We start from the raw sequence: 102,978 nt of genomic DNA, 5'->3' as shown, positions 1-102,978 counted from the left end.
AATACATTATCATCAAATATTTTAAAGCCATCTCTGCAAGCCCCTAGGTTTTTCTGCCTGGAATCATTCTCCACATTGTTAAATGTCAATTGATAATGAACAGACTTCCCTTCGTCAGCAATTATTTTTACATCACAAACTCCATCGCTGAAAAAGAACAACAACAATACAGACAATCGTTTTAAGAACTGTTTACGTTAGAGTCAGGTGAATTGTTGTTAATGGAAATATGTCGCAATTTCATGAAATTTGGTATATACTAGAATACTATAGATAACCTATAATCAATATGATGAAATGATTTTTATTCCACTCCCTGGGCAACATGGGAATCGGTGACAGTAATCTCATTTTCTAATTCCAGATCTTTAAGAAATTAAGACGATATATAATTCTTCTTGATTTATTGCAGAATCCATGCATTGCAATCTAATGATAATCATTCAATGACAAATGCGAATGTATAACACATAAATGATTTAATTTTTATACACAGCGCATAAAAATATGGAGGGAAATACTGAAGTTTTTCTAGATTTCACTTAGTTGCACCATAAATAGGTACTGATTCCCAAGAAATGCTTCAATTGCTATTATATTTTATATCTATATAATCTATACATTCTTAATACAGGTCAAATGGAATTCGATTGTAAATGAAAGTCAGTGGAATATTTTGGGATGGTGGAAAAAGGAGGTTTATCAATGTCAGCTACATGTATGTAGAGTTAAAATAATACTGAACACATAATACTACATGTACATGTGTGATACACAGGCACTAATCAAGGGTGAATATTATTTTATATAGTGATTTCACTTACTATTGATATGAGTTGTGCTCCTTTGTTACCTGACCTGTTTCTATATTCTTATGAGGCATAATTCATTCAAAAGCGTTTACATGAGATGAAAAGATCTCTTGATGTGGCCTTCAACTCGACATTTAGATACATCGATGACGTTTTATCTATTAACAATAATCATTTGCATTCATACTTCGTTTCAGTATGTCCCAGTGAAGTGAACTAGGAATAAAAGACACCACATAAACATCCACATGTGCTTCGTACTTAGATATCTGATTGAAAATAAATATTAACGACAAAATAACAACTGGACTTTTTGACAAACTGGATAATTTCAGTTTCTCCATATTCCCATATTTATATAGTATATTTCCATTACCACCTGCATATGGGGTTTATATCACTACTGATTCAATGCGCAAGAGCTTGTTCTACATATGAGCAGTTTCTAAATCGAAGCAGGTTACTAACAAGTTGATGTTACAGGGGCTTCAACAGTCTTGTTTAAAGTTAACGTTCGCAAATTCTATGTTCGTTATATTGATGAAAGGTAAGGATAACGAACAGTGATAAATCTCACAACTCCTATACGTAATACAAACTGGCCCGTTACAACGACCACAGAATTTGTAAAATGCTGATTTTAAACTGACTGATCCAGTTTGCGAATGCAGTCTATCATTTGGTTAAATGAAAGACAAACATAGCGAACAGTGATCAATCTCATAACTCCTATGATGAATACAAATTAAAGAGTTGGGCTGTCTGACGTGTTTCCACTAGCTGCAATGATATAGTTCTACCCGATATTGTTTTATTCTGACGTTTTCGGGATAGGGCCACAGTTCCATAAGACTTCCTTAATGGTGCAAAATGATTCAATGAATAACCAATAATAACCTCCGTGTAATAGTCCCAAATGTTTTTTTTTTTTACACCAAAATGAGTATTAACTTTGTGCTCGGGCAGGTCTAACAAAGGTGTTTTTCATTAAGTAACATGTACAACATGCACAATTCTTCGTCTGCTCCACCATGCTTGTTATCGTGAGATCTCGTAGGTGGCTCTACTGAAAAACCTGAACATTGACAATCAGCTCGAAAATGTAGTTACTCAAGCCATTCCAACAAAGAAAGGAAAGTAATATGGTTGCAGAGAGAATTTACACTCTCCTGTGCGTTTTTTAACGTTTATTAAATCTAAACCTTTTCAATACCGATGAAATAGATTTATCTTCCGTACTCGTCCACTGATGTTAGGACTACTTTATATGGCATATACAAATATCTTGACAATCGGAAGTTGAAACTTCAGTATAGCATACATGGCGCACATATATGAATCGAGAAATTGGAACATATCTAAGTTGTTGAAAACGAGCCTCACAAATCGTACGTTGCAGGCTGTACATTTATATATTGACTAGGAAGCATAAAATATCAATCATTTTATTTATGTAAAGAAAGTCAGCGAATGTTTAGAATAATCAGAAATGTTGCAGGAGTGATTCACTCCCGCATTTGCACCATTACGGAGATCCTAAGGAGCTGTAACCCTCTCCCCCAAGTAAAAAATATAAAGATAAAATCGGAGCGGGCTACATTATTGCCGTTATGTTTCCACCTGATCTCACTTCTATTGTATACAGGGTTCCGGTTACTCTGTATTTTGTATTCCTTATACATTGTCGAAATGCGCATCTGGTGCATCAAAATTGGTACCGTATAAGTTTTACATTATGACTCCTGGGTCGAGGCCCCTGCTGGTGGACTGTTAGTCCCCGAGGGTCTCTACAGCCCAGTAGCTAAGTACTTCTTTACTAGCTTGAAAATACGGATGTATATTTAATTGCTGTTATAAAATTTAGAAATTCATTTCAAAATTAAGGATTATCTCCCTCATGCATAGCTCTTATCCTTGGACGAATTTGGCTCCACTTTTATGGCACGTTGTTGTTGGCTATATTTAGCAATGGTACCGTATAAATTTTACATTGTAGAAGTTATGAAATTGATCACTGTTATATTCACTTTTGATCTTGATTCCAATATACGCTGCTAAATGAAAGGTGAACAGTGATCAATATTATACCTTCCAAAAAGGACTATCTTCATAGTCTTTCGTGACCAAGTTTTCCAACAGTTCATGAACTTTTCTCATTGGCCCGAATTTTGCTCCTTTATTAGTTGACCTGCTTTTTATATTCTTTGAAGTAGAATCTATCCAAGGGTTTTACATGTGAAGAAAAATTTGTATATTGTGAAGAAAAATTATCTTGCTGTGGCCTTGAACTTAAGAATTAATGAGTCGACTACATTTTTATCTATTATGTTACTTATTTTAAATTATGTCAATCCGATGTATCCCAGTGAAGTCGAAATCAAAGACACATAATAATCCTCCATATCTGCTTCGTACTTAGATATTTCAATAAACGTAGAGGTGAACAGTAAACTAACATCTCAGCTTTACGACACATAGAAGGAATCCAGTCTCTCTATCGTTAACTTACAATAATTTTCCATTATCACCTGCCTATGATGTTAATGCCTAATTGCTGATTCGCTACGCAAGAATTCTTTCTGCACATGATCAGTTTTTAAATCGAAGCAGGCTACTCACAAATAAGTTCTATGGTCGTTATAACGATTTAATTTGCCTCTACGACCTGTCATCAGGTCACATGATGTTTGACATGTTTCTTACCAATTGTTAAACCGTTCTTTACACATTGATATTGGCAGTGGATTATTCAGTTTATCTGATTGAGATATAGGGATCATAGCGAATATGACCAGCCGACAGGGGATGCTTACTCCTCATATGCACATAACCTTACCTCTAGTGGACCAAGGGATCCGTGTTTGTCCAATTCTCAATGTTGTAGTCTTTAAGAGTTATGGCATTGATCACTGTTCGTTATTTTCACCTTAATTTGAGTCAGAATGCTGTTCTTTATTGAAAGTTCATGTCCATAATTTGCAATATTTGACAGTTTAAGTCTATGTACACCAGTACGTATAAGAGTAAACAATGATTCTGAAATTTACAAAAATTTAGACAATTTCTGATGAGCATTTAAAATATTTCAATTGCACGAAATTGTAATCTTGGTGTAACCTCCCTCCCCTTTCCTTCTTCTCACCAAGGTTATTTAACATCTATCACTTTCAATTCTTGTTGTTGTCATTTACTTTCATCAATCATTTTTTCGTACCTTCTTCACACGAGAGTTCCACAAAATAGAGATAATTTTCTGATAAAAGTTCCGAATGTTATCCCTATAATAAATGCCTTTGTATGTTATTGCTACGGAATTCTTGTTTAGCAGCAATCATTTATGCTGACTTTTGTTTTTCAATCCAGGAAAATATTGATTTAAAGCGTTTCTTGTGGTTGTATGAGACACTATCAATTGCATATAATTTAGGACAATGCATACTTTTACTAATCAAAACACTATACGATTTGAATTTGAAGAATGTTATGATTATTAATTCAAAGCAACTGTATTCAAAGACTATACGAGTCTAAAATTATAAGTGATTATTCTATATTTTATAGTTTAATAATTAGGTAAAATTGTCCCATTTGTGCATGAAATTGACCATGACTAGTATTCTAATAGAACCCATTAGGTGAGAGTTTTGATAGTGTTTTAACAGAATAGCCCATTAGGTGTGAATTCGATAGTGTTCTAATAGAGCAAACCATTAGGTGTGAGTTAACGGGTACTCGTCAATTTTGCTACAAAATACGATAGAATCAGAATCAGAAAAATACTTGTGAAATATCATTAAAAAAGCTGTCATCATAAATATTTGGCTTTACGTGTATCTATAGTATGCAGTCCCTAAAGGACTATTGCAGCTATAGATTTTACAAACTTTGAGCAAGGTACAGAAACTTTCGATTTTTATAAAAGCTTGAAGGTTTTTGTTAATGCAGTCAATAGATGTATCAATCTAATTAAAATTAGATCCTTTGATCTGCTCACGAATATCGCTACATAAGGATTAACGAAATCGTATACGGAGGTCAAATCTAGTGAACTTTTAATAATGCATATTCATTGATATGTTAATCCAATCAGAGAACGCTTAATATTTGCATTCGGGAAAACAACAAATACGGTGCACGTTATAAATTTTGAAAGATCGCAAGATTCAATCTTTAAAAGAGGAACAGAAAGAGTTGTTATTATAACTGTGCTGAATAATGAAGACTGTATGACATTTTTCCATACCCTCCGCGCGCTGCGGTAGATTAATCACCTGTCGAATCACATCAACCTTTTCCTTTGTAAGTTTTAATTTAAATTCATATAACTTCCTGATTTAGGAGTTCCTTTCACTGTCGGTCTCTCTTAAAACAAATGAACATCCACACAAACAACAATTATTAGTCAAACTATACACTCTTTGAGTTGTCTTCGGTATGTCTGGTACGTTATAATGCTTCGGCGGCAATTAGTAAGATTTCATCATTCAAGTGTTCCGAATGACCCGAGTTTACACCGTCGATTTAATAGCCAATGCGCTGATCGGTTAGATTTAAAGGTCACTAGATTTGACCTCCGTGTGCGGTTTCGTTAGATCCTTGTGTAGCGATATACGTAAGCGGATCAAAGAATCTAATTCAATTAGATTGTAGATGTATTTCATTATTAGGCAAAAAAGAAGATGCAACAGATTGAGACATTGGTGATTGTTTTGTTTTTTTCATTTTTGAAATGCGTTTGGAAAAAGGCAGTTCAGTTACAGTTTGCAACTTTTTGCATCTGACGTCTAGTTTTTGTTGTTTTCTTTCTTTACACATATACATGTATAACATCCGTTCAAATTAATATTTCTATGGTGACTCAGCAATGTTTATATTTGTTTTCCCATCTAACAATACACATTTTCATTCACATTTTGTTTCGATATATCCCATGTACCTTGAACAAAAGACACCATACTTGTCCATTTCTGCTTCGTATCTGGATATGTTACTGAACAGAGATGTTAACGACAAACTAACAATTCATCAATTCTTTCATAAATCAATGAATGAATCATGTACAATGATATTACTACTACTACATGTATTACTACTACTACTACTGCTACTGCTACTACTACTACTACTACTGCTGCTGCTGCTGCTGCTGCTGCTGCTACCACTACAACTACTACTATTACTACTACTACTACAACCACTTCTACTACTTCTACTACTACTAATATTACTACTACTACTACTACTGATGATGATAATAATGATAAATATTTAGCTTTATCACAAACGTCGTCAACTTATCATAATTGTGTGGCAATGGTCTATTATCACCTGTATACGGTCTGTATATCTCTCAACTGATTCGATACATAGGAGCTTGTTCTGCAAATGATCAGTTTTTAAATCGAGGCAGGCTACTGATACAGTAGACCGTATCAGTTAATACAGTAGATACATATGGTGTTTATATCTCTCAACTGATTCGATATACAAGAGCTTGTTATGCGTATAGTCAGTTTTTAAATCGAGGTAAGCTACTGACAAACAAGTTGATGGTGCAGGGGTTTCAACAGTCTCGATTGAAGTCAGCATTTCGCAAATTCTATGGTCGTTATGCCGATCTAGTTCATCAATACAACCTATCACTGGATCAAATGCTGCCTGACGTGTTTCAAACCGATTGTTAAGCCGTTCTTGGCACACTAATTTTGACTGCGGATAACTCCGTTTACCTGATCAGGATATAGGGCTCACGGCGGGTGTTACACTGTCATACAGAAGTTGATGGTGCAGGGCTTTGAACAGTTTCGTTTAAAGTAAGAATTTCGCACATTTTATGGTCTTTATAACGATCTAGTTTGTCAATGCAATGTATCATTAGGTCAAATGCTATCTGCTGTGTTTCATACCGATTGGTATGACGTTTGTGTCGCTAAAGGGGTTTCATACCCAGGAACATGTTCTGTGCATGCTGTTGTCAGCCGAGCCAGACTAAGTACTTGTTGATGTGACAAATGTTTCGACATATTCGTTTACAGTGTTTCACAAATGCTATGGTCGTTAATAGTTATAATGATCTGATTCGAAAAACTAACCTGTCGTGAGGTCATATGCGGTCTATCTGGCGTGCCTTATGTATATTGGGTATTTTTGGGTTCTTCCCTTTCGTGCATATTTGTGTTTTAAAATCTCCTTAAGTCACGTGATTTAGCGATTTTTATGCATGTTGTATTTCGGTTAAACTAACAGTCGGAGGATTTCGTTCATTGTTTTTTACTTACTGGTTTTGATATCGAATTTAAGAACCAGTGTTATTGGTGTTTGACAGAGGGATCAAAGGTGAAGTTACCGAAAAGTGATCACTCCTATAAGCAATGCTAAATAGAGGGTTGGGCAAACACGGACCGCTGGATATACCAGAGGTGGTTTCAGGTGCCTATGAGGAGTAAGCAACCCATGTCGACCGGTCACACCCGCCGTGAGTCATATATCTTGATCAGGTAAAGGGAGTTATCAATGGAGTTATTATTAAATGGATGTAATATGGATTTACGGAAGAGGGGGAACCAGGCACGTAGCATCGTCTTTCAGAGAGGGGGAAGGGTGTCAAGCTGATCAAGGTAGAGGACACAAGGCAGATGTAACCGGTGAGCAGGGGATACTTACTCCTCCTAGACACCTGATCCCACATCTGGTATGAACTAGAGATGCTCACTCCTCTTAGACACCTGATCCCACCACTGGTATGTACTGGGGATGTTTACTCCTCTTAGACACCTGATCCCACCTCTGGTATATACTGGGGATACTAACTCCTCTAAGATACCTGATCCCACCTCTGGTATGTACTGGGGATGCTAACTCCTCTAAGAAACCTGATCCCACCTCTGGTATATACTGGGGATGCTAACTCCTCTAAGAAACCTGATCCCACCTCTGGTATGTACTGGGGATGCTAACTCCTGTAAGAAACCTGATCCCACCTCTGGTATGTACTGGGGATGCTAACTCCTCTAAGAAACCTGATCCCACCTCTGGTATATACTGGGGATGCTTGTTCCTCTTAGACACCTGATTCCACCTCTGGTATGTACTAGGGATGCTTACTCCTCTTAGACACCTGATCCCACCTCTGGTATGCACTGGGGATGCTTACTCCTCTTAGACACCTGATCCCACCACTGGTATGTACTGGGGTCTGTGTTTGTCCTCTTCATTTTGTATTTTTATAGGATATAAAAAAAATGACGTTCAATGTCCGATATCTTCCCCTTTTCCCTTTTTTTCAATAACATGTTCCATATTTTGGGTGAGGGCATATCTAAGAATGAATGGAAACTGTTAAATTTCATTGTATATAACCCCTATAAAGAATAGAGAATTAAGAGTAGGACGAACACAAAGCCCTAGACATGCCAGAGGAGTAAATATCCCCTATAGAACGATCACACCCGACATGTGCCCTATATCTCGATCAGGTAAATGGAGTAACATGCAAGCTGCTGACGAAGAAGTTGATGGTAATGGTGTTTCAAGAGTATCGATTAAAGTTAGTATTTCGCAAATTATATGGCCGTTATAACGATCTAGTTTGCCAATACAGCCTATCATTGGGTCCAATGCTGTCTGACTTGTTTCATACCGATTGTTATACCGTTCTTGACACACTGACTTTGACTACGGATAACTCGGTTTACCTGATCAGGATATAGGTATCACGGCGGGTGTGACTGGTCGACAGGAGATGCTTACTTCTCCTAGGCACCTGATCCCACCTCTGGTGTGTCCAGGGGTCCGTGTTTGCCCAACTTTCTATTTTGTATTGCTTGTAGGAGTTATGAGATTGATCACTGTTCGTTATCTTCACCTTTCATGTAGTCAAAATCAGTGTGTAAAGAAAACGCCAGAAAACATTTTACTACTGTATGAGGACTTTTGAAGAAGATTTACCTGTAATAAACTTTTTAAAGATTCTTGATCTTTACCTAGATAAGTACCCAACTGTCTGTAAGTGTTTGGTACCTATGATTACGTATAGCAAATAAATTGATAACGTTATTGATAGCATGCAATTGTGAACATACCTTTCATATGGGTCTGGAAAGTTATTTGAGGTCAATAGTTGAACATTGTCTGTTGCAGATATCGTCTTAGTACCAGGACATGTGCCTGAAATACATGTCTAGATTTAAGAGTGTGCAGAGACAATTATCGTAGCTTTAATGACTTATATGTAACCATAATAATGAAAAACAGCGATCGATATCATGCTTTCTATAAAGAAAGCAAAATTAAGAGTTGGGGAAACACGGACCCCTAAACACACCAACAATGGGATCAAATGATCCTAGGGAGTAAGCATCTCGTGTTGACTGGTCACACTCAAACTCCCCGTGAACCCTACATGTCGATAAAGTAAACGGAGTAACCTGTAGTCAAAATTGGTGTAAAAACGGCTTAACAATTCGAATGTAACACGTAAGACACATTGGCCAAATGACAGGCTGTATTGGCAAACTAGGTCGTTGTAACGACCATAGAAGTTGTGAAATGTTGACCTTAAACGTGATTGTTGAAATCCTTGTTACATTAACTTGTCGTCAGCATCAATTCAAAATGGCATGGCCATACGCAGAACAAAAATGTACGAACTAGTTATTTTGTTGCTTTAAGGGTGACGAACGTAATTCGTTTCTACAATAGATTTTATTAAAATTTTGATATCAGGTAAAGCATGCATTAATGAGTTAAAATCAATAAACAAAACAAATGAAAATCGTCTTTGATTTCAGCAAGGGGCGTTTTAAAAAGTTGGTTATAAAGTAGTTGTAATTTCAAAGGAAATATGGGGAAAATTCTAATGTGCAATGTAAAAATTAAAATTGAAAAAAATAACTACAATAGAGTTTTAATCCAAATTGAGGAATGATTTTAAAAAGACAATAAGCTTACTTGTTATGAGAAAAAAGTATGGGTCACCGGGACTTGTTTTTTTTCAGGGGAGCATGTCAAAGGACAACTTTGGTCAGTTTGTGATGAAAATGTCGTTAAAGAAGACATGGATCAGTTTTCTACTTTAGTTTCATAATTTTCCTTTACATGAATAATTATGTTCATTAGGAAAATGTGTATCAATCATATATAACATTGAGTCATTGCATAATATTCCAGAGGTGGTGTTAAAATATGCAATGTATGAACTGTCACAAATTCTATGATTCTGATATAGAGCTCAGTATGCAGCTTAAGACAACGGGTTTGTATGTAATCTGTACATTTTATTTCTTTTCCGTAATGGTTAACCCTTCTAAATAAATTGAAATATTTTATTAAAGGCATGCATATTTTGTATCGATAAGAGACCAAGTCCATGACTTATTGGACAGTTTCGAGATATGATTTAACATGTACTTCAAATGTCATTCTTCATTTATAACAATTTTGATGACCACTCTCATAACGAAATTGAAATTTTATTTCCTGAAGCATTTTTATGAGTTAAGCTTAAGAGTAGCATAAATTCATTTCAATATAGAAATTCTAACATTTTTTTGTATTTATATTGAATATAAATACATATACATGTACATGTTTAGGTAATACGGGGTGCATGTGTATTGACATTAGCAATCTCAGAGACGAGTAACTTAAACATTATTATATAGCGTATTTTTCTCGATATCAAAGATGACGATAGCCGACTATTTTCGCTAATATATATATATATATATATATATATATATATATATATATATATATATATATGTGACCATTTTTGAACACTTTTTTTTCAATTCTGTTCACAATCAGTCCATTTTATTTTTTTGAACTTCATACCCGATTGCTTACATGTAAAACCCATTTATCAGTTTCCGTGATTCTATGTTTTTCTTACACATCTACCCTAAACATGATCAGTACGGGAATGTCTGATGTTGATTCAATTTCCTGGGCTGTCTATTCTTTGATTTTAGATCAGAAATAAAGCTCCACACACTGACATCAAAAGATCGAATGCGATTTGGATTTTCACGTGGCTTTTGTAGTTAAGGTAACAGTTCTTGTCCCTAGTGTCAAAGTTGAAGGACAAACATTTCCCCTGAAGTTTGCACCTCCTGCCAAAACAAAAGGAGACATTCGTGGAAAAGCTGATATACGAAGCGTTGACGACATTTCCGGATAAGGCGTAAAGTGTCTCGAGATGGCAACAATTAGTCAAACGCCAAAGAACAATGAGCAGGATTAGGTAAACTTCCGACATCTTCATTGCAAATTTCAATAAAAATTGCCCTTACTCTTTTTCGCTGACTCTGATCATGGCAGTTTGGTCATGTGATGTATTCAGTTACCGATAGTGAAACCAAGTATCGTATATATGTTATTGAATAAAGTATCTCCATTAATATGTAAAACATTCATAAATCAGTTGATTAACCTGTTTATCTATTGAAGATCCAGATTACTCTTGGACGGTGTGCGTTTGAAATTAACACATCCATTTACAAATCCACAACATTATTTTAGTAAAGAATGCGATGTTGCTGTGAAAAGCTAAATATGAAAGCCAAATATTCAAACAGTAATCCGAACCATCTTATCCCTCATTGATCTGAGGCATGAAATGGAAAGGCACGCATACCAGGGGATAATGTGTCCAGGAAATCGATCACTGCCCCATAGACGTTTATTGAATACTTGCAATTCTCATCAATCGGGAGTCTATTTACACGGTTTAACACTGGTCTAGAAAACCTTGGATTCCATTTCTAGAACATATATGAAAGGCGCAGATAACGGACAGTGATCAATCTCATAGTCCTTATAAGCAATACGAAAAATAGAGAGTTGGGCAAACACGGACCTCTGGATATACCAAAGGTGGGATCAGGTGCCCTGGAGGAGGAAGCATCCCCTGTCAACCGGTCACACCCTCCGTGAGCCCTATATCTTGATCAGGTAAATCACATAGTGATCCCTGTTGAATTTGAAGTTTACGGTCCAGATGAACTTTACGGTCCAGATCAAATACAAGAATGACTCTTAATTTTGAGGTTAAAAGTCAAAGCTACCAATATTTCATATCAATATGATACATCATCTGATCATTAAAACTCTAGCAATGTGACTTGTAATGAAATCGTACACAGATTCAACTTAAGATATTACACATACCTATTGTTCACGTATTGGTTTCCTTTTATAAGGACAATATCTTGTTTTATTCATTCTCTGACAAATTGCGCATACTGTTTACAGTTAGCTGTTCAGCTATGTCGCTGATGATCACTTGTACTTATATCTTAATACACAAAACAAAATCCCTGGTCAAAATATGTTGTATCGACCGTATTTATATCAAATATATAGGTATAATTGCAACCGTCGGTACCAATATATGAATTTATCAATAACGTTCGTGGTATTTTGTCACACACACACACACACACACACACACACACACACACACACACACACACACACACACACACTCTCTCTCTCTCTCTCTCTCTCTCTCTCTCTCTCTCTCTCTCTCTCTCTCTCTCTCATTCTGAATTCTTTATCGAAAATCGACTACCCTTTCGTTACTTTTGCAATGTTAACAGGTATCGACCATTCCCAAATCCAAAGTATTAAACAATGAAGAACACCTAAGGGTGGACTCCCCTGGACACGTCGTACGCGACAAACGGATAGTCAAATACGGTTTTACAGGTTGTTACACCATCACAGAAGACGGGAACCTTCTGTTTATAGACGGTGATGATGAAGTCCGTAAGTTAACATCAGTCGACACCACACTCTTCACACCAGACAGGAGAGCACTCTGTATCCACTCCTCCCGTATTAATGGCGATATAATGGTGGGGAGTTATGAGAAAGTGACGAAGTACGACAGGACAGGACGGAATCCTCGGGTCATTAAGAAGGACGACAAGGGACAAAGTCTGTATGGAGTACCAGCATACATCACGGAGAACAAGATCGGATACATCTGGACTTCTGAATGGAGAACGAAAGCAGTATTAGTGGTGGTGGATAAATCAGGACGCCGTCGGTTTAACTACAAAGGTCGTCAGTATGACCACTCAGGTCATCAACCTGTCTTTTACCCAACAGGAATCTGCACTGATGTCCACGGACACGTATTGGTGTGTGGTTATAACAATAGCAGTATCCATTTCCCGGATCAGGACGGCCAGTTCCTTTCTCTACTGCTTACACAAGACCAACATGGAATGCGTGTGTGGACGACCAACACAATCTCTATCTGTGAAAGACGTACAGTAACATTATAAATATCTACAACTACCTGCAGGATACGGAAGTCAAATAAAAGAACAATTTACCAAGGTAAAATACTAGCAAAGGTGATAAAGCGACACCAATTTACAACGTACAGAACAAGGAAAATACTATATTTTTGATTGAATGTGTATGAATTAATCTGTTTATTGTGATGTGACAGAGACAGTAAGTAACATAGTACATTAATGTATTCAATGTATAAAGAAAGCATAATGAAATTTTTTTAATGATTTAAATGAACCAAAATATTGTTAAATGATGATATAATGAAGACGTTCAAATTCACATGACTGACATATGATTAGAAACTGACCTTTTTGCACTTGCCGCCTTTGGTAAAATGAAGAAAATTCTAATTTATTAAACATATGTCATATGGGTCAACATACTAAGCAATAAACCTATATTTAGAATTCAAAAAATAATGGGTAGATGTCCAAAACTGGCAATATGCGTTTCATTTTGAAATCAGTTGATTATATGAAAAGTAAATACATTCAAATATTTATGGAAGTAAGTTTGTAGAGTCATCATACATCATTCAAAAACAATAAATAACATGTATCAACACTACACACTAAAATCTGAAATAATCCAAAAACAGAAAAAATCCAACAGTCTTCGTTCATAAATGAAAGGTGAAAATAGCAAACAGTGATCAATCTCATTCCTCTTATAAGCAATACAAAATATAGAGTTGGACAAACACGAACCCATGGTATATACCAGAGGTGGGATCAGGTACATCGGAGGAGTAAGCATCCCTTGTCGACCGGCCACATATAGTGATCAGGTAAACGGGGGTATCCGTAGTCAAAATCAGAGTGCCAAGAATTGCCTAACAATCGGTATGAAACACGTCAGACAGCATTTGACCCCAAAAGAGGTTGCATTGGCAAACTAGATCGTTTTAACGACCATAGGATTTGCAAAACGCTGACTTTAAACGACACTGTTGATATCACCTTAACATCAATATCAATAGTATATGAAGAAGAAATCTACAAGCTATTTGAGATATAATTTGGATAGATTCTTACATCACCTACTAGGAAGTCAATCCTTATCACCGACATTGTTCGTATGACAGTCATGTGAGACTTTTCGTTCTCGCATTCTCACCAATGCGAGATCAATATCACCCATGCGGGAATGTCATTAGATATTTTTCTGTCTTACACTGCTACGATGCCATGTACGTTCAATGAGTTACGTTGTACAGTGAAATAAGATATTGTGTATTGTTTTCTTCTTTAATATGATACAACTTTCTTTTGGACAACCATGTAGTTTTGCATTTTACACGTCAAGTGCAACCCATTTTTAAGATATGCTCGTCCTGATTGTTTAATTAGTTTTGCAATTGAATTCAATTGAGGATTTTGATAATTTTGAATTTTCTCAAAGCTTCTGAATAAATACACTGAACTGTGGATAAAGCGTGAGAGAAATAATTCTTTCCTATTTACTCATGCAAGGTGAAGATAACGAACAGTGATTAATCTCATATTTCCTACAAGCAATACAAAATAGATAGTTGGGCAAACATGGACCCCTGGACACACCAGAGGTGGGATCAGGTGCCTAGGAGGAGTAAACATCCCCTGTTGACCGGTCACACCCGCCGTGAGCCCCATATCCTGATCGGGTAAACGGAGTTATCCGCAGTCAAATCAGTGTGCCAAGAACGGCTTAACAATCGGTATGAAACACGTCAGACAGCATTTGATCCAATGCGAGGTTGTATTGACGAACTAGATCGTTATAACGACCATAGAATTTGCGAAATGCTGACTTCAATCGAGACTGTTGAAATCCCTGTACCATCAACTTGTTTGTCAGTAGCTTACCTCGATTTAAAAACTGACTATACCCAGAACAAGCTCTTGCATATCGAATCAGTTGAGATATACAAACACCATATGCAGGTGATAATGGAATATTGCTACATAAATGTGGGAAGTTGACGATGGAGAAGCTGAAATCATCCTGTTTGTCATACAATTGAGTTGTTAGTTTGCCGTTAATGTCTACTTTCAATATAATATCTAAGTATGAAGCTGAAGTGGACGACTCTGTGGTGTCCTTTATTTCGAGCTCACAGGGATATATCAAATCGACATATGAATGAAAGCTATCATTGTTAATAGACAAAACGTCATCGATATATCTAAAAGTCGAATTGAAGGTCACAGCGAGAGATTTTGTCTTCTCACGTCGAAGTTTTTGAATAAATTCTGCTTCATATGAATATAAAAACAGGTCAGCTAACAAAGGAGCACAATTCGTGCCCATGGGAATTCCAACAGACTGTTGGAAGACCTGATCACCAAAGACCACGAAGATATTGTCAATGAGGAACTCTAGCATATTTTTTATTTCAACTTCAGAGTACCTGTGCGTGGAATCAGAGTGATGTTTAACAAAGTAAGTTTTTGAATGACTGATCACTAGATATGGATATTTCCGTTTTCCGTTTTTGTTGAAGAAGCAACTGTCTATGATGTCAAAAAGTCTAGTCATGCATCAGCAAATAGGGAGTTATAATGAGTTCTCTTTTTTGCTAGTGAATTAAAGTAAACATTACATAATTGTTGAAAATGTCCATCTAGTACGTTTTATGGGGGTTCAGAAAGTTTGCAGACTACTGTATCTGCAACAGTTTGCCAAAATAATGATGGGTATAATTATATAATAGAGGTATATGTTCTTGATTGAAAAAAAGTTCTTTCGGTGTTTAGTTTTTGTTTTCATTAGTTTTATGTCTTGTTGATGTTTAATACTTTTTAACAGGTTTTTTTCCGAACATTTTAATGCATATGCAGTTTAACATTTCAGGAGATCTTAATTCATTTTACATTTGATTTCTTCTTTTGTTGACAAAAATCAAACGTTTTACTTTTTCAAAAAAAAAAATGATAATTTTCACTTCGATGAGCATCAGTTGATCTTTATTTAGAAAGGCAAGTTTACTGATTCATTTGTTATTTTTCAGTTGAATAAGAGATTGGCAATTACTCTAGGACAGTTTACCGTTAAATAGCCCGAATCCTCCAAAGCAGACAAAAGCGGAAGCACAAAATGGAGACGCTTAGAGCTGAAGTTAGAACGGTGGTCTGCAATACATGCATCACAGTCTATTCTTGAAGGTAATTACATAAATACTGCTTATAACGAGCAATTCATTTTTTGTGATTTTGTGCATACTTAATGTTTTATTCTTGTGTGTTTAGGTTGCAGCTGACACATACTGCAGCAAAATTGGTTTTAAAGATGAAATTGATCTGGAAGACATTTCTTTAAATCAACCAGATTCCCTTCCAAGTGATTGTAATTCCTATGCGGTATTTGACCTAGAAACGACTGGATTAGGTTTGTGAAGAAATTGTTATGTTATGATCAAGTTACATATGTCTTTATTTGGCTAGTTTCATTCTAGAGAGGCATGTTTCGGTTGACTTAGAAGTGAAAATATAATTTTATTTCAGCCAGAACATCTCATATTGTTCAAATTGCTGCAGTGTGTGGAGAGAGAGAGAGAGAGAGAGAGAGAGAGAGAGAGAGAGAGAGAGAGAGAGAGAGAGAGAGAGAGAGACAGACACAGAGATAGAGAGAGACAGAGAGATACAGAGAGAGAGAGAGAGAGAGAGAGAGAGAGAGAGAGAGAGAGAGAGAGAGAGAGAGAGTTCAACATACACTCGACACCACAGTCCCCCATTAGTCTTGATACATCCACAGTAACCGGAATTACTTTTGTTGGTGGAGGGATGAAACACAATGACAGGGTTGTTGAGCATCAGAAGCCATCTAAAGGACTCGAGCAGTTTATAGAATTTGTTGTGTCTGTTGGCGGTAAACCTATTTTGGTTGGGTACAACATTCAAAACTTTGATTTACCAATTTTGATTAATTAGCTTGTCAGATACAAATTATTTGATAGTTTTGCCAGTGCTGTTATTGATTTTATTGATACCCTGAAAGTGTCCAAGAGATATTTTGGTAAAAATGATGTAAATTTCAAACAAAATACTCTTGTAACTACTTGGGATCATGATGCTATTGCTGCTGTGAAGGTAATGAAAAAACTTTTTGAAATTAAGTTGTTGACATTATGCAATTTTTCAGAAAAATATGATATGTTCTCATTGAATTATTACTCCTTCAAGAAGTCTTTGGAATCCTTTATTAAGGCAAATGTCATATCTACTATGATTTCAAAATGTTTTTCTAAATTAGAGATTATACACAAGAGGGATTCTCATAATGGGTTGAGAAATGTTTGCAGTTAACCATTATCTGGTTCAAAGCAGCCTAGAATATCTAAGTCAACAAATGTAATCAACAAATTTGTTAAATATTTGAATAACTGTTAATGATGACTATTATCATTGTATGTATTTCACTGTGTATTTTTGATATGCCATAAATGTAAATGTTTACAATTACTTATAGAGATAATACTCAATTTGTTTATGTATATAATCTAGATACATGTATTTAATATATGAGCACAAATAGGACTATATTTAAACAATATTTGGTAGTTCATTTGACTATATGACAATTTTTGCTGATTCAGCAACATTTTGGTATTAACTGATTCTGGCTGTGTTATAAGTCTCTAAATGAATATATAACCTTTTCTTTTTTTTTTTTTGACATATAATCAGGCAATTGATTTTCTCATGCAAGGTGAAGATAACGAACAGTGATCAATCTCATAACTGCTACAAGCAATACAAAATAGATAGTTGGGCAAACATGGACCCCTGGACACACCAGAGGTGGGATCAGGTGCCTAGGAGGAGTAAGCATCCCTTGTTGACCGGCCACACCCGCCGTGAGCCCCATATCCTGATCAGGTAAACGGATTTATCCGCAGTCAAAATCAGTGTGCCAAGAACGGCTTAACAATCGGTATGAAACACGTCAGACAGCATTTGACCCAATGCGAGGTTGTATTGACGAACTAGATCGTTATAACGACCATAGAATTTGCGAGCTGCTGATTTCAATCGAGACTGTTGAAATCCCTGTACCATCAACTTGTTTGTCAGTAGCTTACCTCGATTTAAAAACTGACTATACCCAGAACAAGCCCGGCGACGATTTGGGACAATATTACACTATCATTAGGGGCGACGATTTTGGATGTACTATAGTGCACCCCAAATTGTCGTCCGTCCTAAATCGTCGCCCGCTAATATTTTATTGATTTTTTAGGATAGATTACACATAAGTTATTTTATTGTACCCCCTCTTAAATGGGAGTAAATAGGTTTCAATTCGTCTGTTTGTTTGTCTGTCCGCACCCATATCTCTGGTGCTTGTCGACGTATTGGGCTACAATTTTGTATTTAGATTAGAAGTGACCTACTGACATACATCCCATAAAATGAGAATTCTGGAATGAGAGCTTAAAACACCACGAGCTGTGCACAATTTTCAGCAACTCTGCAATATGTCTGTTGTTTTGCGAACCGATATGTGGGTTACATGTGTTCCTGGCATGTGCTTCCCGTAACATGAAATATCTTGATCGCGAACTATTTTCGACTGTCACTCTGGTGTTTGACTGGACATACGCTTGTCAAATGATTGTTATTTTTATTTGGTAAAACAAACCTTCATCAATATGTACAAAGATTATTTTGTTACTATATTGTGAATTTGAAATCGTTCTAAATCTGCATACATGATACACGCTTTCAAATGGAGCCATTTCTATAAATGATCACGATGTACGTAAACAGTGGAAAAGTTCAGGGGCATCTACATGTATTATAACCAGCATTACATTTCGGTTTATTTATATTTCAAATTGATTGATGTGTTTGAAAAGTGCAGAGAACACCTGTTGACCTTTATATTAATGGTAGAGTATCTAAAGGATTGCGGGGATATGATGTAGTTCGCTGATGACTGTTGATATGTTATTATATTATAGCATGTTTACTTTGATTATACGCTTGCTCCCAGCACTGTTCACTTAGAGAATTTTTATATCGTATCGCTTTATCATTATACGATCATCTTTTAACGTACATCACCTGAATTTTTGTTCATTAGTAGAGCAACCTGATATTTGTTTTTCAAAATAACGTGTTACTTGATCATACGGGAAATTACGATGTAGAAAATGCATGTTAGAATGCTTGCAGTCAACAGACGGGTAATATTATTTCGGTGTTTAGCAGTAACACTAGCAATTACACTTCTGAATTCGAGGTGAAGTCCCACATCAAAGTTACAGTACATATCGCTATATACAATTGCGTACTTAATAAGCAAAAGTCAAGGAGTGAATAGGGCAATATTATTGTAAATTACAGCCCCAGTTATGTCCCCAGTGTCACCAAATGCTAAAGTTTCTTATAAAACTATCAGAACATTAAGAAGTATTCAGATGCATGTGAGAGGTTAATGTTAATTTGGCACGCGTACACGTGAGTTTTTATGTGCTAGGGGAAGATAACGAACAGTGATCAATCTCATAACTCTTATAAGCAATACAAATTAGAGAATTGGGCAAACATGGATCCGTGATACACCAGAGCTGGAAACAGATGCATAGGAAGAGTAAGCATCCTCTGTCGACCGTATGTGAGTGTTTGTGTGTGCTTGTTTCAAAATACAATTATCTTGACTTTCATAAGCTAATTTATGACTCGCGTAAATTGACTTAAATGTAGGCAAGTAATGTACGAGTATATCAATGCTATATTCTAAAAAGAATGTGTACAATAGCGATTGTGTCGATTATACTATGAAAAGATCTTGCAAGCAGTAGAACGTGTTTCCGATCGTTTTTATTGTGTTGAGAAAACGTCTTCAAATCAAACCACATCTAATTATTAATTAGGTAACATAAAATTTCCTGTATTTGAAATTCATGTTACATTTGCCAACTCAAAAGTATCTTTTGAAGTTGCACAGTGTAGTTTTCTAGAAAAGAGTAGAATTGTGAATGCACTGGGACTGTAAAGAAGCCGTGTCATGACGTTTTCATCATTAAATAGCCGTTAAATTACTGCAATGTTTTTTATATCGTGTAGCCAAACAACAAACACCAAATATAAAAAGCAATCACACACACCCCTCTCTGAAATATTGCTATGGAAGATAATAAAAAATAGCGATTAATCTCATAACTTCTATACGTAATACAAAATAGATAGTTGAGCAAACGCGGACCCCTGGATTTAAGAGAGATGGGATCGGGTACCTATGAGGAGTAAGCATCTCTTATTGACCGGTCACACCCACCGATTACGCCCACCGGCCATACCAGCTGTAAACCCTATGTCTTGATCAAGTAATCGGAGTAATCTTTAGTCAAATCAGTGTGTCAATAACGGTCTAGTAGTCGGTATGAAACACGTCAGACAGCATTTGACTCAATGGTATGTTTTATTGGTAGCATAGATCCTTGTAACGACCATAGAATTTGCGAAATGCTGACTTTAAACGAGACTGTTAAAGCCCCTGTAACATCAAAATATGTTTCATAAATAAACACCAGATGCATGTGATCATTGAATATTGCTAATTAAGTATTGGAAGTTGACAATGGAGACGCTGAAATTAATACATTTCCCTGGGTCAGAATAAACCCTTTGGCCAGAAGTTATCAATCACAAAGAATGCAAATATTTCACAATTTATTCACATTTATTTACAGAAAAATACACCATTGAATGAATTAACAAACACACAGTACACCTCACCAAAGTTCACATACACGGTGTTCAATGCTGGTTTATCGTCGAGCTGAATTTATACACGAAAATATAAACTGTCACAAATTGGTTATTAAGTCCAATTCAAAACCCACATATCAAAGTCAAAATGATTTTCCGTGCAATGCTTAACGAATGCTTAACGAGTACTTCTAACAACACAATTTACAGAGAAAAAAAGTAAAAATATCAAAGAGCGATTAATATCATACCTAATATAAAGAATACAAAATTGATAAACACAGACATTCTACTATACTAACATTAAATTTCCACAGCCTTCTATTCTAGAACGTACAGTGTTAGGACAAAACGTGTGTTACTTCCTCTCTATACTGAATTCAGACAAACTTCGTTTTATAGTTAGAATGTCTGGACTCTTATCGAGGTCAAATATGTCAATCAAATCAAAGGTGAAAATAACAAACAGTGATCAATCTTATAACTCTTATAAAGGTGAAGATAATGAACAGTGATCAATCTTATATCTCATTTAAAGGTGTAAATAACGAACAGTAATCAATCTTATAACTCCTATAAAGGTGAAGATAATGAACAGTGATCAATCGTATAGCTCATATAAAGGTGTAAATAACGAACAGTGATCAATCTTATAACTCCTATAAGGAATACAAAATAAAGAGTTGGACAAACAGGGACACCTGGACATACATATACCAGAGGTGGGGCCAGGTGCCTAGGAGGAGTAAGCATTCTCTGTCGACTGGTCACACTCCGTCGTAAGTCCTGCCTTGATCAGATAAGCGGAGTAATCCGTAGTCAAAATCAGTGTGCCAAGAACGACTTAAAATCGGTATGAAATACGTCAGACAGCATTTGACAAAATATCAGGTTGTACTGACGACTTAGAGCATTAAAAAAAAACACAAGTTGGTGATGGAGAAGCTGAAATCATATCTTTTGTCACAATTTGAGTTGTTGGTTTGCCGTTGATATTCATTTTCAATAAAGCATCTAAGTTGGAAGCAAATGTTGAGGACTTTGCTTTGTCTTTCATTTCGAGTTCACGAGGATATGTTGAATAAACATATAAAGGAAAATTATTCTTGTTAATAGATAAAACGTCGCCGATATATCTAAGTGTCGAGCTGAAGGCCACAGCAAGAACTTTTTCTTCTCACTTGGAAGCTTTTTGATAACTCTGCTTCATAAGAATATAAAAAACAGATCAGTTGACAAAGCAGCACAATCCGTGCCAATGGGACTTCCATCAGGTTGTTGGAAGAGCTGATCACTAAAAAGTACGAAAATATTTTCAATGAGGAACGCCGGCGTATTTTTTTAAATTTCAACTTGCAGAATACTTGTCGGTGAAATCAAAGTGGTGTGTAACAAACTAATTTTTGGATAACTGATGTTTCCTTTTTCCATTTTTGTTGATCTTTAATTCATGGTGAGGAATGGTCGTGTAAAGTTTTGATGTTGATTATAGAAAAATGTTGTGATACCGGTATATTACACAATATACATGTACGCATAGTGTGTTACAATCCAGGAGCAATTGCAGATAAGTATCTACAAAATTGGTATTCCAATGTGAAACTGATACTCTTTTCAAGTAGCATCCAATCTTAAACGATAGTCACCATTTGCTTTTGCACTCCGCACATCATTGCCTATTTTGAAGGGAATGAGCCAATATCTACAATCAATTTGCCAATATCTACATTTGTGTGCACGTTTGGATTTACGTTTTGGAACAAAACAGTGCTGATTTCACAATTCCCCGGATATCAACCAGCTTCCACACATATATGATGGGATTCAACGCAACACAAACAAAACAATATACCCTTAAATCTAATGGACAATGTATCATGCCATGGCTGTGTTACAAGAAATGGTCCTGTAAAAATCAGGAGGAGGGTGATCAAGAGACCCACCAGGTACAATGTACTCATAACCTTTTACGTCTAAGTGTATCGATCTTAGACTGTTCACCGCGCGACTTCATTGGTTTGACTTTGACCTGAGCTGGCAGAGATGACGAAGTACATGTGTTTTTAGAGGCATGTGGCTCTGTCATGTGAATGTCGATTGTTTTAATTACTTGTAAAGCATTGGATTGCTTATTGGGGGACTGTATGCCTTCAACATATATACAATAGTTCTTGCGTACAGAAGCACTGTGGAAAATAGGAGAGCCAGTATTAAAGACCTCATATATATTGAGAATGCCTTATAGTGACCATTATAGACATATGATATTATGTCACCAGTAGGTGAATCCGGGGGCGGTGAAATGAAGAGGCAGTTGCTTATCAATATGACGATCCAACCACTAACATACACAATGTACTTTCGGTTTTCATGAAAAACGAAATTGTTCCATTTTTCTTTACAAATTACCAAACACCTTTGTAAGCTAATCAAAAAGGTATGATAGAGCGACAGAGAGACTCCTAATGTCATTAACATACTGTTCAATACCGCAAAAACTTTGCTTGTCCTAACAGCTGGAAGCAATTGGCGTAGGATAGCAAATACGAATGCCAGCCCTACCACAAAATCACTCACACACAGCATAAGAACTAAGAAGTGGTACAGGTTAAGCCTAATCTTATTTTCCCTCACAATAAGAACTAATATACAACTGTTGAACACAAGAGCCAGAACTCCAACAAAGATAGATAAGGTAATGAGAGGTATTGAATAATTGTTTTGTTGTTCAACATGAGGGTAACAGTTTAAGGACGTATTCAGTTGACAGCCTTGGATTTTTATTTCAGTAACATTTGCCATTTTGTTGTAAAATCAGGGCTTTTTAACTCAATACTCCACTGACCACCACGATCCGTTGAAATTCTAAACCCTTTGTCTCAATCTAAAAGGAAAATGTTATGAAGTTTGATGTACGTAAATAAAATATTATGTACATCATAATATGCGAATACTGGAAACTCTTTTATCACAAACATGAATGAAAGGTGACGATATCGAGCATTGATCAATATCATAACTCCTATAAGCAATACAAAATAGAGAGTTTGGCAAATATGGACCCTTGGATATACTAGAGGTGGGATCACCGGCCTAGGAGGAGTAAGCATCCCCTGGCGGCAGGTCACAACCGCCGTGTTCCCTTTATCTTGATCAAGTAAACGGAGTTATCCGCAGTCAAAACATAGTTAGACATCCCTAAATACACCAGCGCGAATTAAATCCTTGAAATGCGAAAACTTTTCTTGATACAGGGTTATTTGAGCTTGACACCCTTACCAAAACTTAATGTTTGCTGCAACTTTGCGACAAGTTTATGGCAAATAAATTTGTTTGCCATAACTATTCACGAAAACATTGCAGAAGTTGGCCAGTAGAGGTAAAACATTGTAGCAAAGTACTGGTAAACATTTGGGATTTTTGAAAATGATTTACCACTAGTGGCAAATACATGTAGTTGCGGCAATTTTCTGGCAAACAAAACAGATTAAATCCGCTTATCAAAACATAAAATGCGTCATGTCCTGTTAAATGACGTCTCATCGCATTTATTGACATGTGGATTGCGATCTGTGCATTGCTTGTATTTTACTGTGTCGGATTGAATTAGTGACAATGTTCATGCTCGGGTAAGTTATAACGCAGTTTGATAAAACTTTAATGAAATAAAAAACCGCAAATAATTCTGCATTTTCTGTTGCATTGCGTATTTTGTGTAATGTCTGTCTGAGCGACTCCGAAGTCTGATCTTGCGCTATGAAGTAAACAATAGGCCTACATAATATATATAGGGACAACTGCACTTTATCCCATATATTTAGCCTACGCATGTCTTCTGAACACCTATTAAAATTTGTTGCATACTCCATCTTGCGTTTTTGATAAATTACAAACTCCACTTATGTAAATAACCAAGATGGCGGCTTTCACTTCGCCGTTACGTTGCGAAGTGAATCTTTGCGCGGCGCAAGCAATTTTTATGTATCAGTACTTGTTTACCTTTTTATGAATTAAAAGTTTGTACAGTGTAGTTTTATCATTTTGCTTTCAACGAAGGAAGCTAATAAACTTTAACCAATGTTAACACAATGTAACCCATCTTGATGCAAAATATCACAGGCAGATCTAGGAATGTGTTGAAGGGGGAGGGGTGTTCTACCATTGATTTTGGTTTTCAAAGGGGGTCTACCCTCAACATGCGTTATTGATTCCCTTTTAAGCAAACTTTTCTGACAAGGAGGGAGGGGGGTCCGACCTGACCCCTGAACCCTCCCTCTAGATTCACCACTGAATATTCGCGAATTTTAAAAGTTAGGTTATATCGCATTAAACAGATCAAAATTGGCTTCATTTTGTTCAATAAACTGAATTCTACAACCCGAATGCATGTTAAATGAAAAATTCAAAATGAATACATTAATAATAAATTGGACAGTGCTTTATAATAAACAATACACATTTACGCCACATGATATAAATGAACATTTAATAGTTTGAATGTATATTTTTAGTTGTGAACAAGGTATACAGAGAGGGAAGTTAAACAATATGCAATAAATCAATAGTTTCAAAGGTATACAGAGTGTTATTTATACTTGTTAATCGATTAGTTTCAACATTCATCATACATGTATTTAGTTTTATGGGGAAGGTGAGGGTGGGGAGTCTTGGTGAAAACTGTAAATTTTGTTTTTTTGTCAGACATTGTACTTTTAATCTTCCCTCTTTAAAGTCGTTAGTTAGTTGGATAGATTATATTAGTTTTATATTTATTTTTTCATTGGATAGAGGGGGTATGTACATATGATCTTTATATACACGCTATCCACACTTCAGGTGCCAGTGGTTTCTACAAAATTTGGAAGTCACAAATCAATATAGATCTTACAGTTACAAATACTACACTTACAGACATATTCCACATCTGCTTCGTACTAAGATATTTTATTGAGCAAGGAACTTTACGGCAAACTAATTCAACTTCATGACAAATGGGATTATTTCAGCTCCTCATGTCTAAAAAGCAATATTCCATTATCACCTGCATATTGTGTTTATGTCATCTATTTCCATACACAAGAACTTGCTCTCTCCGTATGGCCAGGTTTAAATTGAGGTAGACTTAAGAAACAAAATTATGTTAGAGGGGTTTCAATAGTCTTGTTTAAAGTCAGCATTTTTAAATTTTTAAATTTCTATAGCCGTTATAACAACCTAGTTTGCCCATAAAACCTATCATTGGGTCAAATGATTTTTGACGTGTTTCATGCCGATTGTTAGACCGTTCCTTACACACAGCTTTTGACTACGGATTACTATGTTTACCTGATCAAAATATAGGGCTCACGGTGGGTGTGACCGGTCGACAGGGGATGCTTACTCCTCCTAGGCATCTGATCCCACCTCTGGTGTGTCCAGGGGTCTGTGTTTGCCCAACTCTCCCTTTTGTATTGTTTATAGGAGTTATGAGATTGATCACTGATCGTTATTTTCACAGTTCATGTATCTGTTTAGATTTCTTTTCGAAAGCTATATCATTCAATGCTTACTCCTCCTAGGCACCGGATCCCACCTCTAGTATATCCAGGGGTCCGTGTTTGCCCAACTCTCTGTTTTGCATTGCTTAGAGGAATTATGAAATTGATCACTTTTCGTTATCTTCACCTTTCATCTAAATGTCGAATTGAAGGTCACAGCAAGAGATTGCTTCTTCTCAGATAGGAGTTTCTGAATAAATTCTGCTGATAGAGGATAGAAATGGGAGCGAGAAAGAAATATGAGAGAGAGAGAGAGAGAGAAAGAGAGAGAGAGAGAGAGAGAGAGAGAGAGAGAGAGAGAGAGAGAGAGAGGCTGGTAAAACTTGTAAAGCGAAGGCTATTTTCAGAGACATATATATGTATGTTCAGAGATAAGCAACTTCTACGGCGGGAAAGTTCTAGTCATTCTAATCACCGTTTAAAATATGTGACGGTCCCACCCAAGAGTGGATCCAGACGGGGGCTGGTGGTTCCAAGGGGTCGAACACCCCCCCCTCCATATTTTTTTGCGGACCAAACAGTTTAAGAGTTTTTCAATTTTAACGATCCTTTGAGTCAAAATGATATGAAAGGTGAATACTTACATGTCACATTGCATCATTCAGATTTATGAACACCAGTATATCTTTTGATTCTTGGATAAATATGACGACACATTAATCTATAATATTTACGATATTTTCACTTAAGAATTCTTAAAAAGCATATATGTAGCATAAACGTTTTGTTTAAGAAGTAGACAATTTGAAAGTGAAAATGAAATGCCAGGAGATGCCCAGAATGCAGAATTTTGCATCATAAATTTACCTTAGACCACCGGCCTCTTGGGAGTAACATTAAAATCAGTTTTTTTTTATTTCAATACGAAATCAGATCTAAGTATGGCGATTAGAATGACTAGAACTTTGAAAAGATGTATACGTAATAAATAAACATTTTTATGCATAAGACTATCTCAAGATCTCTCCTATGATTGATGTTATATACACAAGCAGTTAAAGGTGTAAATGGGGTAGGGGTGGAGATTGTGAAAAGTATCTAAAAGATAAAGTGCTAGGACCACCTCCTCCTCCCCCCCCCCCAACTTTCACAAATTCCTGATTTCCCTATGCCACCTATATATCGTTATTCCCTATTAATTGGTTTGATAAATTGATGCTGACTTAAGTTTATTTCACTCCTATCATCAAATGGAATCGAACGTAATAATTAAGTTTTAAAATGATTTGATAATCAACAACATTTATATAAGTTACATGCATTAACAAAAAAGGAGGCAAATCGTAAACATTTTCTGAAATCTCGCCGATTTTTTCGAGTTTGGATCATGTGTCGTCTTTCTAAGATTCACTTTCATTTTGTTTTGAAGTGAAACATCTTCTGGGAATTTTGTATCCTGAATGTTTTAGTAGGTTTGAATTTGGTATACGTAATTTGAATCAGCGATTGTGTGTATCTTTTTATCTTTTATTTTGACGGAAAATGTGAGGGTAGAAGTGCACTACGACTCGGAAGACAACATTCTGTTCTTACAGCGACGTCTCCATAAATGTGACCCACAAAATGTGAAAAACTTAAATATCAGATTAGTGGGAGCAATTAAGTGGTATGGGGACACATATGTCCTCACTGATATTCTTTCTCGAAATTCGATAGAGAGTATCATATAAAAACTATTAGTGTCCATATAGCTATACCCAACATATCAGTACTTTTTGGTACTACTGGTCAGTAAAGTGTGTATTATATTCTCTTCTAGACACAGTGATGACGTCCTCTTACTTATTGAGAAAGACTGAGGTTCCGTCAGAGAGAGAGAGAGAGAGAGAGAGAGAGAGAGAGAGAGAGAGAGCTTGTGCTTTTTTCCTGGAAAGACCTTCGGGATCCGCCTGTCTGTTTTGTACGCGATCTGCTTGGCGGTTCCTGAATCTTTATCTTGCATTATGTACGTCGGGCTGTTCTGTTTATCTAGTACAGATTCGCACATAAGGTAAGAATTCTGGCTGTGAATTATTTTTCAGTATCGGAAATCAAACATTCGACAAGACCAACTGAATTTCGCAGTACTTTTTGTGGTCAAACTTTATGATTAAAAGGGAGAGAAAAAATCTCTATAATGCACACTGACACGTATATATATTGAACTATTTCCCTTCTACGATATTACAGGCAGTATGAGCATTAGCAACCTGTCAGCCGTGTTGTATAAGAAAGGAGATTTGCGATTGGTGGGTAATATTTATATATACAAATTAACAGATCATTGATACTTAGTGTATTCTGCACACCACTATAGATTTCTATAACATAGATAAAAATGTCTGATTTCTGTATGTGTGGAAGCCACGTTTTTGTACAAACTGACCACTCCGTCCTAGTTTTCGATCTTATGAACTGTCCTAAATTTAACTGCGGGGAACGGTTATTTTATGATGAATATCCCTAGCCTACTATAATTAATTTTTTCTTACTTTAATTCTGCAACACTTCAAAACCTGATCACACTGATCTGAATTTTTACAAGAAAGAAAGAAAGAAAAACAAAGCATGCAGGTTTTTGATCAACAGGGGATTTACAGTCCGGGGTGATATTGATAATAGAGTTGACCTGATAATGATAAAAGAATACGGCATTGAGTAAAAAAAGTTTCCCCGTTCCGACCCATTAGTTTGACATTTTAAGCAGATATGTTTCATTTTCTTAAACAAAGGAAAAAAATTAAATCAATCACTATCACTCAATGGAGAAATCTTCTAAACATAGAGTAAATAAAACTTTATTCAACTGAGAGAAATCTTCTTAACACATACTTAAATTTTATTCAGCTAAAGAAATCTTGAGAATCTAAACATATAATGTATACTTAAATTCTATTTAATTGAAAAGAATCTTCTAAGCATAAAGAAAACTAAAAACCTATTCAACAGGAATAATGTTTTGTATTTTGAATAAGATGGTGGTGGTGATGGTGGTGGTGGTGGGGGGGGGGGGTAGCGGCAATTACGGCACTCTCCATGCGTCGCGATCAAGAACCACATAAAATGATATGAAGTCGTACTTGATACACGATAACACGTTAACTTTTGAGAAAGACGATCTATGGCTACACGTACCTCGTAGAAATCTTTCCTTCTGTTCAATGCATCCGTAATTCTCATGTGTAAGTCTTTTTGTCTCTCTCTACTTCTATAGGTGGATTGTCCAATCAAAGACCCGGGACCAGGAGGTATAAATATTAAATCATTGAAGCGTCACTTTTAATTGTCTTATATCCGGTATCATAAGGTAGATATTAAATCATTGAAGCGTCACTTTTAATTGTCTTATACCCGGTATCATAAGCTTGTAGATATTAAATCATTGAAATGTCACTTTTTATTGTCTTATACCCGGTATCATAAGGTAGATATTGAATAATTGAAGCGTCACTTTTAATTGTCTTATATCCGGAACCAGAAGGTATAGATGAAAGGTGAAGATAACAAACAGCGACAAATTTCATAAATCCCACAAGCAATACAAAACAGATAGTTGGGCAAACACGGACCCCGGACACACCAGAGGTGGGATCAGGTGCCCAGGAGGAGTAAGCATCCCCTGTCGACCGGTCACACCCGCGGCGAGCCCCACATCCCGACCAGGCAAATGGAGTAATCCGTTGTCAAAATCAGTGTGCGACGAACAGTATAACAATCAGTATAAAACAGTCAGACAGCATTTCACCCAATGATAGATTTTATTGGCAAACCAGATTGCCATAACAACCATCAACTCTTTTGTCAGTAGCTTGCCTCCATTTAAAAACCGACCGTACGCAGAACAAGTTCTTGTGTATCGAATCAGTTGAGAGATATAAACACCATACACTGAAAAAAATACCTAGTTAATTTAACTAAGATGCCTCGTAAAGACTTGCTCATGACTAGTAAGTAATGTATTTACTAAGCAAGATAGTGATGCAACTAGAAATATGACGTCATAAGCATCGTGACCCGTGTTGCCTGCGAAAACTGCAGGAAGGTCCACTCTGCGAGACGCCATTTTTATTGGGATGCTGGAGAGGGAACATTGACTTAAAAGGTTTGTCATTGAACTTATGACTGTTTTTTTTTATTCTTGATGTTTATTTATTAGAAATCATACACACAGCTTGATATGTTTTAATATGCAACTTAATACATTTTAAAACACCGTTCTGTTTTTGTTTATTTAGATGCTGGTGACTGTTTGGCAACCATGTGTAAAGAAAAGTTTGAGAAATCCTGATTACAGGTTCAAGAAATTCCACAAAAGATACACCCCCCCCCCCCATCGCAATCAAGATTGACCAGAAGATCATGTCGATTTTTAACTTCAGATTAAAGTTCTTAATGTCATCTTCTGTATTCAATTTTTTGAAGGATTAACAGGGCGATTTTACTTGTCCTATCAGTTAAATTACTAGAATGCTAGTAATTTTGGCAATGGAATACAGGAATGGAAAATTAGTCAATCTACTGAATGCATTCTAATATTTACTATTGACTGAAGTTATGTTTTACTGTCTGATTAGTTAAATTACTAGTTAACAAATAGTAAACTTACTTAACACCTAGTAAAAACTACTTTTAAATTAGTGATTGTATGGACAGTAGTTTTACTAGTTTGCTTAGTGCATTGTACTAGTTATTTTTTTCAGTGTACTCGGTATACAGGGGATAATGGAATATTGCTACATAAATGTGGGAAGTTGACGATGGAGTAGCTGATATCATCCCGTTAGTCATAAAGTTGAGTTGTTACATGTAGTTTGCCTTTAATATCTACTTTCAATAAAATATCTAAGTATGAAGAAGAAGCGGCGGGCGACTCTGTGGTGTCTTTTATTTCGAGCTCGCAGGGATATATCGATATTGAAGCGTCACTTTTGATTGAATGAAATAGACCACCCTAGATTGCTACATTGTATCTGGAACAAATCGATTACATGTTCATAAACATTATGCGACCCGACAGGGGCGGATCCAAGAAATTTTGAGGAGGGGGTTACCATTTTACCATGCATGATTTGTTTTCCAGGCGAAATGGGGAGGGCTTCTAACCCCGGACCCCCCACTCCCACCCCTTTGGCTGGTGTAGAGAATGCACATTACATGTATTGTGAATCACAGTTCATGTGACTAGATGTGCCGGTCCTCTTGCCTGTCACGTGACTGGATGTGGCTTTCCCCTTGCCTGTCACGTGACTGGATGTGACGTTCCCCTTGCCTGTCATGTGACTGGATGTGGCGTTCCCGCTAACTCCACTGATACCGTATATATATATTAGTTTCACACGACTTAAGTCACGTGCCTTCACCTATATCAACCATAAAGGCATAACTGCATAAAATCACAGATAAATTTACCATATATGGATACCCCCTTCTGCCCCAACCCGGTGTTGAACTCACGACCTGTGGAATCAAATCTAGCAGCGCGTGAATAGCGCGCTAGATGACGATGGAATTGTTGCCACGCTGTCACACGCTACACGGGCATTAAGAATGGAAATGGGATACAGTTATTTATCGTAAACATAAGAGGATCATTCAAGAATATTAGATCCAAACAGATACAAACAACATTTGAAATATTTCATAAAGCGCAAAGAATGCAATGAACTATCTCTCTCTCTCTCTCTCTCTCTCTCTCTCTCTCTCTCTCTCTCTCTCTCTCATGTACACACATGCATGCAACTATAGATAGACAATGCATAAATTAAAGATTCGTAAATGATTGAATTTGTACTATTTTTATGTATGTTTCAGATTGATTTTACACACTTTATCTTTCTATCTGTTTGTCTCTCTATCTGTTTGTCTTTCTATCTATTACAGAGGTGCAGATTGCTGTCCAGAGAGTGGGTATATGTGGTTCTGATGTCAAGTACTGGAAAGAGGGTGTCATTGGTCACTTTGTGGTCACTAAACCGTTACTGCTAGGTCATGAAATCAGTGGAGTCATCAGTAAAGTGGGAGAGGGCGTCACGCACCTCAAAATAGGTATAGTCACGCACCTCAAAATAGGTATAGTCACGCACCTCAAAATAGGTATAGTCAAGCACCTCAAAATAGGTACAGTCAAGCACCTTAATATAGGTATAGTGACGCATCTTAAAATATATATAGTAACGCAGCCAAAAAGGAGGTCACAGAGTACGAATTTGTTGTACGCGCCGTGTGATTGGTTCGCAAAGACATTGCTTAGTCTCGGGATCATCCGAAGGGTCTCGGGATTATTCGCGGACCAATCACACGACACGTTATAAATTCGTACTCTGTGACCTCCTTTTTGGCTGCCAGTGGAAGAGATGAAGCCCTGTCCGATCAATGCACGCAAGATTGTGTCAAATAAAAGAGATGAGATGGGTTTTGAGTTGAAGAGACTTGTAGTATGACATCTCCCCGACCTGTCGCTCGTCAAAATTCCTTAGGTAACGCTGTAATTACTTGGAAAATGTGCCCGGAAACGGGGACCCCCTGTTTGTTTACAAATTTTTGTTTCTTACCTTGTGTATTTTATTATACCGGTAGAAGGCCAATCTTTAAAGTTTACAAAAAGCGTGAAACGATTACATGAATCGAAAGAGGGATGAGATAGACTGGGAATTCATACATTTCAGAGAAATTATTGCCACCAAAAAAAAAATTATGAAAAGGGGGGGGGGTAATATCCATACTTCAGGTGCCTGTGATTAATGCAAGCGTCTTCTGATAGTGTAAATCTAAGTTTGTTAAATTCAGGGGGCCAGAAGATAATTATAGAGTATTAAAGTTAGATATGGGTATATACCAGAAATTAAAAAAAAAATCTTTTCAAGATTAGCAGGACGACACTGAATCATATCAGAATTAAAATGTTTTAAGTTTTGTTGATTCATTTATTCAACTAAGGCAATATCTCCTAAACTATTTAAAGTAGGGCTTTCATATTCCTTATGGCAAGAAATTTCATTTGATGCAATGATGTCTGACCAGGTGACCTTGGCCTTAAAGTTTGACTCAAATTTGAAAAATTTAACCGAAACTTTAATTTTGCTCATAAAGTGTGAATGCTGGGCGATATATCTTTGATATTTCATGTATGCCGTTCTCGGCACACCAATTTTGACTACGAATTTTTAGTTTACTTGATCAAGAGTTAGCGCTTACGGCGGGTAGACCGGTCGACAAGGGATGCTTACTCCTCTTAAGCACCTGGTCCCACCTCTGGTATGTCCAGAGGTCCGTGTCTACCGAACTTTTCATTTTGTATTCCTTGTAGGAGTGATCACTGTTCGATATCTTCGCTTTTCATGCATTCCCTTTGACAAGACCTCTCTTTTTGTTACCACAGATTTAGACGTTGTGACCTTGACACCTGATCTAGGATTTTATCTTACTTTTAAGAAAGGTTAACCTAGGCAATATCTTCTGAACTGTTTAAGGTTGGGCGTTAATATATTGTACTATTCCATGTCATGGTGTTTGTTATCTTGTGACATTGCATCATGGTTATGTTTTGTTTCTATTGGTCTAAGTTGAGGTCACAATATGGGGTAGGAATTTTTCACTGGAATAAAGATGACCAAAAATCTTTTAAAAATCACAATAGCTGAACAACAGCAGGGTCAAGGTGATTCGTGTGAGCGATGTGGCTCCTGAGGTTCTTGTTGTTTAAGGTTGTTGATAAACATTGCCGTCTCACTTTCAGGGGACCGTGTGGCGGTAGATCCACATATCACATGCCGCGTGTGCGAGTTCTGCAAGACGGGCCGTTACAACATGTGTCCCAAAGTCTACTTTTTGGCCACGCCTCCTGACGATGGGGCCCTAGCCAGATATTTCGTGCATGCCGCAGATTTCACTTTTAAGTAAGTATACGCATGTGTAACAAGTACAATCCCTCAGTATACACTAATTTATTGATTGGAATGCAAGTAAAGGCACCAGTACAATACACGTACACAAGTACAATACACATACAATACACGTACACCAGTACAATACGCGTACACCAGTACAATACACGTACACCAATACAATACACGTACACCAGTACAATACATGTACACCAGTACAATACAAGTACACCAGTACAATACACGTACACAAGTACAATACACATACACTGCACCAGTACAGGTCATGTACACTGCACTTACACACCAGTACTATGTATGTACAATACACTTACACCAGTACTATACACGTACTCCAGTACAATACACGTACACCAGTACAATATACGTACACCAATACAATACACGTACACCAGTACAATACACATACACCAGTACAATACACGTACACTGCACCAGTACAGGTCATGTACACTGCACTTACACACCAGTACAATATATGTACAATACAGTTACACCAGTACTATACACATACTCCAGTACAATACACGTACACCAGTACAATATACGTACAACAGTACAATACATATACACCAGTACAATACATATACACCAGTACAATATATATACACCAGTACAATACACGTACACCAGTACAATACACGTACACTGTACCAGTACAGGTACAGGTCATGTACACTGCACTTACACCCCAGTACAATGCATGTACACTGCACTTACATTTTTACAACAGTTTTCCATTGATCTCGATAACTCGGTGGTAGAGCTTTCCCTTTCTAACTGAGCGGGGCTCGAACTCACAACCTCACGGCCACGATGAAAACGATCTATTCCTGAACTACCGCGACCAATACCACACACGGTTAAAGTTATAATGTTTATGAAATAATGTCTTGATATAAAACTGTTTATTTTGGCAGACTTCCAGATAACGTGAGCTTTGAAGAGGGAGCATGCGTAGAACCTCTTTCGGTTGGTTTACACGGATGTCGAAGAGCAGGTGTCACTTTGGGTCAAAAGGTCCTTGTGACGGGTGCAGGTCCAATTGGCCTTTGTGTCATGTTGAGCGCTAAGGCTCTGGGCGCCTCTGCTGTTTGTATGACAGGTAAAACTATATGTGTCATTTCACAAGTAGCCGGAACAAATTTAGTCTTTTGGACAAGGATGTTGAATGTCGATTCGGGTTCGGGTTTAAAACACTTCGTTGGAGGCAATAAACGCTTCTTTTGGTTATGAAATGAAGCTCGCTCGATGTGGTAGCTACTAAGATATGAAAATGTCAGAAATAGTCCATCGACTCAAATATGTTTTGTCCATAAGGACGACTTCGCCTCTTGTCCATGCATATGTTTTGTGTAACCAGATTCCATTATCCTTTTATTATCAATATGGCATCTAGACGTTTTTCTCCGTACGGGGATGTACATGCTTTGTATCATGTTCACTATGAATTTTCATTTTTCGATTTTTTCGTCTGTCGACATTTTGATACAGTATACTTATATATGATAGACTGTATACAGTTATTGATAGACGATACTGTCAGCACAATGTACTACAACAATTGAATGTTTCATACTAAAACCAGATATAGACGCCTCGCGTCTTGAGTTTGCAAAGAAATGTGGCGCCACCCACACTTTTCTGGTGACGTGCGAGGACAAAGAGGAGGATGTAGCTGCGAAACTGGCGGATCTTATGGGGGCGATGCCAGACAGGACCATTGAGTGCAGCGGGACACAGTTCGCCGTCAACCTCGCTGTTCACGTGAGTTGTACATGTATTGATGCGCATGACCTGATATTTCCTTAAAGGCATTTAGTACTTATGATAAAAATTTGAAAGAGTTTGCGCACTTTTGTTATTGTTAAAATGCCTATTCCCATTCAATGTGTAATTACATGTATTCTTATTGAAATTCAATGCTATATCATAACAAAATTGAAATTTCGTGCTCTTTTCTGCAAATCAAGATGAAATTATGACTATGATTGATTTACATTATCTAGAAGAAGGCCATATGAAGTGGATCCTTTTTTCCCTTAGAATATTTTGCGTATTTTAAAACTGACGGTGAAGAAGGTTTTCCACAGGAAATCATGGTTTCGTTAACATGCATGTACTCCAACGCAGCACATAAATATTTATACTTTTGTTTGTTTCAGGCTACCAAACCCGGGGGTCAGGTAATCATAATTGGACACGGACCTACCTCCGTTTCGTTTCCGGTTGTGGCCACTGTTGCCAAGGAAATAGAGATCAAAGGATCGTTCCGCTATGTCAACACGTAAGTCAGAGTTAGATAATATATTCCAATCAAATCGAATTCTGCTAGTGACGTCATTAACAAACCTTTATGCAACTGAATCCTGGGATCGGCTTTTCCAAAGTTGACCAACTTCAACGTAGTGTTAATATTGCGTTAAAGCTAACAAAATTGTTAAGTGTTGTTCAAAAGCGATTCATGCGTAAACTCTGTTATAACACTGTGTTACTTCTAATCCACCCCTAACTAACCTTTGTCAAATTTAATGGTAAAAAAACTTAACACAGTGATTCATCACGACTGTTCGATTATCACTTAATTAATCTACATCAAAGGAAACAGTTTTCGGACAGCCGCTGATCCTATAAAAATTAGAAGGATGAACATACGCGTAATTCAGAATGATCTTGAGAGGCCTACGAACCGACAAAGCTGTGTCCTGTATATATATATATATATATATATATATATATATGTGTGTGTGTGTGTGTGTGTGTGTGTGTGTGTGTGTGTGTGTGTGTATGTGTGTGTGTGTGTGTGTGTGTGTGTAATGTTGATAGAGACCCGTATGTTTAATGCTGACAAAGACCGAATATACAAGATACCCGTATGTATGACGCTGACGGAGAGCCATTTCTATATGGGATAGCATGCATAATGCGAAGAACGTCCCTTACATTTTTCACTTACTTTTAATCCATGTTTTAGTTAAGATGGTCAGGTGTTGTGCTGCTAGAGGCATTTTGATTTTCGTTATTACGAGGTACGAGTATATCATTGATGTGTGATGGTTCTTGGACATCTTGGTGTATTTGTGTGAATGCTTCGAAGGTTATTGTAATTTTAAAGTTCGTGATCGATTTGCATTGTTTCGTTGTTGTGGTGCGGATTGAGTAGTTGACCCATGGGAATTTTTTTCCAGTTAGTAGTTAACCCACTATGACATAATTCGTGGTAGTTAGATTCATGTAAAACGATCAATTTAGTGTTTTTGTTTCCCGCGTTAATGCAGACTTTTTCATTTTTGGTCTAAAAAAAAGAAAAGAAAAAGAAAATCTTTGTAACAATTGGTCCTACCTAAGTGCAGATTGTCATATGGTTTTTCGCTGTTGAAGTTGGTTTGCAAGTAAAATTAAGTCATTGTTGCAGTTGGCTCGAAGTAAAATTTTTGTCGTTGTTTTCATTGTTATAGTTGTCCCACGATGATAGAAATGATCTCCTGTGGCAAAATTGACGTTAAGCCGCTGATCACACACCGGTTCAGACTGGAGCAGACCTTGGACGCGTTTGAGATGGCCAGAAGTGGACAGGGAGTGAAAGTCATGATTAACTGCGGACAGTGACGTCATACGTACAAGAATGACGTACACGAATGATCCAAGAAACGAACTATTACATGTAGGTTGTAACTCATTTAGTCTGTTGTCAAATTCCTTGAAATTTAACAAACTGTCTGCTATGTACAGACTATTCAAATATATCAAGCAATGTTTTTGTATATCCTTTATATTCAATGAGTACATTAAACTCAAAATTGTCTCTTTTTTGCATTTGAAACGTACACCAATTCATGAATACAAAAATTAGACTCTGAAAAGAACAACCACAGTGTTATAGTACAGTACAATGTATATACTGGTATTGGACACATGATAATCCTTTAAAAACAGTGCAGTATTTATGTTAGCACTGTGATCTGATTAAAATCAGATCCTATGACCCGCTCACGTAAATCGCTGTACTAAGGATCCCTAGATATGCGTGAGCGGATCATAATATATAGGGTAAGATTTTAATCAGATTGGTTAGCACTGATAGTGTGCAAATACAGTCAGCCACTCAATGAATTGTCTCTTCAAACAAGAGTGAGACATCACATACATGTAGATAAGAGTCAAACTTCCACCAGAGTTCGTTTGCTCACAAACCAAACTCTTCCACTTAGGCATTATGGGATAGCGATTTCTTAGGCCGCGTATACTGTGACGTCACTGTAGAATGACGAAAAAACATAATGTCAAACGTAAACAACTTTCAAAACAAGAACGTAAACATCAAGTTCATTACTTTACACAATAATTTGAACAGAGTCTCCCTACTTTTTAATGATCTTTTGATCATTTTATGTTTAAAATAAAATCCATACTTTTATATTAATACTCTCAATATCAATATTTTCAAACTTTTAACTGCGAACTACTTCTTTAGTGTTATTTGCCTGCGTGATAATCGCGGATTCACAATATACAAATATGTATATTGTGCTGCGTCACATAGGAGAGGTCTATTCGTAGGTGACGTAATGAGGCCTCGACGGGGAGTTTGGATAAGAGTGAGACTTCACACAGACAAGAGTGAGACGTCACACAAACAAGAGTGAGACGTCACACAAACAAGAGTGAGACGTCACACAAACAAGAGTGAGACGTCACACAAACAAGAGTGAGACGTCACACAAACAAGAGTGAGACGTCACACAAACAAGAGTGAGACGTCACACAAACAAGAGTGAGACTTCACACTAATTTTGACTACCATGAACGTCAGTTGTCCGCATTCTAAATCAGCATTGCCCGTGTATAAACATTAACACAACTATTTCCGCTTTATCAATTACTCTTTATTCTTTATCATGTTTATTCTCAGGTAAATGTAAAAAAATAACTTTAGCGATTGAAATGCACGCGATTAACAACAAAACCAAATGAATGGTGTAATATATATATATGTTGAGCTTGGAATGATCTCTAGAATTTACAAATACCAAAAGTCCTCAATTTCTTTCTAACGTAGATCAAACCAAGTTACTGCATAGATTAATGTATTCAGGAATATATACATGTACACAGTAATACTGAGCCTCGGCAAAGTATCAGTATCACAAAGTTACGATATATAACTTTCTATATACTAGTATATATATATATATATATAGAGAGAGAGAGAGAGAGAGAGAGAGAGAGAGAGAGAGAGAGAGAGAGAGAGAGAGAGAGAGTTTCACTCTCAATAATAATTATATCCGGTTAAAATCTAGAAGTGGCGGTGTATAGTTTTGTTTTATGTTCTTAGCAAGATATCAAGGACGTGTCAGGGGCGAGATCAAAAGATCGATGTCGGATAAAAATCTAAATTCAAATAGCTAGGGGAGGGGGGAATAAAATATCTCGTAAGTTTCTGTCATCCGACAACGATTACACTTTAGTGGAAAAAGAAAAAAAAACCAACACAAACGACTGTTAAAAAGCACATGATAATATTACATTTTAACGAACATTTAACAGTTCTGATGTACACTTTCATTGGTGAATAAACAGTAGAAGATATATACAGAGTGTTATCTATAATCGTATGTTTTTACTTGTTAATCGATTAGTTTCAACATTCATCATATTTAGTTTTGTATGGGGAGGGGGAGGGGGGGTGAAAACGACGTGATTTTTTTTCAGACATTGAACGTTTGATCTCCCCCATTATATATCTTCTTATCACGGACAAAGAACGTTTCTACCGCCATCCACTGGTAATTGTACACCCGTGATGAAGGAAGCACTGTCTGATGCCAGGAAAGCAATCGCATTGGCCACTTCCTCCACCTCACCTGACCGTCCTAGCGGATGTTTTGTTTTGGAGAGCTCTAGAAACTACAATTAGACAAAATTATGTCATCACTACTTTGTCATCTTAAAACTGAAATTGTTTTCATTGTATTCCATTGTGTTTAAACGAGTGTATCCAACGTTAAGTGCAGCTGTTAATTACCAATCATATTGTACAACGCGGATAAAATTATATTTTTAGTGTAGACAATAAACTAGAGCAAAAGTATTTCCCATTCTAGACTCTCAAGAGAACAGTGGATTATAGGCTCATAGTCAAAGTATTCAGTTTTTGAAGTTCTTTCCAATTTATAAAATTGTATAATGTACGTCCTAAACCTCTGACACATCATTAATGAAGTAATTGTAATTATACTTGAAAATTTAAAACTCAGAACACTAGTTGGGCACTAGTTTTAAACTAACCACTATTTAGAGCTACTACTGCTGATGATATGAACTTTTAAAGCTACGCGGTGAGGGTGTACATACATGCATAGAGTAAATAAACAGATATAGCAGGCTACCAAAAACATTTCAAAATAATTTAACTCTACCATCTTAATTGTTCTACCTTACGTCTGTGCTTACCTCCTGATAGGCCTCTTCATTTCTTCCCAACGTCTTGAATAAATCAGTAATTATAGCACCGGGGCTACAAATACATGAACATCTAAATAAAGATCTTCTAATCAAGGTAAAGGATTTATCCGTAGAATGCTATACCCTTGATATCAATGAGCGTATGCGTTTCAAAAAATCATTACACTAATGGTATGATGAACTAAATTGTCTTTTATCAATCATAATTATTCGTTACAAGTAATGAAAAATGCTAAAAGATGTTAGCTGATCGGACGTATTTGTAGTTTGCTAAAAATACACTTACTTTACACTGTTTACCCGGACCTGTTTAGGGGCCAACTCTGAAATAGCATGATACATTTTACAATGCTTCATGACATCATACATTTCTGTTGCAAAACTAATAGTAAATACGATGTACTGTGAAAAAGTGGGTATAAAGAACAGTGGTCAATCTCATTATTTCATAACGAATAGCAACATTAAAAATAGGACAAACACGGACCCGTGGACATCCCAGAGTTGTGATCAGGTGCATGGGATGACTAATCATCCCCTGTGGACCGTTTACACCCGCCATGAGCCCTTTATCTTGATCAAGTAAACGGGGTAGTCCGTAGTCAAATCAGTGTGAAAATAGAGGCCTGGTCATGCGTATGAAATGAATAAAAGCATTATAACGACCATGGAATTCGTGAGAAACTGACTTCAAAACCCCTGTACATTAAACTTATTTGTTGATAGCCTGCCTCGATGACAAACCCCTGTACATTAAACTTATTTGTTGATAGCCTGCCTCGATGATTAATCACAAGTAGGACATACTCTGGTGTATTGAATCAGTTGAAAAACATAGACACATCATGCAAGTGATAAGTTAGCATTGCTACATAGATATGGGCGTTGTCAGTTTGCCATTGACATTTATGTTCAATAAAATATTTAAGTATGAAGAAGATACAAAAATAAACTCTGTGGTTTCTTTTATTTCGAGTTCACTGGGATATACCCCGGTATCAAAACAACATATGAATGACAAAATATGATTATTATCTACCATTATAAAGTCTCCAAAACGAAGTACTAGCTGTATAAAAGTCGTTTTTTCTGAGTACTACTATTTTCCTCCCATGACAAAATCCATGCAAATTTCAACTTCATTTAAAGAATCTAAATCAGGAAGACTTTGATTTTGAAATTTGGTGTAATATGACTTTGATCCTAGTTTGTAGGTCCCAACATCCTCTTATCATTTTTTATGATGCAATGTCTCTATCCGTCCTGGTTCTAGAGCTATACAAGTTTTTATGGTCATAGGTTAAGGTCACTGGAGTCACTTGACTTTGATACTAATTTGTAGGCCCTGTCACTCTCAATTCATTTCCGAAAACCCCAATACTCTATCTATCATATATGTCAAGTTGTATCTGTTAAATTTTGGAATTAGTTTTCCCCTCCAGAGAGATCCCCCAGTCTGTACCTAAACACCCTCAATCTGAACACAAAAACATTTCTGCAGATCTAGATACACTGTCCTACCATATCTTTGAATATCTATTACTTTCATCAACTGGTTACGGAGAACGGTGTCGGACAGTTTTAGGCGCGAGAAAGAAGCGAAAGAAAGAGAAGAACCGAGCAAAAACAATAAGTCTCCAAACTTCGTTTAAGAGACTTAAAAATGAGTATTGTTAATAGATAAAACGTCTTCAATATTTCTAAATGTCGAGTTAAAGGCCTCAGCAAGAGATTTATTCTTCTCATGTATAATCTTTTGAGCAAATATTGCCTCATAAGGATATAAAAACGTATCAGGTAATAATGGAGCACAATTCTTGCCCAGCAGAATTTCGATAGAGTGGTGTTTAACAAAGTAATTTTTCGATGATTGATAACATTTGATGTTACAGGGGTTTCAGTAGTCTCGTTTAAAGTCACCATTTCGCAACATCTATGGTCGTTATAACGATCTAGTGTGCCATTTCAACCTATCATCGAGTCAAATGCTGTTTGACGTGTTTCCTAACGATTGTTAGTTCGTTCTTGACACACTGATTTTGACTACAGATTACTCCGTTTACCCGATTAAGACATAGGGATCACGACGGGTGTGACCGGTCGACATGAATGCTTACTCTTCCTAGGCACTTGATCCCACCTCTAGTATGTCCAGGGGTCAGCGTTTGCTGAATTCATTTTTGGGTATTCCTTGTGAGAGTTATGAAATTGATCACTGTTCGTTATCTTCGCCTTTAACGATAAGAATATTTCTGTGTTTCATTTTTATTGAGAAAGCAGCTGCCTATGATGTCAAACAGCCCAGTTTTTACTTTATTGTAAAGAATGGTGGTGTACAGTGCTGAAAAGTGAAAAGGTGATGATATTGAACAGCGATTAAGCTCAAACTTCAATGAAAGATACGAAATTTAAAGATCAGAGGTGGGATCGGGTGCATAGAGGAGTAAGCACCTCCTGTTGACCAGTCACACCCACCTTGAACCATATATCTGGAAAAGGTAAATGGGGCAATTCGCAGTCAAATTTAGTAGACAAAGAACTGCTAAAACGAGATTGTTGAAACCCATGTAACATCAACATATTTATCCGTAGACCATAGTCTGCCTCGTCTTAAAAACTGATCATAAGCACCACAGAGCTCACGGGGAGTGTGACCGGTCGACAGGGGATGCTTACTCCTCCTAGACACGTGACCACATATCTGGTATATCCAGTGGTCCGTGTTTGCCCAACTGTCAATTGTGTATTGCTTATAGATATATGTAGGAATTTTGAGATTGATCACTGTTTGTTATCTTCACCTTTCACGCAAGTGATAATGGTATAATGCAACATGTACATCGATATGGGAAGGGAGAGGGGGAAGCTGAAGTTGTCACGTTTGTCATAAAGATGAAACAAATGTGGAAGACTACGTGATGTCTTTGATTTTGAGTTTACTGGGATATATCAAATCGACATATGAATGAAATTGTGTATTGTTTATAGATAAATAATCGTCGATATAGCTGCATTGTAAATGTCGAGTTAAAGGCCACAAAAAGCCCTATGTTCTGATTCTGCTTATGTGGAAAAAAGATTTGTAACTTCAATTTATATAAACTACTTTTAAAATCCACATTTGATATACGTCACTTCCCTAGGGTTAGGGTTAGCTGTTCCTTCAAAGGAGTTAACATATCTGTGAAGAGCAAAGATAGGGGCTTAATATACCATTTACTTGATAAAAAGATATGAAATCACAAAGTAACTACTTTATGCACATATGGTAGGAAAAAATGTATTTACTGTTCATCTATATTCAATTTAATGCAAATGATCCATTTAGTGTCACTGCTCTGTATATATATTCTGACAGAAACTGATCACAATGGAGAATTCTGACAAAAAACAGAACACCTACCTATTGCAGTACACCTAGTAAAGTGATCTAGGGCACTCTTGGACACACAGTATGGTAACAATTCAGGAAACTAAAAAAATATATATATAGTGTCACTCTTACATGAATATCATTAACTTTTGATAAGGTTTAAATCAGGTTTTCGAAATAAGAAAAGTAACTCTATGAATCTTCAGAATTTCCCATCAGGGATGCATTCATTAATTGCAAGTGAGAAATTTAGAATACTCACTGATCTGATACTTGCGATACTTGATACATTAACAATGTTTCCCTTTGCATTGACGAGATGTGGAACTGCAAGCATAGTCAGATGATAAATAGCTCTGAAAACAGATCATTTTCGTTAAGACATGATCTATGCGAGGATGTCTGATGTCTTTTAGGCAGCTTATCCTTTGTTTGATTAGTTGATGAAAGGTTAAGATAACGAACAACAACCAACCCCACAACTCCTTTAAGGAATACAAAATAGAGAGTTGGGCAAACACGAACCCTTGGATATACCTGGGGAGGAATAGGGTAATTAAGAGGAGTAAGCATCGACCGGTCACACCCACCATGAAACCTATGTCTTGATCAGGTAAACGGAGTAATGTGTAGTTTAAATCAGTGTGCCAAGAACGACCTAACAATCGGTATGAAACACGTCAATTACCCACAGATAAAAAGTATTTACAAACTAGATCATTATAACTACAGACCCTGAAGCGTACTACTACACCACTTGCACGGAACGGTACGAAACGATTCTTGCACGGAACGGTGAACGATTTGCACGAAACGCTAAACGATCTGCACGGAACGATGAACGGTTTGCACGAAACGCTGAACGGTCTGCACGGGACGGTGAACGCTTTGCACGAAACGCTGACCACTTTGTAGGCGTGGCTTGCACGCTTTGTGAACGGTCTGCAGGATACAGTTAGCGTGGCCTGCACGCTTTGATTTTTTCGATATTATTTGGTTCAAATAGTTTCAATATTATTACAATATTCTAGATATTAAAAAAAGGTTGAGAAAGAAACGATAATGATTCATTTTCAAATGATTGCTCATGTACGACGCGGTAAATTTCGTTTTTGCTTATTATATCAATGAACACGTTGGAATGAAAAGAAAGGATTTTTTTTTATTTCGGAAATAAAAGAAAAATATGCAAAAATCATATCGTCACGGAATATTGATTAATCAAATTTTATTGATTCATTGCTCTATTAAATTCATAGAAACTGAATATGAAATGGTTGCCTCTGTTTCGCTATTTTTGTACATTCATTTTGAGTGTCGTTAAATTACCTTTGCAATTTGTATATTCCAGTCCTCTTCCCAAAAACAGATGTTGAATAAACCTATACATTTTATACACATGTGTACGTGTATGAAAACAGATGAAGCGATTTCAAGAAATTTCTCGTCAGGAAAGATTGAAATATTTTTGGGCGGGGAGAGGGTTGTGAACGGTCTGCACGAAACGCTAAGCATGACCTGCACGCTTTGATTTTTTTCCGGCATTATTTGTTTCATCCTGGGGTTAGTTTAAACAAGGAATAGTATAATGACTTACGAAGACGTTGGAATAAAACGAAATGAATATTTTTTAACTTCGGAAATAAAGGGAAAAGATGCATAAATTGTATCGTCATGGGATATTTATTATTCAACTTTATTTATTCATTGCTCTGTTAAATTCATTGAAAAAGTCGCGTCTGTATCGCTATTTTTGTACATTCAATCTGAGTGCCGTTAAAACACGTGTGCAATTTGTATATTCCAGGCCTCTTCTCAAAAACATATCTTGAATAAACCTATACATTTTTACATATGTGTGTGACAACAGATAAAATGATTAAAGAATTCTCGTAAGACTGGAACATATTCTCGGGCGGGAGGGGGTGCATCTAGACATAGAATTAGCCAGTTGTTAAGAACCTGTCACCTTGGATAAGAAGAGAAGATACAAAACAAAAAGAAACAATCAAAATATGATTGAAATAGATTGAGAAATAAATCATATAAATGAATATATAAAACAAATAATTACAAACTACAGCAATGGTCAACAGATATACGAGCGGATCTAACATCCAATTTTAATTCGATTGTTGCATTTGCCTCAATTTAAACTGCATTCATTTTTGAGAGACAAAACACCTCTTTTGTCATACTTCAATTGCTCCCGCCGATTTTCACACCTTCTGTAAGAATGTTAATTTCAAATACCCGGATTAACTGACTTCTAGTATTGTGGTAAAAAAAAGGACCTTGGATTTTGCGTAGAATATACAAGTTATACACAGGTCGGTCTTTGCATTATGCAGACAGTTCCGATAAACGATTTTCATGAAAATGCTTGTTATTTAATAAGAGAAACTTGATCATACAAATGTAACAAGACAAATAAATTATTCCTACATGCAAATAAAAAAAAATAAATAAAAAAAAAATGAGGGCAGATATTTACATATCTCTGCACTTGTTAGAAACTATCAAGTGTGATAAAATAGTATCGAATTTTGCTCTACCTGGTAGTTTTATAATAAACTGTTTTCTTTCGATTATTTGCAGATTTTCACTGTTGAAAGCCCGTCTTGGAAACATTTTGAAATAATTGGTCAAATTCCCAACAATGTTTAACTGTCCTATATCCCATGCCGAAATGACTTGCACGGTCTGTACGTTTCTAAGGGCGTGATTTGAACCATCTGCACGTTTCTATGGGCGTGGTTTGATCATACACGGAACAATTTGCACGGAACGATGAACGGTCTGCACGAAACGGTAAACGGTTTGCACGGAACGGTGAACGGTCTGCACGAAACGCTGAACTGTCTGCACGAAACGGTGAATGGTCTGCACGGAACGAAACGAAACGCTTTGGAGGTGTAGTAGCACGCTTCAGGGACTGTAGTCTGTACCATACAATTTGCGAAATGGTGACTTTAAACGAGACTGTTGAAATCGCAGTAGCATCAACTTGTTTTGTCGATAGCCTGTATAGATTTAAAACATGATCCCATCTTATGAAGCAGTTGGAGTATAAGTACGATTACCAAAAGTGGAATTAATGTCAAGTTCGTTTAAAATGCAGTTGTAATAATGAGCCTTACAAACTAAGACAATGTTATTACAAGCTTTGTCAGCTGGAATCAACACATATTCCTCATGTAACCTATCTAATTCTTTTATCACTTCTGGTTTACTAAACACAGAATGATAAATGGTATGTACTTTTGTTTTGATATGTCTAATGGGGGATTTAAAAATTCCTCACATACTTTTAATCCATTCTGACAATGTATGAAGTTTTTCTTCTTCATATTTAGCCCATCGTTTGGCATAATCTTCGACAGAATTCATAATAGAGATGAAATTATGTCGCCAATTGAAAGACCGATGTTCTCTGTATTTAGGACCTTTTAGAATAAGTGATTTGAAGTACTGATTTTCAACTATGTCAATATCACCAGTAATGACATGTCCAGCTGGACTATAGTTGAAAGAAGATTAAGAACAAGAACACGTAGATTAAGTATAAGATAAACTATATCTAGGCACTGCAAAATGTGTTTCTAAATAGACAGTTTGGATGTAAAAGCAGAAGTATATTGGTAGGAAATAATAGGTAGAGACTTGAACTTGAAATAAGTTGGAATACACGACTGAACCCTTTTATGACAAAGAATGTTGCTTTTGTTGACGGCATCTATTCCTTTGTAAATTTGAGCATAAAAAAAATTGCGGCGTGATTGTGAAGGAATATCATTCATGATCCGTCGTTATTTAAAGAGCCTGTGATTGGAAACATCCATAATCATAGAGTTCAGTCTATATTCAGGTGTAGACTAGCTGTGACTTCTTCAAATATTGTATGTAAAACTCTCAATGGAACAGAGTAAAATTTTGTACTAATATGATGTGGACCTAATTGTCTTTTGACGTAAGGTAAAAGTGAATCAAACGTGACATCAATTGATATGAATAAAAAGCGGAAATTAGCGTCAGAATTAAAAGAATTGATAAATAAAAAGGCAAAGGTGCACAGATTAAATCCCACGCGAAATGCATAGATGAAGGAGAAACGAACTCCTTTTTTTCATCAAACTTAAATCTTCTCACCAAGAAAATAATATTATCAAATGTATCAAATATGAAGATAATATTACCACCAACTGTAATGCTTATTTAGGTAAAATGTGTGATTTCTACACAAAATTATACAAATCATCGAATATTGACGATAATAACATTAAATCCTACTTAGATAGTACCACTATATTAAATATAGTTAACGAAAAACAAAAATTAGAATTAGATGAGGTTCCGTCAATGAAGGAATGTGATGAAGCTGTCAAAATGTTACAACATAATAAATCGCCAGGCTTGGATGGTTTACCAGGCGAGTTCTATCAAACTTTCTGGTGATAACTAAAACCATACTTTTACAATAGTTTAACACAAACTTTTAATCATCAACGCATGACATTGCTTTAATCACGCTTATCCATAAAAAGGGAGATAAATCAAACTTAACAAATTATCGAACTAACAGTCTCACAAACACGTTATTTCTGGTGATCAAAGTAGAACAGAGATGCTATTTCCCAACCATTCAGTAAATAACGATCAGTTATAAACTATAACATTAGTATTTGTTACATATTCCTCGATCTGCTGTTGTGTGTATATGGCTAGTTCTGTAATCCGAAAGTACAGGCATATATGATGTTTTGTACAAATTGTGTATTCACATTTATATATTACCTGACGTTGGTATTCATGCATTCATCATATTGCTCCAGTGATGTTGTTTCAATGCTTCCAGATTTCAATATCCCTGCATTATTGACCTATTATTTTGAAGAAGAACTTGAAAATAAAGATATTCATGGAATGAAATAGAATGCATGTTCAAGCTTTATAAAAAGTTCATTTTGGCTTATTCTCAAAGTATGTATACATGTTATTCAATTATTATCCATGCTGATCATAAGCATGCTACAGCATAAATTTAGTGTACATGTAGTGTGTTCAACCAAATATGTTACACTCGTACATACCAGAATGTCCAATTTTCCATAATGTTTTACTGTTTCGTCAACAAGTCGCTTAACAAAATCTTCCTTTGTCAAATCACCGCTAAGAGTCAACGGCTAAAAGAACAAAGAGAGCGATGTGGCAACACTTCATTTCCCAAACTGCTTTCAAGTGTATGGCAACGACAATAAATTTACAGTAATATCTAACCCTTTTTCCATTTTCTTTTTCACACTGGGCAGCCGTTTCAGCTAAATTGTCAATATTTCTGCCTGTGATGGATACCTTCGCACCAAGCCTACAAAACAAAATGGCTGTTCCTGCCCCAATACCGGAACTGGCACCTGGAAATTACACACAACACAGTGATGGAGTGTAGCCGTTATACTCCATGTTTTAAGAAAGTATACAAAGCGGAGAAACATCGCAAAGAAAGTTCCTCAGCTAAGGTAGAATTGTATACAAACGTACAAGCAAACGTGTACTAGCCGATCTACAATAGTTTTATTAAAACGACCCTAAGAAAAGTAGCATGATGTTTTCTACATTAATAGAATATCGGATTTTATGCAAAGAATTGTTCATTGAGGTAAGTAGGTAAGCAATTCGTACTTAAAATCGGACCTATTTACAATAAACAAGTAACATGGGGTAATAAGCTCTTTAACCGACTATAAACTCTTTAACCGACTATTGAAGAATTTGAAGAATATGATATCGTGAATGAATCTCATTTGCTTATCGTGGATCAGGCGCTTACGCTCTTCATAGGAGTTATGATATTGATCACTGTTCGTTATCTTCAGCTTTCACATATATAGAGAAATACAAGGTTAAAGGCAAAGAAAGTCATTAAAAGAATTTTATTTCAAGGAAAGATGAGTATGTATGGATAATGTATTTTACGTCTTATTGAGAAGATCTTGGCAATAGTGAAATCCTTAGATGTGTAAGGTTTAATTCCATATGTTCATTGATGATTTGCTAAACCCCACATCCCATATTTTGACATACGCAAAGAGTGAACAAATTTCTGGGTTGCTTTACTATAGACAATGGTTTCCTCTGCAAAAACGTTTACTAAACCACAGACTCAAAAGTTCTTCTTTTACCCTCATACAATATAAAGGTAGGTATCTTCAAAATCTATGCTAGCGCTGGAGAAGAATTGAATCCCAAGGCAGTCAATTTGCGGACATTCCAAAGAATATTGAATGAGTTTTGTCCTCGCAGAGTAATCAGGAAACCCTGTGCAGACCTATATCAGAAGTGTCAAGAGTTGTCAAGCCATCCATCAAGTAGCATTGTTGTGCACTTTTAATATTTAGAGTAATGTGATCAGTGATCAATTTGGCTCAGGTATTTCCGATTGTTTGTGATTGTTAATAGGTTATGAAATAATGCTGTTTTATATGTTTTTGCAACCCGACCACTAAATTTTGTCCGTGAGGGTCATGATTCTAGAAAACAATTACCATAATACAAACAATATATTTTAAGTACCCTTTTTCGTAGGCAACTGAACCAGGACTCTAGGTACTGCATTTCAATACGGATGCAATGATAATATATACATTGTAGGAAATTTGACTTGTCCACAAGGAAATGATGTGAATGTAAAACTTATACGGTACCAATTTTGATGCAGCAGATGCGCATTTCGACAAATAATGTCTCTTCAGTGATGCTCAACCGAAATGTTTGAAATCCAAAATAACAATAAACTTGCTAGAGCTATTTTATGCAAAAACAGAGTGCCAAAAAAGTGGAGCCAAATTCGTCTAAGGATAAGAGCTATGCATGAGGGAGATAATCTTTAATTTTGAAATGAATTTCTAAATTTTATCACAACAATTAAATATACATCCGTATTTTCAAGCTAGTAACTAAGTACTCAGCTACTGGGCTGTAGAGACCCTCGGGGACTAACAGTCCACCAGGAGAGGTCTCGCTCCAGGGGTCATAATGTAAAACTTGTACGGTACCAATTTTGATGCAGCAGATGCGCATTTCGACAAATAATGTCTCTTCAGTGATGCTCAACCGAAATGTTTGAAATCCGAAATAACAATGAAGTTTTAGAGCTATTTTAGGGAAAAACAGAGTGCCAAACAAGTGGAGTCAAATTCGTCTAAGGATAAGAGCTATGCATGAGGGAGATAATCCTTAATTTTGAAATGAATTTCTAAATTTTATAACAGCAATTAAATATGCATCCGTATTTTCAAGCTAGTAACGATGTACTTAACTACTGGGCTGTAGAGACCAAATATCATAAAATCATATAATTGTAACATTTTGCTACGACAAACCTGTAATTAATGCAACTTTTCCATCCAATTTAGAAATAGCAGACATGGCGGCTAGTTGCTCAAAATCTTAATATATCGCTAAGGATGTATGGAGGCCAATTTGGACATTTTTTTCGTAATAATATATAGTGTTGCAAATTATCTTTGTTACGCCAGACATGATGAGTAATTTGCTAGTTGATATTTGGCATACTCTCTCAGTACTTGATTAATCTGTGATTTCTCCATCAATTTTTAATAATTTCCAGCTGAGCTTGCTTTTACAGAATCCTGGTTTGTCGACATGATTGTATTCCAAAAGAATTGGTAAGCTCTGTTGACAACGAGACAAGGTTCTTCTGTTTCATATCGTAAATTTTATAACAATCAAAATTACACTAGAGCCTACAGTGGGAAATATATAATGGGCGGCATCTTACTGACGCGAGTTTAATTATCTTTATATTTTACTTCAAACAAAGAGCTAGACCCACGGATAACCAATAGGCCTTTTCTCAAAATTTGATATTTTCAAGAACAAAAGCTAAGAATATACATTATTCACATATATTTTCTTTTTTGAATATCCTTTTGTGTAGTAATTGACCATCAGAGTACCTATTACTTTTCTGACATATTGTCAACTACCCATACTTATTTACCAGTAACCCATTATCACCTGTATATGGTGTTTATATCTCTCAACTTCGATATGCAAGAGCTTGTTCTGTGTATGATCAGTTTTTAAATCGAGACAGGCTACAGACATACAAGTTTATGTTACATGGGTTTCAACAGTCTCGTTTAAAGTCAGTATTTCGCAAATTCTACGGCCGATACTATTAATTTGCCAATACTACATACAATGCATCATTGTGTCAAATGTTGTCTGATGTGTTTCATACCGATTGTTAGGGCGTTCGTAGCATACTGATTTTGACTACGGATTATTCTGTTTTCTTTATCAAGAGATAGGGCTCATGGTTGGTATGACCGGTCGACAGGGGATGCTTACTCCTACTAGGCACCTGATCCCACCTCTGGTGTGTCCAGGTGTCCGTGTTTGCCCAACTATCTATTTTGTATTGCTTGTGGGAGTTATGTGATTGATCATTGTTCTTTATCTTCATCTTTCATTGAAAACTGCACAAGAAGGTTAAGGGCTGCCATGGTAAAATGTACTACAATTTTTGTGTGAAATTACACGTCAAATTCATGAGTATAATTATAATCATTGCAGTTAAACACCGAAACAATACTAACCCATGTGTTGAATGCGAACGAACTACCATACATTCCCCACATGACAATTTCACCCTACGTAAGCTGGATATCAAGGCAGTTTTTATTTTAAAAAAACCATAACGTTGTCTTACTTATTAAAAAAAGTTCACGTATATGTGGGTTCCCAGCTGAATATTTATTGACAGTCGCACAAGAAATACAAGTCCTTTAAATAAAAACTGTTGGAGTCTAATGCATACCCAAATTAAAACAACATTATATCGAATTACCGGAGTTGACCACATTCCTATGAATTCCGTATCATTGATATATAAGTCATAAGTTGCTACCAGCTTGAAGCGCAAAAATATGTCTAGAATATATATATAAAATTGTCAAATGCTAGTCATAGGAGATGCTACTGAATTTTCGCATTGTTTATGAGTAAATACATGTTACTGCAAATGAATCCATTTTAAACGTGTCATGCATTCAGATTGGGCGCAATTTCAAGGTGACAATATATGAATATCATCTTTGCGCACACTATTGATAAAAATGGAGACTGATATGCTATGAAATGGAAACAATATCAGACACATTCAAACAAAAGTTCATAACATGAAACGAGCAGTGATCAATCTCATAACTCCTATTTTCACCTCTGGATAAGAAATACAAAATAGAGAGTTGGGGAAATACATGCCCCTTGATATACCAAAAGTAGGATCAGATGCCTAGCCTAAGATGAGTAAGCATTCCCTATTGACCGGTCAACCCGCCGTGAGCTCTATATCAAGATCAGGTAAACGGAGTTATCCGTAGTAAAAATAACGATACATTCTCGGACGTCAGTTCAGACACCACATTCCTTGGTTAGACTATGGGTACAATGCCGAACTAGATATTTCGAACAGTTTGACAATCATTTCGTTCAGTAGTGTCACTTACAGGCGTAGATTCCATTCCATTGTGGCAATGAGATAACTTTCTCTCTAGTTATTTCGCAACGACACCCCCTCTCTATTGCATAAAATTGTATTATATATTGCACTACAAATTCATTGATATATAACATATATTTGAATATGTAGAACATTGAAATAATGTTGATGAATGATTTATATATTTGTTGATATTGAATTAAATAAAAGATAAAAAAAAAAGACATCCCCTCTCATTAAAACAAATGTTGTAATGTTGTATGTGACTCAAACACTCAGCCATGTTGCTATGAAATACCATGCATTGAAAAGATAATTATCTACCATTATAAGATCACAGAAATTATTTTCAATTAGTGACGTACACGTTTAGTAGTTATGCATGGAAGTTAAAGTTTTAATAAAGTTCGGAATCAAAGTCAAAAATAAAGTTCGGGATCAAAGATAAAAAATAAATAAACAAAATAATCATATTTTTTGAAGAAAAGGAAAAGGGAAAATAAGTCTTGAAATAGTAACAAACATTCTAATAAAGGACTAAGACCATGTTTATCAAAATTCGGCCTAACGTCCAAAGTGAATAATTTTTTTGTTAGAAATATCCCCTAACATGTTCTTTTCCTATAATGTACTGGTTTTTATACGTAGAGTTCGTGAAAGAACACTATTTTTAGGTTTACATTACTAGTATAAATCCTATAATTTGCTCTACTTTTTAAGAGTGCGTCATACAACGTCGCTATATATTATTAGAAGTGGTAACGTATTGTAAAACATAATTATGCAATGAGTGGTTTAATATATAATAAGATCTTGAAAAAGAAATTTTCTCTCCCAATACGCAATAAGGTTATTTTACTTATAGCCCGAATGGCACACCATATTTTTCAATCTCCTTCATTCGGCCATTTTCACACACCGCGCCGTTAGCCTGTTTGCTCTGTTCGTGGAAGTTGCAGAGGATGTACTCATCGCATTTCAACGTAAGTTTCAGAAATATGAATATACTTCACCTCTACTCGTTAAACTGTATAACCAAATAGGTGTACCAATTGCTCTTAAAAATGATAAACAAGTCGCATGGAACGAATAGTATGGTGCGCATGTGGTGTGTTGACATAAACTCATAATATTCACGCATTGGGCTGTTGGAAATCCCACAACAAATCTGTTAACTGTTGTCAACATATATTTATTGTTTATCTATTATAATTATATATTGTTAAGATTTAAAATTGTATGTATATCAGCTGATCAGAAAAATCAGCTGTTTCAGGATCATGCCATTTTCAATTCCAAGTGCATGACCTTCTCGGGTCTATTTGAATTTTCTTACATGATGTTTGACTCACTTTACACTTTGAACTTTCCATGTATCATTGCATGGTCTAAAAAGTATTTGTATAGGTTAAAGAGACATATAATTGTATATAGATGTATATTTCCATAATGGTATATGTCTCTGGGGTAACATGTAGGCCTGTGGGGGGTTATAGGTTGAATAATTTTCGAATGATTTGGTATTCTAGTATTCTACTATGTTTAAACTTAATTTAGTGATTATTTAGTAATCAAATAAAAGTTATATGATGAATCGATACATTTCTTCAGTTTACTGTAAACAAAAACTGTTTCTGTGTTTTGGAATCTGTCTGGTATTAGTGCATAATAAATAACTTCATAAGTCAATACATATATTTTTGTTGTAGTGATGACATTTGCAAAATCTGTGAGAATAGAAAAAAATGTGTTAGGGTCAACAGAAATTTTTAATTAGGGTAGGTTGGGAAAGTGGAAACCAATTAACATATATATATATTTTTTGGCCGTACGCGGAAACATGGATTAGAAAAGTCAGAACGATTTTTACATTCAATGATTTTTAAATACTTAAAAGCACCATTAAGCCAGGAAAATCATAAGAACAGTTTGGTTTTATAATTTAAATGTGCCATATTTCAAGATAAATTGTAAAACATGTCAAACTTAATTTCAACAATTACAACTTACATGCCTGCATTGGGATTAGATATAGAATCACTCAGAGAATGTTGAATTTCATGGGTACTACCATGATTTAAGCATATATTTTTTATCTCCTTTATATTATTGAATATTAAATTTTTCCATACATCTCCCACAAGAAAGAGTATGAAACATAAAAATATTTTGTGAATTTGCTGATAATTGTGAAGTAAGATAATATATCAACATTAGCTACAACAAAAATTATTAGATGGGGGATCAAATTCAAATGAAATGTTTGTGTATATAATTATTTATGCAGAAATGTACATGTAGCTAAACTGTCCTCTATTGTTTAGTTGAAGACATGTCAATCTCCCACCGAATACATAAATGTAATTTTTCTGAATTTTATATCAATGAAAATACACGAGGGCATGAAAGTACAACTTTTATATGAATATCATAATACAGGGGTTCGTGTTTGCCCAACTATCTATTTTGTATTGCTTGTAGGAGTTATGAGATTGATCACTGTTTGTTATCTTCACCTTTCATTTATGATATAGTTTTGATAATGATATAATACTGGAGTAATTTGAATTTCAGGATGATATAATATGTACAGCAAAAATTGATGGCAAGGGTGACATGAATCAGATTGACAAGAATCCATATAATGCTATCATCACTGCCATCAGATTCATACATAGCTTCCTTGTTGTGCCTGCCAATAGCAAGGTACCAGATTATACAGCAGTTATGTGGAAACAGATTCCCACAATAGGGGGACCAGATTGACACCTACATTGTACAGAATTAGGCAGTTATATCAGAACTGGAAAAACTGGATCCAAACAAGACTATATTGCTTGGAAGAAACATGTCAACTCTGAAGTTTACCCTTAATTTCACATTACCATTACTCCTATTTTGAAATATAATGTATTACATTACTTGAGAGTGAATTTACATTACACATTTACATAACATACTGTCAGATATTAAAGAAATGGCAGAAAAATTATTTCTGTATTATGATTTTTAATTATACATTAACATAAGTACACAAAATATTCAGCAATGTTAGGAAACATATCTATTAAGTTATTCATTGCATTTGATTGTCATCAATGTTTCAAATGCTTCAGTCAATCTCACTAATAAAATGAATTATTCTAAATCTTCAAAATATCATCAAATATTTGAAGTAGTGTAAATGTAATGAAAAATAATGTGCAGTACAGTATGCATTACATTAACATTACTTGTAATGCAAAAATGGTCCATTACACCCGCATTACATTGAAACTGGCTGTCATTTAATTACCATTACCACAAGCCTGGTTCTGTCGAGAGGTATTGAAATTGTCTGTAGAGACTTTGTCTCAGGAAGTGGCCGAGATTGGTGGTGACAATTTTGTTGGATGTGAATTTACTGACACACATGTCTACACTTGCTACACAATATAGCATGTGGTGGTTTCAACAAGAAAGTTCTTACTCTGCAGGAAATGACGAACAGTTAATGGATTCACAATTTTTCTGACTTTTCTTCTGTACATTAGATGCATTGGAAAAACTTTCCTTTCCATTATCTTTTGCTGGTTCATACTTTGAAATAAAATCAAGTCCGAAAATAAAGTATTTTGGTTGGGTTTTTTCAATGAATTTTAAAAAATGTAATCTGTAATACTTGCATATTTTCTTGGTGTTCTGTGATTGCATAGGCCTATTGATTTTTATTTGTATTCAGGTATAATTTCATCTTCAGTGTCCTGAAAGAAATTAATTTTTCAATAATGCCAAGAAAAATGTAGTTAACAGTATGATTTAAAAAAAAAATATTGACACGGGTAGGAATTGAAACCGGATCTCCTACTTGAAGGACGGGCTCTCTACCACTCAGCCACGGCGTCTATGACGTCACTTGGTCAAAAATCCTTTATACATTTACTTGCCCTAGTTGGAAAAACACCAGAATTGGCTAGCTACAGGGCGCCGCCATTGTGGACACCCAAAGTTGTGCGGAGAAGAAAAGTTGACAGGAGATCTGATTGGTCATTAACAGAAAATCTTTGTGATGGAATTTAATAGTGAAATATAAGTGATAAAAATGACAGGTGACATAACAGAATATGTAGAAAGATACAGAAGTTATAAGGGAAGATCTGAGTGGAGAGGTGATATTTGGATGGACAATTTCATTCAGTGCGGATCTACACTAGTTGTAAACAGGCCAAAATTTGAAGGAAAAACGCAACGGCCAGCCATATATTTTTTGGTGGAATTTTGAAGGGGAGATGATGAACTTTGCTGAATGGTGACTGATTTTTTGAAAATTGGCTTAATAAATAATTGACAGTGATTGGAATTTGTATGGAAGTCTATGGGAAAACATTTGGTGGTGTTTGTCCTATACTGAGGTAGCGAGAACCAGTTTATGAGGTAAGTGTAAGAAAGTAGTGCATTTTTAGCGCCATTTGTCAGTTTTACAATAAAATGGATGCATTTTTTGATAATTTGAAAGAAAAAGTAAATCGTAAAAGTGTACGGGGCCCCCAAGGGGGCACCTGCATCATTTGGAGGGGTAGGATTTCCCCCTCTGGCTATGGGCTACAAACTGTCTACTGGCCAGAGGAGGGAAGAAAGGTGGAAAAGGCCCACAGAGTTGCCCTTATGGCAGAGTGGAAACTGACTCGGAGTCAGTTTCCACGTGACAATGTAGAAAGTAGCCACCTCTGCCATACCAAGCTGTGTGTGAACCCCCAGCATTTGGTAGTGGAGTCCCACTCTATCAACCAGGAGAGGATTCACTGCCAGTTGCAGGGGGTGTGCAGCAAGTCACACATGCCCTGGTGCATTTTATGTAATTATATGTATTTTACATGTAAATTTCATTTCATTTAGCATATTTAGATGGTGGTTTTGAATAGCTGGCTGGAAGGGGGTTTCCTCTGCCCCAGAATATAGGGCGTTATTATACATCCCGTCGCACTGAATTCCTATGGTTTTTGGACTTTTGGCCCCCCCTCAATTTATTAATATCAACTAATTTCTTACATCTTTTTTTCATATCAGACTTGTTTAAGGTGATTACTTTTTGCATAATGGTGTTGCTTGTTTTTTGTAGAGAAGACTCGGCTGGAGGTGGGGTGTTGGTTGACATGAGGATTTTACGAAGAGAAGAACTGCCAATGGGGGTTTGACTGAGACCTATTTGTAGGCCATAGTTTATTGCTGCTGCTTTCCTTCCCCTGGAACCGGATTCTACTTCGACATAGAGGCTATACATTTTGGACACGTAGGTGCAGGTGTTACATTTAAGCCGTAACCTAGTGCCCAGGCCACGCCTCTCTTCAGAGTCCAAGTCCCAGGTTAGGTCACCATCACAGCCTGGATTGGCCCGCCCATGTTCTTTGAACTCTGCGTTGAACATGTCACATGTCTTTTCCAGATGCAGCAATCTGTAGGAGTCATTTTCACACCTGCCGAAATCAGTTATGTACCTGATTACTTCCTAACCAGGCAAGTTCATTTTCAGAAATTAGAGTTACTTCCCTTTGACTATACTTGTTCTCAAAGTTGAGTCAAGAGGCTCATCACAGTCCCTAACAACTGTTTTTTGTAACTTTCTCTTCATATGAATGAACAATTATTGTAATGTTGCTATAATTTAGAGAGTTTATTAATTATAAAATTAACTAAGCTAATTAAATATACAGGATCTTAGGGATACCCCTTATTTCAGCCAATTTGGCCATATGTGGGCCTATTCTGAGAATTAGAAAACATATTTTCGACTCAAAGAGGTTTTGTTTCATAATTTAAGAAAGTTAGAAGAATTGTAATCGTTACCCTGAGGATTCAGCCTGATTTAAAGTATCATGGTTTCCTTCCTTTTTCAGGGGTCTTGGCTGAAGCAGTCGGTGGCACCCAGGCCTGAGCATCATTTCCTGCTCCTCGCACAGAGAGGGTGGATGCGTCACCAGTTGTAGGGTTTCCCTGTCAACTCTCGTGAATGGTGCAGGTGAGTTTTCTTTTTTTCATGTAATTTCCCCTTGTTGTGAGGCACATATTTTGGCTTAAAACCATAATTATTCCCTTTTTTGAATTTTCCCATCTTTGAAAACTGACATACATGTATAATTCTGCTAGGAATATTCTGTCTGAAGTGAAATTCACTTGTGATGTGCTTTTTCCAGTGCTCTATCAGCATCATGTCAAGTTTAAGTGATATCATGTCATAATTTATTATCATGATAGGAATTAGCAAGCAACCCTCACTGCAAAATGTATCTGAGTTAAAGAGGGTAGTGACAGTTTTACTGTCACAGAGAAACAACACTACTAGATCAGATTACCCCTCATATGTTTTGATAACCTTCTATTAATTGGCTGTCAGCAGCTTAGTGAATTCATTCTGAATTGGAAAAGTAAATGCATTTTGAAAGCATTTTTCCTTGATAAATTAAGATTTTTTGGCCATTTTTTCAAAAACCGGGTAGAATGTACCCTGAATATGTAAATTACATGTGAATCCTCAGATCCTTTTGCAAACATAAAAAGTAAGACAATAAGACTGTTATTTACATTTTTTACTTCAATAAGCACTGTAAAATGTCATTATAAAGTTGACATTCAACACAGCTTCATATCACAGTTGAGTTCATCATGTGTGAGGGGTTACATTATATAGATAGTCATAATTTACATGTTTTTTCATGTAATTTTTTCATGTTACATATTTTACATGTACTATGTGCATGTTATCTAAAAATGTCAAATTGGCCACTTTTTCACTTTGTTTTCCATTTGGTTATAGGAAAAACACCAGAATTGCCTAGCTACAGGGCGCCGCCATTGTGGACACCCAAAGTTGTGCGGAAAAGAAAAGTTGACAGGAGATCTGATTGGTCATTAACAGAAAATCTTTGTGATGGAATTTAATAGTGAAATATAAGTGATAAAAATGACAGGTGACATAACAGAATATGTAGAAAGATACAGAAGTTATAAGGGAAGATCTGAGTGGAGAGGTGATATTTGGATGGACAATTTCATTCAGTGCGGATCTACACTAGTTGTAAACAGGCCAAAATTTGAAGGAAAAACGCAACGGCAAGCCATATATTTTTTGGTGGAATTTTGAAGGGGAGATGATGAACTTTGCTGAATGGTGACTGATTTTTTTAAAATTGGCTTAATAAATAATTGACAGTGATTGGAATTTGTATGGAAGTCTATGGGAAAACATTTGGTGGTGTTTGTCCTATACTGAGGTAGCGAGAACCAGTTTATGAGGTAAGTGTAAGAAAGTAGTGCATTTTTAGCGCCATTTGTCAGTTTTACAATAAAATGGATGCATTTTTTGATAATTTGAAAGAGAAAGTAAATCGTAAAAGTGTACGGGGCCCCCAAGGGGGCACCTGCATCATTTGGAGGGGTAGGATTTCCCCCTCTGGCTATGGGCTACAAACTGTCTACTGGCCAGAGGAGGGAAGAAAGGTGGAAAAGGCCCACAGAGTTGCCCTTATGGCAGAGTGGAAACTGACTCGGAGTCAGTTTCCACGTGACAATGTAGAAAGTAGCCACCTCTGCCATACCAAGCTGTGTGTGAACCCCCAGCATTTGGTAGTGGAGTCCCACTCTATCAACCAGGAGAGGATTCACTGCCAGTTGCAGGGGGTGTGCAGCAAGTCACACATGCCCTGGTGCATTTTATGTAATTATATGTATTTTACATGTAAATTTCATTTCATTTAGCATATTTAGATGGTGGTTTTGAATAGCTGGCTGGAAGGGGGTTTCCCCTACCCCAGAATATAGGGCGTTATTATACATCCCGTCGCACTGAATTCCTATGGTTTTTGGACTTTTGGCCCCCCCTCAATTTATTAATATCAACTAATTTCTTACATCTTTTTTTCATATCAGACTTGTTTAAGGTGATTACTTTTTGCATAATGGTGTTGCTTGTTTTTTGTAGAGAAGACTCGGCTGGAGGTGGGGTGTTGGTTGACATGAGGATTTTACGAAGAGAAGAACTACCAATGGGGGTTTGACTGAGACCTATTTGTAGGCCATAGTTTATTGCTGCTGCTTTCCTTCCCCTGGAACCGGATTCTACTTCGACATAGAGGCTATACATTTTGGACACGTAGGTGCAGGTGTTACATTTAAGCCGTAACCTAGTGCCCAGGCCACGCCTCTCTTCAGAGTCCAAGTCCCAGGTTAGGTCACCATCACAGCCTGGATTGGCCCGCCCATGTTCTTTGAACTCTGCGTTGAACATGCCACATGTCTTTTCCAGATGCAGCAGTCTGTAGGAGTCATTTTCACACCTGCCGAAATCAGTTATGTACCTGATTACTTCCTAACCAGGCAAGTTCATTTTCAGAAATTAGAGTTACTTCCCTTTGACTATACTTGTTCTCAAAGTTGAGTCAAGAGGCTCATCACAGTCCCTAACAACTGTTTTTTGTAACTTTCTCTTCATATGAATGCACAATTATTGTAATGTTGCTATAATTTAGAGAGTTTATTAATTATAAAATTAATTAAGCTAATTAAATTTACAGGATCTTAGGGATACCCCTTATTTCAGCCAATTTGGCCATATGTGGGCCTATTCTGAGAATTAGAAAAAAATATTTTCGACTCAAAGAGGTATTGTTTCATAATTTAAGAAAGTTAGAAGAATTGTAATCGTTACCCTGAGGATTCAGCCTGATTTAAAGTATCATGGTTTCCTTCCTTTTTCAGGGGTCTTGGCTGAAGCAGTCGGTGGCACCCAGGCCTGAGCATCATTTCCTGCTCCTCGCACAGAGAGGGTGGATGCGTCACCAGTTGTAGGGTTTCCCTGTCAACTCTCGTGAATGGTGCAGGTGAGTTTTCTTTTTTTTTCATGTAATTTCCCCTTGTTGTGAGGCACATATTTTGGCTTAAAACCATAATTATTCCCTTTTTTGAATTTTCCCATCTTTGAAAACTGACATACATGTATAATTCTGCTAGGAATATTCTGTCTGAAGTGAAATTCACTTGTGATGTGCTTTTTCCAGTGCTCTATCAGCATCATGTCAAGTTTAAGTGATATCATGTCATAATTTATTATCATGATAGGAATTAGCAAGCAACCCTCACTGCAAAATGTATCTGAGTTAAAGAGGGTAGTGACAGTTTTACTGTCACAGAGAAACAACACTACTAGATCAGATTACCCCTCATATGTTTTGATAACCTTCTATTAATTGGCTGTCAGCAGCTTAGTGAATTCATTCTGAATTGGAAAAGTAAATGCATTTTGAAAGCATTTTTCCTTGATAAATTAAGATTTTTTGGCCATTTTTTCAAAAACCGGGTAGAATGTACCCTGAATATGTAAATTACATGTGAATCCTCAGATCCTCTTGAAAACATAAAAAGTAAGACAATAAGACTGTTATTTACATTTTTTACTTCAATAAGCACTGTAAAAAGTCATTATAAAGTTGACATTCAACACAGATTCATATCACAGTTGAGTTCATCATGTGTGAGGGGTTACATTATATAGATAGTCATAATTTACATGTTTTTTCATGTAATTTTTTCATGTTACATATTTTACATGTACTATGTGCATGTTATCTAAAAATGTCAAATTGGCCATTTTTTCACTTTGTTTTCCATTTGGTTATACTGAGGTAGCGAGAACCAGTTTATGAGGTAAGTGTAAGAAAGTAGTGCATTTTTAGCGCCATTTGTCAGTTTTACAATAAAATGGATGCATTTTTTGATAATTTGAAAGAAAAAGTAAATCGTAAAAGTGTACGGGGCCCCCAAGGGGGCACCTGCATCATTTGGAGGGGTAGGATTTCCCCCTCTGGCTATGGGCTACAAACTGTCTACTGGCCAGAGGAGGGAAGAAAGGTGGAAAAGGCCCACAGAGTTGCCCTTATGGCAGAGTGGAAACTGACTCGGAGTCAGTTTCCACGTGACAATGTAGAAAGTAGCCACCTCTGCCATACCAAGCTGTGTGTGAACCCCCAGCATTTGGTAGTGGAGTCCCACTCTATCAACCAGGAGAGGATTCACTGCCAGTTGCAGGGGGTGTGCAGCAAGTCACACATGCCCTGGTGCATTTTATGTAATTATATGTATTTTACATGTAAATTTCATTTCATTTAGCATATTTAGATGGTGGTTTTGAATAGCTGGCTGGAAGGGGGTTTCCCCTACCCCAGAATATAGGGCGTTATTATACATCCCGTCGCACTGAATTCCTATGGTTTTTGGACTTTTGGCCCCCCCTCAATTTATTAATATCAACTAATTTCTTACATCTTTTTTTCATATCAGACTTGTTTAAGGTGATTACTTTTTGCATAATGGTGTTGCTTGTTTTTTGTAGAGAAGACTCGGCTGGAGGTGGGGTGTTGGTTGACATGAGGATTTTACGAAGAGAAGAACTACCAATGGGGGTTTGACTGAGACCTATTTGTAGGCCATAGTTTATTGCTGCTGCTTTCCTTCCCCTGGAACCGGATTCTACTTCGACATAGAGGCTATACATTTTGGACACGTAGGTGCAGGTGTTACATTTAAGCCGTAACCTAGTGCCCAGGCCACGCCTCTCTTCAGAGTCCAAGTCCCAGGTTAGGTCACCATCACAGCCTGGATTGGCCCGCCCATGTTCTTTGAACTCTGCGTTGAACATGCCACATGTCTTTTCCAGATGCAGCAGTCTGTAGGAGTCATTTTCACACCTGCCGAAATCAGTTATGTACCTGATTACTTCCTAACCAGGCAAGTTCATTTTCAGAAATTAGAGTTACTTCCCTTTGACTATACTTGTTCTCAAAGTTGAGTCAAGAGGCTCATCACAGTCCCTAACAACTGTTTTTTGTAACTTTCTCTTCATATGAATGAACAATTATTGTAATGTTGCTATAATTTAGAGAGTTTATTAATTATAAAATTAATTAAGCTAATTAAATTTACAGGATCTTAGGGATACCCCTTATTTCAGCCAATTTGGCCATATGTGGGCCTATTCTGAGAATTAGAAAAAAATATTTTCGACTCAAAGAGGTTTTGTTTCATAATTTAAGAAAGTTAGAAGAATTGTAATCGTTACCCTGAGGATTCAGCCTGATTTAAAGTATCATGGTTTCCTTCCTTTTTCAGGGGTCTTGGCTGAAGCAGTCGGTGGCACCCAGGCCTGAGCATCATTTCCTGCTCCTCGCACAGAGAGGGTGGATGCGTCACCAGTTGTAGGGTTTCCCTGTCAACTCTCGTGAATGGTGCAGGTGAGTTTTCTTTTTTTTTCATGTAATTTCCCCTTGTTGTGAGGCACATATTTTGGCTTAAAACCATAATTATTCCCTTTTTTGAATTTTCCCATCTTTGAAAACTGACATACATGTATAATTCTGCTAGGAATATTCTGTCTGAAGTGAAATTCACTTGTGATGTGCTTTTTCCAGTGCTCTATCAGCATCATGTCAAGTTTAAGTGATATCATGTCATAATTTATTATCATGATAGGAATTAGCAAGCAACCCTCACTGCAAAATGTATCTGAGTTAAAGAGGGTAGTGACAGTTTTACTGTCACAGAGAAACAACACTACTAGATCAGATTACCCCTCATATGTTTTGATAACCTTCTATTAATTGGCTGTCAGCAGCTTAGTGAATTCATTCTGAATTGGAAAAGTAAATGCATTTTGAAAGCATTTTTCCTTGATAAATTAAGATTTTTTGGCCATTTTTTCAAAAACCGGGTAGAATGTACCCTGAATATGTAAATTACATGTGAATCCTCAGATCCTCTTGAAAACATAAAAAGTAAGACAATAAGACTGTTATTTACATTTTTTACTTCAATAAGCACTGTAAAAAGTCATTATAAAGTTGACATTCAACACAGATTCATATCACAGTTGAGTTCATCATGTGTGAGGGGTTACATTATATAGATAGTCATAATTTACATGTTTTTTCATGTAATTTTTTCATGTTACATATTTTACATGTACTATGTGCATGTTATCTAAAAATGTCAAATTGGCCATTTTTTCACTTTGTTTTCCATTTGGTTATACTGAGGTAGCGAGAACCAGTTTATGAGGTAAGTGTAAGAAAGTAGTGCATTTTTAGCGCCATTTGTCAGTTTTACAATAAAATGGATGCATTTTTTGATAATTTGAAAGAAAAAGTAAATCGTAAAAGTGTACGGGGCCCCCAAGGGGGCACCTGCATCATTTGGAGGGGTAGGATTTCCCCCTCTGGCTATGGGCTACAAACTGTCTACTGGCCAGAGGAGGGAAGAAAGGTGGAAAAGGCCCACAGAGTTGCCCTTATGGCAGAGTGGAAACTGACTCGGAGTCAGTTTCCACGTGACAATGTAGAAAGTAGCCACCTCTGCCATACCAAGCTGTGTGTGAACCCCCAGCATTTGGTAGTGGAGTCCCACTCTATCAACCAGGAGAGGATTCACTGCCAGTTGCAGGGGGTGTGCAGCAAGTCACACATGCCCTGGTGCATTTTATGTAATTATATGTATTTTACATGTAAATTTCATTTCATTTAGCATATTTAGATGGTGGTTTTGAATAGCTGGCTGGAAGGGGGTTTCCCCTACCCCAGAATATAGGGCGTTATTATACATCCCGTCACACTGAATTCCTATGGTTTTTGGACTTTTGGCCCCCCTCAATTTATTAATATCAACTAATTTCTTACATCTTTTTTTCATATCAGACTTGTTTAAGGTGATTACTTTTTGCATAATGGTGTTGCTTGTTTTTTGTAGAGAAGACTCGGCTGGAGGTGGGGTGTTGGTTGACATGAGGATTTTACGAAGAGAAGAACTGCCAATGGGGGTTTGACTGAGACCTATTTGTAGGCCATAGTTTATTGCTGCTGCTTTCCTTCCCCTGGAACCGGATTCTACTTCGACATAGAGGCTATACATTTTGGACACGTAGGTGCAGGTGTTACATTTAAGCCGTAGCCTAGTGCCCAGGCCACGCCTCTCTTCAGAGTCCAAGTCCCAGGTTAGGTCACCATCACAGCCTGGATTGGCCCGCCCATGTTCTTTGAACTCTGCGTTGAACATGCCACATGTCTTTTCCAGATGCAGCAGTCTGTAGGAGTCATTTTCACACCTGCCGAAATCAGTTATGTACCTGATTACTTCCTAACCAGGCAAGTTCATTTTCAGAAATTAGAGTTACTTCCCTTTGACTATACTTGTTCTCAAAGTTGAGTCAAGAGGCTCATCACAGTCCCTAACAACTGTTTTTTGTAACTTTCTCTTCATATGAATGAACAATTATTGTAATGTTGCTATAATTTAGAGAGTTTATTAATTATAAAATTAATTAAGCTAATTAAATTTACAGGATCTTAGGGATACCCCTTATTTCAGCCAATTTGGCCATATGTGGGCCTATTCTGAGAATTAGAAAAAAATATTTTCGACTCAAAGAGGTTTTGTTTCATAATTTAAGAAAGTTAGAAGAATTGTAATCGTTACCCTGAGGATTCAGCCTGATTTAAAGTCTCATGGTTTCCTTCCTTTTTCAGGGGTCTTGGCTGAAGCAGTCGGTGGCACCCAAGCCTGAGCATCATTTCCTGCTCCTCGCACAGAGAGGGTGGATGCGTCACCAGTTGTAGGGTTTCCCTGTCAACTCTCGTGAATGGTGCAGGTGAGTTTTCTTTTTTTTTCATGTAATTTCCCCTTGTTGTGAGGCACATATTTTGGCTTAAAACCATAATTATTCCCTTTTTTGAATTTTCCCATCTTTGAAAACTGACATACATGTATAATTCTGCTAGGAATATTCTGTCTGAAGTGAAATTCACTTGTGATGTGCTTTTTCCAGTGCTCTATCAGCATCATGTCAAGTTTAAGTGATATCATGTCATAATTTATTATCATGATAGGAATTAGCAAGCAACCCTCACTGCAAAATGTATCTGAGTTAAAGAGGGTAGTGACAGTTTTACTGTCACAGAGAAACAACACTACTAGATCAGATTACCCCTCATATGTTTTGATAACCTTCTATTAATTGGCTGTCAGCAGCTTAGTGAATTCATTCTGAATTGGAAAAGTAAATGCATTTTGAAAGCATTTTTCCTTGATAAGTTAAGATTTTTTGGCCATTTTTTCAAAAACCGGGTAGAATGTACCCTGAATATGTAAATTACATGTGAATCCTCAGATTCTCTTGAAAACATAAAAAGTAAGACAATAAGACTGTTATTTACATTTTTTACTTCAATAAGCACTGTAAAAAGTCATTATAAAGTTGACATTCAACACAGCTTCATATCACAGTTGAGTTCATCATGTGTGAGGGGTTACATTATATAGATAGTCATAATTTACATGTTTTTTCATGTAATTTTTTCATGTTACATATTTTACATGTACTATGTGCATGTTATCTAAAAATGTCAAATTGGCCACTTTTTCACTTTGTTTTCCATTTGGTTATAGGAAAAACACCAGAATTGCCTAGCTACAGGGCGCCGCCATTGTGGACACCCAAAGTTGTGCGGAGAAGAAAAGTTGACAGGAGATCTGATTGGTCATTAACAGAAAATCTTTGTGATGGAATTTAATAGTGAAATATAAGTGATAAAAATGACAGGTGACATAACAGAATATGTAGAAAGATACAGAAGTTATAAGGGAAGATCTGAGTGTAGAGGTGATATTTGGATGGACAATTTCATTCAGTGCGGATCTACACTAGTTGTAAACAGGCCAAAATTTGAAGGAAAAACGCAACGGCCAGCCATATATTTTTTGGTGGAATTTTGAAGGGGAGATGATGAACTTTGCTGAATGGTGACTGATTTTTTGAAAATTGGCTTAATAAATAATTGACAGTGATTGGAATTTGTATGGAAGTCTATGGGAAAACATTTGGTGGTGTTTGTCCAATTAAAGTTATACTTTCGATATATCGGTAATAGTATCAATGCATGTTCTATAAATTCTTTTCATTTTGATCTTAGTAATTATGTTGGTGTCGTTTAAATAAAAACTTTCTATAGCATTGAAGGTCCGATTTGTCGGACAGCAGATTCGTTTGTTTACGCATCAAAATTCCATAGCTTTTAGAATTCCTGCACAAACTTGTGATAAAAACACCATATAGGGGTGTATTCTGCATGGAAATGATGCAGACTCCACATAAGTATATTGTTTTAATTTTTCAAAGCAACATAATTAATAAAATACCCACAACTCTCACAAAAATAAATAATTCCGGATTGCTCTCGATTTAATTCAAAGTTGATATTCATCAACAGTACACCTTTCGATCCAAAAAATCGTTCGTGCAAAATTTATTTGTATTGATATATTTTGATAGACTACAGTCAGTTTCTGGATCGAAGGTCGTGTTTTATATGAATTATATGACTAAATTTGAAAAAGTGGAGATTTCTGCAGAAAACCAGACCGATACCGGTTTTGTCTTGTATAGAATTCCACAAGCTGACGTTTTGGCGGGGAAATCTTGGCACGTCGCGATGGTATAAAGATTATATTATCAAATGATAGCAATTTTATTTCAATTCATTCTGCTTTATTTTTTAACACACCACAGGGCCGATATAGCTAAACATGGTCTTAGTCCTTTACAAATAGAATAGGAATGATTTCATACCGATTGTTAGGACGTTCTTGGCACACTGATTTTGACTACGGATATCTAATAAAGGTATAGTACTCACTGCGTTTGTGACCGGTTGACAGAGGATGCACGCTCCTCCTGGGCACCTGATTCCACCTTTGGTGTGTCCAGGGGTCCGTGTTTGCGCAACTCCTTTTGGTATTGTTTATAGGTTTTATGACATTAATCACTATTCGTTATCTTCACCCTTCATTGTATCAATTAGGTCTACATACTATGCCAGTTAGTGTTTTTGCCTTGCGAAGATCATTTTCTACAATGAGACGTCTTAAGCATAGGACCGGGTCTACGCTGATTGATGATAGGCTTTTCGGTCTTGTTTTGCTGTTTATTCACAGGGATTAGACTCTAATCTCGATAGATTCCAAGCACAGCCGAATTGGAGAGTTAAAAATGAAGTTAAATCAACTAACTACATGTCTGTTGATCGTGCATAATTCAAATATATTAAACGCTATTAATTGTGCCTCTTAACAAGTGAAATGAAATTTTCAATTATGACACGGGTGGAATTGACAAAATTGTGAGGAGAAAACGATTAATTTTCACATCCAATATTCCTAAAAATTGGTTTTTCGCCTGGAGGCTTCGCCTCTGCCACTCCCGACCTGGACACAATAGGGGTCAAACGATTTCCATCGACTCCTTACAGATAGAGTTGTGTCTCATTTGTTTTCAAAACCAAGGTACCACTCTGCATTTGCGTTTCTTTAAGACGAATTGGTTCACCTTGAAGGAATTCCTCAAAAAAGAAGGATTCTGAGCACCCTTGCCATCCTAAAATTGGAACATGTTGGTGAGTTTCATGTCGGTTTTAAAAAATATGATTATTTTGTTTATTTATTTTTCATCTTTGATCCCGAACTTTATTTTTGACTTTGATTCCGAACTTTATTAAAACTTTAACTTCCATGCATAACTACTAAACGTGTACGTCACTAATTGAAAATAATTTATGTGATCTTATAATGGTAGATAATTATCTTTTCAATGCATGGTATTTCATAGCAACATGGCTGAGTGTTTGAGTCACATACAACATTACAACATTTGTTTTAATGAGAGGGGATGTCTTTTTTTATCTTTTATTTAATTCAATATCAACAAATATATAAATCATTCATCAACATTATTTCAATGTTCTACATATTCAAATATATGTTATATATCAATGAATTTGTAGTGCAATATATAATACAATTTTATGCAATAGAGAGGGGGTGTCGTTGCGAAATAACTAGAGAGAAAGTTATCTCATTGCCACAATGGAATGGAATATACGCCTGTAAGTGACACTACTGAACGAAATGATTGTCAAACTGTTCGAAATATCTAGTTCGGCATTGTACCCATAGTCTAACCAAGGAATGTGGTGTCTGAACTGACGTCCGAGAATGTATCGTTATTTTTACTATGGATAACTCCGTTTACCTGATCTTGATATAGAGCTCACGGCGGGTTGACCGGTCAATAGGGGATGCTTACTCATCTTAGGCTAGGCATCTGATCCTACTTTTGGTATATCAAGGGGCATGTATTTCCCCAACTCTCTATTTTGTATTTCTTATCCAGAGGTGAAAATAGGAGTTATGAGATTGATCACTGCTCGTTTCATGTTATGAACTTCTGTTTGAATGTGTCTGATATTGTTTCCATTTCATAGCATATCAGTCTCCATTTTTATCAATAGTGTGCGCAAAGATGATATTCATATATTGTCACCTTGAAATTGCACCCAATCTGAATGCATGACACGTTTAAAATGGATTCATTTGCAGTAACATGTATTTACTCATAAACAATGCGAAAATTCAGTAGCATCTCCTATGACTAGCATTTGACAATTTTATATATATATTCTAGACATATTTTTGCGCTTCAAGCTGGTAGCAACTTATGACTTATATATCAATGATACGGAATTCATAGGAATGTGATCAACTCCGGTAATTCGATATAATGTTGTTTTAATTTGGGTATGCATTAGACTCCAACAGTTTTTATTTAAAGGACTTGTATTTCTTGTGCGACTGTCAATAAATATTCAGCTGTTAACCCACATATACGTGAACTTTGTTTAATAAGTAAGACAACGTTATGGTTTTTTAAAATAAAAACTGCCTTGATATCCAGCTTACGTAGGGTGAAATTGTCATGTGGGGAATGTATGGTAGCTCGTTCGCAGTCAACACATGGGTTAGTATTGTTTCGGTGTTTAACTGCAATGATTATAATTATACTCATGAATTTGACGTGTAATTTCACACAAACATTGTAGTACATTTTACCATGGCAGCCCTTAACCTTCTTGTGCAGTTTTCAATGAAAGATGAAGATAAAGAACAATGATCAATCACATAACTCCCACAAGCAATACAAAATAGATAGTTGGGCAAACACGGACACCTGGACACACCAGAGGTGGGATCAGGTGCCTAGTAGGAGTAAGCATCCCCTGTCGACCGGCCATACCAACCATGAGCCCTATCTCTTGATAAAGAAAACAGAATAATCCGTAGTCAAAATCAGTATGCTACGAACGCCCTAACAATCGGTATGAAACACATCAGACAACATTTGACACAATGATGCATTGTATGTAGTATTGGCAAATTAATAGTATCGGCCGTAGAATTTGCGAAATACTGACTTTAAACGAGACTGTTGAAACCCATGTAACATAAACTTGTATGTCTGTAGCCTGTCTCGATTTAAAAACTGATCATACACAGAACAAGCTCTTGCATATCGAAGTTGAGAGATATAAACACCATATACAGGTGATAATGGGTTACTGGTAAATAAGTATGGGTAGTTGACAATATGTCAGAAAAGTAATAGGTACTCTGATGGTCAATTACTACACAAAAGGATATTCAAAAAAGAAAATATATGTGAATAATGTATATTCTTAGCTTTTGTTCTTGAAAATATCAAATTTTGAGAAAAGGCCTATTGGTTATCCGTGGGTCTAGCTCTTTGTTTGAAGTAAAATATAAAGATAATTAAACTCGCGTCAGTAAGATGCCGCCCATTATATATTTCCCACTGTAGGCTCTTTGATTTTGATTGTTATAAAATTTACGATATGAAACAGAAGAACCTTGTCTCGTTGTCAACAGAGCTTACCAATTCTTTTGGAATACAATCATGTCGACAAACCAGGATTCTGTAAAAGCAAGCTCAGCTGGAAATTATTAAAAATTGATGGAGAAATCACAGATTAATCAAGTGCTGAGAGAGTATGCCAAATATCAACTAGCAAATTACTCATCATGTCTGGCGTAACAAAGATAATTTGCAACACTATATATTATTACGAAAAAATGTCCAAATTGGCCTCCATACATCCTTAGCGATATATTTAGATTTTGAGCAACTAGCCGCCATGTCTGCTATTTCTAAATTGGATGGAAAAGTTGCATTGATTACAGGTTTGTCGTAGCAAAATGTTACAATTATATGATTTTATGATATTTGGTCTCTACAGCCCAGTAGTTAAGTACATCGTTACTAGCTTGAAAATACGGATGCATATTTAATTGCTGTTATAAAATTTAGAAATTCATTTCAAAATTAAGGATTATCTCCCTCACGCATAGCTCTTATCCTTAGACGAATTTGACTCCACTTGTTTGGCACTCTGTTTTTCCCTAAAATAGCTCTAAAACTTCATTGTTATTTCGGATTTCAAACATTTCGGTTGAGCATCACTGAAGAGACATTATTTGTCGAAATGCGCATCTGCTGCATCAAAATTGGTACCGTACAAGTTTTACATTATGACCCCTGGAGCGAGACCTCTCCTGGTGGACTGTTAGTCCCCGAGGGTCTCTACAGCCCAGTAGCTGAGTACTTAGTTACTAGCTTGAAAATACGGATGTATATTTAATTGTTGTGATAAAATTTAGAAATTCATTTCAAAATTAAAGATTATCTCCCTCATGCATAGCTCTTATCCTTAGACGAATTTGGCTCCACTTTTTTGGCACTCTGTTTTTCCCTAAAATAGCTCTAAAACTTCATTGTTATTTTGGATTTCAAACATTTCGGTTGAGCATCACTGAAGAGACATTATTTGTCGAAATGCGCATCTGCTGCATCAAAATTGGTACCGTATAAGTTTTACATTCACATTATTTCCTTGTGGACAAGTCAAATTTCCTACAATGTATATATTATCATTGCATCCGTATTGAAATGCAGTACCTAGAGTCCTGATTCAGTTGCCTACGAAAAAGGGTACTTAAAAATATATTGTTTGTATTATGGTAATTGTTTTCTAGAATCATGACCCTCACGGACAAAATTTAGTGGTCGGGTTGCAAAAACATATAAAACAGTATTATTTCATAACCTATTAAGAGCCATTCTCTGTAACCACTTAAACATTTATGTAAGGGGTCCGGCATGCACTGTCACCGATTTTTTTTTCAAATTTGGCACATCAACTTAATCTGGCAAAAGTAATGTAAAACCATCATAATTTGGTTGCTATGCAACTCTGTTGCCATGGTAACACCTGCATGTCATTCAGGTCACAAAAGAGTCAATTTTCACATGAAAAATGACATTTTTTATTCAACTATACTGAAATAAGCTGTTTGAGTTCTTATTTGATCGTCATCAAATGATACTATATAGCATTTTTGTTATTTAGTTTGATATTTAGTTAAAGGTTTGAATAATTCTGTTATATTTTCATTCTGTCTGAAAAAGAGGGTTGTTTGATACATTCTGAAAAAGCTAATTTAGAGGCAAATTTGAATGATGAATAAAAATTCCTGCATTCAGTTTGAAATCTATAAATGCTTGTACAACATACATTAGATCTAGTACTATCATATAACAATGAGACATGTTTGGGAATCTACCATCTAAGCTGTGTTGCCATGGAAACAAAATGATGCATTTCGTCATGATATTACAGTAGAGATGCATTTTTCAATGAAATTCAAAATATAATTTTCTATGTATTTAAAGTATATAATCTTAATAACCGACTGCTGCTGATTTTAGATTTTAAATTTTAACAAGTTTAATATGAGAATTTATGTTGGTTGCCATGGAAACGAAAATTGCTATTTCTTTTCAAATTCGAAATTCATGCAAAATAAATAAATTTTTAGACAAAAAAAATGCTTTTATAGACAGATTCAACTGAAGTCAATGTTATAGTTGATAAAATATTAATACTGATAGATAATTCATATTACATTGTTGCTATGGTAACAAAATATCACAACACAGCAAACTTGATGTTCACATTCTTTTCAAGTAATTCTCATTCTGTTATACGTCATGCATGTTATTCAATCATAAAAACTCGTTAATTTGTAACAGATAATTAAATCAATGCATAGTTTTTGTTTTTTATTTATTTTTTCTTCTTCAAATGTACATGGTTTCTATTTGTGTATTGTACATGTATCACAAATTGCATTGTATATCTTAAGAATTCATCAAAATAACTACCATATTTAGAAAATGGATATTTGAATATTTCAGTTATTTCAAACTATCATGTACATTTTTTCACCTTGTCAATCGAATTAAGTGTGACATTGAAATTGAATCATTGATCTTAAAAATTGTTCAAGTTAAATAAAACTAAATAGGATACATAAAGATTGTAATTTATCATTGATTCAAGAGGACCCCCCCCCCTTCTGCAGTTCAATATTAGCTCTGCTTACTATGTATGTGCAAGAATTATTATGCCAGTACCATCTATGAAATCTATTAAACTAACATTTCTTGATACATGACTTGACAATTTACAGTTACTTATGAGGAAGTATTTTGACCTTGACTCGTGACCTTGGCATTTGATTCAAAACAATTGAGGGCCTCTATTTTCTAGAGTCTGGACGTTCATAATTGTCACTCATTTAACGAATCTTTTTAAACATAGGCATGTGAATTATATTTCAACATCACAAGAAGACCTTGCTTGTAACTGTAACATATACCAATGATGGTCATATTGAAGTCATTTAGTATGCTGGGAAAGTGAATATCTTTAATATCTGACATCGTTGGAACCCATGGGTTGATTCATTGATTACCATTTAACGTCCTGCCGACGAATTTTTCACTCATATGGAGACGTCACCATTGTCAGTGAGGGTTGCAAAATTTATGCCTATGCTCGGGGCTTAAATTACGGCCTTTGAGCAGTGGGTTCCGATGATGAATATTTCATAATCGTATCCTATTATAAATGGTATACCTTTATTTTAGAATCATATATTACAAAATAGACAAGATAAGCACACACAATCTTTTTCATTTTCTAATTTTGCGCATATATATAGTCATCATAGCTTATCGTCTTCTCAATGGCATAGAGGCAACTAAAACATAATGCGATCTGCTGTCCTGATAGAAATTCTTTCCGGTTAAATGAACCACACCCTTTCATATCCTTTGCGGCAACATAAGCATCGAACATACACTGATGCTTCTGACTTGGCCCCCACCAAAATGACAATATGACACTTCCTACAAAATCAATAAATAATATTAATTTTAAGAGAAATACCAAGATGAATATATGCAAGCATATCAAAATCTTATGTCCCATCTAAATGTATTATTTGTTCTCCCCATGTCATCTGCATCTACTACTACATGTAGCTGCAATATGTATTCCTAAAATTATATGTTTGAATGAAATCTTATTCAAACCCTTTTCTTACAGTAGGTAATAACTTACTTAAATACATGTATTCTTATCTAGATTTAGTTTTATCTAAACTCTAAGGTGATTAATTAATCAACACATGGGTTAATTATAATATTCAAAACAGTGATAATTGTTTTGCGGTGTTTTATCACTTGAGGACTTATGCGACGTTTCTCAATAATATATATCAATTTTCATGAATGTGCACTCTGTCTCGTTTCTACCAACAACAAAAAAAAATCTTGGGGTACGTCGTATTACCATGTCTGTTTTAGAGATAGCATACTGGTACTCAGTATTTTGATAGTTTCTAATTGTTGCAATCAAAGGTTATGTATTAAAGCAGGTTGTATATATAAGGACAGTACAAATATATTTTAGCAAACAATGGATCAAATCCAGGACCCCTGCATTACAAGATAGGTTGTCTAATCGCTAAGCTACCCAGGCCGGTGAAATTTGAATTTATTTCCAGAAATCATACAATAGCCCTTTTTATTCAAGAAGAAAAAATCCAGAGAAAATGTCAGAAATGTGGCTTGTATGTCCTAAATAAATACTTTTGTTTTGTTAGTGGCATGTGTAAAATGAAAACAAGATCAAGATGAACAAAAAATAGAGTAAATTCTCATGCATAACATGTATAGGCTAAGGTGTATCAGTATATTGGTATTTCTACAATATTTCAATTCTGTTTAATTAATTGAATTTATTCATAGAATTGATAATTTTTTTTAAAGTATCATCAAAAGTAAAGAATAATTAATACATGGATGTGTAATAAAACTGAATAGTGTCCCCACCTCAATTCACTTCTCAGTTGAGTATCTGTACATGTATACCCCCCCCCCCCCGAACTAATAAATAGAAAAGATAAGAGATAAAATTAAATGTTATGATCCATCACTTTATTTCACGAAGGAGAGCTTATTCAATGTTTCCTCATGTATCAATGGGGAAAAAAAGTATGCAATGGCTTAATTACAACAGGGCGTCTCTTTTCTTTTATGTAATATATGTATAATAACGAAAGCTCATGCATTTTTCAAATGAATAAATATCTATGATTTTTTTTTTATGATTGTATTACTTCATTCTATTATAAAACAGATAATGATAACGATTTTGCATTTATTATCTCAATTTCATCCTAGTCATACGATCCCCTACAGTGTGCTGCATTAGGCCTAAGTAGATCTCTTAGTACTGTAATGTGTGACGCCACAGTCTACATTTTGACGTCATATCAATACAACTGACAGTGGGGAGTTGAAGGGTGAATATTTAGCACGCACGCACATCATATGTGCCATGCTATTGGCAGATCTAGAGAAACACAATGTCTATGAAAACATTTGACATCAAATGATTGTGATCAAATTGATTAATTCTAGGCTTGTGATTGGGTTTCAAAGTAAATAGACTAATTACCTGTATTACTAGAATGCTGGTACTCGGAGGTATGTCTCTCACACCTTCTCCTTTCGTGTGGGTGAGTGGAGAGAATATTTTGAATGCCACGTATGTCTTCGTCTAAACTTCTGTCAGCATGCAGTAAGACATTATCCCGCCATATTATTTTTGTTTCTATGTCATTTTACTGCCTTATCACGTTGAAGAGTTTCAAAGGGGAATAACTCTTGGTTACAGAATGCATTTCCCCCCATAAATCATTCACTTCAAATTGTGTGAAATAGGTAGATTCCCAAAAGTTTTAGTTTAGATTTATGAAGAAAGTAGATTAGTTGTTTTTAAAACTTGTGTCACTTTATTTGAGGTGGATGCGAATAAAAGTTATTAAGACATAAAAACCATTGAATTTAAACACAATTTTACAGATTTGTTCAATTATAAAAATCACTTAGGATTGTCCATTATTCATTTTTTTTTCTTAAATGAAAAATATGGGATATGTTTTATAATTTAATATGAAAATTAAAATTTTAAGACTATTCATAATCTTTTATATTCAACTTTTGTGCCAAAACTACCAAATTCTAGAAAATAGCCAAAATTGATAAAATTGTACCCGTTTCCATAGCAACCATGATCACTATTTAATTTTTAAATGTATTTTCTTGAATATGTTATATAGATGTTTCATTCAGGTGAGTTTCGTGAAAATCGGTGACTATGCGTGCCGAATTTTTTTAAGTGGTTACAGAGAATGGCTCTTAACAATCACAAACAATCGGAAATATCTGAGCCAAATTGATCACTGATCACATTACTCTAAATATTAAAAGTTCACAACAATACTCCTTGATGGATGGCTTGACAACTCTTGACACTTCTGATATAGGTCTGCACAGGGTTTCCTGATTACTCTGCGAGGACAAAACTCATTCAATATTTTTTAGAATGTCCGCAAATTGACTGCCTTGGGATTCAATTCTTCTCCAGCGCTAGCATAGATTTTGAAGATACCTACCTTTATGTTGTATGAGGGTAAAAGAAGAACTTTTGAGTTTGTGGTTTAGTAAACGTTTTTGCAGAGGAAACCATTGTCTATAGTAAAGCAACCCAGAAATTTGTTCACTGTTTGCGTATGTCAAAATATGGGATGTGGGGTTTAGCAAATCATCAATGAACATGTGGAATTAAACCTTACACATCTAAGGATTTCACTATTGCCAAGATCTTCTCAATAAGACGTAAAATACATTATCCATACATACTCATCTTTCCTTGAAATAAAATTCTTTAAATGACTTTCTTTGCCTTTAACCTTGTATTTCTCTATATATGTGAAAGCTGAAGATAACGAACAGTGATCAATCTCATAACTCCTATGAAGAGCGTAAGCGCCTGATCCACGATAAGCAAATGAGATTCATTCACGATATCATATTCTTCAAATTCTTCAATAGTCGGTTAAAGAGTTTATAGTCGGTTAAAGAGCTTATTACCCCATGTTACTTGTTTATTGTAAATAGGTCTGATTTTAAGTACGAATTGCTTACCTACTTACCTCAATGAACAATTCTTTGCATAAAATCCGATATTCTATTAATGTAGAAAACATCATGCTACTTTTCTTAGGGTCATTTTAATAAAACTATTGTAGATCGGCTAGTACACGTTTGCTTGTACGTTTGTATACAATTCTACCTTAGCTGAGGAACTTTCTTTGCGATGTTTCTCCGCTTTGTATACTTTCTTAAAACATGGAGTATAACGGCTACACTCCATCACTGTGTTGTGTGTAATTTCCAGGTGCCAGTTCCGGTATTGGGGCAGGAACAGCCATTTTGTTTTGTAGGCTTGGTGCGAAGGTATCCATCACAGGCAGAAATGTTGACAATTTAGCTGAAACGGCTGCCCAGTGTGAAAAAGAAAATGGAAAAAGGGTTAGATATTACTGTAAATTTATTGTCGTTGCCATACACTTGAAAGCAGTTTGGGAAATGAAGTGTTGCCACATCGCTCTCTTTGTTCTTTTAGCCGTTGACTCTTAGCGGTGATTTGACAAAGGAAGATTTTGTTAAGCGACTTGTTGACGAAACAGTAAAACATTATGGAAAATTGGACATTCTGGTATGTACGAGTGTAACATATTTGGTTGAACACACTACATGTACACTAAATTTATGCTGTAGCATGCTTATGATCAGCATGGATAATAATTGAATAACATGTATACATACTTTGAGAATAAGCCAAAATGAACTTTTTATAAAGCTTGAAAATGCATTCTATTTCATTCCATGAATATCTTTATTTTCAAGTTCTTCTTCAAAACAATAGGTCAATAATGCAGGGATATTGAAATCTGGAAACATTGAAACAACATCACTGGAGCAATATGATGAATGCATGAATACTAACGTCAGGTAATATATAAATGTGAATACACAATTTGTACAAAACATCATATATGTCTGTACTTTCGGATTACAGAACTAGCCATATACACACAACAGCAGATCGAGGAATATGTAACAAATACTAATGTTATAGTTTATAACTGATCGTTATTTACTGAATGGTTGGGAAATAGCATCTCTGTTCTACCTTGATCACCAGAAATAACGTGTTTGTGAGACTGTTAGTTCGATAATTTGTTAAGTTTGATTTATCTCCCTTTTTATGGATAAGCGTGATTAAAGCAATGGCATGCGTTGATGATTAAAAGTTTGTGTTAAACTATTGTAAAAGTATGGTTTTAGTTATCACCAGAAAGTTTAATAGAACTCGCCTGGTAAACCATCCAAGCCTGGCGATTTATTATGTTGTAACATTTTGACAGCTTCATCACATTCCTTCATTGACGGAACCTCATCTAATTCTAATTTTTGTTTTTCGTTAACTATATTTAATATAGTGATACTATCTAAGTAGGATTTAATGTTATTATCGTCAATATTCGATGATTTGTATAATTTTGTGTAGAAATCACACATTTTACCTAAATAAGCATTACAGTTGGTGGTAATATTATCTTCATATTTGATACGTTTGATAATATTATTTTCTTGGTGAGAAGATTTAAGTTTGATGAAAAAAAGGAGTTCGTTTCTCTTTCATCTATGCATTTCGCGCGGGATTTAATCTGTGCACCTTTGCCTTTTTATTTATCAATTCTTTTAATTCTGACGGTAATTTCCGCTTTTTATTCATATCAATTGATGTCACGTTTGATTCACTTTTACCTTACGTCAAAAGACAATTAGGTCCGCATCATATTAGTACAAAATTTTACTCTGTTCCATTGAGAGTTTTACATACAATATTTGAAGAAGTCACAGCTAGTCGACACCTGAATATAGACTGAACTCTATGATTATGGATGTTTCCAATCACAGGCTCTTTAAATAACGACGGATCATGAATGATATTCCTTCACAATCACGCCGCAATTTTTTTTATGCTCAAATTTACAAAGGAATAGATGCCGTCAACAAAAGCAACATTCTTTGTCATAAAAGGGTTCAGTCGTGTATTCCAACTTATTTCAAGTTCAAGTCTCTACCTATTATTTCCTACCAATATACTTCTGCTTTTACATCCAAACTGTCTATTTATAAACACATTTTGCAGTGCCTAGATATAGTTTATCTTATACTTAATCTACGTGTTCTTGTTCTTAATCTTCTTTCAACTATAGTCCAGCTGGACATGTCATTACTGGTGATGTTGACATAGTTGAAAATCAGTACTTCAAATCACTTATTCTAAAAGGTCCTAAATACAGAGAACATCGGTCTTTCAATTGGCGACATAATTTCATCTCTATTATGAATTCTGTCGAAGATTATGCCAAACGATGGGCTAAATATGAAGAAGAAAAACTTCATACATTGTCAGAATGGATTAAAAGTATGTGAGGAATTTTTAAATCCCCCATTAGACATATCAAAACAAAAGTACATACCATTTATCATTCTGTGTTTAGTAAACCAGAAGTGATAAAAGAATTAGATAGGTTACATGAGGAATATGTGTTGATTCCAGCTGACAAAGCTTGTAATAACATTGTCTTAGTTTGTAAGGCTCATTATTACAACTGCATTTTAAACGAACTTGACATTAATTCCACTTTTGGTAATCGTACTTATACTCCAACTGCTTCATAAGATGGGATCATGTTTTAAATCTATACAGGCTATCGACAAAACAAGTTGATGCTACTGCGATTTCAACAGTCTCGTTTAAAGTCACCATTTCCCAAATTGTATGGTACAGACTACAGTCCCTGAAGCGTGCTACTACACCTCCAAAGCGTTTCGTTTCGTTCCGTGCAGACCATTCACCGTTTCGTGCAGACAGTTCAGCGTTTCGTGCAGACCGTTCACCGTTCCGTGCAAACCGTTCAACGTTCCGTGCAGACCGTTTACCGTTTCGTGCAGACCGTTCATCGTTCCGTGCAAATCGTTTCGTGCAAGAATTGTTCCGTGTATGATCAAACCACGCCCATAGAAACGTGCAGATGGTTCAAATCACGCCCTTAGAAACGTACAGACCGTGCAAGTCATTTCGGCATGGGATATAGGACAGTTAAACATTGTTGGGAATTTGACCAATTATTTCAAAATGTCTCCAAGACGGGCTTTCAACAGTGAAAATCTGCAAATAATCGAAAGAAAACAGTTTATTATAAAACTACCAGGTAGAGCAAAATTCGATACTATTTTATCACACTTGATAGTTTCTAACAAGTGCAGAGATATGTAAATATCTGCCCTCATTTTTTTTTTTTATTTGCATGTAGGAATAATTTATTTGTCTTCTTACATTTATATGATCAAGTTTCTCTTATTAAATAAAAAGTATTTTCATGAAAATCGTTTATCGGAACTGTCTGCATAATGCAAAGACCGACCTGTGTATAACTTGTATATTCTACGCAAAATCCAAGGTCCTTTTTTTACCACAATACTAGAAGTCAGTTAATCGGGGTATTTGAAATTAACATTCTTACAGAAGGTGTGAAAATCGGCGGGAGCAATTGAAGTATGACAAAAGAGGTGTTTTGTCTCTCAAAAATGAATGCAGTTTAAATTGAGGCAAATGAAACAATCTAATTAAAATTGGATGTTAGATCCGCTCGTATATCTGTTGACCATGGCTGTAGTTTGTAATTATTTGTTTTATATATTCATTTATATGATTTATTTCTCAATATATTTCAATCATATTTTGATTGTTTCTTTTTGTTTGGTATCTTCCCTTCTTATCCAAGGTGACAGGTTCTTAACAACTGGCTAATTCTATGTCTAGATGCACCCCCTCCCGCCCGAGAATATGTTCCAGTCTTACGAGAATTCTTTAATCATTTTATCTGTTGTCACACACATATGTAAAAATGTATAGGTTTATTCAAGAAATGTTTTTGAGAAGAGGCCTGGAATATACAAATTGCACACGTGTTTTAACGGCACTCAGATTGAATGTACAAAAATAGCGATACAGACGCGACTTTTTCAATGAATTTAACAGAGCAATGAATAAATAAAGTTGAATAATAAATATCCCATGACGATACAATTTATGCATCTTTTCCCTTTATTTCCGAAGTTAAAAAATATTCATTTCGTTTTATTCCAACGTCTTCGTAAGTCATTATACTATTCCTTGTTTAAACTAACCCCAGGATGAAACAAATAATGCCGGAAAAAAATCAAAGCGTGCAGGTCATGCTTAGCGTTTCGTGCAGACCGTTCACAACCCTCTCCCCGCCCAAAAATATTTCAATCTTTCCTGACGAGAAATTTCTTTAAATCGCTTCATCTGTTTTCATACACGTACACATGTGTATAAAATGTATAGGTTTATTCAACATCTGTTTTTGGGAAGAGGACTGGAATATACAAATTGCAAAGGTAATTTAACGACACTCAAAATGAATGTACAAACATAGCGAAACAGAGGCAACCATTTCATATTCAGTTTCTATGAATTTAATAGAGCAATGAATCAATAAAATTTGATTAATCAATATTCCGTGACGATATGATTTTTGCATATTTTTCTTTTATTTCCGAAATAAAAAAAAAGTCCTTTCTTTTCATTCCAACGTGTCCATTGATATAATAAGCAAAAACGAAATTTACCGCGTTGTACATGAGCAATCATTTGAAAATGAATCATTATCATTTCTTTCTCAACCTTTTTTTAATATCTAGAATATTGTAATAATATTGAAACTATTTGAACCAAATAATATCGAAAAAATCAAAGCGTGCAGGCCACGCCTACTGTATCGTGCAGACCGTTCACAAAGCGTGCAAGCCACGCCTACAAAGTGGTCAGTGTTTCGTGCAAAGCGTTCACCGTCCCGTGCAGACCGTTCAGCGTTTCGTGCAAACCGTTCATTGTTCCGTGCAGATCGTTTAGCGTTTCGTGCAAACTGTTCACCGTTCCGTGCAAGAATCGTTTCGTACCGTTCCGTGCAAGTGGTGTAGTAGTACGCTTCAGGGTCTGTAGTTATAATGATCTAGTTTGTAAATACTTTTTATCTGTGGGTAATTGACGTGTTTCATACCGATTGTTAGGTCGTTCTTGGCACACTAATTTAAACTACATATTACTCCGTTTACCTGATCAAGACATAGGTTTCATGGTGGGTGTGACCGGTCGATGCTTACTCCTCTTAATTACCCTATTCCTCCCCAGGTATATCCAAGGGTTCGTGTTTGCCCAACTCTCTATTTTGTATTCCTTAAAGGAGTTGTGGGGTTGGTTGTTGTTCGTTATCTTAACCTTTCATCAACTAATCAAACAAAGGATAAGCTGCCTAAAAGACATCAGACATCCTCGCATAGATCATGTCTTAACGAAAATGATCTGTTTTCAGAGCTATTTATCATCTGACTATGCTTGCAGTTCCACATCTCGTCAATGCAAAGGGAAACATTGTTAATGTATCAAGTATCGCAGGTATCAGATCAGTGAGTATTCTAAATTTCTCACTTGCAATTAATGAATGCATCCCTGATGGGAAATTCTGAAGATTCATAGAGTTACTTTTCTTATTTCGAAAACCTGATTTAAACCTTATCAAAAGTTAATGATATTCATGTAAGAGTGACACTATATATATTTTTTTTTTAGTTTCCTGGATTTTTACCATACTGTGTGTCCAAGAGTGCCCTAGATCACTTTACTAGGTGTACTGCAATAGGTAGGTGTTCCGTTTTTTGTCAGAATTCTCCATTGTGATCAGTTTCTGTCAGAATATATATACAGAGCAGTGACACTAAATGTATCATTTGCATTAAATTGAATATAGATGAACAGTAAATACATTTTTTCCTACCATATGTGCAGAAAGTAGTTACTTTGTGATTTCATATCTTTTTATCAAGTAAATGGTCTATTAAGCCCCTATCTTTGCTCTTCACAGATATGTTAACTCCTTTGAAGGAACAGCTAACCCTAACCCTAGGGAAGTGACGTATATCAAATGTGGATTTTAAAAGTAGTTTATATAAATTGAAGTTACAAATCTTTTTTCCACATAAGCAGAATCAGAACATAGGGCTTTTTGTGGCCTTTAACTCGACATTTACAATGCAGCTACTGTAAGTGATTTTAATTCCGCGGTGCTAAATGTTCGCGGTTTTTCATATTGGTTTAATTGCGGTGGTTTTATTTTCGCGGAATTCAAATTTATGAAAAACACAAAACGTATTGTGTCACACTTGCAAAATGATTGTGGTTGTTTTAATTTCACGGAAAAATTCCCGACCGCGAACATAGCGAAATCAAAACCACCGCAATAATTTCCCCATTTACAGTATATCGACGATTATTTATCTATAAACAATACACAATTTCATTCATATGTCGATTTGATATATCCCAGTAAACTCAAAATCAAAGACATCACGTAGTCTTCCACATTTGTTTCATCTTTATGACAAACGTGACAACTTCAGCTTCCCCCTCTCCCTTCCCATATCGATGTACATGTTGTATTATACCATTATCACTTGCGTGAAAGGTGAAGATAACAAACAGTGATCAATCTCAAAATCCCTACATATATCTATAAGCAATACACAATAGACAGTTGGGCAAACACGGACCACTGGATATACCAGATATGTGGTCATGTGTCTAGGAGGAGTAAGCATCCCCTGTCGACCGGTCACACTCGCCGTGAGCTCTGTGGTGCTTATGATCAGTTTTTAAGACGAGGCAGACTATGGTATACGGATAAATATGTTGATGTTACATGGGTTTTAACAATCTCGTTTTAGCAGTTCTTTGTCTACTAAATTTGACTGCGAATTGCCCCATTTACCTTTTCCAGATATAGGGTTCAAGGTGGGTGTGACCGGTCAACAAGAGGTGCTTACTCCTCTATGCACCCGATCCCACCTCTGATCTTTAAATTTCGTATCTTTCATTGAAGTTTGAGCTTAATCGCTGTTCAATATCATCACCTTTCACTTTTCAGCACTGTACACCACCATTCTTTACAATAAAGTAAAAACTGGGCTGTTTGACATCATAGGCAGCTGCTTTCTCAATAAAAATGAAACACAGAAATATTCTTATCGTTAAAGGCGAAGATAACGAACAGTGATCAATTTCATAACTCTCACAAGGAATACCCAAAAAAAGAATTCAGCGAACGCTGACCCCTGGACATACTAGAGGTGGGATCAGGTGCCTAGGAAGAGTAAGCATTCCTGTCGACCGGTCACACCCGTCGTGATCCCTATGTCTTAATCGGGTAAACGGAGTAATCCGTAGTCAAAATCAGTGTGTCAAGAACGAACTAACAATCGTTAGGAAACACGTCAAACAGCATTTGACTCGATGATAGGTTGAAATGGCACACTAGATCGTTATAACGACCATAGATGTTGCGAAATGGTGACTTTAAACGAGACTGCTGAAACCCCTAAAACATCAAATGTTATCAATCATCGAAAAATTACTTTGTTAAACACCACTCTATCGAAATTCTGCTGGGCAAGAATTGTGCTCCATTATTACCTGATACGTTTTTATATCCTTATGAGGCAATATTTGCTCAAAAGATTATACATGAGAAGAATAAATCTCTTGCTGAGGCCTTTAACTCGACATTTAGAAATATTGAAGACGTTTTATCTATTAACAATACTCATTTTTAAGTCTCTTAAACGAAGTTTGGAGACTTATTGTTTTTGCTCGGTTCTTCTCTTTCTTTCGCTTCTTTCTCGCGCCTAAAACTGTCCGACACCGTTCTCCGTAACCAGTTGATGAAAGTAATAGATATTCAAAGATATGGTAGGACAGTGTATCTAGATCTGCAGAAATGTTTTTGTGTTCAGATTGAGGGTGTTTAGGTACAGACTGGGGGATCTCTCTGGAGGGGAAAACTAATTCCAAAATTTAACAGATACAACTTGACATATATGATAGATAGAATATTGGGGTTTTCGGAAATGAATTGAGAGTGACAGGGGCTACAAATTAGTATCAAAGTCAAGTGACTCCAGTGACCTTAACCTATGACCATAAAAACTTGTATAGCTCTAGAACCAGGACGGATAGAGACATTGCATCATAAAAAATGATAAGAGGATGTTGGGACCTACAAACTAGGATCAAAGTCATATTACACCAAATTTCAAAATCAAAGTCTTCCTGATTTAGATTCTTTAAATGAAGTTGAAATTTGCATGGATTTTGTCATGGGAGGAAAATAGTAGTACTCAGAAAAAACGACTTTTATACAGCTAGTACTTCGTTTTGGAGACTTTATAATGGTAGATAATAATCATATTTTGTCATTCATATGTTGTTTTGATACCGGGGTATATCCCAGTGAACTCGAAATAAAAGAAACCACAGAGTTTATTTTTGTATCTTCTTCATACTTAAATATTTTATTGAACATAAATGTCAATGGCAAACTGACAACGCCCATATCTATGTAGCAATGCTAACTTATCACTTGCATGATGTGTCTATGTTTTTCAACTGATTCAATACACCAGAGTATGTCCTACTTGTGATTAATCATCGAGGCAGGCTATCAACAGATAAGTTTAATGTACAGGGGTTTGTCATCGAGGCAGGCTATCAACAAATAAGTTTAATGTACAGGGGTTTGTCATCGAGGCAGGCTATCAACAAATAAGTTTAATGCACAGGGGTTTTGAAGTCAGTTTCTCACGAATTCCATGGTCGTTATAATGCTTTTATTCATTTCATACGCATGACCAGGCCTCTATTTTCACACTGATTTGACTACGGACTACCCCGTTTACTTGATCAAGATAAAGGGCTCATGGCGGGTGTAAACGGTCCACTAGGGATGATTAGTCATCCCATGCACCTGATCACAACTCTGGGATGCCCACGGGTCCGTGTTTGTCCTATTTTTAATGTTGCTATTCGTTATGAAATAATGAGATTGACCACTGTTCTTTATACCCACTTTTTCACAGTACATCGTATTTACTATTAGTTTTGCAACAGAAATGTATGATGTCATGAAGCATTGTAAAATGTCTCATGCTATTTCAGAGTTGGCCCCTAAACAGGTCCGGGTAAACAGTGTAAAGTAAGTGTATTTTTAGCAAACTACAAATACGTCCGATCAGCTAACATCTTTTAGCATTTTTCATTACTTGTAATGAATAATTATGATTGATAAAAGACAATTTAGTTCATCATACCATTAGTGTAATGATTTTTTGAAACGCATACGCTCATTGATATCAAGGGTATAGCACTCTACGGATAAATCCTTTACCTTGATTAGATCTTTATTTATATGTTCATGTATTTGTAGCCCCGGTGTTATAATTACTGATTTATTCAAGACGTTGAGAAAAAATGAAGAGGCCTATCAGGAGGTAAGCACAGACGTAAGGTAGAACAATTAAGATGGTAGAGTTAAATTATTTTGAAATGTTTTTGGTAGCCTGCTATATCTGTTTATTTACTCTATGCATGTATGTACACCCTCACCGCGTAGCTTTAAAAGTTCATATCATCAGCATTAGTAGCTCTAAATAGTGGTTAGTTTAAAACTAGTGCCCAACTAGTGTTCTGAGTTTTAAATTTTCAAGTATAATTACAATTACTTCATTAATGATGTGTCAGAGGTTTAGGACGTACATTATACAATTTTATAAATTGGAAAGAACTTCAAAAACAGAATACTTTGACTATGAACCTATAATCCCTGTTCTCTTGAGAGTCTAGAATGGGAAATAATTTTGCTCTAGTTTATTGTCTACACTAAAAATATAATTTTATCCGCGTTGTACAATATGATTGGTAATTAACAGCTGCACTTAACGTTGGATACACTCGTTTAAACACAATGGAATACAATGAAAACAATTTCAGTTTTAAGATGACAAAGTAGTGATGACATAATTTTGTCTAATTGTAGTTTCTAGAGCTCTCCAAAACAAAACATCCGCTAGGACGGTCAGGTGAGGTGGAGGAAGTGGCCAATGCGATTGCTTTCCTGGCATCAGACAGTGCTTCCTTCATCACGGGTGTACAATTACCAGTGGATGGCGGTAGAAACGTTCTTTGTCCGTGATAAGAAGATATATAATGGGGGAGATCAAAAGTTCAATGTCTGGAAAAAAAAATTCACGTCGTTTTCACCCCCCTCCCCCTCCCCATACAAAACTAAATATGATGAATGTTGAAACTAATCGATTAACAAGTAAAAACATACGATTATAGATAACACTCTGTATATCTCTTCTACTGTTTATTCACCAATGAAAGTGTACATCAGAACTGTTAAATGTTCGTTAAAATGTAATATTATCATGTGCTTTTTAACAGTCGTTTGTGTTGGGTTTTTTTTTTCTTTTTCCACTAAAGTGTAATCGTTGTCGGATGACAGAAACTTACGAGAGATTTTATTCCCCCCTCCCCTAGCTATTTGAATTTAGATTTTTATCCGACATCGATCTTTTGATCTCGCCCCTGACACGTCCTTGATATCTTGCTAAGAACATAAAACAAAACTATACACCGCCACTTCTAGATTTTAACCGGATATAATTATTATTGAGAGTGAAACTCTCTATATACTAATATATATATATATATATATATATATATATATATATATATATATATATATACCAGTATATAGAAAGTTATATATCGTAACTTTGTGATACTGATGCTTTGCCGAGGCTCAGTATTACTGTGTACATGTATATATTCCTGAATACATTAATCTATGCAGTAACTTGGTTTGATCTACGTCAGAAAGAAATTGAGGACTTTTGATATTTGTAAATTCTAGAGATCATTCCAAGCTCAACATATATATATTACACCATTCATTTGGTTTTGTTGTTAATCGCGTGCATTTCAATCGCTAAAGTTATTTTTTTTACATTTACCTGAGAATAAACATGATAAAGAATAAAGAGTAATTGATAAAGCGGAAAGAGTTGTGTTAATGTTTATACACGGGCAATGCTGATTTAGAATGCGGACAACTGACGTTCATGGTAGTCAAAATTAGTGTGAAGTCTCACTCTTGTTTGTGTGAAGTCTCACTCTTGTTTGTGTGACGTCTCACTCTTGTTTGTGTGAAGTCTCACTCTTGTTTGTGTGAAGTCTCACTCTTGTTTGTGTGACGTCTCACTCTTGTTTGTGTGACGTCTCACTCTTGTTTGTGTGACGTCTCACTCTTGTTTGTGTGACGTCTCACTCTTGTTTGTGTGACGTCTCACTCTTGTTTGTGTGAAGTCTCACTCTTGTCTGTGTGACGTCTCACTCTTATCCAAACTCCCCGTCGAGGCCTCATTACGTCACCTACGAATAGACCTATCCTATGTGACGCAGCACAATATACAGATTTGTATATTGTGAGTCCGCGATTATCACGCAGGCAAATAACACTAAAGAAGTAGTTCGCAGTTAAAAGTTTGAAAATATTGATATTGAGAGCATTAATATAAAAGTATGGATTTTATTTTAAACATAAAATGATCAAAAGATCATTAAAAAGTAGGGAGACTCTGTTCAAATTATTGTGTAAAGTAATGAACTTGATGTTTACGTTCTTGTTTTGAAAGTTGTTTACGTTTGACGTTATGTTTTTTCGTCATTCTACAGTGACGTCACAGTATACGCGGCCTAAGAAATCGCTATCCCATAATGCCTAAGTGGAAGAGTTTGGTTTGTGAGCAAACGAACTCTGGTGGAAGTTTGACTCTTATCTACATGTATGTGATGTCTCACTCTTGTTTGAAGAGACAATTCATTGAGTGGCTGACTGTATTTGCACACTATCAGTGCTAACCAATCTGATTAAAATCTTACCCTATATATTATGATCCGCTCACGCATATCTAGGGATCCTTAGTACAGCGATTTACGTGAGCGGGTCATATGATCTGATTTTAATCAGATCACAGTGCTAACATAAATACTGCACTGTTTTTAAAGGATTATCATGTGTCCAAGACCAGTATATACATTGTACTGTACTATAACACTGTGGTTGTTCTTTTCAGAGTCTAATTTATGTATTCATGAATTGGTGTACGTTTCAAATGCAAAAAAGAGACAATTTTGAGTTTAATGTACTCATTGAATATAAAGGATATACAAAAACATTGCATGATATATTTGAATAGTCTGTACATAGCAGACAGTTTGTTAAATTTCAAGGAATTTGACAACAGACTAAATGAGTTACAACCTACATGTAATAGTTCGTTTCTTGGATCATTCGTGTACGTCATTCTTGTACGTATGACGTCACTGTCCGCAGTTAATCATGACTTTCACTCCCTGTCCACTTCTGGCCATCTCAAACGCGTCCAAGGTCTGCTCCAGTCTGAACCGGTGTGTGATCAGCGGCTTAACGTCAATTTTGCCACAGGAGATCATTTCTATCATCGTGGGCCAACTATAACAATGAAAACAACGACAAAATTTTTACTTCGAGCCAACTGCAACAATGACTTAATTTTACTTGCAAACCAACTTCAACAGCGAAAAACCATATGACAATCTGCACTTAGGTAGGACCAATTGTTACAAAGATTTTCTTTTTCTTTTCTTTTTTTAGACCAAAAATGAAAAAGTCTGCATTAACACGGGAAACAAAAACACTAAATTGATCGTTTTACATGAATCTAACTACCACGAATTATGTCATAGTGGGTTAACTACTAACTGGAAAAAAATTCCCATGGGTCAACTACTTAATCCGCACCACAACAACGAAACAATGCAAATCGATCACGAACTTTAAAATTACAATAACCTTCGAAGCATTCACACAAATACACCAAGATGTCCAAGAACCATCACACATCAATGATATACTCGTACCTCGTAATAACGAAAATCAAAATGCCTCTAGCAGCACAACACCTGACCATCTTAACTAAAACATGGATTAAAAGTAAGTGAAAAATGTAAGGGACGTTCTTCGCATTATGCATGCTATCCCATATAGAAATGGCTCTCCGTCAGCGTCATACATACGGGTATCTTGTATATTCGGTCTTTGTCAGCATTAAACATACGGGTCTCTATCAACATTATACACACACACATATATATATATATATATATATATACAGGACACAGCTTTGTCGGTTCGTAGGCCTCTCAAGATCATTCTGAATTACGCGTATGTTCATCCTTCTAATTTTTATAGGATCAGCGGCTGTCCGAAAACTGTTTCCTTTGATGTAGATTAATTAAGTGATAATCGAACAGTCGTGATGAATCACTGTGTTAAGTTTTTTTACCATTAAATTTGACAAAGGTTAGTTAGGGGTGGATTAGAAGTAACACAGTGTTATAACAGAGTTTACGCATGAATCGCTTTTGAACAACACTTAACAATTTTGTTAGCTTTAACGCAATATTAACACTACGTTGAAGTTGGTCAACTTTGGAAAAGCCGATCCCAGGATTCAGTTGCATAAAGGTTTGTTAATGACGTCACTAGCAGAATTCGATTTGATTGGAATATATTATCTAACTCTGACTTACGTGTTGACATAGCGGAACGATCCTTTGATCTCTATTTCCTTGGCAACAGTGGCCACAACCGGAAACGAAACGGAGGTAGGTCCGTGTCCGATTATGATTACCTGACCCCCGGGTTTGGTAGCCTGAAACAAACAAAAGTATAAATATTTATGTGCTGCGTTGGAGTACATGCATGTTAACGAAACCATGATTTCCTGTGGAAAACCTTCTTCACCGTCAGTTTTAAAATACGCAAAATATTCTAAGGAAAAAAAAGGATCCACTTCATATGGCCTTCTTCTAGATAATGTAAATCAATCATAGTCATAATTTCATCTTGATTTGCAGAAAAGAGCGCGAAATTTCAATTTTGTTATGATATAGCATTGAATTTCAATAAGAATACATGTAATTACACATTGAATGGGAATAGGCATTTTAACAATAACAAAAGTGCACAAACTCTTTCAAATTTTTATCATAAGTACTAAATGCCCTTAAGGAAATATCAGGTCATGCGCATCAATACATGTACAACTCACGTGAACAGCGAGGTTGACGGCGAACTGTGCCCCGCTGCACTCAATGGTCCTGTCTGGCATCGCCCCCATAAGATCCGCCAGTTTCGCAGCTACATCCTCCTCTTTGTCCTCGCGCGTCACCAGAAAAGTGTGGATGGCGCCACATTTCTTTGCAAACTCAAGACGCGAGGCGTCTATATCTGGTTTTAGTATGAAACATTCAATTGTTGTAGTACATTGTGCTGACAGTATCGTCTATCAATAACTGTATACAGTCTATCATATATAAGTATACTGTATCAAAATGTCGACAGACGAAAAAATCGAAATATGAAAATTCATAGTGAACATGATACAAAGCATGTACATCCCCGTACGGAGAAAAACGTCTAGATGCCATATTGATAATAAAAGGATAATGGAATCTGGTTACACAAAACATATGCATGGACAAGAGGCGAAGTCGTCCTTATGGACAAAACATATTTGAGTCGATGGACTATTTCTGACATTTTCATATCTTAGTGGCTACCACATCGAGCGAGCTTCATTTCATAACCAAAAGAAGCATTTATTGCCTCCAACGAAGTGTTTTAAACCCGACCCCGAATCGACATTCAACATCCTTGTCCAAAAGACTAAATTTGTTCCGGCTACTTGTGAAATGACACATATAGTTTTACCTGTCATACAAACAGCAGAGGCGCCCAGAGCCTTAGCGCTCAACATGGCACAAAGGCCAATTGGACCTGCACCCGTCACAAGGACCTTTTGACCCAAAGTGACACCTGCTCTTCGACATCCGTGTAAACCAACCGAAAGAGGTTCTACGCATGCTCCCTCTTCAAAGCTCACGTTATCTGGAAGTCTGCCAAAATAAACAGTTTTATATCAAGACATTATTTCATAAACATTATAACTTTAACCGTGTGTGGTATTGGTCGCGGTAGTTCAGGAATAAATCGTTTTCATCGTGGCCGTGAGGTTGTGAGTTCGAGCCCCGCTCAGTTAGAAAGGGAAAGCTCTACCACCGAGTTATCGAGACCAATGGAAAACTGTTGTAAAAATGTAAGTGCAGTGTACATGCATTGTACTGGTGTGTAAGTGCAGTGTACATGACCTGTACTTGTACTGGTACAGTGTACGTGTATTGTACTGGTGTACGTGTATTGTACTGGTGTATATGTATTGTACTGGTGTATATGTATTGTACTGGTGTATATGTATTGTACTGTTGTACGTATATTGTACTGGTGTACGTGTATTGTACTGGAGTACGTGTATAGTACTGCTGTAACTGTATTGTACATACATTGTACTGGTGTGTAAGTGCAGTGTACATGACCTGTACTGGTGCAGTGTACGTGTATTGTACTGGTGTATGTGTATTGTACTGGTGTACGTGTATTGTATTGGTGTACGTGTATTGTACTGGTGTACGTGTATTGTATTGGTGTACGTGTATTGTACTGGTGTACGTGTATTGTATTGGTGTACGTGTATTGTACTGGAGTACGTGTATAGTACTGGTGTAAGTGTATTGTACATACATTGTACTGGTGTGTAAGTACAGTGTACATGACCTGTACTGGTGCAGTGTATGTGTATTGTACTTGTGTACGTGTATTGTACTGGTGTACGTGTATTGTACGTCTATTGTACTGGTGTACGTGTATTGTACTGGTGTACGTGTATTGTACTGGTGTACGTATATTGTACTGGTGTACGTGTATTGTACTGGTGTACGTGTATTGTACTTGTGTATGTGTATTGTAGTGGTGTACATGTATTGTACTGGTGTACGTGTATTGTACTGGTGTACGTGTATTGTACTTGTGTACGTGTATTGTACTTGTGTACGTGTATTGTACTGGTGTATGTGTATTGTACTGGTGTACATGTATTGTACTGGTATGCGTGTATTGTACTGGTATGCGTGCATTGTACTGGTGTACGTGTATTGTACTGGTATACGTGTATTGTACTGGTATATGTGTATTGTATGTGTATTGTACTGGTGTACGTGTATTGTACTGGTGTACGTGTATTGTACTGGTGTACGTGTATTGTACTGGTGTACGTGTATTGTACTGGTGTATGTGTATTGTACTGGTGTACGTGTACTGTATGTGTATTGTACTGGTGTACGTGTATTGTATGTGTATTGTACTGGTGTATGTCTATTGTACTGGTGTACGTGTATTGTACTGGTGCCTTTACTTGCATTCCAATCAAAAAATTAGTGTATACTGAGGGATTGTACTTGTTACACATGCGTATACTTACTTAAAAGTGAAATCTGCGGCATGCACGAAATATCTGGCTAGGGCCCCATCGTCAGGAGGTGTGGCCAAAAAGTAGACTTTGGGACACATGTTGTAACGGCCCGTCTTGCAGAACTCGCACACGCGGCATGTGATATGTGGATCTACCGCCACACGGTCCCCTGAAAGTGAGACGGCAATGTTTATCAACAACCTTAAACAACAAGAACCTCAGGAGCCACATCGCTCACACGAATCACCTTGACCCTGCTGTTGTTCAGCTATTGTGATTTTTAAAAGATTTTTGGTCATCTTTATTCCAGTGAAAAATTCTTACCCCATATTGTGACCTCAACTTAGACCAATAGAAACAAAACATAACCATGATGCAATGTCACAAGATAACAAACACCATGACATGGAATAGTACAATATATTAACGCCCAACCTTAAACAGTTCAGAAAATATTGCCTAGGTTAACCTTTCTTAAAAGTAAGATAAAATCCTAGATCAGGTGTCAAGGTCACAACGTCTAAATCTGTGGTAACAAAAAGAGAGGTCTTGTCAAAGGGAATGCATGAAAAGCGAAGATATCGAACAGTGATCACTCCTACAAGGAATACAAAATGAAAAGTTCGGTAGACACGGACCTCTGGACATACCAGAGGTGGGACCAGGTGCTTAAGAGGAGTAAGCATCCCTTGTCGACCGGTCTACCCGCCGTAAGCGCTAACTCTTGATCAAGTAAACTAAAAATTCGTAGTCAAAATTGGTGTGCCGAGAACGGCATACATGAAATATCAAAGATATATCGCCCAGCATTCACACTTTATGAGCAAAATTAAAGTTTCGGTTAAATTTTTCAAATTTGAGTCAAACTTTAAGGCCAAGGTCACCTGGTCAGACATCATTGCATCAAATGAAATTTCTTGCCATAAGGAATATGAAAGCCCTACTTTAAATAGTTTAGGAGATATTGCCTTAGTTAGGGTTTGAATAAATGAATCAACAAAACTTAAAACATTTTAATTCTGATATGATTCAGTGTCGTCCTGCTAATCTTGAAAAGATTTTTTTTTTAATTTCTGGTATATACCCATATCTAACTTTAATACTCTATAATTATCTTCTGGGCCCCCTGAATTTAACAAACTTAGATTTACACTATCAGAAGACGCTTGCATTAATCACAGGCACCTGAAGTATGGATATTACCCCCCCCCCCCCTTTTTCATAATTTTTTTTTGGTGGCAATAATTTCTCTGAAATGTATGAATTCCCAGTCTATCTCATCCCTCTTTCGATTCATGTAATCGTTTCACGCTTTTTGTAAGCTTTAAAGATTGGCCTTCTACCGGTATAATAAAATACACAAGGTAAGAAACAAAACAGGGGGTCCCCGTTTCCGGGCACATTTTCCAAGTAATTACAGCGTTACCTAAGGAATTTTGACGAGCGGCAGGTCGGGGAGATGTCATACTACAAGTCTCTTCAACTCAAAACCCATCTCATCTCTTTTATTTGACACAATCTTGCGTGCATTGATCGGACAGGGCTTCATCTCTTCCACTGGCAGCCAAAAAGGAGGTCACAGAGTACGAATTTATAACGTGTCGTGTGATTGGTCCGCGAATAATCCCGAGACCCTTCGGATGATCCCGAGACTAAGCAATGTCTTTGCGAACCAATCACACGGCGCGTACAACAAATTCGTACTCTGTGACCTCCTTTTTGGCTGCGTTACTATATATATTTTAAGATGCGTCACTATACCTATATTAAGGTGCTTGACTGTACCTATTTTGAGGTGCTTGACTATACCTATTTTGAGGTGCGTGACTATACCTATTTTGAGGTGCGTGACTATACCTATTTTGAGGTGCGTGACGCCCTCTCCCACTTTACTGATGACTCCACTGATTTCATGACCTAGCAGTAACGGTTTAGTGACCACAAAGTGACCAATGGCACCCTCTTTCCAGTACTTGACATCAGAACCACAGATACCCACTCTCTGGACAGCAATCTGCACCTCTGTAATAGATAGAAAGACAAACAGATAGAGAGACAAACAGATAGAAAGATAAAGTGTGTAAAATCAATCTGAAACATACATAAAAATAGTACAAATTCAATCATTTACGAATCTTTAATTTATGCATTGTCTATCTATAGTTGCATGCATGTGTGTACATGAGAGAGAGAGAGAGAGTTCATTGCATTCTTTGCGCTTTATGAAATATTTCAAATGTTGTTTGTATCTGTTTGTATCTAATATTCTTGAATGATCCTCTTATGTTTACGATAAATAACTGTATCCCATTTCCATTCTTAATGCCGGGGTAGCGTGTGACAGCGTGGCAACAATTCCATCGTCATCTAGCGCGCTATTCACGCGCTGCTAGATTTGATTCCACAGGTCGTGAGTTCAACACCGGGTTGGGGCAGAAGGGGGTATCCATATATGGTAAATTTATCTGTGATTTTATGCAGTTATGCCTTTATGGTTGATATAGGTGAAGGCACGTGACTTAAGTCGTGTGAAACTAATATATATATACGGTATCAGTGGAGTTAGCGGGAACACCACATCCAGTCACATGACAGGCAAGGGGAAGGTCACATCCAGTCACGTGACAGGCAAGGGGAAAGTCACATCCAGTCACGTGACAGGCAAGAGGACCGGCACATCTAGTCACATGAACTGTGATTCACAATACATGTAATGTGCATTCTCTACACCAGCCAAAGGGGTGGGAGTGGGGGGTCCGGGGTTAGAAGCCCTCCCCATTTCGCCTGGAAAACAAATCATGCATGGTAAAATGGTAACCCCCCCTCCTCAAATTTTCTTGGATCCGCCCCTGTCGGGTCGCATAATGTTTATGAACATGTAATCGATTTGTTCCAGATACAATGTAGCAATCTAGGGTGGTCTATTTCATTCAATCAAAAGTGACGCTTCAATATCGATATATCCCTGCGAGCTCGAAATAAAAGACACCACAGAGTCGCCCGCCGCTTCTTCTTCATACTTGGATATTTTATTGAAAGTAGATATTAAAGGCAAACTACATGTAACAACTCAACTTTATGACTAACGGGATGATATCAGCTACTCCATCGTCAACTTCCCACATTTATGTAGCAATATTCCATTATCCCCTGTATACCGAGTATGGTGTTTATATCTCTCAACTGATTCGATACACAAGAGCTTGTTCTGCGTACGGTCGGTTTTTAAATGGAGGCAAGCTACTGACAAAAGAGTTGATGCTTGTTATGGCAATCTGGTTTGCCAATAAAATCTATCATTGGGTGAAATGCTGTCTGACTGTTTTATACTGATTGTTATACTGTTCGTCGCACACTAATTTTGACAACGGATTACTCCATTTGCCTGGTCGGGATGTGGGGCTCGCCGCGGGTGTGACCGGTCGGCAGGAGATGCTTACTCCTCCTGGGCACCTGATCCCACCTCTGGTGTGTCCGGGGTCCGTGTTTGCCCAACTATCTGTTTTGTATTGCTTGTGGGATTTATGAAATTTGTCGCTGTTTGTTATCTTCACTTTTCATCTATTACTTCTGGTTCCGGATATAAGACAATTAAAAGTGACGCTTCAATTATTCAATATCTACCTTATGATACCGGGTATAAGACAATAAAAAGTGACACTTCAATGATTTAATATCTACCTTATGATACCGGGTATAAGACAATTAAAAGTGACGCTTCAATGATTTAATATCTACCTTATGATACCGGGTATAAGACAATTAAAAGTGACGCTTCAATGATTTAATATTTATACCTCCTGGTCCCGGGTCTTTGATTGGACAATCCACCTATAGAAGTAGAGAGAGACAAAAAGACTTACACATGAGAATTACGGATGCATTGAACAGAAGGAAAGATTTCTACGAGGTACGTGTAGCCATAGATCGTCTTTCTCAAAAGTTAACGTGTTATCGTGTATCAAGTACGACTTCATATCATTTTATGTGGTTCTTGATCGCGACGCATGGAGAGTGCCGTAAACGCCGCTACCCCCTCCCCCCCCCCACCACCACCACCACCACCACCACCATCACCACCACCATCTTATTCAAAATACAAAACATTATTCCTGTTGAATAGGTTTTTAGTTTTCTTTATGCTTAGAAGATTCTTTTCAATTAAATAGAATTTAAGTATACATTATATGTTTAGATTCTCAAGATTTCTTTAGCTGAATAAAATTTAAGTATGTGTTAAGAAGATTTCTCTCAGTTGAATAAAGTTTTATTTACTCTATGTTTAGAAGATTTCTCCATTGAGTGATAGTGATTGATTTAATTTTTTTTCCTTTGTTTAAGAAAATGAAACATATCTGCTTAAAATGTCAAACTAATGGGTCGGAATGGGGAAACTTTTTTTACTCAATGCCGTATTATTTTATCATTATCAGGTCAACTCTATTATCAATATCACCCCGGACTGTAAATCCCCTGTTGATCAAAAACCTGCATGCTTTGTTTTTCTTTCTTTCTTTCTTGTAAAAATTCAGATCAGTGTGATCAGGTTTTGAAGTGTTGCAGAATTAAAGTAAGAAAAAAATAATTATAGTAGGCTAGGGATATTCATCATAAAATAACCGTTCCCCGCAGTTAAATTTAGGACAGTTCATAAGATCGAAAACTAGGACGGAGTGGTCAGTTTGTACAAAAACGTGGCTTCCACACATACAGAAATCAGACATTTTTATCTATGTTATAGAAATCTATAGTGGTGTGCAGAATACACTAAGTATCAATGATCTGTTAATTTGTATATATAAATATTACCCACCAATCGCAAATCTCCTTTCTTATACAACACGGCTGACAGGTTGCTAATGCTCATACTGCCTGTAATATCGTAGAAGGGAAATAGTTCAATATATATACGTGTCAGTGTGCATTATAGAGATTTTTTCTCTCCCTTTTAATCATAAAGTTTGACCACAAAAAGTACTGCGAAATTCAGTTGGTCTTGTCGAATGTTTGATTTCCGATACTGAAAAATAATTTACAGCCAGAATTCTTACCTTATGTGCGAATCTGTACTAGATAAACAGAACAGCCCGACCTACATAATGCAAGATAAAGTTTCAGGAACCGCCAGGCAGATCACGTTCAAAACAGACAGGCGGATCCCGAAGGTCTTTCCAGGAAAAAAGCACAAGCTCTCTCTCTCTCTCTCTCTCTCTCTCTCTCTCTCTCTCTCTCTCTCTCTCTCTCTCTCTCTCTCTGACGGAACCTCAGTCTTTCTCAATAAGTAAGAGGACGTCATCACTGTGTCTAGAAGAGAATATAATACACACTTTACTGACCAGTACTACCAAAAAGTACTGATATGTTGGGTATAGCTATATGGACACTAATAGTTTTTATATGATACTCTCTATCGAATTTCGAGAAAGAATATCAGTGAGGACATATGTGTCCCCATACCACTTAATTGCTCCCACTAATCTGATATTTAAGTTTTTCACATTTTGTGGGTCACATTTATGGAGACGTCGCTGTAAGAACAGAATGTTGTCTTCCGAGTCGTAGTGCACTTCTACCCTCACATTTTCCGTCAAAATAAAAGATAAAAAGATACACACAGTCGCTGATTTAAATTACGTATACCAAATTCAAACCTACTAAAACATTCAGGATACAAAATTCCCAGAAGATGTTTCACTTCAAAACAAAATGAAAGTGAATCTTAGAAAGACGACACATGATCCAAACTCGAAAAAATCGGCGAGATTTCAGAAAATGTTTACGATTTGCCTCCTTTTTTTGTTAATGCATGTAACTTATATAAATGTTGTTGATTATCAAATCATTTTAAAACTTAATTATTACGTTCGATTCCATTTGATGATAGGAGTGAAATAAACTTAAATCAGCATCAATTTATCAAACCAATTAATAGGGAATAACGATATATAGGTGGCATAGGGAGATCAGGAATTTGTGAAAGTTGGGGGGGGGAGGTGGTCCTAGCACTTTATCTTTTAGATACTTTTCACAATCTCCACCCCTACCCCATTTACACCTTTAACTGCTTGTGTATATAACATCAATCATAGGAGAGATCTTGAGATAGTCTTATGCATAAAACTGTTTAGTTTATTTATTACGTATACATCTTTTCAAAGTTCTAGTCATTCTAATCGCCATACTTAGATCTGATTTCGTATTGAAATAAAAAAAAAACTGATTTTAATGTTACTCCCAAGAGGCCGGTGGTCTAAGGTAAATTTATGATGCAAAATTCTGCATTCTGGGCATCTCCTAAACTCTTAAACTGTTTGGTCCGCAAAAAATATTGGGGGGGGGGGGGGTGTTCGACCCCTTGGAACCACCAGCCCCCGTCTGGATCCACCCTTGGGTGGGACCGTCACATATTTTAAACGGTGATTAGAATGACTAGAACTTTCCCGCCGTAGAAGTTGCTTATCTCTGAACATACATATATATGTCTCTGAAAATAGCCTTCGCTTTACAAGTTTTACCAGCCTCTCTCTCTCTCTCTCTCTCTCTCTCTCTCTCTCTCTCTCTCTCTCTCTCTCATATTTCTTTCTCGCTCCCATTTCTATCCTCTATCAGCAGAATTTATTCAGAAACTCCTATCTGAGAAGAAGCAATATCTTGCTGTGACCTTCAATTCGACATTTAGATGAAAGGTGAAGATAACAAAAAGTGATCAATCTCATAATTCCTCTAAGCAATGCAAAACAGAGAGTTGGGCAAACACGGACCCCTGGATATACTAGAGGTGGGATCCGGTGCCTAGGAGGAGTAAGCATTGAATGATATAGCTTTCGAAAAGAAATCTAAACAGATACATGAACTGTGAAAATAACGATCAGTGATCAATCTCATAACTCCTATAAACAATACAAAAGGGAGAGTTGGGCAAACACAGACCCCTGGACACACCAGAGGTGGGATCAGATGCCTAGGAGGAGTAAGCATCCCCTGTCGACCGGTCACACCCACCGTGAGCCCTATATTTTGATCAGGTAAACATAGTAATCCGTAGTCAAAAGCTGTGTGTAAGGAACGGTCTAACAATCGGCATAAAACACGTCAAAAATCATTTGACCCAATGATAGGTTTTATGGGCAAACTAGGTTGTTATAACGGCTATAGAAATTTAAAAATTTTAAAATGCTGACTTTAAACAAGACTATTGAAACCCCTCTAACATAATTTTGTTTCTTAAGTCTACCTCAATTTAAACCTGGCCATACGGAGAGAGCAAGTTCTTGTGTATGGAAATAGATGACATAAACACAATATGCAGGTGATAATGGAATATTGCTTTTTAGACATGAGGAGCTGAAATAATCCCATTTGTCATGAAGTTGAATTAGTTTGCCGTAAAGTTCCTTGCTCAATAAAATATCTTAGTACGAAGCAGATGTGGAATATGTCTGTAAGTGTAGTATTTGTAACTGTAAGATCTATATTGATTTGTGACTTCCAAATTTTGTAGAAACCACTGGCACCTGAAGTGTGGATAGCGTGTATATAAAGATCATATGTACATACCCCCTCTATCCAATGAAAAAATGAATATAAAACTAATATAATCTATCCAACTAACTAACGACTTTAAAGAGGGAAGATTAAAAGTACAATGTCTGACAAAAAAAACAAAATTTACAGTTTTCACCAAGACTCCCCACCCTCACCTTCCCCATAAAACTAAATACATGTATGATGAATGTTGAAACTAATCGATTAACAAGTATAAATAACACTCTGTATACCTTTGAAACTATTGATTGAT

General features: G+C 36.2%; 5 protein-coding genes and 3 long non-coding RNA genes across 9 annotated transcripts; 6 read left to right on the top strand and 2 right to left on the bottom strand.

Annotated features, from left to right (window-relative positions):
* Positions 1-11,842: 11,842 nt before the first annotated feature.
* Positions 11,843-13,105, top strand: LOC130053500 (uncharacterized). The gene is made up of 2 exons (XM_056160824.1): positions 11,843-11,860; positions 12,413-13,105. Exons 1-2 carry the CDS (start codon positions 11,843-11,845, stop codon positions 13,103-13,105), a joined length of 711 nt encoding a protein of 236 aa, XP_056016799.1.
* Positions 13,106-28,277: 15,172 nt separating this feature from the next.
* Positions 28,278-38,040, top strand: LOC130052490 (sorbitol dehydrogenase-like). The gene is made up of 9 exons (XM_056157640.1): positions 28,278-28,342; positions 28,522-28,580; positions 29,546-29,579; positions 32,212-32,376; positions 34,067-34,226; positions 35,156-35,340; positions 35,824-36,002; positions 36,401-36,522; positions 37,694-38,040. Exons 2-9 carry the CDS (start codon positions 28,527-28,529, stop codon positions 37,842-37,844), a joined length of 1,050 nt encoding a protein of 349 aa, XP_056013615.1. The 5' UTR covers positions 28,278-28,342; positions 28,522-28,526; the 3' UTR covers positions 37,845-38,040.
* A 1,065-nt stretch (positions 38,041-39,105) lies between these two features.
* LOC130052494 (3-oxoacyl-[acyl-carrier-protein] reductase FabG-like) lies at positions 39,106-51,553 on the bottom strand. 2 transcript variants are annotated; one of them, XM_056157646.1, is made up of 9 exons: positions 51,453-51,553; positions 49,351-49,484; positions 49,164-49,256; positions 48,868-48,953; positions 44,336-44,429; positions 44,104-44,173; positions 40,987-41,023; positions 40,689-40,770; positions 39,106-40,142 (listed from the first exon to the last, which is right to left on the bottom strand). In XM_056157646.1, exons 1-9 carry the CDS (start codon positions 51,496-51,498, stop codon positions 39,987-39,989), a joined length of 798 nt encoding a protein of 265 aa, XP_056013621.1. In that variant the 5' UTR covers positions 51,499-51,553; the 3' UTR covers positions 39,106-39,986. The 2 variants fall into 2 exon arrangements, with proteins under 2 accessions (XP_056013621.1, XP_056013622.1); XM_056157647.1 differs by having other exon boundaries at positions 40,689-40,752; positions 51,453-51,526.
* A 2,777-nt stretch (positions 51,554-54,330) lies between these two features.
* Positions 54,331-57,209, top strand: LOC130052508 (uncharacterized). The gene is made up of 2 exons (XR_008800854.1): positions 54,331-54,582; positions 56,174-57,209. It is a non-coding gene; the product is annotated as an uncharacterized LOC130052508 (long non-coding RNA).
* Positions 57,210-59,455: 2,246 nt separating this feature from the next.
* On the top strand, positions 59,456-60,567 carry LOC125677006 (uncharacterized). Its single transcript, XR_008800862.1, has 2 exons — positions 59,456-59,594; positions 60,390-60,567. It is a non-coding gene; the product is annotated as an uncharacterized LOC125677006 (long non-coding RNA).
* A 6,590-nt stretch (positions 60,568-67,157) lies between these two features.
* On the top strand, positions 67,158-68,458 carry LOC125674771 (uncharacterized). Its single transcript, XR_007370244.2, has 2 exons — positions 67,158-67,262; positions 68,060-68,458. It is a non-coding gene; the product is annotated as an uncharacterized LOC125674771 (long non-coding RNA).
* A 4,146-nt stretch (positions 68,459-72,604) lies between these two features.
* On the top strand, positions 72,605-89,825 carry LOC130052495 (3-oxoacyl-[acyl-carrier-protein] reductase FabG-like). Its single transcript, XM_056157648.1, has 9 exons — positions 72,605-72,700; positions 79,171-79,304; positions 79,399-79,491; positions 79,702-79,787; positions 84,251-84,344; positions 84,508-84,577; positions 87,925-87,961; positions 88,193-88,256; positions 88,802-89,825. The coding sequence occupies exons 1-9, from the start codon at positions 72,655-72,657 to the stop codon at positions 88,955-88,957; spliced, it is 780 nt and encodes a 259-aa protein (XP_056013623.1). The 5' UTR covers positions 72,605-72,654; the 3' UTR covers positions 88,958-89,825.
* A 1,131-nt stretch (positions 89,826-90,956) lies between these two features.
* Positions 90,957-100,315, bottom strand: LOC130052489 (sorbitol dehydrogenase-like). Its single transcript, XM_056157639.1, has 9 exons — positions 100,232-100,315; positions 99,994-100,052; positions 98,978-99,011; positions 97,038-97,202; positions 95,190-95,349; positions 93,587-93,771; positions 92,925-93,103; positions 92,404-92,525; positions 90,957-91,303 (listed from the first exon to the last, which is right to left on the bottom strand). The coding sequence occupies exons 2-9, from the start codon at positions 100,045-100,047 to the stop codon at positions 91,153-91,155; spliced, it is 1,050 nt and encodes a 349-aa protein (XP_056013614.1). The 5' UTR covers positions 100,048-100,052; positions 100,232-100,315; the 3' UTR covers positions 90,957-91,152.
* Positions 100,316-102,978: the final 2,663 nt, after the last annotated feature.

Source organism: Ostrea edulis, chromosome 3, assembly GCF_947568905.1.
Source record: "Ostrea edulis chromosome 3, xbOstEdul1.1, whole genome shotgun sequence".
Lineage (NCBI taxonomy): Eukaryota > Metazoa > Mollusca > Bivalvia > Ostreida > Ostreidae > Ostrea > Ostrea edulis.
This window is presented reverse-complemented; position numbering and strand designations above follow the sequence as displayed.

Coding starts and splice junctions, on each gene's coding strand:
- LOC130052490 (XM_056157640.1), top strand. CDS start 28,527: ATGAGCATTAGCAACCTGTCAGCCGTGTTGTATAAGAAAGGAGATTTG. Junction 34,227..35,155: donor GCCGCAGATTTCACTTTTAA/GTAAGTATACGC, acceptor TTATTTTGGCAG/ACTTCCAGATAACGTGAGCT. Junction 36,523..37,693: donor TCGTTCCGCTATGTCAACAC/GTAAGTCAGAGT, acceptor TCATTGTTATAG/TTGTCCCACGATGATAGAAA.
- LOC130052494 (XM_056157646.1), bottom strand. CDS start 51,498: ATGTCTGCTATTTCTAAATTGGATGGAAAAGTTGCATTAATTACAG. Junction 48,954..49,163: donor ATGGAAAATTGGACATTCTG/GTATGTACGAGT, acceptor TCAAAATAATAG/GTCAATAATGCAGGGATATT. Junction 40,143..40,688: donor ATGAAGAGGCCTATCAGGAG/GTAAGCACAGAC, acceptor GTCTAATTGTAG/TTTCTAGAGCTCTCCAAAAC.
- LOC130052495 (XM_056157648.1), top strand. CDS start 72,655: ATGTCTGCTATTTCTAAATTGGATGGAAAAGTTGCATTGATTACAG. Junction 79,305..79,398: donor AAAAAGAAAATGGAAAAAGG/GTTAGATATTAC, acceptor TTGTTCTTTTAG/CCGTTGACTCTTAGCGGTGA. Junction 87,962..88,192: donor GTCCGGGTAAACAGTGTAAA/GTAAGTGTATTT, acceptor ATGTATTTGTAG/CCCCGGTGTTATAATTACTG.
- LOC130052489 (XM_056157639.1), bottom strand. CDS start 100,047: ATGAGCATTAGCAACCTGTCAGCCGTGTTGTATAAGAAAGGAGATTTG. Junction 97,203..98,977: donor CAAAGACCCGGGACCAGGAG/GTATAAATATTA, acceptor TATCTATTACAG/AGGTGCAGATTGCTGTCCAG. Junction 95,350..97,037: donor CGTCACGCACCTCAAAATAG/GTATAGTCACGC, acceptor TCTCACTTTCAG/GGGACCGTGTGGCGGTAGAT.